The sequence below is a fragment of the Myotis yumanensis genome, unplaced genomic scaffold (assembly GCF_028538775.1).
Source record: "Myotis yumanensis isolate MYYU_CA2020_CCGP unplaced genomic scaffold, mMyoYum1.0.hap1 SCAF_3, whole genome shotgun sequence".
NCBI classification, from domain to species: Eukaryota; Metazoa; Chordata; class Mammalia; order Chiroptera; family Vespertilionidae; genus Myotis; species Myotis yumanensis.
Window position 1 is genome coordinate 151,888,317 of NW_027223754.1, and position 144,179 is coordinate 152,032,495.

General features: G+C 40.6%; 1 protein-coding gene across 1 annotated transcript; it reads left to right on the plus strand.

The window, feature by feature from the left end:
• The first annotated feature begins 28,045 nt into the window (after positions 1 to 28,045).
• On the plus strand, positions 28,046 to 109,726 carry WIF1 (WNT inhibitory factor 1). The gene is made up of 10 exons (XM_070407649.1): positions 28,046 to 28,491; positions 28,951 to 29,090; positions 78,453 to 78,561; positions 90,774 to 90,914; positions 91,889 to 91,984; positions 93,003 to 93,098; positions 98,453 to 98,548; positions 104,719 to 104,814; positions 105,233 to 105,328; positions 108,897 to 109,726. The coding sequence occupies exons 1-10, from the start codon at positions 28,344 to 28,346 to the stop codon at positions 109,016 to 109,018; spliced, it is 1,140 nt and encodes a 379-aa protein (XP_070263750.1). The 5' UTR covers positions 28,046 to 28,343; the 3' UTR covers positions 109,019 to 109,726.
• Positions 109,727 to 144,179: the final 34,453 nt, after the last annotated feature.

Sequence of the window (144,179 nt, forward strand, 5' to 3'; positions counted from 1 at the left end):
TTGAGCAAAGACTGGAAGAAGATGAGGGAGTAAGACTTGTGGAAGTCTGAGAGAAAAGCATTTCGGGAAGAGGAAATGAGAGCTGCACTGGTCTTGAGCTAGAGTGTGACCGATGGGTTGGAAGGTGAGTGTGGAGTCAGTGTGGCTGGCTCCAGGAAAGTTGTAGAAAGTCAGAGAGGTAGGGGGTGTTGTGCTGGGGAAGCACGTTGCACAGGCAGAGGGTCTGTACCCTGAGTGCAGTCAGAATCACCTGCAGAGCCAGCTCAACGCAGCCAAGCCTGGCTGCGGAATGTCAGGGTAACTTGTAACTTCTTTTCTGGACTGTCAGGATGCAAACAATGGCGCCAGGGCACAGACCACAAATTCCCTCATTGTTGCTGTTATCGTGTTAACTGTTGACTGTTAACTATCCCTACACCCACTTATGTAAAAGAAGCATGTGTCTATCTTTTACTTTTTGTCCAATCCCAGAGGTTTTCCCCACTACTTTCTCCCACCTCCCTAACCTATGACCAATGGATTTCATGTCACCCACTTACAGCTCCTCCTTTGATGGAAATTTATAAAAATAGATGAAAACCGCCATTCTCCGGAGCATTGTCTAAATGCGTTGAGATTCTGCTTCCTGGCAATTGTCTACAGTTTGGCTCAAATAAACTCACAAAAATTCTTAACGGGTTTGAATGTTTCTTATGTTAACAGCAGGTTTTAAAAGAGCCCCCGGAGATTCTAGTATGCAGCCAGGATTGACCACCCCTAATGGGAGCTGTGAGAGCAACTGGAAAGCTTCTCCCAGAGAAGGAAGGGAGGCTGCTGCACAGTTTGAAGCAGAGAAGTGAATTATATGTGCTGATTTAGAGCTTACGTCCCTGGCTTGTGTGAATGAAAAGAGGCCATATGCTAACCTGACTAGCTCAGGGAAGGCCTGCGTGGCAGTCTTACAAACTCAGAGACCTAAAGTAACCACAAAGGATGGTCTGAAGTTAAAACCTTGTAATTAAAAAGCAGTTTATAGTGGGTGGTCATGTCTTAGGCCAGTATCTTCCCTGACAAAGGTCAACTTCAATCTTTACTGAGCCTATTGTCTTTTTGCATCTAAGATAACGTACCTGTGGAATGTCAGGGTAACTGAAACTTCCCTTTTTCCGGGTCCCTCAGGGCACAATCAATGGTGCCAGGGCACAGACCACAAATTCCCTCATCTAATCTATCACCAGTGGATTTCATGTAACCCACTTACGTTTCCTCCTTTGATAGTAATTTATAAAAATAGGTGGAAAACTGCCATTCACTGGAGTATTGTCCCAATACGTTGAGATTTTTGCTTCCCGGCAATTGTCGACAGTTTGGTTCAAATAAACTCACAAAAATTCTTTACATGTTTGAATGTTTTCTTACGTTAACACTTGAAAATGTATGCCATCCAGTTATATTCAATGTATCTCTTAAACCACTTTAAAATCTCTCTTGAAACACCCATGGTAAAAATTTAAACATAAAAGTACTTGGCACTCTACAGTCGCTAAATAAGCATTAACATATTACCTTATGTAAGTGTTTTGTTACGGTTTCATAAAAGATATCAAAATTATAACAAAAATGTTGTATGCTTACAGTATTTTTGGTAAAATTCTGTTTAATAGTATCCTTCATTTTCTGATGGAAATTTATTGAATGATACCTAGTGAATTTAGAAAAGATTATGCATAGATGTATTTTGTTTCTGACTTCTGAATATGAGAATAATAGCTTAATGCTTATCTACAAAACCTTGCCTGGGATTGGAAATACTGCCTATCTGTGGTAAACTGTATGAAACTCCTGTAAGGGTGATAAATAACGATTACCCTTGTTATTTATCAGGACAGGAGTTAAATGACAAAGTTTTTTCTCTGCTGGGCTAAATGCCATTTATAGCAATTCCCTGTGAAATGTTTTATTGTCATGTAAATTATATGCCATTCTCAGTCTGGCAGTGTACAAATTGCTTCTCTTTTTTTGCCAATAAATAAATAAATAAATAAATAAAAGGAAGAAAAGAAAAATATTCTGTTAATAATGGAAAATATTCTTTTCTGTTCTGGAGTATTTGAAAAATAGCTATAAAATGTGAATTTCAATACAGTGTTTCAAATATGTAGTAACTCTTGGAACTCTATAAAATTGAAATCCAACCACAGCTTTTGAGAACCCAATATCTACCTTCACCAGGGGAATTATTAACCTTTTCTATTACCCGTAGGTATCATTATTTCAAAAATGTATGTATTATAATCATAAGAGAAATTGGATGAATAGAAAATGGAAAAAGTAGATCACTGTAGTATGAGATTGGTAATACAAATCCACAACAAAAGCTATTTTTGTTTCGGAATGAGTAACTGAAATAAGTGATGGGCATATTCAGTCTAATACAGAAAAAGTTCTCCTCTTTCAATGTGTAATGTTTTATTATGAAAAATATCAGGCATATACAAAAGTAGAGAGCATAGTGTACTAAACTGCCATATAACTAAAATCCAGCTTCAACAATGATCTCTGGTAATAGTCCTTGTCCTGAAATAAATTTTCTCTGATATTAATAAAGCCTCTCCAGCTTTATTATGAATAGTGTCTGCTACCCTTTTACTTTTCACCTACCTGAATTTTCATACTTAAAAAAATAGACAGCACTGTTGTCTTCCTTTTTAAAATCCAATTTGATAATCTCTGCCATTGAAATGGAATATTTAGACATTTATAGTTAATGTAATTAAAGATATGGTTAGCTTTCAATGTACTGTTTTGCCATTTGTTTTCTATTTGTTACATTCCTTTTCCACTTCTTGTATATTGTGCTACGCAGACCCCCATAGCAAGAATGATGGGCCAGGTACAGAAACTCACCAGGGCAGAAAGCTCCAGATGCCTAGCAAAACTGGGAAAACAAGAACCTCGCCCCCAGGGTAACCTATCCTCCCCTAGCATCTCGCTGGTCATGTGGTTTAGACCCCCTGACCTTTCCTTCTTAAAGATAACATCTAGGCCTTAGTTGTATTCCAGCTCCAGGCCCAGAAAAGCAGCAAAACCAGACAAGCAGCACTGTGGCTGCCTCAGGACCAGCTACACTGACTAATGACCCCCTGCCCTGGCACCGACCAATCAGTGGAGACCACGATCCTGAAAGCGCACACCTGGAAAACTGGTGAATTTTCTATTAAGACCTTTGCCTGAGACCTGTCCTAAGATTTCCACCTGCAAGAAAGAGATAAATACACTCAGGACAAAGGACCTAGTGCACACGCTCCCTCTAAGGAGCATGCTATTCCCCCAGAGGCACGTATCCCCTTACCTCTAAGGGACCCCCTGAGACTTACAACTAGAGGAGCAATGGCAGTGGCAGCACGTCCCAGGCTTCCCCCCGAACCTGTCGCCAAGTGAGCCAAAGCAGCCCAGCCTAGGCTTTCTTGTTGGGGACATTGGGTCGATGCTGCCGTCATCGAGCCAATGTCCTCTTGGCTCAGTGCTGTGCTGTCCTTCCCTTTGGATATCCTATTCCCCCATCTCTTTTCCCTAAATAAATTCAATTTTTCTTAAGTCACCTCTTGAGATGGCTATTGGTAGTCTGCCCTCGCACCCCACCAAGTTAATCTTTCATATTGTATATTCATTTTTATCTCCATTATTAGTTTGTTAACTATACCTCTTGATTTTATTATGTGTTTTTTTCCCCTAGGATTTACAATATTTATCTTTAACTTAGTACAGTCTACTTTCAAATAACATTGTACTAAGCACATATAATGAAGAACCTTATTATAGTATACTTCTGTTTCCTCCTTTTTATTCTTTGTGCTATTGCTCTTGTATCTTTTACTTTAAACTTCACAATACATTATTATTTTAGCTTTAAAAAGTCAATTTTTAAAAAGATATGATTTTATTGATTTCACAGAGGAAGGAAGAGGAATAGAGAGATAAAAACATCAATGATGAGAGACAATCATTGATTGGCTGTCTCCTGCATGCCCCCCCCCCCCCCCCCCCCCACTGGGGATCGAGCCCACAACCTGGGCAGCATGTGCCCTGACTGGTAATCAAAGCGTGATTTATATATACTAGTAGGTCAACCACTGAGCCATAATGGCTGGGCTGTGAAGCAATTTATTAAAGTGATATTTATTTGGTTCTTTAAGAAAGCCAGCACACTGGATATGAATTACAGATTCTTAACATAGGTATCAATTAATGATTATCTAAATGTCATATTCTTGTTACTTATTCATGTAGCTTAATTGGTTGAATGGCTGTTAGGCAAGAAAATTTAAGGAACTAATAATCATTTTGACACCTATTATTTGGGTATTACCCAAATTAAGGCATTTATTAGTTAATGTTCTCTGTTAACCATTTTAATTGCCTACAGTAAGTGAACTAAACATTTCTACAAGTTAAAATTTCCCAAAGTAGGTTCAGAAGGCTGCAGAATAAATACCATTAATGGCAAAAAGCCTTTAACACCCTAGCCAAAACACTGACCTATTGTAAACACTTTACATGAGATGTATTTTCTGTCAATAGAAGTACATGTTTCTTCTAGAAATGTAAGTGATGTTATTAAGAAAACATTTTTTTTCTTTCTTAGTAAATTCAGGTGGTAGTATAATATGAGCCCTGGTATTTTATTTTACTTTACTTTAAAGGTGTAATACCAGCAATGAATGGAAAACCTTAAAAATTCACAGAATTCTTCCATTTAGCACAAAACTAGTAAGGCAGTGTGGTTAAAAAAACGAAAACAAAACAAAACAAAAAAACCCAATAGAATAAGTGTCTAGGTTTTAATTTTAACTGCCAATAACTTGCTGGTTGAGATGTAGTTCATTTATTGACATGAATTCTATAAAAAATGTTTTTCTCTCTACCTATTGGACACTATTTACAGGAGAATTGTGAGAATGAGTCATTTAGTCTCTAGAGATGTGAACAATTCTGTGGAGGCACGAATGTCAGCAGTGGCTTCTATGCCTACCTAGATCAGTGGTTCTCAACACTGAGACCCAACCCTACCATTTTGGTTGTCTTATTTTCTGTGTTTTATTTGTGTGTGTGTTTCCTGTGTTTTTAAACATTTAAAATTTTATAAACAGTAAAATTTGCTTTCTTTAATGGGCATGTCTCTAAGTTTGACAAATACATTGAGTTGTGTAATCCCTACCACAGTCAAGATTCAGAATAGTTAATATTTCTCCCACCACGCCCCAAACTCCCTCATGCTGTCCCTTAGTAATAAGACTTCTTGGGAACCCCTAACCCCCAGCAACCATGGATGTGTCCCCTGTTCTATAATGATTTTCCAGAATGTCACATAAATCGAATCACACAGTATATAGACTTTACAGACTGACCGAAACTGCCTTTTTAAAAATAATAGGTATTCCGTTATTCCCACTTTACTATCCTTAAATAGAATTAAAAGATAATATTATCTACACTGACACACAAAATCTCAAAAATAATAAATATAATGCTCTAATATCTATAAGGGGAGCAAAAAATCAACTATAAAATAATATGTATTTGAAATGAAAATGGTTGAGCATGGCTACTCTTGACCTAATCAAGTAATCAGATGCCTGCATCTACTTTAATGAAAAAATTTGGTTTTAAGGGAAGTAAGAAGATCAGAAGCTATTATGGATAAAAAGCACAGGAAAAGAGCAGAGGTGTGATGTGATTTTTCCAAAATGTGAATAATTATTGGTAAAGATCCAAACAAAACCAAACACAATCTTACCTCTCACAGAATCTTACTATTCCCAGTAGTAGTGTTTCTGGAAAATTCAGTGTATATTAAAAACTATGTTTATATGTAAAATGGAGCTAGGTTTCTAGGTTCAGATAATTTTAAACGAGTTTTCATGTACACGAATCTCCAGCAGGGTAATCAAAAGATGCAGAGACTGTGGGACTGTTCATGTGTGGTCCTGTCTTGTGCATAGGAGGACATCTACCATCCCTGGTGTACACCCTGTAAGAGCCCAAAGCTCCCTCCAATCATTGTAATAACCAATAATACCCCCACAAATTTCTAAAATGCCTCCTAGTGGGTGACGCACTGGCCAAGATAAAGTAGCTCTTGTACCATTCAATACTCTCATCTTAGTGTTAATGTTTACCTATCTTTTGTTTACCAATTTAATTCTACACATACCTTCATATTTGGAAAGGAAGGTCTTGGAGTGCTGACTTTTGCATTCTATCTCTAGAAATACATTCACCATAATAGAGATCAATAAAGTATCATTTTGGTTTATCCCAGTTCTGTTTTGAGTTTGCTTAGCTTGAAGCAATCTCTCAGATCCTGATCAACTTAAAAGTAACAAAACTAAGATTTGTCTGCACAAACATAACTTCCTATTTTGTGTTAACTCTGCCAAGGTATTGCCCCCTCAATAAACCTTACTTTCATAATTAGCTAATCTCCCTTGAAATTTTAAATGTGTTCTTTTAAAAATTCATGAGGGCACATTTTTAAGGTTACTATGGGTGCAAATGGTATTCAGTATTTTACCTAAATAAAGCCAATCACATAATCTGGCATTTAAAAATTTTGATTATTCCCACAACTGGAAAGAAAATATATCATATTGAGATGACCCAAGGAAAGATGTTTCAGGAAACTTGAGAATTCTCAAGAATGAGTGCAAAATAGGGCAGGGGGTGGAAGGGATGGGGAGAGATTAACTAAAGAACATATATGCATAACCCATGGACAGGGTCAATAATATGGGGAAGGCCTGGTGCGGGGTGCAGGGGCTGGGTTGAGGGGAGTTAAGAGCGGGGGAGGAAATGGGGGACTCCCCTGCAGGCCTGAATACTGTCAACAATACATTTAAAAAAAAAGAATGAGTGCAAGATAGAAGAATTCAACTCTTATTGTGGTTATCAGTTATCAATAAGGCAATTTCCACAATATATATTATAAAATCCTTGGTATAAGTTTTAAATTATTGCCAGCAACCATTTACTGTCTTCACTAACTGAATATAGACAGAGACCCCCCAAAAGCTAGTAGCCTTTGAAAGTCCTAGCAAAAGGTCAGGGCTTGAAAGTCCTAGCAAAGGTCAGGGATGTGCACCACTCAGTTAATTAAGACACCACCCAGTTAATCTAGCTAAAGCATCATCCCCACCTTAGTTCACTGAATTTCTTAGATACTTGTGTAGATCCTTGTTGATTATTGTTGATCAGATACCCTGCCTATTCTTGGAAATTGTCTACTACCAATGAGCTAATCAGATATTGTGTATTCCCAGAAACTGTCTGCTGATCTGTGTGTCATTGAAATCTCCTTACCTAAGGCTACCCCAACCTCAATAAAAGATCGGAGCGGCCTGAGCTGAGGTGGAAGTCCTTCTCCTTGAGTTGGACTTGCCCGCCTGGTCCCCCAATATTGCAAAATTATCTTGTGTCATTTTTCTCTCATTTGTGTGCGGCTCCTCTTTCAGATACCGAACCCTACTCCACGCAGGACGTGGAAGGAAACACTCGACAAATTATGAAGTTTTTGTTTATTTGTATATAGGAAGAGTTTTTAGAGTCACAGTGCTCTCTGAGATTCTAGTTGTTACTGCGCATAGCACGGTGAAGAAGTAGACCTATGCCCTTATCGTCTATTATATGGCAAAGGTCTTATTGCAATATCCAGAGGGCAAAGCAAAATTTCCTCCTGGGAAGAAATGATATTAGTAATAAATGTCCAAGGCATTCATGTCATTAGAACAGTCTGAGTTAAGAGTAAATTTTTGCAGACTGACTGTAGTAAGTTGGAAGAGGCTAATAACTTATAAGAGGGAACCAACCATAGCCATTTGGATTCAAATATTACATTGCCTTTTAATTTATATCTAACAGGCACTCATAAAGTTCCTTTTATATTTTAGGCACTTTAAATCCAGAAGTATTTTTTATTTATTTATTTATTTATTTTTTTAAATTTTTCGCTTAAAGTATTACAAAGGGTATTACATAAGTGTCCTTTTTTCCCCCCCACCCTTGACAAACCCCTATCCTCCCTTACCCCCCAGTGTCTTATGTCCATTAGTTATGCTTATATGCATGCATACAAGTCCTTCGGTTGATCTCTTACTCCCCTCCCTCCTGCCCCCCAACTCTCTCTGGCCTTCCCACTGCAGTTTGACAATCAGTTTGAGGCAGCTCTGCCTCTGTATCTATTATTGTTCAAAAGTTTGTAATGGTCTTTATTAGCCATGAATGAGTGAGATCATGTGGTATTTTTCCTTCATTGACTGGCTTGTTTCACTTAGCATAATGCTCTCCAGTTCCATCCATGATGTTGCAAATGGTAGGAGTTCCTTCTTTTTAACAGCAGCATAGTATTCCATCGTGTAGATGTACCACAGTTTTCTAATCCATTCATCTACTGATGGGCACTTAGGCTGTTTCCAGATCTTAGCTATGGTGAATTGTGCTGCTATGAACATCTGGTTACATATATCCTTTCTGATAGGTGTTTCTGGTTTCTTGGGATATATTCCTAGTAGTGGGATCACAGGGTCAAATGGGAGTTCCATTTCCAATTTTTTGAGGAACCTCCATACTGCCTTCCATAGTGGCTGCACCAGTCTGCATTCCCACCAGCAGTGCACAAGTGTTCCTTTTTCTCCACATCCTCTCCAGCACTTGTCGTTTGTTGATTTGTTGATGATGGCCATTCTGACAGGTGTGAGATGGTACCTCATTGTTGTTTTGATTTGCATCTCTCGGATGATTAGTGACTTTGAGCATGTTTTCATATGCCTCTTGGCTTTCTGAATGTCCTCTTTTGAAAGGTGTCTATTTAGATCCTTTGCCCATTTTTTGATTGGATTGTTTATCTTCTTTTTGTTAAGTTGTATGAGTTCCCTATAAATTTTGGAGATTAAGCCCTTATCAGATATGACGTTGGCAAATATGTTTTCCCAAGAGGTGGGTTTTCTTGTTGTTTTGTTGATGGTTTCTTTTGCTGTGCAGAAGCTTTTTATTTTGATGTAGTCCCATTTGTTCAGTTTCTCTTTAGTTTCAACTGCCCTAGGAGCTGTATCAGTGAAGAAATTGTTTTGGCATAAGTCTGAGATTTTGTTGCCTTTGTATTCTTCTAGAATTTTTATGGTTTCCTGTCGTACATTTAAGTCCTTTATCCATTTTGAGTTTATTCTTGTGTATGGTGTAAGTTGGTGGTCTAGTTTCATTTTCTTGCATATATCTGTCCAATTTTCCCAACACCATTTATTGAAGAGACTATCTTGGCTCCATTGTATGTTCATGCCTCCTTTGTCAAAAATTAATTGAGCATATTGGTTCGGGCTAATTTCTGGACTCTCTATTCTATTCCACTGGTCTATATGTCTGTTCTTGTGCCAGTACCAGGCAGTTTTGAGAACAGTGGCTTTGTAATACAGTTTGATATCTGGCATTGAGATCCCACCTACTTTGTTCTTTCTCAGGATCGCTGCAGCTATTCGGGGTCTTTTTTTATTCCAGATGAATTTTTGGAGAGTTCGTTCTAGATCTTTGAAGAAGGCCATTGGTATTTTAATGGGAAGTGCGTTGAATTTATAGATTGCTTTGGGTAGTATGGACATTTTAATGATGTTGATTCTACCAATCCAAGAACATGGTATGTTCTTCCATCTGTTTATGTCTTCCTCTATCTCTTTTTTCAACGTCCTGTAGTTTTCTGAGTAGAGGTCTTTAACCTCTTTAGTTAAGTTTATTCCTAGGTATCTTAATTTTTTTGGTGCGATGGTAAATGGGATTGTTTTTATAGTCTCTCTTTCTGAAAGTTCACTATTGGTGTATAGAAATGCCTCAGATTTCTTGGGGTTAATTTTGTATCCTGCTACATTGCCAAATTCATGTATTAAGTCTAGTAGCTTTTTGATGGAATCTCTAGGGTTTTGTATGTATAATATCATGTCATCTGCGAATAAGGACAGTTTTACTTCCTCTTTTCCAATTTGGATGCCTTTTATTTCTTCTTCTTGCCTAATTGCGATGGCTAATACTTCCAGTACTATGTTGAACAGGAGTGGTGAGAGTGGGCATCCCTGTCTTGTTCCTGTTCTTAGGGGAAATGGTGTTAGTTTTTGACCATTGAGTATGATGTTGGCTGTGGGCTTGTCATATATGGCTTTTATTATGTTGAGGTATGATCCTTCTATTCCCACCTTTCTGAGAGTTTTTATAAAAAATGGGTGTTGGATTTTGTCGAATGCTTTTTCTGCATCAATTGATATGACCATGTGGTTTTTTTCTTTCAATTTGTTTATGTGATGTATCACATTTATTGATTTACGGATGTTGTACCATCCTTGCATTCCTGGGATAAATCCTACTTGGTCATGGTGTATGATCCTTCTGATGTACTGCTGGATCCGATTTGCTAAGATTTTGTTGAGGATTTTGGCATCTATGTTCATGAGGGATATTGGCCTGTAATTCTCTTTCATTGTGATGTCTTTACCTGGTTTTGGTATTAGGGTGATGCTGGCTTCATAGAATGAGCTTGGAAGTATTCCTTCCTCTTGAATTTTTTGTAGTAGTCTGAGGAGGGTAGGTTTTAGTTCTTCCTTGAATGTTTGGTAGAACTCCCCTGTGAAGCCGTCTGGCCCTGGGCTTTTGTTTGCTGGAAGCTTTCTGATGACTGCTTCAATTTCTTCCATAGTTATTGGCCTATTGAGGTTTTTAGATTCTTCCTGATTGAGTTTTGGAATGTTGTATTTTTCTAGGAATTTGTCCATTTCCTCCAGGTTGTCTAGTTTGTTGGAGTAGAGTTGCCCGTAGTATTGTTTAACAATCATTTGTATTTCTGTGGGGTCTGTTGTTATTTCGCCTCTATCATTTCTGATTTGGTTTATTTGGGACCTTTCTCTTTGCTTCTTGGTGAGCCTGGCGAGGGGTTTGTCAATCTTGTTTATCCTTTCAAAGAACCAGCTCTTGGTTTCATTGATTTTCTGTATTGTTTTTTTGGTCTCTATGTCATTGATTTCTGCTCTAATCTTTATTATCTCCTTCCTTCTGCTCACTCTGGGGTTTTCTTGTTGCTCTCTTTCTAATTCTTTGAGTTGTAGAGTTAGATGATTAACTACCATTTTTTCTTGTTTTTTGAGATAGGCCTGTAGAGCTATAAACTTCCCTCTCAGGACTGCTTTCATTGTGTCCCAGAGGTTTTGGATTGTTGTGTTTTCATTGTCATTAGTGTCCAGGATGTTTTTAATTTCTTCTTTGATGTCATCGGTAACCCAATCAATATTTAATAACATGCTATTCAGCTTCCAAGTGTTTGAGTATTTTGGGTTGTTTTTATTGTAGTTTATTTCTAACATTATGCCATCGTGGTCTGAGAAGATGCTTTTTATGATCTCAATCTTCTTGAATTTGTGGAGACTTTGCTTGTGACCCAATATGTGGTCTATTTTTGAATATGTCCCATGAGCACCTGAGAGGAATGTATATTCCGCAGCTGTGGGGTGAAGTGTTCTGAAGATGTCAATTAAGTCCATCTGATCTAGTGAGTCATTTAGGATTGCTGTTTCTTTGCTGATTGTTTGTCTAGCGGATTTATCCAGTGATGTCAGTGGTGTATTAAAGTCCCCTACTATGATTGTGTTATTGTCGATATCTCCCCTGATATCTTCCAGAAGTTTTCTTATGTATGTGGATGCTCCTGCATTGGGTGCATATATGTTTACCAGGGTTATATCTTCTTGTTGTATTGATCCCTTTAGTATTATGAAGTGGCCTTCCTTATCTCTGGTTATGGCCTTCACTTTGAGATGTATTTTGTCAGATATAAGTATTGCTACCCCAGCTTTCTTTTCCTTTCCATTTGCGTGAAAGATATTTTTCCATCCCTTCACTTTCAGTCTGTGTGAGTCCTTTCCAATGAGGTGGGTCTCTTGTAGACAGCAGATGTATGGGTCATGTTTTTTTATCCATTCAGCCACTCGATGTCTTTTATTTGGAGCATTTAGTCCATTTACATTTAAAGTTATTATTGAAAGGTACTTGTTTGTAGCCATTTCTTTTTTTTGTGTGTGTGTGGCTGTTTTCTTTCTGAGCTTGATATTTCTTCTTTTACACCAGTCCCTTTAGCATTTCTTGCATGGCTGGCTTGGTGGTGATAAACTCCCTTAGCCCTTTTTTGTCTGTGAAGCTTCTTATTTCCCCTTCAATTTTGAATGATAGCCTTGCTGGATAGAGTATTCTTGGATTCAGTCCTTTGCTTTGCATCACTTTGTAGATTTCCGTCCATTCTTTTCTGGCCTGATGTGTTTCTGTTGAGAAATCATTTGATAATCTAATGGGAGATCCCTTGTATGTTACTTTCTGCCTCTCTCTTGCAGCCTGTAAGATTCTCTCTTTATCCTGAACATTTGCCATGGTAATTATGATGTGTCTTGGTGTGGGTCTTTTCGGGTTCACCTTGTTTGGGACTCTCTGGGCTTGTGTGACTTTTTTCTTCCCCACCTCAGGGAAGTTTTCTGATATTATTTCTTCGAATAGGTTTTCTAATCCATGTTCATCTTTCTGTTGTTCTGGCACCCCTATTATTCGTATGTTGCTTCGTTTCATGTTGTCCCAAAGTTCCCTTAGGCCCTCCTCCTGTCTTTTAATTTTTTTCTCCATTTGCAGTACAGTTTGAGTGTGTTTTGCTTCCTTGTCTTCTAATTCACTGATTCGGTCCTCCGCTTCTCCCAGTCTACTGTTGATACTTTCAATGGTGTTTTTTATTGCAGCTATGTCGCTCTTCATTTCTTCTTGGGACTTACTTAAGTTGTTGATTTTTTCATCTGTTTCTTCTAGCTTCTTGCATACGTAGTTGAGTTTTTCATCTGTTTCTTCTTGCTTCTTGAACATCCGGTGCATGTACTCTAGGAACCTTATTCTGAATTCTTTTTCCGTCATGTTGCATATCTCTGTCTCACTTAGCTGCTTTTCTGGCGAGTCCTCCTTTTCTTTCCTTTGGGGGTTTCTTTGTCTACCCATGTTTGATCTCACTGACATTACTAGTTGTTGAATCGTTCAGTGGCTGGACCCTGGGTGGCAGTGGCTGCTCCCTGGGTGGCAGTGGCTCCTCGGTCTGTGGTTGCTCCTTGGGCGGTTGTGGTAGCAGCGGCTCCTCTGTTGATAGCAGGGCCTCTGATGGGTGCTGTTCACAGTTGTGGTGGCTCTTCTGGCTGGTGGAGGGAGGCTTCAGACTCAGCAACTGTTCCCCAGGCAGAGCGTGTGGTGATCAGGAGGCTGCTGTTGCTTGAATCTGTTGCGTTGATTTAGAGGCACAAAATACAACACAACAAGGCACAACATACCAGGCACTGAACACTATTGTATTTACGATATTACTAACCCCAAATAAAGGTGGCCACCCGAGCTAAGAGAGTTGGGAGATAAGGGGGAAAGAAGAGAAAAAGGTAGAAGAGAAAAAAGAAAGAAAGAAAAAAAGGAGTGCAAAAATGAGATTGGAAAAGGGAGGGGGAAAAGAGGAGGAAAAAAAAAAAAGAAAGAAGAAAAAAAGTAAGAGAGAAAAGAGAGTGAAGTGTAAAAGGGGGAGAGACTATTTATGTGAGGAGAAAACTCCTATAGGTCCGCCACTAATACCAACAAATTGCAGCAACAGATTCCTGGAGATGAATACAAACTACAAACAACCAATAATATCAAGCGACGCAAGGGGACAGAGAAGCGCAGAAATAACCGGGGGCGGGGGGGAGAGGGAGGGGCAGGAAAATAAAAAGAATAAGCAGTCTAACCTCACAAACAATAAAAAAAAAACAAAAACAAAAAAACAAAAAAAAAACAATATACTCGTCAATCAGGCAAACAACGATAAAACAATAGAGAGAGAAAAGAAGAAGAAGAGAGAGAAAAAAAATGGATAGTGAAGGAAGATAAGGGAAAGGTGTATAAGGATTTAGAACAGGGGATTGGACATAGGATATTTAAGCAGGGTTAAATTTTGACAGAGGGTAAAAAGAATAGGGAAGATCTAAAGCTGGAGTAGGGTAAGAGAAACAGGACAGCAAAAGGGAAAAAGTGGGGAAGATTGTTTAGCACAGAGGCAAATTGAGGTAGAGAAAAATGTTGCTAAAGGAACGATGAAAATAGAATGGAGAACATTAGTCCCAAAATAAAATAAAGACAAGATAAAATGACACTTTAAAAAATGGTAAAATGGTAGTGGTAATAATACTAGTTAAAAGTAAAAATGTAGTAGCTGAAAGGGCAAAATCGGGTGATGGAGAAAAAGAAAAATGAAAAAAAAATGTTTTCTTAGTTAAAAGGAGAAAAAGTAATTTAAAAAAATAAAAATAAAAATGTGCAGTAATGCAGGTGCTTCAGATCTTCTACTCTTCTTATTGGCACGCCCGGAATTCAGGAGAATGTTGACTTTCCCTCTGATACACTGTTCCTCCTTGTTGTAAGCCACAGCCCTTATTGCCTTATCTGTATTTACAGAGGAGTCAGTTCGTGGCTCTGCCTCTGGGTGGCAGTGTGTCTGGGTTGACCTCCGAGGCTATAAGTTCTCTCCGACCAGGAGCTGCCTATTGTACCTGAACCAGCTCCGCCCAGAGGTGGTTCCCCCGGCGCCACTCCCAGCTCTGTTTCCCAGGCTCCCCCAAAACAATCTTCCCCTACAAGCTCTGCTAGTGACCCCAACTGGGCACTCACATGCACTGGGCTCAACAATCAAACTCACAGAAGTAAGAGGAAGTGTGCAAACAAGAGCCTGGGAAGCTGTTCGAACTCGCAGGGTTCCACCCTCCAGAACTGCGCGGAGTGTCTGCGCGCGCTCAAGCCCCTGGCAACAACAAGTAGCCGGCTATCAGGGAAACTCTGAGGCAGCCCTTTTGCATCCAGTCCAACTATGGGCTCATTTATAGTGTTACCTTCTGGCAGCAGCCCTGCGGGAGCCCTCCCCACTTGCGAGACACGCTGGCCTCTATGGGCACGGATTTTGGAGAGCGCGGATTTTGGCGGACGCAGATTTCCTCCTGCGCCCGCGCGCGCGTTCCTCGCTCCAACCTGAACTGCGAACCGCACCTTTGAGGTAAGTCTAACCTTTCCGTGGAGGGGTGCAGGTCTCCCCTTGGCTCTTGCAGTCGCGCTGTTTGCGAATCGTTGCCTCCGGGTTAGTAGCCGCCGGGTTAGTAGCCGATCTCTGGATGCCGGTAAACGCTGCCTGAGATGGCGCGGTCTCGCCGCTGCGCTGGCGCCCAGAGGGAGGTTTCAGCCTCAATCTCTAACCATCCGCATTTTTTGGAGTTCTCAGTCTTTCCTGGCTGCAGACTGTCTCTCAGCTGAACCTCCCCAGCTTGATCGGGCTGATTGTTACCCGTTTCAGCTGCTCGCCCCTATCTGGTCCGGGACAAAGCACCAACACGTCCGTCTAAGCCTCCGCCATTTTCTCTCCAGAAGTATTACTTACACTGAATCGGAGTTGAAGTAGCCAATCAAAGTGTCCTTAAATACATGTACTCAATTATTGGGGTGGGGGGTGGGGGGTGTGAAGGAGGGCGTGCTATCCTGAATCCACAATCTGCATTATTTCCACTACCGTACATTGCTTCCCAAATAGTGCTAAAAGCCTAAAGAAAAGGAGAAATTTTGTGGAGACAGTAAATGTATAATAAACAAGGCTCAAAACAGCATGCAATTCCTTGGTATTCTTGCAAAAAATGAGAAAGGTTTTTGTAAAACCTGATTTTATCAAGCTCATTGATAGCTAACCTTTAATAATGTTATTGCGGATTCCCAAACAGTCATCATTCATGGGGAGCATGACATTTTGATTCAATCTCTTTGCTTGAAAAAAAACCCAAACCATTAAATATCTTTCAAACAAAGGGAAATAACTTTACTATTCTTTCTTATTAATACCTGTTTATTATAAAAGATTTAAATAACACAATCAAATGATATAAAGAAGAAAGTGAAAATCTGGAGAAACATAACCATCTAATATTAATAACTATTAACACAGTAGTGTCTAGATATACACCAAATATGGTAAAATACAAACATATTTTATGTATTTATTTATTTTTCATTGAATGCTTGATTTTATTTTTAATTATTACTATTTTAATATATTTTTATTGATTTCAGAGAGGAATGGAAAGAGAGACATAGAAACATCAATGATGAGAGAGAATCATTGATTGGCTGCCTCCTGCATGCCCCCTACTGGGGATCGAGCCTGCAACCCAGGCATGTGCCCTTGCCTGGAATAAAACCCCGGGACCCTTTAGGTTGTCTGCAGGTCAACGCTCTATCCACTGAGCCAAACTGGCTAGGGCCAGACATATTTTAAACCATAGTGTATTTATACTGTAATTATACCACAATCATTCATGCTGTTTTGCAGCTCTTTTTTAAAAAATTTAAAATAATGAGGACTTTTTATGTCCACAGATTCCATTAGATGCTACTTTAACTTGCAGCATGACATGCCACTATATTCCACAAAACTCATTCAGTTTTGGTAGTCATTATTTCTAATTCTTTAATATTAAAAAGTTTGTCAATAAATTCTTGTTCATATATGTTTTATGCATACCTAATTATTTAATAAATTCTCAGAAGTAAAAATTCTTTTTAAAGAATATACCTATATAAAACGTTGATAGAAGATACTATATTGCCTTCTAGAAAGATTGCACCAATTTCTACACTTGCCAACAGCATATGCTGTGAGTCGTCTTCATCTTTACTCTAGCAAAAGGTAAAAGAGAATATCTCATTGTTTTTATTTGAATTTCTGGATATCTTTTAAAATGTTAAATGACCATAGATTTTCATTTATTTGTATGTGTATGTCAATTACCTGAAGCTGTACCCATTTTCTATTGGGATATTCTCTTTCAATTTTAGCAAAAATCACCTTATATTAAAGATTTGAACCCAAAACTTCCGCCTCAACATATTTTTTCTTTAGTTAAAAAAATTTTTTTTTCAATTACAGCTTGAAAAAACAGTCAATATTATTTTCTATTAGTTTCAGGTGTACACTGGTTAGACACTCATGTATTTTACAAAGTGTTTCCAATACCCAACTGACATTATACGTAGTTAAAACAGCATTATTGACTATTTTTCTAATGCTGACTTTACATCCTCATGACTATTTTGTAACTATCAATCTGTACTTCTCAATCCATCACTTTTTCACCCAGTCCTCCAACCCCTCTTTTCTCTGGCAACCACCGGTTTCTCTGTATCTATGAGACTTTTTCTATTTTGTTTGTTCATTTACATTGCTCTTTAGGTTCCACATATAGCTAAAATTATATGGTATTTGTCTTTCTCTGACTGACTTATTTCACTTAGTATAATTACCTCTAAGTCCATCTATGCTGTCGCAAATAGTAAAATTTCATTGTTTTTTTTTATGGTGGAGTAATATTCCATCATATATAAGTACCACAGCTTTTATTTTATTTTATTTTATTTTTTTTACCATAGCTTTTTCATCCACTCAGCTATTGATGGGCACTTGTCTGGAAAGCTCTTTATTTCTCCTTCAATTTTAGATGATAACCTTTGTGGGTAAAGTAGTTTTGCTTGTGGGTCCTTGCTTTTTTTAAATTTAAATTCTTTATTATTTAAAGTATTACATATGTCTCCTTTTCCCCCCATTGACCTCTCCCTGGCCGCTCCCAACTCCCAGAACATGCCCTCACCCCACTACTGTCTGTGTCTATTGGTTATGCTTATATGCATGCATACAAGTCCTTTGGTTGATCTCTTACCCACCCCCCTACCACCTGTAGATCCTTGCTTTTTATCACTTTGAATATTTCATGCCAATCCCTTTAGGCTTGAAATGTTTTTGTTGCAAAAATCAGCTGACAATTTTATGGTAGCTCCCTTGTAAGTAACTAATTATCTTTCTTTTGCAGCCTTTAAGATTCTCTTTTTGTCTTTAACCTTTGTCATTTTAATTATAATGTGTCTCTTGGTATGGTCCTCTTTGAGTTCATCTTTTTGAAATTCTCTGGATTTGTGTGTCTTTTTCCTTTACCAGGTTAAGGAAGTTTTCAGTCATTATTTCTTTAAATAGTGGTTCCCAAACTTATTTGGCCTACCGCCTCCTTTCCAGAAAAAATATTACTCAGCCCCCCCTGGAAGTTAATTTTTTTAAAATTTTAATAGCAATTAAACAGAAAGATATATGTATTAATGTTTCTACCTTTTTCGTAAACTATAGTAAAGAAAGGTGTAAATTAGAAACATTGAAGTTTGAAATTATGAAACTATTTATTGAACTCAGAATAGAAAGGTAATACAAAAAAAGTTAAAACAAATGCACCTGTGGCCATCACCGTCCCCCTGGATCGCTGCAGCGCCCACCAGGGGGAGGTAGAACCCACTTTGGGAATCACTGCTTTAAATAGATCCCAACTTCTTGTGCTAGCTCTTCTCCTTCTGGTACTCCTATGCTGCAGATGTTGTTACACTTCATGTTCTCCCAAATGTTCCTTAAACTATTCTCATGTTTTTTAATTATTTTTTTTTCTTTTTGATGCTCTAATTGGGTGTTTCTGCTACCTTGTCTTCAAATCACTTATTGTATCCTCTGCTTCTTCTAACCTACTGTTTATCCCTTCTAGGGTATTCTTCATTTCAGATATTGTATTCTTCCTTTCTGACTGTTTTTTTCCTTTATGATTTCTATGTTTGTTTTTTCATGCTTACTATATCTTTAAGTTCTCACTGATTTCATCCATTCTTTCCCTAAGTTCCTTGAACAGCTTTATAACCATTGCTCTGAACTCTATCTCTGGTAGATTACTTGCTTCCATTTCATTTAGCTCCTTTTCTGCAGATTTCTCCTGTTTTTCATTTTAGGCATGTTTCTCTGTGTTCACATTTTGGCTGCCTCTTTGTGTTTGTTTCTGTGTATTAGGTAGATCTGCTATGTCTCCCAGTCTTGGTAGAGTGGTCTTTGTAATAGGTGTCCTGTGGGACCCAGTACTGCTATCTCCTTGATCACCTGAGCTGGGTGCACCAGGAATGTCCTTTGTGTGGGTTAAGTGAGCCCTCCTGTTGTAATTGAGTCTTGTTTGTTGTTGACCATTTGTGCATGGGGTTTACCCTCAGGTAGGCTGACTGTTGGATTGACCCCAACCACCATGTATTAGCTGCTGTGCAGGTAGAATTTGGCTGAGCATGGTCTGTAGCCTGCTGAGATCTCCCTTTGGGTATGCCTTTTGTGAAACTAATTGGATCCTGCTCTGATGTTGTCTGAAGTTTACCACTGGATCTATTGGTTCTGGGGCCTCTTGGGAGGGACTCTGGTGCTTGTGACTTGCCTTGGGCAACCTGTGTGGAGCCCAGAGCACAGAATTCAGTTACTGACCTCCCCTAAATCTGCCCAGGCCTCTACACCCTGGGTCCAGATAGCTAACTCCTCCCTAGGGAGTGAGCTCCACAGGATGGGATGACAGGGAGTCCAGAGGGTGGGGCTCTTGCATTCCCCCAGACCAGTGGTTGGCAAACTGCGGCTTGGCAAACCATGGCTCGCGAGCCACATGCGGCTCTTTGGCCTCTTGAGTGTGGCTCTTCCACAAAATACTGGTTCTTCCACAAAATACCGACTTCTGCGCATGGGCCACGAAGTTTCAATCACACTGTACATGTGCGCCCGCACGTGGTATTTTGTGCAAGAGCCCCACTCAAGGGGCCAAAGAGCCGCATGTGGCTTGTTAGCCGCGGTTTGCCGACCACGGCCCCAGACTAATGCTGTATGGAGGGGAGTGCTCCACCCAAGAAAGATGGCATCTGCAGTGTGAGAGAGGGACTCAGCTCAGGGACCCTCCCACGGCTGTCCCTTCAGCTCTCTCTCTGGAGCTGTAAACCCCAGTCTCTCCTCACACAACTCCAGTCTGTTCCACCTTCCCTCTGCCAGAGCACTGAGTGAGTGGCTACAAGTGAGATTTTGTATGCTGGCCCTTTAAGAGGCTGCCTGAGTGTCTAGTGGACTCCCATCTCTCCCTGATTGAGAGAATCCTCACTAATTTTCACAGCCAGATGTTATGTAGGTGACTCTTCCTGGCTTTGGTGCTCTGGGCTGGGGAGCCCAAAATGGGGTTGAGACCTCACACTCCTCAGAAGAAACCTTTGCATCTGTGATATCCCGATTCTCAGCCACTGCCTGTGGGTGTGAGGGCAGCCCTTTTTGTGTCTTCACTCTTCCTACCAGTCTCAATGTGGCTTTTTTTTTGTAAATCCTTGGTTGTAAGACTTCTGTTCAGCTAGTCTTCAGTTGGTTATTCAGGTTGATTGTTCTACATTTAGTTGTAATTCCAGTTTGGTCCTGGGAGGAGGTGAGTGTAACTTCTACATATTCTATTGTCATCTTGGATCTATCCCCTTAACATATTATTTATCTTTTAATGTTGTTTCTTGTATCTCTGAACATATAGAATATAGATATATAGAAACATATTTATAGATATGTAGCTATATGTGTACAGAGACCATATAAAGATAGATGAAGGAAGGAAGGAAGGAAGGAAGAAAAAAAACAAAGAAAGAGAAAGAAAGAAAGGAAAAAAGAAAGAAAGTTAGCAAACATATCAACATATCTTTGATGTTTTTCTTAGAAAAATGGTCAGATGCTCACTTAATTTTTTTTCTAGAATGTTTCTTTTCCCAACTGATATACAAACTAAATGTCTTCACCCCACCTCTTAGGTCTTTGCCATTCCTCAGCCTCACCAGAGAGAGAAAGAGTCAGAAAAGGAAGGCATGAGAGTGATTTTGTGGAGGTAGGAGTCACATAGACACCAAAACAATCCTCTCAAAATGATGGATGAGAAGGTGTGCCTGCTCCTGCTTGAGGCAAAAAGGCCTTATCAAAGCTATGTCAACAGTGTCCTGCTGCTTTTTTGAGGCTCATTATGAATTAAGCTCCTCCATATATAGTACTCATGGGATTTCCCAGTGCTTCAGGTGTCTGTGTCCTAGGATATCTGTGTCTGTGATAACTTTCTGGATGTAGGAATGGGTGAAGGACTAGAACTCAGATTAGCAGGTAAGTTGGAGAGAAGAATTGGGGGAAGGTTCATAATGCTCTGTGGACTTCAGAGATCAGTGATCAAGAAACCCCGCTCACTGCTGTTTTGAGGACGGCCGCAGATCCACAGGTGAGCGAGCAGCTTCATACCCAGGCCTTGAGTCAGCTCTTCAGACCACTGCTTCTAGAACTCATAAAATACCAGCTACTGGTGGGGCTCTGCAGTTTCAAGCGAATTACGTAGTTATTATTGAAATGACACATTTGTGTTCTGAGTTCCTTTTTCTTATAGATTTGTAATTTCTTTATAGATTCTGGATAAGAGTCTTATATATCCAAGTATCTTCTCCTACTCTATGGCTTCTCTTTTCACTCTCAATGTTATCTTTTGGTAAAAAGAGGTTTTTAATTTTAATATAGTCCATTTTACCAATTCTTTCTTTTATGGATAGTGCTTTTTGTGTCCTAATGTACCATTAATATTTTTTAATTTCTTTAAAAATTTTAAAACAAATTTAGTGAAATACCGTTGACACATAATAAACTGCACATATTTAAAGTGTATGATTTTTTAACCTTTTGGGAGTGATGGATCGTGTACACCAAGCATGTCAAACTCAAAGGCTAACACGGGCCAAATAAACAAGGTTTAAGTTTATGTGGGCCGCAAAAAAAAAAGCTTCAATTTTCATAGAAACGTAGGTTTATTTCGATAGAAACATGCTGCATACAAAGGGCTGAAATCAATGAGCAATTGTTAACATAAAATAATAGAACATTTTAATAAAAATTAATATTTTTTCTTGAACATTAACTTACCAGGCACTAAATAACTGCACAAATTAATAAGTGTAATGCAAATAAACCTATTTTTCTTGTTCTCCGAAAGCAAAATATTCCCTGTTGCGCACACCAAACAGGTCAGTCCAAGACGAATGACGTGGCCATTGGCTGCTAAAATATTCACTGCTAGTATTAGTGGAGAGAAGTGGTGCGCCTGCGCGTAAGGCGTGTTAAGGGAAATGAACGCAACACGATTATAGTAATCAGTCATTGGCAACCGTTGTAGTTCGTTATTAATAATTATGTATAATAGGATATTGTAAAAATTAAGTTATGAAATTTTTATTAAAACGTTTCTTACATACCATTATATTGGCTGGGCCGCAAAAATATTCGTTGTGGGCCGCATGTGGCTTGTGGGCCACGAGTTTGACATGCTTGGTGTACATTATCTTGGTTGTGATGATAATTTCATGGTTAAATACATATGTCAGAACATCAATTTTAATAGTTCACTAACATTTCATCCTATGAAGGTATTGTACTTTGTTTTCCATTTCTCTATTATTGTGCAATAAAATTACTTTCCTTTTCCTCCACTGTAAAAGAAATATTTCTGTTGAGTGTCATAGGGCTGCAGCAGCATGGATGAACTGAAAATAATGGATATGGTTTGTGGAAGACAAGATATGTGGTAGGTTGCTTGGCAATGCCATCACGTGAGGAAAGAATAGCTAGAGTGCTGCCCGGGATGATGAGGAATGCTCAAGCTGTGCTGTGCTTCAGTAATGAGCTGTCATGTGTTGTGATGTACAGTTCTTAAGTGATAAAGTCTGCAGGCAGCATAGCAAGAGGTGCTGGCTTAGGGCGGTGACAGCTGCCTACTTTGGGAGACAATGATGAAGCAGGAAAGAAAGGATCTTTCTCTTCTTAAAAATGGCTTTTAATTACATTTTTTAAACATCAAAAAATATTTGTGCATAAAGTGAAATTTATTCCATAGTCCCAGGTCCCACTTCCCATAGATAACTTCCTGGAACTATTTTGGCATGTAACCTTTTAGATATTTTCTATGCATAGTTTTATATACATACTAGAGGCCCAGTGCATGAAATTCGTGCACAGGTAGGGTCCCTAGCAGCTGCTAGCTACTGGCTGCTGGTGGGGCCTCCCTTCCCCGGCTGCTGGCCGTCAGCAGGGGCCTTCCTTTGTTCTGTGCTGCCCCGTGATGGTCAGCGCACATCATAGTGAGTGATTGAACTCCCAGTCAGTCGAACTCCTGAGGGGACACTTTGCATATTAAGCTTTTATATATATAGATTAACTACACACACACACACACACACACACACACACACACACACACTGTTTATTTGTCTTTTAAAAACAGGACTGCATTAAAAATAATGCTTGGCACCCTAGCCAGTTTGGCTCAGTGGATACAGCATTGGCCTGTGGACTGAAGGATCCTGGTTTCGATTCTGGTCAAGGGCATGTACCTCCTTTGCAGAGTGTGTGCGGGAGGCAACCAATCAATGTGTCTCACTTACATCAGTGTTTCTCTCTCTCTGCCTCTCCACCTTCCTTCCTCTCTAAAAGTCAATGGAAAAATATTCTCGGGTGAGGATTAACATAAATACATACATACATACATATAATGCTTGGCTACTTGCTCTATTCACTTTCTATCTATGTCTCCCTTTCTATGCCAGTGTGCTATAAGGGGGCCTGATTCCATCTTTCTCACAACACAGCTCAAGGTGCAGCAGATATGCCTCAGTCTCCATCTCAACACCAGTAGTGACCAAATCAGCTTTGGCTGAGACCATGATGCAGAGTGGCTGGCAGAAATGGCACTGGCAAGATCCCCCTCTACAGCAGGCTTTGCCCTTGTTCCTACACAACCACACTTCCAGTCTCCTTAGCCCTGAGGTGCTTTCTCCCTGCTTGTCCCATAGCCTCTCCTCCAGGCCACAACTCAGATGCCTAATGAAGCCCAGCAAGTCAAGTAGATGAGTGAAGAAGGCTCCATAGAGGCGTACTGTAACTGTAAGAAGTAGAGAGCGCTAGCCCTGTTTGAATGGCAGTCCCTACTCACACATATCCCCTTGTAAGGAGGGAACATTGACAGAGCCCTAAATTTTCCTGGAAAAAGCCACAAGAAGCCAGAAAAAGGCCTTAGGAAGTGAGAAATCCAAATTTTTATGAGAAATTTTTTGATTTTGAAATGTCAGCAGCTAAGTGTTTTGAATACATCTTGGTATTTACCTTTTATTTTAAAATTAAACTTCATTTTTTAGAATAGCTTTACAGAAAAATGGCAAAGATAGTATATAGAGTTCCCATCTACCCCATAAGCAGTTTTCCCTATTATTAACACTTTACATTAAGTAAGGTATATTTGTTATAACTAATCAGCCAATATTAATACATTATTATTAACAGTTTATTCCGATTTTTTTTAAGTTCTTATCTGATGTCCCTTTTTTGTTCCAGGATCCCATCCAGGGTAGCATATTACAGTTAGTCGTCATATGTCCTCAGGTTCCTCTTGGCTGTGACAGTTTCTCAGACTTCCCTTGTTTTTAATGACCTTGACAGTTTGGAGGATTACTCATCAGATATTTTGTAGAATGTCTCTCAGTTTGGCTTTTCTGATACTTTTCTCATGATTAGACAGAGGCTATGGGGTTTCAGGAGAGTGCCACAGAAGTAAAGTGCTATTCTCATCACACCATATCAAGGGTGCATACTGTCAACATAACTAATCATTGTTGGTGTTGACCTTGATCACCTAGATGAGGCAATGGCTGTCAGGTCTCCCCATTGTAAAGTTACCCCCCACCCCCTTTCCATACTGAATTTTATGAAAGGAAGTCTCTCTGCTCAGCTCGTACTTAAGGAGTGGGCAGTTACGCTTCGCCTCCTTGAGGACGATGTCTCTCCATAAATTTGGGGGGATTCTTTTCAGCACAATCTTCCATAACCAACTCCTACCTACCCTTTTTAGCTTCATCCAGCCACTCCCTCTTCCCCCCACTCCAGGTTCATTACACTGCAGAGCGCTACTGGCAGATCCTTGATTGTTCTATTCCTTCTCTAGTCTGTTTGTCCTTGCTATTGTCGTTCTCTGTGCGTGGACAACCCTTCCTTTCTTCCCTCCCTTGCATGTTCAATTGCCCTTTAACCTTTAAGGCTGCTCAAGTACCCTGCACTCTAGGAAGTCCTCCCAGAACACAATCTGCATCAAGAGACTTTCCCCCGAGTCCCCAAATACCCCGTTTACGTCTCCATCATGGTGTTCATTCCTATTGTTCATTCTTAACACTCTTGCCTGTTAGACTGAGAATCTGAGAGCAGGGGCTGTCTTTTTAGTTGCCTTTCCCTTGTGCCCATGCAGGGCACACATCAGACACTTTGTTGATCTTTTTTGAATGAATGAATTAAAAAGCTTCCAGAATCCCAGATATGAGATTTCTTCTTTGAATTTCCAGTCCTTTGTCTTGTCAACAATCACCATATTCTGCCTTCCATTATGGTTACGTGGGTGCTTGTCTTACTCATTTTAACTCCAATGGTCTTCAAGGGCTGGGGTCCTGTTTTGTTTTTCATGTTGTTTCATGATGTTTCTTACTGGCTTTGTCTTTCCTGTACTTTCTAGGACAGTGTCTTGCACAAAATAGGTGCTTAATAAATCTTTTTGGAATGAGAGAATGAGTTAATGAACAAATAAATGAACCTGCCTGCAAATGTAATTGATGAGAATAAATGACACAAGGAAAGGAAGGATAATGGACTGGAAAATCAATGGTAGAATTTCCAAACTAAACAAAGTTGATTGGTAATACATTGTGTCCTAGCACATTATTTCTGAATTTTTATCATGTGCAAATAGATGTTGTCGTGTTTTTATCTGAGTGGAGAAACTTAAACACATCACTGCATTCTGAATGAAAACAAAAGCCACCTTCACAGCTCCTGAACAACAGAAAGTCAAGCCTGATTTAGCTCTTAGATGGACCTTCCCCTCAAAAGACATACTCGGTTACTCTTGAAAATATCTGACCGGTGCCTAACATACATTTCTTCCTTCCCTTTAAAGACCAAAAGGGTTCAAATCCAAGATTTTTAAAATAACCTTTTTCTCTATAATAAAATATGAGTTTTCTAATTGTTCACTGTTGGGGAGAAGTGAATAGAGACCATCTATTCTGGAAGGAAAAATAATTCTTTAGAGCAAGATATATTCCGATTATCACCAACACCAAACTCCGCTGCTGCAGAAGAACCCCACTTTGAGGAATTTGAGTTAGGAAACTGAGTACCTCTTTTTTTCTACCAAAAAGGACATTTCATGGATTATTTTTTAATTACTGGTGTTTGATTAGAACAACCTGTAGAGGGCGTCCTTGTACCAAGAGCCATAGGGGCTTGAGTAATACTAAGTCAAAAATTTCAATTAAAACCACACTTTCTGGAGTCAAAGAAAATGTCCATTGTTTTGTGAAACTATCTTTACCTAGGAGGCACTTGGCATTACAATGCTAAAGTATTTTAAAGATTTCCCAATGCATATGAATACATTATATAAATGAATATTCTCTGAAATTTTTGAAAAGAGGTCAACTATTTTTATTTTAAAGGGAGAACAGTTGTGACGTTTTGGATTCAAACAGACTTAAATATTATTTACTTATCAGTATGAGGTATAGCAGTGAAGAGCATGGGCTTTGAAATCACCGTGCCTGGGATTTGAACCCTGACGCTGCCACTTACCAGCTAGGTAACCACAGTCAACTTATTGGACCTTTTTGAGCCTTGTTTCCCCATCAATAAAATGGAAATAATTATAGTACCTACTTAAAAGAGTTGTGAGGATTAAGTAAGCACCTCAAATAAAAATCCTTTTAAAATGAAGACACTGTAAGTTCAAATAGTCATGGGTTTATCTAAATCTCTTCAAAGATCAACAATTGTACAACTGAAAATATTTCATAACTGGAACCGCATATTCTGTTCTCTTTAGTAACTTCTCACGACCTAACATTTAATAACCTCTCATGACCTAACGTTTATTTAACTCCATGTGTGCACATGTTCAGCTTCTCCTCTGTTGTTTCTGTTTGTTTTTCCCTCTTGAACTGTCCACAAAGCACCGAAACACCGCCCCAGCCCAGACACTCAATCCTTGGGCATTTGTCGCAGCATCTGGGTACTAAAGAACAAAGAGAAGAAAACAACCCTTTTCGGAGTCTGAAATCTTTCTTTAAAAATAAAAAATAACCCCAACCGTTTGCTTCTGTTTTCTTTGCCCATCCGAGGGGTTGGGTAAGGGGAAAGTTAAGTCCTTCCTGCTGGGGTCGGGTGGGTGTGTGAGGCTGTAGCTCACTGCCAGTCAACTGCCCTTCCCACGGCAAGACCAGAGCCGCGGGCTTGTCCTCCAGCGCCTGTGATTTCAGGACCAGAGCACGCCTCCAAGTTGTTTGAAACACCACTAAATATAAAGATATTCACAACTTTTGGGACCCCTATCCCTACGGGGTCAGGAACTCCTGTCACCCAGAGCCCAGGGAACTCTTCCTGGCGCTGCCGGGTGAGCAGAGAGAAGGGCCTCCCCCGCTGTGCAAGCTCCCTCCAGGGTGTCTGACAAGTGCAGAATGAAAGCCCGCGCCCCGAGTCCAGCCCAGTGCCTGCGATCGGGGCAGCAGTGGACGCTGGAGACTCGGGTTTTGAGTGCAGGGCAACGCGCAACATGTCAGCGTAGCGCGGATCCGAGAGGATGGCTTTGCCGAGAGAGAGGAATGATGGGCGGAAAGGGAGAAGTGGAAGAAAATGCGCCTTCTTTTAGCATCAGGGTAGAAATGGGACCCGCCTTCATCATCATCGCGCTCAATTAAGCCCTGAGATCTCAGCTCACTCTATTTCCCTACGCCCCTGCCTCGCCTGGCTGGAATCATAGGCGAGTGTAGTCCTCGGGGTGCCGCCCAACACCCCTTTCGCAACCACCTCCACCACGCGCCCCCTTTGCACGCGTTCCCACTTGGCCCACCGCCGGGGAAACGCAGGGGCTGGGGTCGCGCGCCGCCCCGCCCCCGCGCGCTCCGCAGCGCCCCCCGGTGGCGACTCGCGGGGCCTCGTCACTGCTCACACGCACCCCACTGGCGCCCGCCCTTCCCGCTCTTCCTCTCTCGCCGTATTTAACCCTCCGACTGTGGGTCTCGCCGGGCGTGCTGGCATCCGCTGCTCTGCCAGGCTCGCGTCGCTGCTGTCCCCTCTCGCTCCTGCGCCCGCTCCTGCAGCCCGGCTCGCGCCGCTCCTGCCCGCCCTCCTCCTCCTCGCCCGGTTCTCCCAGGCTCACTCGCCCGGGGCTGGACGCTTCGCGCGCAGACGTCTACGCGGGAACAGCGGAGGGACCGCTGAACCGCCGCAGGTTGGGGTCGGTGCGGCCGGAGGAGTTTCAGCGACGAGAGCCACCAGCGAGGAGGTCCGGACCAGCATGGCCCGAAGAAGCGCCCTTCCTGCCGCCGCGCTCGGGCTCTGGAGCATCCTCTCCTGCCTGTTGGGGCTGCGGGCGGAGGTCGGGCAGCCGCGGGAGGAGAGCCTGTACCTGTGGATCGATGCTCACCAGGCAAGAGTGCTCATAGGTAAGGCCCCAGAGCCCAGCACCTTCCTCTGCCTGGATCTCACTCTCTTTCCGACTCTTCCATTCAAGAAGGAGAGATGCACGACTTTAGTATGTTTTTAAAACTTAATTTCCAAGGAAGGTTGCTCACCCTTCTAATGAGCTATTCCATCTGTTAGCATAGAAACTTCTCTCTCACGAAACTTAGGTCATGAGGATCTGGCTGTTGCTGGTTTCTACAATCCTGTTTTTAGGTGGACCCAGCATTTGTTACCACCAGTTAACACTCCTTCTCCCTGAAAGCATGTGCCTGTTGGCATCATTCTGATCACACACAGAGGAAAATGAGTCGGCACCAAGGCAGGTGCTTTGGGGAAAGCAATGAACCATACTGATCCTTTGGTGTTCTTGCATGCAGTGCTGATTTTGATTCTTTTAAGTCCGCCTAGTTTGATAGTTTTGTTTCTTTTTCTAAAACCAGGATTTGAAGAAGATATCCTGATTGTTTCAGAGGGGAAAATGGCCCCCTTCACACATGATTTCAGAAAAGCACAACAGAGAATGCCAGCTATTCCTGTCAATATCCACTCCATGAATTTTACCTGGCAAGCTGCAGGCCAGGTAAGTTCTGATAACCAGGAAGGGTGGAGAAAATGACCCTTTAAGATTGCCACTCCTTATTGACAGGTAGAAATAGACTGTATAGTGTGTAGTCTGGTATATTTTTATAATGTTTAAGAATGGTTTCTCATCTGATCTCCAAAACAAATGAAGAATTAACCCCCATTTGTTTAAACATGCTACATTAATTAAGGATTCCCAAAGGAAAAGAGCAAGCAATGTGCCTAAAAACTCACTATCTTGATAAGACTCAGTGACTTCAGACTGCTGGAATATAAAGACCTCAAATACCATTATCACTTATTTCTGTGATTAATGACATTAAAATTTAACTTAATGTTTAAAAGGCTCTCTTTCCCCATAGCATATACCAATCACTTATGGCATTTATACTTTGCAGTCAGTTTTAAAGCCTGTGCGTATTTTTGACATTGTGCACTTGAAAAAAATTGGTATGTTGAACGTTACTCACTGGAACGATGTGAATGCTATATATTTCTGGTAGAAGTTCACAGACTCAAAAAGTATCATATAAGAACATTTGGCCCTGACCAGTTTGGCTTACTGGATAGAGCGTCAGTTTGAAGGGTCCTGGGTTCTATTCCGGTCAAGGGCACATGCCCCGGTTGTGGGCTCAATCCCCCGGCGGTGGGGGGCGGGGGCCATGCAGGAGGCAGTCGATCATTGATTGTCTCTCATCATTGGTGTTTTTATCTCTCCCTCTCCCTTCATCTCTGAAATCAATAATATATATATATATATATATATATATGAACATTTGTAAAATATTGCAGGCTATTGACTTTTAAGTTACCATTTAAATAATTTTATGTGGAAAAAGAAAATTGCAATATATTTTTATAAAGAAGTATTTCTTTTATTTCCTCGCACATTAGCATCTTTTATATATTCCTTTTGTAGTTTCAGTATCATGTAAATTACCTCTAATGACAAATGGTAAGTAATAAATTCTTTTGCTCATTGGTTGGTAAAATGTGTCTAATATGAAAATCATTGTAATTGTAATTAAAATCACATTTTCAGGTCTTTTTTTAAATTCTAAAATAATTAAATGTATATTTTCATGAAGAATGTGATCCAGAAAAAAACTCTTTATAAAAAGGAACTATTTTTAAATTGAGAAACCACATTGGTTCCCCTTAATTACTTGTTATAATATGGGCATGACCATTTTAGCTGTCTCTTTTCCCTCAGATCTATTCTCTCATTTTTCTTTTCCAAAGTAGATCAAACCTAAACCCTTTGACACTTCCATTGTTGCAACAACAACAACATAAATGAGAGAGATGTTTTGTATCCACTGAAGTTCATAGCCAGAAGGCCATCTATTCTGATACCCTCATTTTGCATTTGAGTTCATTGAGGTTCTTACTGCTCTATAGAAAGATTATTGCTTTTCTTCATAAAATTCCCTCTTTATAGATACTTAATGGACAGTTAATTTTGGAATATTATAAAACCAGTAATAAATCAATAAATGACCTTTTTATTATCATTTTGTTTCACCTGAATCTCTTTACTTGTGTTTGACTCGTATCAAATGGGGTCAATATTAATTCTGTGTTTTTAAAAAGAATATTTTCCTTACCTATACTTTTATGGATTCATAAGAACCATTAGAAAGTAGCTTGACTTAACACCCCTCCCTAGCTGAAAGGGTTTGGTAACTGTAGAAGAAGCAGAAAATGTCAATAGCTCTTATCTATCTATTATCTACTGATTTATTTTTCATCCGAGTTTGTCTCCCAAAGAATGGAATTTGAAGCAATGGCTTAAATTTCATGTTATCTCCCCTGCTGCTTTATAGCATAGTGCGTGTTTGCACACACTGGCACATTGTTGAGTACAAAATGGAATACATATCAAACAATCTCAGGAAAATTTTTTTGTAGGGGATTAGAGAAGATGGTAGAACTGGCATGGAGATGAAGCTCCCAGCATCTTTCTCTCTCCTGTTTGAGTGTTGATTACCCATGTGGATTATCTCATTATGCAGGACAATGCTAGCACCTCAATTAGATTATCTCCCTCTCTAATTAAATCATCTCCCTCTCTGTGCCAGTCTGCTCTGGATAGGCTTCCATAGGTAACTGTGAAATCTGGTGTCTGTTGTTCTTAGGGCAGAGGGTGGTGACGGGGTAGGATCTTTACAATGCCAAACAGCAAGGTGTTTGAATATATTATTTAAATCTGATCCATTTTACTCCATAAAGTTATGTGATTCTAGCACCATAATTTTTGAAATGCGTGGAAATTTTGAAGGTGGGAAAAATAATGACTTCAATACTAATTAAATGTTTTGAAAGGCATCTCTAACTAAAGCCAAAACCACATCAAAACATCTACGTGGATAATGTAAAGTTCATTCCATGATCTAGTTATTTCATCCAAATAATAGCAAACATTTAGGGATTTCAACACAAGCAAAACACATAACTGATTAATGAAAATTTAAACTTAATATGTAAGTGTTTTGGCAACATGTGAAGAAAGTTAAAATAATTTTAGTTTTGAAGACCTTGTAGAGGCAGTAGGTGTTATTTACTTCCAATAAGTGATCAGTCCAATAACCCAAGGTGTCTTGGACCATTTAAAATAACGTTCATGTTCTACTTCAAGCAAATACAAATAAAAATTACAGTGATATTCATTTCTCCACATCAAGTTGGTCAATTTTTTTTAGTGTTTTTAGTATGTGGAGAATTGTACATATTCATATGTGGCTGATGCATGTTAGCCCTTTTGCAGGGCAATTAGAATCTGATGGCAAAAGCTTTGATCTAGATCCTTTGGGCAATTTTACTTCCAGAGTTCATCCTAAAGATATAATCATGGATTTGAGTAAAAATTTTAGTGCAAGACTGTTCCTAATAATGCTTTCTATAAAAATTAAAAACTGGGTGGAACCTAGGAGTCCACTGATAATGGCAGGAGAATGGATGAAGCATTAATGAGAATATTCTAGATGTCTACTCAAAGCCATGGAAAGATGTTCATGACAAATTGTCAGTAGTCCATAACAACATATTCTGTTTGATTGCATTACAAAATATGTGGGCAGACGTAGGAAAAAATATTTGATAAATGTCTGATCCTCCATGGTATAAACATTGGTTACATCTACATATGTTATATTTTGTTTGTTTTTTCCCACAATGAATGTGCATTGATTTAGAATTAAAAATTATTTTATATTACATGTGAGTAAAAAGGTGTACTTTAGAGTTTAAAGTTATATGATGTTTGTCTTATAGTTTATGGATGTTTATTATCTAGTATCATTTTTACACTACACATTACAAAATGGTAAAACAAACGGTTTTCATGGCTGATCATTACTGTGGATCCAAAAGAATTCTCTAACACTTATTAGATGGTCACCAGTATCTTTTGAGATCCCCGAAAATCTGCTTTGGAAGGCTTTCCTGCCTGAAATCAAATGACCTGACCTCTTCCTCTTCCTGAAATCCTCATTTTCCATGGAAAACCCTGTCTCCACTTTATTATCCATTTAAAATACTCATTTTCTGTCATGCCCCCTTTCAAGGCTTTTAGATGAGAGAAGAATTCCTATGAAAGAAGCTTTAGACTTAAAGGATTTTTAGTAATTAAGGAAAATACCCTTTGTTACTATATATAACTTTTAATAGTTGATATTTTTCAATGAAGCATTCCTTATTCTAACCTTTCCCTGAATTTGAGACAGGTAGAGGTCATGAGCAACCACCTTAGTTTTCTAAACTATGCACTAATTAAACATTTTATTTGGAAAATAACCCCTTTCTAAACCTGATGGCTTTCAAATAAAATTTTAATGAGAAGTTTGTTAGACAAATCTGAATTCTAATATTAGGACACTGCTGCTCATTTCCATAGGAACCAGTTTAGTATAAGGCCAAGTTTTTTCCATTTATGTAGGTTATACAATAAATGTGTGTTTAATACAATCTTATAAAATTTGTAAAGATCGTATAGGCTTGATTTTAATAATGCTAATATATTCTATCACCTGCATTACAATGCTAAGGTACTGTGAATCGAGAACCTAGTTAATAGGGCATCTTTTTTAGGTTGGCTCTTTTAACAGTGGTAATGGATTTATGCTGAGCCATCTATATATTACTTTTCCAGCCTCCTTGTGACCAAATGCCTAGTTTTCTGTGATGGTTGTTAAGGGCTGGGCTGAAATTGGTGTCTATGGGCTAGAAATTCTCTGGGTGAAGATAACTGGTCAATATTAACTTTAAACCTATCACTGGGATTACTAGCAAGTTCTTATCACTGTATCAACAGATCCAGATCTTAGAATAAGCTTTTTATCATGTATAGCAGTGGTTCTCAACCTGTGGGTCACTACCCTTTTGGGGGTTGAATGACCCTTTCACCGGGGTCGCCTAAGACCATCGGAAAACACATTATATAATTACATGTTGTTTTTGTGATTAATCACTGTGCTTTAATTATGTTCAATTTGTAACAATGAAAATACATCCTGCATATCAGATATTTACATTATGATTCATAACAGTAGCAAAATTACAGTTTTGAAGTAGCAATGAAAGTAATTTTATGGTTGGGGGTCACCACAACATGAGGAACTGTATTAAAGGGTCGCGGCATTAGGAAGGTTGAGAACCACTGATATATAGGGATCACAATTCTTATAACCACTAGAAATCAGTGATATAGATTTATTTTACTCAATTTCAAGATGTTTAAAAACAAAAATGAAAAGTATTACTGTGGGTACAGGATAGGAATTGCAGAATTTTGTCTGCTGTCCTGGGGAGCTGGGTGGTCATGTGTCTATTGTAGAAAAATTAGTTTTATTGGGTTATACTGCAGAAATATGCTCCTTGTTTTATGTATAACCACTGAAAATGGGAAATATTAGATATGCTGAAGATACAGTGTATCCATGAGGTATTTTCCAACATGAAAGGTTAGTTATAAACGTGTTCATAACCCTTGCTAGCTCCCTATCAATGAAAAACAAAACTTCTTGAATTATTGAAAACTGCCCAAAATAATAAAAATAATTCAAAATCAAGTCTAAAGAAAGCTTGAGAACTTTGCCTGGATAGTGGTGTCTTTGTGAATGATTCCTGTCAGTAACACCCAAATTCAGCTTTAAAATGAGGAAAATTCAAAAAATAAAACGAGGAAAATTCCATTGGGGAAAAAAAGAAGTCATAAACAGGCTATTTTCCTGACAACTGACCCACATTTCTTGCTGATGTTTTAAAAACTAGGATCACTCTATTGTTTCTGTAATATCAACTGGATAATCCAATTCTATTATTAAAATGTCCGTAAAGCTCCGGATAGCTTGTTTTTGCAATGCAGGGTTTGAAATGATGTAACACTGGTCCCATTAAAGTGGCTACAGTTTGCAGTCTCAAATTTCCCATTAGGCTGGTTGAGTTAAGGAGAACTGTATTAAAATCCTTTTTCCTCTTCCTTTCTCCCCATGACAAAAATCAAAGAAAAACAATAGTGGATTTAAATTCAAGTACCTCCTCTCACTCTTCAAAGAAATTGCCAACTACCCCTACACACTTCCTTTCAACTCTGAAGTTATGGTAACACTCATTATTAGCAGTATTATTTAAATCCCTTAATGTGTACTGTCCGCATTTTTTCCTAATGGAGTTATGATTGTTTTGGTAGTTACAATCCAAGTGGCTGCATACCTCTGCCCTCCTGGGGTTTGCCGTCATACCTTCGCGGTGGTTTTATATCACCAAATGGAGGAAATGCCTTGTTTGTGACCTCTGTTGCATGGTTTCAAAGTGGGAATGTGAGTATGTTTACATACTGTGGGCATGATTTTTTTTTTTAAAAGAAGGTACTCATATCAAAAGCGCAGCTTTAAACCTTTAATGTTTAGATTCTGCTATGCTGTGGTGTTTTGCATTGTGGTGTTGTGGACATGCCACTAGGGATCAAAGAGTAATTCTGCAGAGAGCCTATTTCATTTAGCAAAGTAGGCATGTGCCAGCCATCTGTTGTATCTGCTGATAGAAAACAGCAGTAAGTTTCTCAAACTTTTGCCAGAAAAAAAAAAAAAAGACTTTATTGCTTGGAGGAGATGAGTTACAAGTTACCTTGTAAGCAACATCTGGTTTTGTAGCGATTTACATGGCATAAATGTAAACTCCACTATGTCTTGCTTACACAGTGGCGGAAAGGCGCGTAAACAGCCCCTTCCCCGCTATCCTCCTTGTTTATTCCTGACTTTACAAAGCTTGCACAAATAAAAATCTCTTAAGTGGTCGTGGTAGAGCAAAAGGTATGATATTCAATAAAGCGTTTTGTTTTGGATTAAATTCATTGAACTTATTAAATGTCCCTGATGAATAGGATGGGCGCTGTGAAGGGGAAACTTTGGGGATTAAGAGTTCAGTGAAAATGCTTCATCCTGTAGCCAGAGCTCTGTTGGACCAGGGCTTCTTTTGCTGCAGTGATTAAACCAGCTTGCCCCACTTGCCAACATGGGAGCAGTTTGGTCACATTCCCTTAGTGCAGTGGTTCTCAACCTTGGCTGCACATTAGAATCACCTGGGAATCTTTTTAAAATCCTGATTTCTGGGCCCCATCCTCCGGAAATACTGTTTCTTTGTTACTAATGTTGTGGCCCCACCCCATAACAATGAGGCCCAGAAATCAGGATTTAAAAAAGATTCCCAGGTGATTCTAATGTGCAGCCAAGGCTGAGAACCACTGCCTTAGTGGATGTGGGGGGGTGGAGGTGGGGGTTCCCTCCCATCCCCAGCATTTTTTCTGTCTGCCTCAAGCACTCACTCAATCAACAAACACAGGCACTGAGTTAGTCACAGATCATACCAAGAGGGGTAAACATGGTCCTTGCCCTCAGGGAGCTCATAGTCTGGGAAACAAATATTCAAAACACTCATTGAAATGAGGTTGGAAAGTATAGGATTGGCTGAGAGCACAAAGAAGGCCACTCTTTTCCCTGCTTGGGGGAGGAGGGAAGCCGGGAGCCCTTCCCTGAGCTCCCTGAGCAGGTGTTGTTTGAAGTAATTCCTGAAGGTGATAAGCATTCCTCAGACCAGCAAGGGGGGCAAATGCCTTCCAAGTGGTGAGCTCGGGATGTTCAAGTGCCTAGAGGTTTAAAGGGGAAGGCACATTCTATCAGGGGTGGGGAACCATTTTTCTGTCAAGGGTCATTTGGATATCTATAACATCATTTTTGGTTAGACAAAATTGTCAACTTAAAAATTAACCTGCTATATTTGGTCAACCATTTAATTAACTCACCCCTAATGCCTTGGCAGGGCCAGACCAAATGAGTTCTCAGTCCTTACATGGCCTGTGGGTGCCACCCCTGTTCTAGGTAAGCATGAGGGGCCTCATATCTGAGAGGTAATGGAAATTCAATGAAGGGGACTTCAAGGTCAAATAATGGAGAAAGATTCTGGGGAGGACAAAAAATAAAAACAGTTCAGGGAGGTTTCTCTCTTCTCTGCTGTGAAGAGAATAGACTCAACATTTTGCAAGTTTGTCCCAAGGATGTATTAAGGCAATCTTTGGTTTATGTATTGGGGGGAGAGTGGTTTTTCCACACCATGATTTAGCTCTTCTTTTTCACTTAACTCTGGAAGAGTTTGTGATAATTAGTACCAGCTCCAAATTAATTTTTGTAGGTGAATATGAAGGAACTATAAAAAAGGCTTTTTTTTTGAGTGCACAGGACTTTTAAAAAATCAATTTAATTTTCTAATGCAACCTAGAACTTTGAACTTAATGTAAAACAATGCATAAATAATAATAATAATAATAATAATATGTTAATTTGAAGAAGAATTGAATTAGCATCTATTTTCAACTCCTATATTACTCTTTAAAATATCATGAGAAGTATAATAAAGGTATAGAAATTACATTTGGCTGGAGATCCTTTAGTTATAATAATGAGAGGTTGAACGCTAGAAATGGGTTTATTTAAAACAGACCTGCTTCTTCAAGTATTCTATTTTCACTTAAAACTTATTAATTAAAATTCAAAAGTCACGGGACAGTTTCTGTTCTTCCCTGTTTCTCTCAGATAGACCTACAGATACCTAGCCTCCCGAGCTGTACGCTTTGTCTTCTTTTTAAATGATCTGGACTAATATGATTAAAGACTCTTGGAAATTTTCAGGCATCTTTTGAAACCCATTCACCTGAACAAAATATCATAGAGCAGCTGTGTGTTTTGAAGGACTTGAAGGACACACTTGAAGCATATTGAACCTGGGATGAGGGACAGATTAGGGAGTGAGTTCTTAGCTGGCAACATTGGAAAGGAGCTAAACCCAGTCCTTGCTTTGCCACTTGGGGCCAGAACTCAGATCATGCCTCTGAGTCTCCTTCTCTACTGTCTATTTTTTTAAAATGGCATTTAGTATAATGATACTTGATTATATTTTACTAGAGGCTGAGTGCACAAAATTCTTGAACTCGGGAGGGGTCCCTCAGCCTAGCCTGCCCTCTCTCGCAGTCCAGGAGCCCTTGGGGGATGTCCGGCTGATGGCTTAAGGCCAGCTCCTTGCAGGGAGTGGGCCTAAGCCGGCAGTCGGATATCCTTAGCACTGCCACAGAGACGGAGAGGCTCCTGCCACTGCTGCTGTGCTCACCAGCTGTGAGCCTGGCTTCTGGCTGAGTGGCGCTTCCCCTGTGGGAGCACACTGACCACGAGGAGGCAGCTCCTGCGTTGAGTATCTGCCCCCTGGTGGTCAGTGAGTATCATAGTGACCAGTTCCCTTTTTGGGCTGAAAACGACTCTCTGACATCCCCTGAGGGGTCCTGGATTGTGAGAGGGCACAGGCCAAGCTGAAAGACCCCACTGGTGCATGATTGGGGCCAGGGAGGGATGTGGGAGGTTGGCCAGGCTGGGAGGGACCACAGGAGGGCTCCAGGGCATGTCCGGCCCATCTAGCTCAGTCCCGATCAGCCAGACCCCAGCAGCAAGCAAACCTACCAGTCAGAGCGTCTGCGCCCTGGTGGTCAGTGCATGTCATAGCAAGTGGTTGAGTGGCTTTAGCATGTCATTAGCATATTACGCTTTGGTTGAACGGCCGACCAGATGACCTGACACTTAGCATATTAAGCTTTTATTATATAGGATTTTAATTGTTTTTTTTTTTATTAGTTAAGGTATTACAAATGTGTCCTCATTCCCCCCATTAACCCCTAACCTTCCCCCCTCCCCCCTGCACACTCATGCTCCCATCCCCCTATTGTCCATGTCCATTGGTTTGGCTTATATGCGTGTATACAAGTCCTTCGGTTGATCTCTTCCCCTTACCCCCTCCCTCCCCTACTTTCCTTCTGGGGATTGATAGCCTGATCACTGTTTCTCAGTCTTTGGATCTGTCCCTTTTCATCAGTCTATGTTGTTCTCTATAATCCACAAATGAGTGAGATCATGTGGTATTTATCTTTCTCTGACTGGCTTATTTCCCTTAGCATAATGCTCTCCAGTTCCATCCATGCTGTTGCAAAAGGCAAGAGTTCCTTCTTTTTTTACTGCAGCATAGTATTCCATTGTGTAGATGTACCAGTTTTCTAATCCACTCATCTGCTGATGGGCACTTAGGCTGTTTCCAAAGGATTTTAATTGTTTGACTCTCCCATTCAATGTAAGCTCATGAGAGCAAGAACTTTGTCCTGTTAAACATATAACTCCAGCCCCTGGAACAGCTCCTGACACAATAATAAGCAGTCAATAACTATTAGTTGAATGAATGAATGCATGAGCTAGGTCTCATTATTATTCCCATTTGATAGGTAATAAGTGGCAGAGCTGGGATTCAAACCTAGGCAGTTGGGATTCAAATCTAACCCTTGCTCTGATAAGTGCTAAATAGAAGTGTGAACACAGAGTGAGCTCTGGAACACAGAGGAGGAAGCAGTGAATTTTGGCTGAGGAAGTAGGGGGAAAGCTACTATAGAACTAGGACTTAAAGGACACACTTGAAGCATAGTCAATGCTACCATGTCCTAGGTCAGTGATGGCGAACCTCTGACACGCGAACTCATTTTTTTGGTTGATTTTCCTTTGTTAAATGGCATTTAAATATATAAAATAAATTCAAAAATATAAGTCTTTGTTTTACTATGGTTGCAAATATCAAAAAATTTCTATATGTGACACGGCACAAGAGTTAAGTTAGGGTTTTTCAAAATGCTGACACGCCGAGCTCAAAAGGTTCGCCATGACTGTCCTAGGTTCTGAGAATACATACTTTAATCATCGGAGGTGGGAGTGGGGCACAGGAAGCAGGGCCATCACAGGCAGAGGAAAGGGAGTTGTGAGAGTGCATTCTGGGAGATGCTAATGGTGCCTGAGTCTGGGATTAATGTGTGGAAGGAAGAATACTAGGGCTAGGGTTGGGGAAGATGAGGCTGGACATTTGGTAAGGCCGGACGTAGAAATACTAGAAGCCATGAAAGGTCATGTAACTCAATTCTTTTATCTATTAGAAAAGCAGTTTGGATTGCCTCCAAACTCCTTCCAAATTCCAATATGTTCTTATTGACTTCAGAGAGAGGAAGGAAGAGGGAGATAGGTATAGAAACATCAATGATGAGAGAGAATCATCAATGAGCTGCCTCCTGCATGCCAACTACTGGGGATGGAGCCTGCAACCTGGGCATGTACCCTGACCAGCAATTGAACCGTGACCTCCTGGTTCATAGGTTGATGCTCAACCACTGAGCAACACTGGCTGGGTTAAATTCTAAAATATTTTTATTCTATTTCTTAAGTAAAACATCTTCCATCATTTAACATGTATGGTAATATCTTTATACAAACTGGATATCTGTTTATATGTTTTTAAAATCCAAGACAGAAAGACTCTTCCTCCAAAATTGTCTTGATGTCAAATTTAAAAAGATTCACCTCAGAATACTCTATTTATTCTATGTTAATAATAATGAACAGCACCTATATAATGCATATTCTGGGCTGGGCACTCTTCTAAGCACTTATTATCACATCATCACAATTACCCTGAGGTAGGCGCACCATTATTATCCCTATAGATGAGGAAACTAGAACATTAGAAAGTCAGATTACTTGCCCCAGACTCTATAGCTAAGAACACTTATGTACATGTTTATTATACCCTTTGGAGATCTTCCTTTGATAGCTTTTTAAATATCCTCTCATTTCAAAAAACAACAATTCAGAAAACATTTATCAGTGCTACTATGTCCTAGGTCAGTGGTCGGCAAACTCATTAGTCAACAGAGCCAAATATCAACAGTACAACGATTGAAATTTCTTTTGAGAGCCACATTTTTAAAACTTAAACTATATAGGTAGGTACATTGTTATTTACTTAATTAGGGTACTCCTAAGGCTTAGGAAGAGCCACACTTAAGGGGCCAAAGAGCCGCATGTGGCTCGCGAGCCGCAGTTTGCCGACCACGGTTAGGTTCTTAGTATACACACTTTAATGGACCCAATTGCCTTCTGGGAATTCACCAGCTGATGGCAAAGACTGTGGCATCAATAAGGCAATCATAATAATTGTGTTAAGTTCTCAGGACTGACGTGCAGTTGAATAAGGTTTTTCATTGCATAAGGGAACCTGACCAAACAGCAAGTTCAACCCAACAAAGTTGAAATCCAGCCCACATTTCATTTGTCAGTCTTATAGCTGGACACAGAGCCTCACAGTCCAGCAGGGACACTTTTATCTAATTTGCACAGAGCCTTCATATGGGCTAGCTGTGGCCCCATTAAATACCCTATGAAAAGTCCTATGGGAGCATAAAGCCAGAGGATTTGCCATTGATTGGGTAAATTTAGAATTTCGTATGTTCTGGAGAAGATACCACAGAAGAGGTAACATCTACACACAAAAGTAGGCAGACAGTGGCCACGGCAGATGGGGTTGAGATGGGCATTCTAGGTATACTGAATGACCCACAGGGAGGTATACAGGATTCAGAATCATTGGTGTACTTGGAAGATGACAGTTCAGAATGGTTGGGGTTTATGGAACAGATCTGAGTAATATAGACCTAAAACAGTAAGTTTGGGAAGTTATGATGATTTCTGTATGCCATAGTTGACTTGTCTTATAGAAAATGGGAAGCCATTGAAAATTTAAGAGTAGATGACAATATCATATCTGTGTGAAAGATAATGTTGGTGGCAGATGGAGGGTGAGGATGAGGTGCCTGGGTGAGTTCTAGGAGCCAAGTAGGAAGTTAAGACAATGCAAGAGATGACAAGGGTGTGAATTAAGGCAAGCAGTGGGGAGAGAAGAAGGAATAGACTCTAGAGCAGGGGTGGGCAAACTTTTTGACTCGAGGGCCACAATGGGTTCTTAAACTGGACCGGAGGGCCGGAACAAAAGCATGGATGGAGTGTTTGTGTGAACTAATATAAATTCAAAGTAAACATCATTACATAAAAGGGTACGGTCTTTTTTTTTTTGGTTTTATTCATTTCAAACAGGCCGGATCCGGCCCGCGGGCCGTAGTTTGCCCACGGCTGCTCTAGAGCTATCTGTCGGTGGAGTTGACAGGACTTAGTGAATGAGGGTGTTATGGAAATGAGAGAGTAGAGGATGACTCTGAGATGGTTATGTCTTAACTGAGAAATTGATTACAGGAAATGGATGAACAGTTTGAGGTTCAAAGACAGTGGAGTCCATTTGGAAATTGCTGAACATGAATTTCTGCTCAGCATCCAGATGGAAAAGTCTCATGCATTTGAAAATGAGTCTAGAACTAAGACATGAGGTGTAAAATAGAAGTGCTGACTTTGGAAACTGTGGATCCTTCTCTTCCTCTCTTCTTTTGACTTCAACTCATTAAATATTTATTGAGGGCCTACCTAATGCCAAAGCTTGTACTGAATGCTAAATAAAATACACAAATGTAGCCTGGCCGGTGTGGCTCAGTGGTTGAAGCATTGACCTATGAACCAAGAGGTCTTGGTTTGATTCCCCATCAGGGCACATGCCTGGGTTGCGGGCTTGATCCCCAGTGGGGGGGTGTGCAGGAGGCAGCCAATCAATGATTCTCTTTCCTTATTGATGTTTCCATCTCTCTTTTCCTCTCAGAAATAAATAAAAATCTATCTACACTAATAAAAGAGAAACATGCAAATTGGTGTCACTCCGCTACCCTTCCCATCGGCTAATCAGCATATCCTTATGCAAATTAACTGTCAGCCAAGATGGCGGCCGGCAGCCATGCACTGAAGTGAGCAGGGAGGCTTGCTTGCTCCAGTGATGGCGAACTCCAACGTTCCCCACCTGACTTGCCAGCCTCTAAGCTGCAACTCTAAGCAACTATGTTGCAAATATAGAAGCTAAACAAAACCCCAGAAACCGGCTTTCAGTCAGCCAGGCTTCAGCCAGCCGGACCGCAACACTGTATCAAATACAGAAGGTAAAGGCCAGAAACCTGCTTTCAGCAGCGAGGCCTCAGAACTAAAGCTGGCCTAGAATAGAAAAAAAGAAAAGGAAAAAAGGAGCAGTTGGGAGCTTCAGCCACCCGCCAGCCTGAAAACAGCCCTCAGCCCCTCACCCAGACTGGCCAGGCACCCCAGTGGGGACCCCCACCCTGATCCAGGACACCCTTCAGGGCAAACCAGCCAGCCCCTACCCATGCACCAGGCCTCTATCCTATATAGTAAAAGGGTAATATGCCTCCCAGCACCGGGATCAGCGGAGCAGCGAGGCTCCCAGCACCGGGATCAGCGTGACAGGGGGCAGCACCCAAACCCCCTGATCACCCTGCGGCTCTGTGTGTGACAGGGGGCGGGGCCACAACCTCCCTATCTGCCCTGCTCTATTCGTGACAGGGGAAGGCGCCCCAATCCCCTGATCGCCCTGCGGCTCTGTGTTTGACAGGGTGCGGCGCACCAACCCCCTGATCGGCCCTGCTCTGTGTGTGACAGGGTGTGGCGCCCCAACCCCCCCCCCCCCACGGGTCCTGCTCTGTGTGTGACAGGGTAGAGCCATAACCTCTCCATCGGCCCTGCCCTGAGTGTGACAGTGGCAGCACCCCAACCCCTGATCGGCCCTGCTCTGTGGGTGATAGAGGGTGGCGCCCCAACCCCCCTCCACGGGCCTTGCTCTGTGTGTGACAGGGTAGAGCTATAACCTCCCCATTGGCCCTGCCCTGAGTGTGACAGGGTGCAGCACCCCAACCCCCTGATCCGCCCTGCTCTGTGTGTGACAGGGGGCGGTGCCCCAATTCCCCTATCGACCCTACTCTGTGAGTGACAGGGGGGAGCTCCTCAACCCCCTGATCGACCCTGCTCTGTGTGTGACATGGTACGGAGCCCCAACCCCCCTGATGGGCCCTGCTCTGTGAGTGACAGGGGGCAGCGCCCCAACCCCCTGATTGGCCCTGCTCTGTGCGTGACTGAGGGTGGCATCACAACCTCCCGATCCGCCCTGCTCTGTGCATGACAGGGGGCAGCACCCCAACTCCCCAATTGGCCCTGCTCTGAGCCTGACCAGGGGCCGCACCTAGGGATTGGGCGTGCCCTCTGCCACCCGGGAGCAGGCCTAAGCCAGCAGGTCGTTATCTCCCAAGGGGTCCCAGACTGCGAGAGGGCACAGGCCGGGCTGGGGAACCCCCCCGCCCCCCCAGTGCACAAATTTTTGTGCACCGGGCCTGTAGTATATATATAAAAGGCTAATATGTAAAGTGTCCCCTCAGGAGTTCGACCGGGAGACCAGGAGTTTGATCGCTTGCTGTGATGTGCACTGACCACCAGGGGATGGTGTGGAATGAAGGAAGGCCCTGGCCAGCAGCCGGCAGCCAGGGAAGAAAGCCCTCGGCCAGCAGCTGGGAAAGGAAGGCCCTGGCTGGCAGCCGGCTGCCAGGGAAGAAAGGCCCCGATCAGCCCTGCTCACCAGCCAGGCCTAGGGACCCTACCCATGCACAAATTTCGTGCACTGAGCTTCTAGTATATTAAAAAAAGAAATGTAAAATGTGTATGACACTTGCTCATAGGAGATTACAATAATACAATTTTAAATGTGTTATCATTGCAATATGAACAAGGTGCTGTGAAAGTACCGAGGAGGAAGCATTAACTGTTGGGAGAGGAGTGAATTATCTGCACAGGGTTCCTGGTGTTGTTCAGGACATAACCTGAGCAATGTATACCTAAGACATGCACATTTGGAACACCTTCTTTGCTTAACTCAGGGCTGTTATGTACTTGAGATAGTTTGGCCTAATGTATTCTGCCTTTCACTTGCATTTTTTGGTAATGAATATAAGTGACACTATACCACTAGGTGACAGAGGAAGTCAGCTCTCCCAAATTAAACATCTAGAACTACTCTTGAGGAAACAGTCTGTGGGAGCAGAAGATAGGCTTGAATAAACCCACATTGTATGGCTTGTTAGGATGCCTCGTTTCCAAGGGCTGTTTCAGTATTAGTCATGGATGCACCATTGGGAGGATTCACATCTGAAATCAAATCCAAATAGGACATCTCCTACTTAAGGCAATTACCAGATGGATCCCCAGTAGACTTGTAAAATTACTCTGTTACTTGGCTTTTGAGTACTTAGTGAAGTAACTTGATTCTTATCATTTGGAAATTCAGTCAATATTCCTATTGGGCCTTGAATAGGATGTGAGATTACATTTATATTTCTGTCACTTATAGCAGTAGCCAGCAGGTGGCAATGTAAAAAGTTACTTCTTTGTAAAATTTTCCAACTCAACATTTTTTAAGGCTGTGGAAGTGCTCTCTAAGAGGCCCGTTTGTGGGGTACTGTGATCTTTAAGTAGTTAATTTCAATAGACCATTAATACATCCAATAAGTCCAAAAAATACTTTCTCAAATTCAATGTCCTTGAAAGCATTAAAACTCATCATATGTTTGAGAGCTCATCCTAAATAACCAAAAATGTGAATGATTTCACTATACACTGATCACCTGTCTCTTTCTATTAAATAATTGCTCGATTTAATGTAGGAATCAAGTTTTGAGTTATCATCTCTGTATGTTCATCCAATTTTTTCTTTGCTTTCTCTGGCTGTACTTTTAGATAGAATAGCAGAGTTGGAAGAGTTCCCAGAGTTCATCCACCCCATCAAGCCCAACCTTTCTCAGAAGCATCCATGAGTTAAAGTCTCTCAACCTCTAGTTGAACATGCTCAGGAGCAGGAAACTTACTAAAGCAGAATTCATTTCATAATTTTGATTGTGGTGACCATAGGAAGTTGTTCTCTATCCTGGGTCAAAACCTGCCTTCCAGGTGTAACTTGACTATCACAAGACCACTGGTCTCTGGACTCCCATCTGGAGAGTCCTACCTTGCATTTATGCCCTAAAGATGGCTGATTGGTCACCTCCATTGCTGATGTAGGGTTCATTTACTCCTGCTACTCCTCCAGCAAAGAGCAGCTATTTCGGAGTTCTTAGAAAGGCTGTACATACGCCATCCGGGAGGGAGATGTCTTGACCTCTGCCGCTGCAGTGGGGCCTGGGAGAGGCTGCTTCTCAGATCCACGTGCAGCCTCTCCAAGCTCCTAAGCTGTAAGGACTCAAGGGGCTGGTCTATGTTCCCCACAGGCCTTATGGCCTCAGAGCAGCTTGGCGTTTTCTGGAGAAATGAGGAGTCTAGCCCTTTCCTCAGTTTGGCATTGCACTTTGTCACTTGGTCCCTAAAGCAGCATGGCTAATACCCTGACCCCAACTGAAGACACCAACATTAATTTCCTGCAGCCCAAGTCCCCATAGAAGTTAGGCCTTGTCCTTAGTGCCAGGCCCTAGAATCTCTCAGTACAAACGTGCATCTTGCACTGGCCAGTGTCGCTCAGTTGTAAGAGTGTCGCCAGTGCACCACAGGATCTCGGGTTTGATTCGGTCAAGAGTACATACCTGGAAGAGACCAAGATGGCGGCATAGGTAAACACCAGAGATTGCTGCCGCAAACAACCACTTCAAATATACAACTAAAAGACGGAACGGACATCACCGAGAACCACAGGAAGGCTGGCTGAGGAGAGACTCTTCAACTAGAAGGAAAGACAACAACATACCGAGGCTCAGAGGAGGCGCAGTGTGGAAAATATAAAGGTGAGGTGGTGCGCGCGCAAAGCAGGCTGGTGGCTGAGGGCGAGGTTGTCGTTTTCAATCAGGAGGGAGACTCAGACTCTGAGCTCCAGATCCGGGCGAGTCTCTAGGGACTCAGACCCAAACGGGAGAAGCGGGATTGTCTGGCATCAGTTGGAACGTGTGGGCAGCTTTCTCTCCGAGGTTTGCAGCGGTTGCTGGGGTTCTGAGAAGCAGAGCCTCTGGGAACAGGACTGAGAGCAGCCATAAGTGCTCCCTCCGCCCGCCCTGTTGAGCCCGCCCCGCCCAAGCCCTGCGCAGAGCCATTTGCTGGATCGCCTCAGGCAAAGGCTAGATTAGCACCTCTCCAGAGGACAGAAGTTTTCCCGCGGCAGACACAGCTGATTCTCACAGCCAGTCGGCCTGGTGGTCAAATCCCTCTAGTATTAATTACAACAATCAAGGCTCAACTAGAACAAGACTGCGCACAAAGACCACAAGGGGGTGCACCAAGAAAGCATAAAAAATGCGGAGACAAAAAAACATGACAGAAATGGAGGATATAGAGCTAAAAAACGCAATTTTGAGGGCTTGCAATAATGTGCTAGAAGCTGCCAATAAACTTGATGAGAGCCTCACGAAAACTAATGAGACCCTCGATGCTATGATAAAGAACCAACTAGAAATTAAGCATACACGGACTGAAATAAAGAATATTATACAGACACCCAATAGCAGACCAGAGGAGCGCAAGAATCAAGTCAAAGATTTGAAATGCGAAGAAGCAAAAAACACCCAACCGGAAAAGCAAAATGAAAAAAGAATCCAAAAATACGAAGATAGTGTAAGGAGCCTCTGGGACAGCTTCAAGCGTACAAACATCAGAATTATACGGGTGCCAGAAGATGAGAGACAGCAAGATATTGAAAACCTATTTGAAGAAATAATGGCAGAAAACTTCCCCCACCTGGTGAAAGAAATGGACTTACAACTCCAGGAAGCGCAGAGATCCCCAAACAAAAGGAATCCAAAGAGGACCACACCAAGACACATCATCATTAAAATGCCAAGAGCAAAAGACAAAGAGAGAATCTTAAAAGCAGCAAGAGAAAGAAACTCAGTTACCTACAAGGGAACACCCATACGACTGTCAGCTGATTTCTCAACAGAAACTTTGCAGGCCAGAAGGGAATGGCAAGAAATATTCAAAGTGATGAATACCAAGAACCTACAACCAAGATTACTTTATCCAGCAAAGCTATCATTCAGAATTGAAAGTCAGATAAAGAGCTTCACAGATAAGGAAAAGCTAAAGGAGTTCATCACCACCAAACCAGTATTATATGAAATGCTGAAAGGTATCCTTTAAGAAGAGGAAGAAGAAAAAGATACAAATTATGAACAACAAACATGCATCTATCAACAAGTGAATCTAAGAATCAAGTGAATAAATAATCTGATGTACAGAATGAACTGGTGATTATAATGAATCAGGGACATAGAAAGGGAATGGACTGACTATTCTTGGGGGGGAAAGGGGAATGGGAGATGCGGGAAGAGACTGGACAAAAATCGTGTACCTATGGATGAGGACAGTGGGTGGGGAGTGAGGGCGGAGGGTGGGGCGGGAACTGGGAGGAGGGGAGTTATGGGGGGAAAAAAAAAGAGGAACAAATGTAATCTGAACAATAAAGATTTAATTTAAAAAAAAAAAAGAGTACATACCTGGTTGCAGGTTTGATCCCTGGCTCCAGTCAGAGTGTGTGTGGAAGGCAACCAAGATGTGTCTCTCTTACATCAATGTTTCTTTCTCTCTTTCCCCTCAACCCTCTGTGCCTTCCACTCTCTCTAAAAAGCATTGGAAAAAATATGCCCGGGTGCCTCCTGTCCCCTTACTCCCCAGGCAACTGCATAAAGAAATGCCCCTATTAGCAGGTCCCCTGAATCTCATGCATGCCGATAGGTGCCGCAGACCACCAGACACAGCTGAACCCAAAATCCCAGTTGAGGCTCCACTGGAATGCCTAGTCACATCTATAATTCCTGGCCTTCATCCTCTCCCTGACCTCTGGACCCAGAGGGAGTATGTTTTAACCTCTTTTTGATTGGCAACCAACCCACAGGCATTTGAGGACAGCTCACATTGTTCTCTTTGCCAACATCCCCAATTTCTTCAGCTACTTCACATAAGCAGTTCTGTATTTCTTCAACCTTGACTCCTAAATACTTATCAAAAGTATAAAATTGTCAGAGATGAAATTTACTAGTACTTTACTCTTTATACTCTGATAAAAAAGTTCATTGCTAAATTAGAGATAAACTTTATTACTTCTGGAATTGTGAAATCAGTTACTGGTCTGTAAAGCTTGTGTGATAAAGAAGGAAAAGAAGAAAGGAGAAGATAAAAAGAGGGAAATAGCTAACACTAAGCATATTTTACTTGCCATCATTGTGAAAATCACTTTTCTTCTAGTTTAATCCTCACGGCAATCCTTTCAGATAAGCACTATTAATATTCTCATTTTACAAAAATGGCAACTGGGTCACAAAAAGCAACTTGCCTAAGGCCACTCAACTAAGGGGCAATGGAGCTAGGATTTAAACTCAGGCGGTCTGACTCCAGAATCCGCGATGAAACTACAGCTTGAACCCTTTGGAACTGAGATTTTCCTGAACCTGCATCTATATTATGGAGACATTTTATTTCATCCATACTGCATGCTGTGGAGCATGAATTAGGTAAGGACCCTGACCAGTAGGACCCTTACACTGTTCAAGGTTAAAATAGCATCACTTTACTAAATATGAGGTTGATGCACTTGAAGTTGTCATTTTTAGTAGGTCAGAATGGTTGAATTTCATCTGATTTAACCTAATAAGAACTGACCTTTATTGGACATTTGCTGTGTGCCCACAGTTCTTCTCAGTAATCGACATAGATGATCTCATTTCATATTGGGACCTATTCTAGGAGCTGAAGGTACTATTTTCATCTCCAGTAAAACATGGAAGAAGACTGAGACGCAGAGGAATTAAGTAATTTGCCCAAGATCATATCTTAGTCACCTGTAGAGCCTGGGTGTCAATTCTGGCAGTTGTATGGCAAAGTAGGCATACATAGGTATATAGTTTTTCACCTCTATCTTATAAACAAGTAGCCAATCTGTCTACCCAAGTCACTTTTTATAGAAGACTTTCATTTAGAGCTGTGGTTCTCAACCTTCTGGCTCTTTAAATACAGTTCCTCATGTTGTGACCCAACCATAAAATTATTTTTGTTGCTACTTCATAACTGTAATGTCGCTACTGTTATGAATCGTAATGCAAATATCTGATATGCAGGATGGTCTTAGGCGACCCCTGTGAAAGGGTCGTTTGACCGCCAAAGGGGTCGCGACCCACAGGTTGAGAACCGCTGATTTAGAGAGTCCCATCTTACAAGGTAAATATCAAATCCTCTAAGTCAAGACACAGTCCAGGAGCCAGAGAGAACGAATGCAAAATCCCACTTGACTCCAGACCGGCTGGATGTCTTTGGTTCCCAGAGTCGGATTACTAAACTTACCTGATTTCTTGGATATCTGTGGACTTGAGTGGGGAGTCCCATATCCAGGATTTGAAGGAACATTTACTCGTGAACTGAGGGAGAGGATATAAATTGGTACAGCTCTCTTGAATTGAAGTAAGAGTTGTCCTATAGTATATTCTGCTAATAGCAGTGACACCGTTCTATATTGCACGTAATAGTTTAAAGCATACTTCCATTTATATTATCTCATAAGGTTAATTTAATCCTCACAATGACTGTGAAAAATCTTGCATTAATGAAACTGCAGATAACTCAATATGAGGAATGACTGTATAATTTGCAGTGAGTGGCTCATTGCCAAAAGTAAAATAATTCAAACCTGATCTTTACTAGCTGTGCATTTTTCTTTAATGTAGAAAAGATTTGTGTGTTTATGCTTTTATAGAAATGCTTTTGCCTTTCAATAAAAATAAATAAGGTCCCATTCAATAAATACTATATAAATTATAAGGAAATTTCATTGGAAAATGTAAATGGATTACCATTCCATTCCATAGTAAGCATACAAATAATTACCCTTAGTCTGTTTTCATACTCAGTATTTCAGGTATTTTTTTGCCATCAGTTCCTTGAGAAATTGTGCATACCCAAGACTCTTCTAGAATGGTATTTCTATACCATATTTTCTGTCTTCACTGCCTAACAGTGAGAGAAGTCACTATCAAAGAGGCAGCTCTGTAAATTTGTGCTCTGAGTGCCTTGCTTGCCTCCCCCTAGTCCAGGTCCTGAACATACTAGAGAACACGATGTGTGATGGGCAATTGTATGTGTCCAGACATTTCGTCAAACATTATTGCTGATGTATCTGTGAAGGCATTTTGGAAACGATTAATATCTGGCTTGGCTGGGCCTCATCCAATCAGCTGAACGCCTGAATGGAACAAAAAAGCAGACTGTCCCAGGAATAAGAGAGAACTGTCTGACCGCCTGCAAACTGAAACACTGGCTCCTCTTAGGTCTTGAGCCTGCCTGCTCTCAGACTGGAACTTACACCATTGGCTCTCTTCATTCCCAGGCCTTCGGACTCGATCGAACTATACCACTGGTCCTCAGTCCCTAGCTTGCCAATTACAGATCCTGGGACTTGTCAGCCTCCATGATCACATGAAACAATTCCTTATAATAAATTTACGTATCTATCATCTATCGGTCTATCTAATCTATCTATCTATCTATCTATCTATCTATCTATCTATCTATCTATCTATCTATCTATCTGTTTTTCTCTCTATCCTATTGGTTCCTTTCTTCTGGAGAACTCTGACTAACATACCATATTTTCTGTCTTCACTGCCTAACAGTGGGAGACGTTACTATCAAAGAGGTAAACAGCCGCAAGGGGTCAAATCTTGATCAACTTAAACTCTTGGGGACCTTGATTTCTTCAAGTATTAAAAGGAAATAATTAATTTGCTGTTTACAGCAGCAGCAAAATGCAGTTGTATAATGTGTACAAAATACTTGACACATAGTAGACACTGAAAAAGTAGGGTTCTTTCTTCCCCTTGTATTAATGAGCTGTGAGTGCTAAGTGGGAGCCGTGAGGCCAAAGAAAGGGAGTCTGCCAGACCCCAGGCTGGGGAGTGCGCTGGCAGGATGCCCAAATTCCACTGTTAAGTGATGGCGTCCCACTCTCTGAACTCAGTGTCACACTGAGCTGGCCTGAGGAGACCTGGCTTCTGGCCCGGCTCCCACAACATCTATCTGGGACCTCAGACAAGTATTTCATTTTCTCATCTGTAAGATAATGGGGTTCCTTTGGGGTCTAAAAAGTCTGTGATTTATTATTAGTCATTATCATTTCTGCATTGTTCTTGGTTTTGTGTTTGAATTCAAATCACAGAAAAATGGCTTGGACAATGGGGTTAATTGTAACAAAAGAATAAAACAAACTTAGGGCAGAATTAACTTTTCAAAATACCATTTGCCCAAATAATGCTACTAAAAGCTACTAAAATCTATTTTTGGTAACTTTTATCTCATTTTCCTATTAGCTTGATTTCAGACCATTCAATTTGACTAATAAACTGACTTGGGGAGTTACATTCTGAGGCAGGTAAACAGGACAGCTATGTTACTACTAATTCCCCTTTCAGACCTTCCCCAAACAGTAGCTCCTTTTAGATACTGAGAACAGTTACTCCGGGCACGGTTCTTTACAAAGAACTGAGGAATCAACTCTGAGATTTTTGTCTCTGTTGCAGATTGAGGTTGTTCACATTTCGAGCTGTCTTTGTAGTAATTATAACTTGCGTAACTCGTTACTCACTTGGGAACATGAACTGGACTTCATTGGAGTTTGCAATACTTAATTTCCTGGGTATAACTATTTCTTTTTATGAATCCTTACATAGTTTTATTTTAAGTTCATTACTTTTTTCCATCATAAACTAGTATACCCGCTAAAACTACAGAAAAAGAGAAGGCAGAATGGGAGAGGGTAATTCATGTATAGATAACTTATGTAAGAAAATTTTAATATTTTGTTGTTTTCCCATCTACTATTTTTCCATTGGAGTACCAATTTGTGTCCTTTTATTTTTTTTTTTTTTGGATTTGCTGTTTGCTTAAAGACAGTGGGGGCAGTTTCCCATGTTATTACATATTCTATAAACGATTTTTTAATGGCTGCACAATATTCTGTAGTTTATTTAAACATTCTCTTATTTAGATGATGTCTTTGGATACTTTTTCACTGTTATAAATAACACTGTGAATAGCAACTTGATGCATAAAACTTTTTCCACATTAGCTTTACTACTTCATTAGGACTGAGTTCCACAAGTGGAATTTCTGAGTCAAAGCGTCTGATCATTGCACAGGCTCTTGGCACGTATGTGATTGCTGAATGGCTTGTAACGGCTACTCCACATCCCAACAGCATTATACCAGGATGTCATTTTTAGTATCCTTTTGTGGCGTATTTCTAAACCTCCAAATGGAACTTTCCAAATGGTACTGGTGATGGTTGATTTGTGCCTGCATTTTTAAGTTCTGACAGGTTTATCTCAGTGGGAATTTCATACTGTAGGGGGCAGTGGGGGATCAGTAAGCGGCTTCTCCCTTTCCGTACAGGGATGTTAAGGCCCATCATGGTAAAAAGTTCTGCATGAGGATGATTACTAATTGTGAACAGAGGACTCTTCAAATAGACATTAATTATAAACTATACTTCTAGTCTACAAATATAAAACTAATGGGTGATTTCCAAAAAAATATAATAGGTAATTCTTTTTAACATAGCAAGGAAACACATTTTCTACTAATTTTAAGTGAATATGAATAAACACTTATAGGAGTTTCTCTGCACATTATGTAGATATTTTTTATCCAGAAATATTTTGAAATAACAGTGATTAGAAAATTTATTTTTGCACATATATTCTTTAATTTTTTATGTATTAAATAACTTCTTTCCCCAACACTCAGTGGTATAATATCCTCATTTTCATAGGGGCAAGGCAGACAGGCATTAGCAAGTAGTTATTGTCATCAGTGGCTAGAACATAGCACTCTCTAAGAGGAAGATTGGTGTATTTGCTACATTTATCAAAATAAGGGCACTCCAAGCAAATAAATATACTCTTATGGGTGTTGTGTAAAAGGGAAGACAAATTAATTTGCTAGTCAGAGCTCCCAGGGCTGTACATCCAAGTGGAGGAAGGGGAAAGAGGAGAGCTATGCAGGGAAGTCTTTAAGAGAAAGCACTCAGCAGACTGCGAGCTGGTTTCACTTGAACCAGCAGTTCTGATATCTTAGTAAATACTCCGCATGTTTGCCTTTGAAGTGTCTGTTAACTTCTGCTGAATTTGCTCTCTGTGGAATAGGATGTTTCAGGGAGTAACAAGAGCCTGGTAGGTAGACACAGATTATTGCTTATAAGCTGCTGGCTTCTCGGCTGCAGAGCATCTTCTGCAGCCGCTTCAAAGCCGGCCGCCCTCGTGTGCTTCTTTGAGCAAAATCTCCTGTGGCGAACACAAGGCAAACAGAAGGGAAACAGGCAGGTCTGATGGAGGGAAGTCATTCTCAATCACACTGTTGGCTCATTCTGAGTGATCTCGTCAATTGGTTATTAGAATGTATCTCTGCATTTTGAAAACACCAGAAACCGATAAAGGCGGAAGTGTGTACCCAAGGATGTCTGTGCAGCAATTTCCAGGTGTGTATGTATTGGAAAAGATTACTCATTAGGTCTTAAGTCATTAAAAGCACAGAACTAATACACTGAGACTTTAATACTGAGAACTAACTCTTTACTGAGCCCGATCCTCTACCTAAGCAGAATGAACTGTATTCTTCACAGATGCTTAGGACTGTATATTAACCCTTAGATGAATTTGTCAAGGGTCTCCATTTAGAATCATAAACTCTTAGAATGGAAGGAATCTTAAAGATTCTTTCAACCACCTAATTTTCCAGATGGGAAAACCAAGGACCTGAGACGAGGACCAACTCTCTGAGGATCACAGAGAGAACTGGCAACAGAGCTGACAAAAGAGCATGTATCTTCTGGCAGCCACATCACCACCACATCACAATTCAAAGGTCCCTTAAAGTGGAAGGGAAGAATTGCCTACAATTTTTCTCCCAGAATGGAGTATGAGGAAGTCTGTTGATCTGTTATCCAGTCTAATAATCTCTTTCTCTCCCTCCCTCCCTCCCTTCCTCCCTCCTTCTTTTCCTCCCTCCCTCCCTCTCCTCCTCCTCCTCATTCTTCTTTCTCTCTTCTCTCTCTTTCTCTCTCTCTCTCTCTCCCCCTCCCCCTCTCTCCTCAATTTTGAGGTGATAGCTGGAGGGGTGGTTACAGGCACTGCAGTTCTGGCTGTGATGCATTTCACCCAGCTTGTACCCTGGACATGGTAGACATTTAACAATGGTGGTCCCCAAATCTCAGGCTAATGTCAGTGTTGGGTTTTTCCCCTTTAATTTCAGCATTAGCACAATGGAAATGATTGATAGGGCGGCAGTATGGTATCATGAAAGCGTGCTGAGCCAGTCCTGATGGATGGGACTTGGAATATAACAACTTCCCTGGCCTGCAGTTTCCCTACATGCTCTCCTAGAATTTTTCCAGCTCTAAAGTGTCTTGTTTGGCCATTTTAGCTTAGAGGATCTTTGGAAAGACTAACTTGTTCACAGAACTCTCTGAGATCCCTTATGGTGGAAATTCTGGCAGCATCAAAAGGAACTACACTGCTGGGGTCCAACCCCAGCAGGTCCAGGGGTCCCCAAAGGTGTGGACGGAGTCGGTGAAGAAGGAATGACACGGAGACAGCCTTCAGTTGATCAGCAGGCTAGTCAGGACCTCTAGCCAGGATCTCCAGTCAAAGTTCTGCTCGGGATCTCCAGAGAAGTTCTGGTTAGGATCTGATCAGGATCTGATGAGGATCTGATGTTTATTGTCTTGTTACATCTGTATTTATACCAGTTGATTTTTTTTAAAAAATATATTTTATTGATTCTTTACAGAGAGGAAGGGAGAGGGATAGAGAGTTAGAAACATCGATGAGAGAGAAACATCGACCAGCTGCCTCCTGCACATCTCCCACTGGGGGTGTGCCCGCAACCAACGTACATGCCCTTGACCGGAATCGAACCCGGGACCCTTCAGTCCGCAGGCCGACGCTCTATCCACTGAGCCAAACCGGTTTCGGCTATACCAGTTGATTTTAATCCTGTCAATTTCTATTGCAAAGGTTAGGGCGTTTCTTATCTCCATTCCAGGGAGTAAAGATTATGTAGCTTAAGCGTGATTGTTTGTAGTTAAAGTGATTAACTACCCGCCTGGCACTTAGTTAAGGGGTTGTATCCCCTCCCTAACCTCAGGGAAAAATCCCCACCTGGGGAAACAACCTTTCTCGGAGAGGTGACCTTGGTTAAAACACATGGCGCTAAGGAGAGCAAACATATTAAGAACAATATGCTATATATGCCAGATCCCTTGAAACATATGTTGTGCAGATGTTTCTTTCCTGCAGCGACTGTGTCAAGCAGTAAGGATGGACCGGCTTCCGGCACTACACATACAGATTTTTCAATGAGAGTTGGAAAGTATTTAATAGTCAGATAATATATATATTTTTAAATAACGTTGTTTTTACATAACTTTGAAAAGTTGTCCTGACTCTGTGCTAACCTGTTTCTAGGAGCTGAGTTCATTGATTGACTTTGTCTTTTATCCACTGCCGATGGAGGAAGAAAGACACAAAGTGTTGACCCTTATGTTCTGTTGTCCTTTTCTTGATTCATGTTAGAATGTTGGCTCTTTCTTGGAGATGAGTTCTTTACCTCAGAATCCACAAAAGTAGCATTATAACCCCTCTCCCTTTCCTTCCTTCTTTCATTTAATAAACATGACCCCCCCATGGTACTAGAATTTCTGTTACTTTAATTTCCTTTAATAATTTTACCCAAAGTGATGTGGTTGGTGTGGCACAAAAGAAAACAGAGGAAAAAACAATAAGGACAGAAATACATGAGAGATAATTTCAAGTTGACTCTAAAAAAGGCTGATGGGGAAATCATCAGTAAATTAACAAACAACAAATGTTGGTGAGGATGTGGAGAAATGAGAACCCTCATGCACTGTGGTGGGAATGCAGATTGGTGCAAACATTTTTGGAAAATAGTATGGAGGTTCCTCAAAATATTAAAAATGAAACTTCCTTATGACCCAACAATTCCAATTCTGGGTATATATCTGAAGAAATCCAAAACACTATTTTGAAAGAATATAAGCACCCCTATGTTTATTGTAGTGTTATTTACAATAGTCAAGATATGGAAGCAACCCAAGTGCCCATCAGTATACAAGTGGATAAAAAAGTGGTGGTACATATATACAATGGAATATTACTTGGCCATAAAAAGAATGAAATCATACAATTTGTGACAGCATGGATGGACCTAGATGGTATTATGCTAAGTGAAATAAGTCAGACAGAGATATACAAATACCATATGATTTTACTTTACGGAATCTAAAAAGCAAAGTAAACAAAACAGAAACAGACTCATAGACACAGACATCAGACTGATGGTTGCCAGAGGGGAGGCAGGTTGGGGGACTGGGTAAAGATAGTTAAGGGGTTAATATTATTTTGTGACAGATTGGTAGTCACAAAATAGTCACAGGAATGTAAAGTACAGTATAGGGAATATAGTCAATAACATTGTAATAACTATATATGGGGCTAGTGAAATATCAGGGGGACCACTTTGTAAAGTATATGATTGTCTAACCACTATGCTATACAGCTGAAACTAATCTATAATAATAAAAGTGTAATATGCAAATCGACCAAACGATTGCCCAGATGTCCTTCAGATGACCTTCTTGACAGAGGAAGCCAGGGCTGCAGCTGCAGGAGGGATTGAGGCAGCCACTGCGGCTGCAAAAGCCTACTCTTGCAGAATTTCGTGTATCGGGCCTCTAGTACAAAATAATATTGGACATAAACTGTTATTAAAAAACAAAATGTTAAAAAAGAAAGAGCTCTATGGAAATATTTACTCTCTGGGAAGAAGATAATTTAGAAATAATTGTTAGGGAAGGATTTGACTTTTTGGAACAAAGTGATTTTGGATTCAGAAGAGTAATACAGAATAGCCTGAGCAAATGATAAAACTTGGGAGTGGAAAAAGTAGAAAAAGAAGTAGATAATGGACTGGTACAGAGTAGAAGAGTGGGGAGGGATTGTTGACAGGGAGAATACTTGTGAATGCAAGTATTTTTTTAAAAAAATATACTTGGCATACAACATCATATTATTTTCAGTTATACAACACAGTGACTTGACTACTATATACCTACAAAATGATCACAATGATATGTCTAATAACCATCTGTCACCATACAAAGTTATTACAATATTATTGACTGTATTCTCTATGCTGTACTTTACATTCCCATGACTTACTTATTTTATAACTAGAAGTTTGTACCTTTCAGTCCCCCTCACTTTTTCACCATTTCCCCCATTGCCCTTCCCTCTGGCAACCATCAGTTTGTTCAAAAACAAACTGAACGAATAAACAAAACAGAAACAGCAAGAGTTTTTTAAAGTCAACCATAGATTAGCAGAGCAGGAAGGGATCTCTGCATCTAACAGGAAGCATATAGGGCAGACCTTTAACTACCTTCTGTAAGAACCCGGCTATCACTTTGGCTATCCAGAGTTTCAACATTTAAAAAAATTTTTTTAATTGATTTCAGAAAGGAAGAGAGAGGGAAAGAGAGATAGAAACATCAGTGATGAGAGACAATCATTGGTCAGCTGCCTCCTGCACATGCCAGGTATCCTGACCAGGAATCGAACCTTGACCTCCTGGTTCATAGGTCAATGCTCAACCACTGAGCCACACCAACTGGCTGGAGTGTCAACATTTTGATTGCCTATACTTTATCTCCATCCAGAATCTTCCTTGCTACAATGAAGTCATTTCTTTTTGTTATACCTTTCAGGGCTTGAGAACAATAGACAAAAATTCAAGAACTATAGACAACAATGAACTTGGAAAAGTGATTAATCTGAATACCTATTTTTAAAAAACAGTTCTTCATAAGACTTTTAAAATAGTTTCATAAACTTTGATATGTTTTTCTGAATCCTTCTAATTCATTCATATCATTTAAAATAGATACTAGTATTATATCTTTTCTTTTCTTTTTTTTTTTAAAAATATATTTTATTGATTTTTTACAGAGAGGAAGGGAGAGAGAGAGAGAGTTAGCAACATCGATGAGAGAGAAACATCGATCAGCCGCCTCCTGCACATCTCCTACTGGGGATGTGCCCGAAACCCAGGTACATGCCCTTGACCGGAATCGAACCTGGGACCTTTCAGTCCACAGACCAACGCTCTATCCACTGAGCCAAACCGGTTTCGGCAAAAATAGATACTAGTATTATATCTAATGCATAGCATGGAGGAAGAATTTTTTTAAATAAGTTTTTATTGACTTTAGAGAGGAAGGGAGAGAGAGATATAAACATCAATGAGAGAGAAACATTGATCAGCTGCCTCCTGCATACTACTCACTGGGAATGGAGCCCCCAACCCAGGCATGTGCCCTGACCGGGTATTGAACCCAGGGACCTCTTAGTGCATGGGTCGACATTCAACCACTGAGCCACGCCAGCTGGAATAAAGGAAGAACTTTACAGACAAGTTCATTTTTTCCTTATAACATAATATTGCTAACTCATATTCAGCTTGTGGTAAACTATGATTTTCCAAATCTGATTTGCCTAGTCTCAGTTGTCCCATTATGCTTCCCATTATGCAACCCATTCTGTGGTTGGCTTATTGAGCCTAAAAACTTTAATTCTAGTTTTAATGTTGTCATATTTAATTAGTTAAGAATTTTTGGATATTTCTTTCAGAGTATTAAAACCTAATTAGTTTTAAAAAGTCTACTGTTTTTGTGGGTATCCTCACATTTTGTTTATAAAAGTCACTAATCAGAATATCTAATAGATTGGTTTTCAAGACCAATCTGAATGAAACACCACCCAGTATGTATTCCAGGCTGACATAGGTTTGTGCTTTGGGTGTGGCTCTTAAGTGGATTGTTTAGCCATCCATACATAGAATGGCAAAGACGGGAATGTTCATTAAGGGAAGGAATCAGCAGTGATTTTGAAATAGAGGTAGTCTCTTCCTATTGCTGCTTATCCTCTCTTTTGAGTAAGAACAGTTCAGTCAGGCACTGTTTGCTCCTTGTGTCTCTATATTGATGTCTAGGTTATTCCTCTAGGTATTAAAAGAGCCATGAAAACAGATGCTGATGCTGTCTGGTCTACAATTTCCAGAACCATCTATCTTTGTGTGTGTGTGTGTGTGTGTGTGTGTGTGCAAAAAAAAAAGATGAATACAGGAGACCCACTTCTCAGTGCCTTTGAGCTTCCAGACATTCACACAAATCGTGATTCAGATCATATCAGCCCTGCTGATTTGCACACATCCAGTTTACCCACTGGTCTATTTCTTTTCCACTTTATGCAGTCTGTTATCCTCTGTCACAACTGGAGACCAAAACCAGTTCACTGATATTTTCTTAAAGAATAATTAGTCAAGCTGAGCCTTCTCCCCATTGGTGTTACTGGTCTTCTTTGATCATCATCCCTTCTTTTGTGTGTGTGTGCAAGACATTTGAAATTACTTTTATAAGATAAAATTGGACAACCGAAAACAGATGGGTAAATTGTTACATACCAATGTATATGTCTCTGCCTTTAGGAATCATAATCGAATAGAGGAGATGTGGGGCCAAATATCACTTTTTAAAATGTAGATGATTACAATGAATGAATTGAGTCAGTAATAATTAAAATTTGAAAGCTATTTTTATGTGAAGAAGTTCTATATAGTGGCAGTAGTGTCACAAAGATTACTTTAACAGTGATATTTTGAACTAAAAAATCTAAATGTACATCAATTTGTTGGAAATTAGCTTTGGCAACTTTTGAATAATTTCCAAAAGAAAAATAATCATGATACAGGTAACAAAACTGAATCAGGTGACAATGCAATGGGGTAGTATGGTTATAAGGGAGGAGGCAGAATGTAAAAACAGCTGCTTTCATGTGCCCCCTTATTACTTATTGGTTTCGTCTTTTTCAACTCATCTCACTTTAAAGATCAGATGTTTAGTCCAAAAAGATGGGACTAATCTTTTTTGGATATCTTTTATTCTGTCATTAAGTGTCCCTTCAATTCAGACTTCTTTGTCCTCTTAGATCAGAAAACTCTGGCTTTTTTGTTTTGTTTCTTAACTGCTGTGGGCCTGGGTTGGGTACTTTTCTTCCCAAATATTCTCTTGTAAGCTTACTGCCCTTCTTCCCAAAGCGAAGCCAATTAAGTTACACTAAACACCTACATTTTAAATTGAGTAATAATATAATTTAACTGGGAGGGAGAGGGAGAGAGGGAAAGAGAGAAATAAATATAAATTTTAGGTAATGTAGATAATGACATAATGGCTTCCTAACCAGGTCCCAGTAATTTGAGAACTTGACATGAGAGCATTCCTTTGCTAAATGAATATACTTTCCACTTACGTTTTTAACAATGATTTGTTGGAAAAGTCTTTTCTTTTCCAGGATATATATTTTTAAAGCACACAAGCCATGCAGTTAAGTAAAAAGTTATTGGTTTAGATTAAATTGCTTTACACAAATGAGCATCAAATGGATTCGGGGGAAATATTTATCTTTTTAAGCTTTCCAAAAATTCTGTTCATTAGGTCCCCACACCCTAACTTAAGGGCCTGAACAGTTTGAGGCTGACAGTAGCTGTGAAAAGTTTCATAGCCTTTTGAGAAAGTTCAACGGCTATGTTTGGGGAAGAGCTATATGTATTATGCAAGACTGCTAGCGAGTACAGAGATTGTGACATATGGGATTCATAAAGGTCCAATTACAGGACCGTCATTGTTTGCCATGGTTTTAACTTATGTAAGTTATTGATTATACTTTCATGAGATCATAATCAAAAGGTTATTCTTTGGTAATGGTGTGTTAGAAGAGCTTTATCCCGAACTTCAAAGCTGTCCTCTGAGCCCTGAGAACAAAGGCTTAGAAGTTTGAAGCAGGAGCAGAATCAGTCTGTAAGAGTTAACGACGTTCCGACCATCCGGGAGCTGAATCAGCCCATCCACGTGCTCGGTCTTCCTCTCATCACATCAGATCAACAGTCATCACTAAAAGATGACAGTTGATTCAGCTTTAATGTGCCTTTAAAAAAAATGAATCAGCCTGACTAACCATGGTGTCTGCTCACATCTGCTCCGTAACCATTTATTTTAACTATAAAGTCCTGTCATTCGCGGTGCTCACGGCAGACTGATGATCATTAACTCGGTTTACATCTAGGAAGGGGAATGGCAAGTACTCAAAAATGTACAGAAAAGAATTCTTAGAAATGAGAAAGCTGTATGTAACACACAGTAATTAAAAAGTAAGAAAGGAGAGTTCAGATTTGTCCTAATATTCTGGCATGCTTTAAGTGAGGCTGGTTACAACGGAAAATATGCTGCCCCCCTTCTTGGCTCTTCAAACCTAACAAGGATCTAAGAGCTTAAAGCTATTACACAAATCAGCATCTTTACTTTCTCACAAAGCCCCACGGACCTACCATGCAGGCTCCTTCCTCTCTGGGCCTTCAGATGAACCCTCAGGCAGACCCTGGAATTCTCTAGTCAGCCAGAGGTAATAAAATGTCTTCCGATTACTTCTGAATAGTGCTCTTATTCTCATCTCAGTAATTAAGATACCCACCTCTCTGTAGTAGTTAAAATTCTGATTTTTATTCATATGTAAAACTCTTCCCCACTCTCAGCTGCAGCCTGGAAGGAACCATGGCTGCCTTTTCTCACTAGACTAGCCCATACCTCCTGCTCCTGCAGGGCTGAAGGCCAGTGTGCAGGTAGGGGGCATGGAAGAGAGAGACAGGAGGTAAGAAGCAGGGCATCGAGGTCACCTGCAGGGTTTACCTCTGGCCTCAGAGGATGTGTGGAGCTGGATCTTGTTATTATGGGCCCTTTCCAGGGTTCCTCCACTGGGAGCATCTGACCCTTTGCCTGTCACAGAGCAGTGCTTCCCCTCTGGCCACATAGTGAGAACTACAGCGCCTCCAGAACTACAGTCTTGCCACACTGGCCTCCCTGCCATTTCCTGATCATTCCAGGGGCCCTCCCATCTCGGGTACTTGACACTAACTATTCCTTCTGCTGTAGTGGTTTAGTCCCTGGTATTTGTTCAATTATTTACAAGTTTTCTAACACTCATATCCCCCTACCTGTATGGCTATAGAAACTTCTCTGACAAAGACAAAAACAGATAATATGTTTTTAAGAAATACTGGTTTCAGTCAATAGTATTTATTGCCTATATTGTCTAGTACAATGTTAAGTAAGGTGAGTGCTACAATCTTTGTCCCTATCTTTGAGAAACTCTGATGTATCTATAAAAGATAACTTAAAAAATAACTTCAACGGCCCCGGTGTGGTAGGGACAACCCCGGTCAGGTTGAAACGGCCCCGGTGTGGTAGGAACGACCCCGGTGAGGTTGAAACGGCCCCTCGTGAGGTAGGGACGACCCCGGTGAGGTTGAAACGGCCCCCGTGAGGTAGGGACGACCCCGGTGAGGTTGAAATGGCCCCCGTGAGGTAGGGACGGCCCCGGTGAGGTTGAAACGGCCCTGGTGAGGCTCAGACGGCCCTGGTGAGGTTGAGATTACTCCAGTGAGGTTGGGACAAATAAAGGGGACCAGTATGGACTGATGAACAGGGGTAGATACAGAAGCAGAGCAACATTGAACAGAATGTTAAACTACAGTGGGAAGCCTGTGGAGGGTTGGGGGGGGGGGGATTAAGAGACCAACTGAAGGACTTATATGCATGCATATAAGATTAACCAATGGACACAAGACACGGGGCGGGGGGGGGGGGCGGGGGGTAGGGGCCGGGGGAATGTCAAGGGAGGGAAAAAAGGAGTCATATGTAATACTCTTTGTAATACTTTAGGAAATAAAAATTATTAAAATATTAAAAAAAAAAAATAACTTCAGTCCTGCCAGTGTGGCTCAGTGGTTGAGCATTGACCTATGAACTAGGAGGTCATGGTTCTATTCCCAGGCAGGGCACATGCCCGGGTTGCGGGTGTGATCCCCAATAGAGGGCATACAGGAGGCAGCGGATTGATGAGTCTCTGTCATCATTGGTACTAATCTTTCTCTCTCCCTCTCCCTTCCTCTCTGAAATCAATAAAAAATATATTTTTAAAATACCTTCAAACCTATTAAAAATTATTTTAATATAATCAAATAGCCAGTTAAATTTTCAACTGTCTCTCATAAATGTCATACCTTTTAACAAACATTTTAATGTCATATACTTTAAAAGGTCTGTGTATTTGACTGAGAACCCAGAAAAGGTCCCCAGATCATGATTGGTTGATCGATCTTTTAGGTCTTTTAGTCTGTGGGTTTCCCATCCACCTCTCTCATTTTTCTTTTTTTTTTTTCAATTAAATCTTTATTGTTCAGATTATTACATTAGTTACTCTTTTTTCCCACCATAACTCCCCTCCACCCAGTTCCCACCCCACCCTCCGCCCTCACTCCCCACCCACTGTCCTCATCCATAGGTGCACGATTATTGTCCAGTCTCTTCCCTCACCCCCACACCCCTTTCCCCCCCAAGAATAGTCAGTCCATTCCCCTTCTATGTCCCTGATTCTATTACAATCACCAGTTCATACTGTTCATCAGATTATTTATTCATTTGATTTTTCGATTCACTTGTTGATAGATGTGTATTTGTTGTTCATAATTTGTATCTTTACCTTTTTCTTCTTCTTCCTCTTCTTAAAGGATACCTTTCAGCATTTCATATAATACTGTTTTGGTGGTGATGAGCTCCTTTAGCTTTTTCTTATCTGTGAAGCTCTTTATCTGGCCTTCACTTCTGAATGCTAGCTTTGCTGGATAAAGTAGTCTTGGTTGTAGGTTCTTGGTATTCATCACTTTGAATATTTCTTGCCACTCCCTTCTGGCCTGCAAAGTTTCTGTTGAGAAATCAGCTGACAGTCGTATGGGTACTCCCTTGTAGGTAACTGATTTTCTTTCTCTTGCTGCTTTTAGGATTCTCTCTTTGTCTTTTGCTCTTGGCATTTTAATTATGATGTGTCTTGGATTCCTTTTGTTTGGGGTTCTCTGCGCTTCCTGGACTTGGAAGTCTATTTCTTTCACCAGGTAGGGGAAGTTTTCTGCCATTATTTCTTCAAATAGGTTTTCAATATCTTGCTGTCTCTCATCTTCTGGCCCCCCTATAATTCGGATGTTGGTACGCTTGAAGCTATCCCAGAGGTTCCTTACACTATCTTCGTATTTATGGATTCTTTTTTCATTTTGCTTTTCCAGTTGGGTGTTTTTTGCTTCTTCGTATTTCAAATCTTTGACTTGATTCTTGCGCTCCTCTGGTCTGCTGTTGGGAGTCTGTATAATATTCTTTATTTCAGTCAGTGTATGCTTAATTTCTAGTTGGTTCTTTATCACAACATCGAGGGTCTCATTAGATTTCTTGAGGGTCTCACTACATTTATCAGCGGTCTCACCAGTCTTTTCGAGGGCCTTATTAAATTTATCGGCGGCTTCTAGACAGTTCTTTAAAGACCTTAAAAGTGTGGTTTTGAACTCTATATCCAACAGTTTACTTTCCTCCAATTCTGTTGTTTGTGTCCTGTTTCTTTGTCTCGGCATTTTTTATGTTTCGCTGTGTTGATAGAGTGCCTTTCTATGCTAAGTGTCCCAATTACCTGAGGTAGACACTCTTGGTGCACCCCCTTGTGGGCTTTGTGCACAGTCTTGTTGTAGTTAAGCCTTGATTGTTGTAGTTATCACTGGGAGGAATTGACCTCCAGGCCAATTGGCTGTGAGAATCAGCTGTGTCTGCAGTGGGAGAACTTCTGTGCTGGAGACACCCCTCTGGGGCTAGACTTGCTTTGATGGGGCTTTGGTGCTCACTGAGTCTGCCCCCTGAGTGTGTCTTTTATGGTTCCACGGAGCTGCAAACTGGATGGTCCCACTCTGACCTCTGGGCTTCCTGGCTCCTGGATCTCTAGGGAGGTGCTAATCTAGCCTTTGCCTGAGGCTATCCAGCAAAAGTCTCCCTGCAGGGCTTGGGCGGGGCAGGTCCCACGGGATCAACTGGGTGGGGTTAGCAATTATGGCTGCTCTTAGTCTTGCCCTCAGAGGCTCTGCTTCTCAGTGTCCCAGTAATCGCTGCAAGCCCCTCGGAGAGAAAGCTGCCCTAGGGTTCTGAGCGATGCCAGACAGTCCTGCTTCTCCCATATGAGTCTGGGTCCCTAGAGACTCGCCCAGAACTGGAGCTCAGAGCCTGAGACTCCCTCCCGATTGAAAACGACAACTGCGCCCTTAGCCGCCAGCCTGCTCCGCATGCACTCCGCACCTTAGTATTTTACTTCAGCACTGCGCCTCCTCTGAGTCTCGGTATGTTTTTCTCGTTCCTCCTAGTTGTAGAACTTCCACTCAGCCAGCCTTCCTGTGGTTCTGAATGATGTCCCTTCTGTCTTTTAGTTGTATTTTTGAAGTGGTTGTTCGAGGCAGCAAACTCTGGTGTTTACCTATGCCGCCATCTTGGTTTCTCGTCATTTTTCATTCCTACAATTTTTTGTTCAGTAAACAGGGTTTTGGCTTACAAAGTTTCCTTGCCTCAATTTTGCTGATTACATCTTCGTGGGGTAGTTTTACTTGTTCTTCTGTTCTCTAAAGTTCCTGTAAATTAATAGTTCGATAAGACATTTCTAATTTGTTTTTAATCTAAAGAAATAAGGTGCCCAAGCTCGTTTGGCTCAGTGGATAGAGCGTCAGCCTGCAGACTGAAGGGCCCCAGGTTCGATTCCAGTCAAGGGCACATACCATGGTTGTAGGCTCATTCCCCAGTAGGGGCCATGCAAAAGGCAGCCAATTGATGATGTTCCTCTCTCATTGATGTTTCTATCTCTCTATCCTCTCCTCCTCTCTCTCTCTCTCTAAAAAATCAATAAAAACATATTGAAAAAAAGAAATAAGGTAATTGTAATTTCGACTCTATATACTAACCCGAACTGTAAACTCACATCTGCAATAAGTAGAAAAGGAAAAGAATTTGTAGACTATTTTCACAGCCCCTACTCTTCTTTTGAACTCTTCTCCCAATACACACAGCACATAGCTGATATCCTTCAGGAATGTGAGAACCCCCTTGATCACCCTCCTCCAGCCCCAAACACCCAGAAATACAAAGACTGCTCCTTTCTACCTACAGGTTCCCCCACTGTCTAGGAACTTCTGCTGCCACATCCCCCCAACAAGAGTGGGTATTCTACTTGTGCATTAATCCTGTTAATAATGACCACAATTTGTTCAATGCTTGTTGTGTGTTAACATTTGCTACCTACTTCACACGTTCTTTAATCCTCGCATCAATGTTATCAAGTAGGTGCTGGCCTCTCTTTAGTTCCTCAAGCTTGCCGAAGCCCTGTCAGAGCTTATACCTGATCTTCCTTCTGGTGAAAATGCTTCCCCCTCTTTCACCTGTTTAACTTCATCTAGCAGATCTCAGTTGTGCCTTCTTTCTCAGGCAAGCCTTTCTTGACTCCCTAGCTAAATCAAATTACATATTCTCCCAAGTACAACATACTTCTCCTCTGAAGCACTTTACCACAGTCTTAATTTTATAATTATTTGATTAATGATCAATTTTTGTCCAGCCTGCAAACCAGACAGATTTCTCCATAAAGACAAATACTAGATCTCTTTTTATTCATCCTTGCAATTGTGGGCATACACAATGCCTAGTGCTGACACACTCAATGCCTATGTGTTGAATGAATAAAAGGCGAAGACTTTGCCCAAGGCCAGCTGGTAAGTAGTGGAATTAGAATTCAAGCCAAGTTGGTTTGACTGTAGCCCCAATTTTACCCCAGTTCACCCCTGCCTGTGCGTGCTGTTGTGTGGACTGTTAGGTGTCTCCGTGGAGAGCCAGATCAGGACCAGCTTAGTCTCCTGTGCATGGCCGGATATCGCCCATTTCCTGCTGACCTGTGATTGGGATGCCCATGTCTACCTCCCTCAATCAAGGTTTCACAAGTATACTTGGGTTTCCTTTTCATTTCGTAACAGAAATTTCATGACTTGGAGTAGACATGGTAAGCCATGATTCACCCATTTTTTGAGGGGCTATCACTAATTTGTCTTAACACTTATATTCATTTTTTATAAACAGTTTTTGAGCCACAAAGAATATGTTAGTCCCTGGGGATTCAAATGAAAAATAAATCCCCTCCCGAGAGGAAAGTTTAATAGGGAAGATAAGTAAATAGATTGTTACTATACGTATAATAGTAAAGATAAGGGAAAGTACAGGAAAGAAGCATGTGGAGCAGGAAAGCTTTACAAAGAGGTGACATTTCACTTGAGCCTGGAGAGGGAAGTCAGTTTTTCAGGGAGTAGACATTCCAGGCATAAAATAAGGGCAGGGTTCACGAGAGAGCGTGTGGCTCAATGGACTCAAAGCTTGCAGTGGCTGGGTCAAGGACTTGGAAAGGAAGACCCGAGAGAAGAGGCAGGTAGGTGGGCAGAGCCAGTGGGAAATGTCTGAATTTTGGTAGTAACAATAGAAAGCAAGAGAAGAGAAGAGATCTGAGGAATCAATGAAAGTTTGTGGAGATGTTTGATAAAGAAAAGTTAGTCTAGAAAGACTGCCAAGTTTATGTCTTGGGCGGTCAGGTATACAGTGCTTGCTTTCTGAAGAAGATAAGTGAACAGGTTCACTGGGAAGGTAATGGGTTTGGTTCAGACATGTGAAGTCCAAGGCAGAGATGTCTGGTAGACAGCTATTGATATTAATCCAGAGCTCAGAAGAAGGGTGAAAACTGGAGAGACAAATGGGAGGTCACTGAAATGTGGGTGAAGTTATGGCAACAGATAAGAGACCCCAAGAGCCATGGACTCTAAGAATGAGATGAAAGAGCTGAGTTCTGCTGTCCCCTAAGTCATATACTAGTAACTAGTCCATATGAACACAAAAGCTATGGGTTCTCTAAGGGCGCGTTGGGCCCACATTCAGAATGCTTCGCAAGGTGCAGTTATATAAAGAGAAGCATGTGAAGGTCATTCGCGATAGACCGATCAGAGAAGGAAAAGGAAAACTCAAAGACACTATTATTGCTCTATATAGGTCAAAAAAGAAGAGGAAGAGAAGTTGTTTGTAATAAAAAAAATTCAGAGAATACAGGAGAGATGAAGGTGGAAAAATGTTGAATGGATATAACAACTTGGACATCATCAGTGACCTTTCATCAAAACATTTTAATAGTAATGGGGGGCAAAAGCCATACTGTAGTAAGCTGAAGACTTATGGGCGAGAAAGCTGAGGCCATGATTATAGACGCATTTTAATGTCAGGAAGGAAGGAAGCTAGCCTGGTAGAAACAGTGTGTGGTTCTTAATCTTTTCATCACATTAATATATATGAGGGAAGATGATATTATTTAGGGAACCAATCTCAGAGGATATGGGAAGGAAGAAGGATTGAATGTGGCTGTAGCCTTTTTGTAGGTGGGTGGAGGAAAACTAGAGAGAATTCACCACTAGCAAAATCTTTTCTTTGAGGTAATCAGTTGAGTGAAGATAGTAGGAATGGGGTGGAGGACTTTGGTGAATCTATGGAATTCTTGTGTGTAGGAGAAGGGAGAGACTAGTGATGTTAAAAAGGATTGCTCAGGGGCATTAGGGGGCAATTGAAGTTGGCCACATAGATTTAACCAGTCCTCAGATTATGGATTTTCATCATCAGTGTTATCCAGGGAATTGCTTCTGTTCTGCCTCAGTTTCTCTTTTTCATAAGGAGGATGAATGATGCAAATATCCAGAGGAGCTTAGAAAATTAAAAAGGCTAATTGTGCTGCATGTTCTAGGGCCTATGGAAAAATTTATAGTGATAACTATGAGTTGAATCTTCTGTTAGCAAGACTTGTTCCCTAAATTTTAGACTTTGAAAATCTGTGAAGTTACAGACTTATTTTTTTCTGTTTGGCTCTTGGATTGGAATGGAACAACTGGACGTATCTTGTAATGTAGTACTCTGATACATGAAATTGCAACTATATGAACAAAGAAGTCACATTAAGGCATATTTCATAACCTTTACCAAAGTAGTTTAATGCCTTTTTCCAAAACATAAAGTTAAAGAGAAAAGTCTGGTTTTTTTCCCCTGGTTTTCATAAAAAAGTAAGTTAATAATGTCCATGTGGATTCAATGAAAAAAATACATCAAGGAATTTCAGAAAACTACCTAAGGCTAAATAAAACTAAGAAAAATATGACCTAGTGTTAAATCATTTGAAAGCCATCATTGGGAATATCTCCTGACATTTCTATGACAGCTAAAAATTTTCACTCACCTTTTATCAGTAGAGTAAAATTATACCCCTAGAGATAATGATACATTATACAGAACTCTTAAAGAAATGGGACATTAATTTTGCCTCTTTTGAGCTATGTGTCTGTGCTACCCAAATTTGTTTGTACATTTTATAAATGTTATTCTGTGTTTTAAAATGTGGTGTGTTGAAATACACTGCCATGTTACTTGCATGAAGAAAAGATAACAAGGGGATGAGATACTGATGAAGAATAAATGTACTACATGAGCTGTAAGAATAATTGTTCAGTTTTAAAATTATTGTTAAAGAAATAGCTCTTGGCAGTTCTCTCTCCCCCCTTATAAATGAATATCCGATGACTACTGCTTTTGAAGATATAAAAAATATTCAAATATAAATCTTGTCCAGCTAGTGTGGCTCAGTGGGTTGAGTGCTGTCCCATGCACCAAGAAGTCATTGGTTTGATTCTCAGTCAGGGCACATGCCCGGGTTGCAATCCCCAGTAGGGGGCAGCCAATCAATGTTTCTCAACAATGTTTCTATCTCTCCCACTCCCTTCCTCTATAACTAAAATCAATAAAAACATGTTAAAAACCAAACTAAAACGAAGATAAATCTTGATATGACAAGAAAAAATAGAAAAGGTATTCCTGTTTCTTTTTTCAGAAATGAAACCTTCCTCTCTCATCTCTTCCAGAACACCTGCATTCATTAGCTCACTCAGATTTTTCAATAATTATTCCACCTTGTATCCAGAAGAAACTTAGAGCCGTGCTCCCAAGAGCCTCCACACTGTTTCTTTTCTCCACACCTTCTAGTTCAGGGGTCCTCAAACTACTGCCTGCGGGCCACATGCGGCCCGCCGAAAACATTTATCCGGCCCGCCGGGTGTTTTTGCCGCCGCTGTGTGCATAGGAATTTGTTCATAGTTTTTTTTAAAACTATAGTCCGGCCCTCCAACGGTCTGAGGGACAGTGAACTGGCCCCCTGTTTAAAAAGTTTGAGGACCCCTGTATCTAGTTGGATGTCCCCAGCTGTGCCGCTTGTAATGAACCCTGTTTTCCTCGGTCCCTTATGTTACCCCACCCAAGATTGTCCAATACTGACTATCATTCTTCTCGGTGCCCAGTTGTTAGGTTGGCATTGACCCATAACTGTGTAATGCTTGAATTAGGGCAGGCTTACTGTGAGAAGGAGCCACTGTCCCAGAAGCCTTGAGAAATAATGAGGAATGAAGTTTTCAGAAGCCCTACTGCTACCTACATTGTCCTTTCCGTGGAAAGCATTGTGCTGAATGGGGACAATATTTTGTTTAGAGCTTACTTTGTGTTTATACTGATATACCTTTCTCCCCGCTCAGTCTTTAAGAATGTAAAAATAAAACTTTTCCATTCCCCAATTCTCTGTTTTTCTATTTTCTTTTTGACCCCTCCCTCAACATTAACAAATAAAACACTGTAGCTTTGGGTTTTATCTAATTTGGAATTCATATCTAATATGAATACATTGCTTTCATATCTTAAAAGAGAGTGACTCGCCAGTGATTTGTCAGATATCCTGGTCTGTTTCTGGTTTGCATGAGCAATGGTGATTCCAAACCGTAGGAGGAAAAAAATGGAAATGTTTTAGATATTTCAGATTTATGTGAAGCCAAACCGTGTGATCTCCTGCCAGTTTTAGTTTACAAAACTCTCGTCCTGGATGTGTTTACTTGGACTTTAAGTTTTAATATTACCATTATATTCCAATAACTTTACTCCCTCCACCCAGCCCTCTGACTGTGGTCTAATATGTATAAAGATGATGACTAGAACAGATTGAGATTCTCTCGTTAAGCAATGTCCATTTACATGTCAATTTAAGCCAAGACCAGTGAAAAAATTAACTACTCTGCAAGAGAAGGGACTGTTCCTTTTTTGCTTCTGAAACAAGTTCTTCTTAGAGCCAGTTTCAAAGGAGTCAGGAAAAAAGTTATCGTTGACATTTCAGTTTCCGCGTGATGTTGCAATTACATATTGTAATTTACAGAAGGCAAAATTTATACAGTTTTACAAAACAAACTTTTAAAATTAAGTCAATAAAATTACAATATATGTAACTTTTGGAAGGAGACTCATGAGTGTGAAGAGCATTGAACAAAGTCATGTTTCAGGACTGGGCCTTGTTTGCACTATCTGCTCACATTTGTTCTGGGGGCCCCATTGCCTAGGTTTTGTCCAAGAACAAGTATAAAACAATTACAGACTACACACCGATTGGCTGGATATCAAATGTCAATGTTCCTTTGATTGCTATTTTTTTCAAAAATGTTCACTCTCTATGTATTCTGTGGTGACTAGCCATAAAGTAAAAGAGATGGAACTACTTTATGCCCCAGCAATTCCACTCCTGGGAATATATCCTAAGAATCCCGAAACACCAATCAGAAAGAATATATGAACCCCTATGTTCTTCATTGCAGCATTATTTACAATAGCCAAGATCTGGACCCATCAGTAGATGAGTGGATAAAAAAGCTGTGGCACATCTACACAATGGAATATTACCAGGCTATAAAAAAGAAGGAAATCTTACCTTTTGTTACAACATGGAGGCACCTGGAGGGTATTATGCTAAGTGAAATAAGCCAGTCAGGGAAAGACAAATACCATATGACTTCACTTACATGTAGAATCTAATGAACAAAATAAGCTAGCAAACAAAATAGAATCACAGATACACAGAATAGACTAACAGCTCTCAGAAAGGAGGCAGTTTGGGGGGCTGGGTGAAAAAGATGAAGGGATTAATAAAAAAACCACATACATACAGACAACAGTATGGTGATTACCAGAGGGAAAGGGGGGTGGAGGAGGTGGAAGAGAATAAAGGGGGGATAAATGGTGACAGAAAGAGACTTGACTTTGGGTGGTGAATGCATGATGAAGCATTCAGATGATGTGTTATAGAGTTGTACACTTGAAACCTGTATGGTTTTATTAACCAATATCACCCCAATAAGTTCAATATATATATGTAAAAAGATAATCTTTTGACCCATAGAAGTAATTTAGCAATTGCCAGAACAGAAAAGCTGCTGCTTGTCAGTGGAACCAGGGCTAATGCCATTTCATCACAACAATGTGTTCAGAGATGCCCTGGCTTATGCATCTGGATGCTTCTCAGTAGACCATTCTTTCATCCAGCAGATACTTATTAAATACCTTGCTTGTGCACAATGCTGCATGACTGCCAATAGAATGTTGGGGGAAAATGCAACCTCATCCTTAACCACAAAGAATTCAAAATGTATATGATACATGACCTATACCTGTGAAATGTTTAATAATAATGCATGGTGGTATATGTTTAAAGGCTGAGCTGATTTAAGTCCAATCACCGGTCAGTACAGATGAAAACACTAGGATACAGACATGGCTATGTTATATTCAGAGCAGGCCAGGTGAGTTGCAGAAGACCCCTGTTGGAGAGTAGTAATCTAAAGAACAAAATAAGCAAACAAACACAATTGAAACAGACTCATAGACACAGAGAGTGGACTTGTGGTGGCCAGAGGGGAGGGGTGATGGGGAACTGGGTGACAGAGGTGAAGAAATTGAGAAGTACAGATTGGTAGTTACAAACGGTTACGGGGATGTAAAATATAGCATAGGGAATATAGTCAATAATATTGTAATAACCATGTATGGTGCCAGTGGGTACTGGAAATATCGGGAAAAACAATTTGTAAAGTATGATTCTCTCTAACCACTATGCTGTACACCTGAAACCAATACAAAATAATATTGAAAGTAAACTGTAATTGATAAATTAAAGTAAAAAATAAAGAAATAAAATTTGGAGGACACTTAGGCTAAAGGCCTTATCTTGGAGATAAGGGAGACAGGAGAGGATTATGACATGGCAAAAGTTATATTTTAATTAGATATGTTGGTTTATATTATGGCAGATAAGTTAAAGAGGAAGGCAAGATGGATATTTCAGAAAATTTTATGATAATGCCAATGAAGAAATAAAGGCTGGTTTAAGATGGAAGCAGTGGGAATGAAAGGAAGGGACAAAATTAAAAGATAGATAATGAGAAAGATAATTTTGATGTCTGGCTATCGGGAGAGGAGGTAGAGGCAAGAAACAATGACAAGTCTGAGGTCCAGTACCTTTGTGATAGGAAAAATACTACTCTTGACAGACATAAAGAAATCAGGAGGGGAAGCTGGTTTGGGGTGACAATAATTAGACTCCACGAGGCAAGCATGGCCATGAGGCAGTGCCAGTGGTTCACATCGAGCGTCATTGCCCGAGAGGAAATAGTTCCATCTGTGAGAGTGCGTGAATTTTATGACAGAATATAAAGAGAGAGGAGCTGAGGCCTGAGTCTTAGCGATTTTCTGTGATCAAGAGCTGAGAGGTGGAGAGTTAATGAGGAAATGTCAGAAACTCAGGACCTGGGAGGAGAGTCAGCAGAGTGTCACAGAATCCAAGGAGAACGAGTTTTGAGTTTGAAGGACAAAATTTTACAGAGAGGTGACAAGAAGAATGCGGAGGAAGAATGTGAGATCTGACAATTTCTGGTCTAGACATTCAGGCGTCAGGTTATTTTAAGCATTGGGCATGCTTATACGTTTGAGACTTTCACATTGAACTATTTTCCTCTCTTCATCATTTCAGTAGGTTTCTTCTTGCCTTTCACACACATTGTAGGAGCTATTCTATAACCCTTTAATAATTCTCAAACTCCCTGTGCTGCTAATCTGGACATACGTCTATGCTATAAAAACAGTAGGCTGCTGTGAGACTGAAATGAACAGTGACTCAAGTAAAGACTCAAGAAAAATTAGTTCTAAAGTTTTAAACCTTAAGGCATCTCTATGTTTTGTATCTCTAAACCATCTGAAATTTTCTTTGGGACAAATATTTTTTGAGGGGACAAACATTTTTTAAAAAATATATTTTATTCATTTTTTTACAGAGAGGAAGGGAGAGGGATAGAGAGCTAGAAACATCGATGAGAGAGAAACATCGACCAGCTGCCTCCTTCAGACCTCACACTCGGGATGTGCCTGCAACCGAGGCACATGCCCTTGACCGGAATCAAACCTGGGACCTTTCAGTCCGCAGGCCAACACTCTATCCACTTGAGCCAAACCGGTTAGGGTGAGGGGGACAAACATTTTATTTGGGACAAATTGTTTTGGTGTTTTCCCATGAGCACTTAGCTCAGCATCAGGATATATGAAATTAAATGAGGTTTGAGCGCCTCTTTGACAGCCTTCATGGTTTTATGAAGAACCTTTGATTCTTAACTCAGAGGATCCTGCAATTATTGTGCTTATTAGGTTAAATATACACCATAAACCCAGAACTTCAAAGGTGGAAAAGAAATACTGGGTTTTCTCCATTTCTACCAACGGTTAATGTAATTCTCTGCTCTCTTTGTCTACCCAAAGAAAGCACGCCAGAGTGAAGGCCTTATGAGTTGTCCCATTTTGCTGTTTAAATGATATCTTCATCACTTCTGAAAGGAACAACCCCAATATTCAGCCAAGTCTCTTAGGAGCAAGTTAAAAGGCCTCCAGCACTCCTCTCTTGATAAAGTTTGTGTGTCTTTTATACCTCTCCATGAAAAGAAAATTTACTGCATGCAAACCAGGCCAGCAAGATTTTTCAGCAATTTAATTTAGAAGTGAATTATTCTCCTGAATAGGCCCATTCTTTGTTTGAATACAAGGCAATCTTTCATGTGTTTCCCAAATAAGCACTCTCCTTGCCTCTACCTGAGTTTCCACTAGTGTCATTTAATGAAACAAAATGTACTTTTTCCTAATAGAAGTTGCATGCTCTCCAATATGCCACCTCCCTATTACAGTTCCTGCTCTGACTTCCTTTTATCTAAGTAATAAATCTACAATTTGTGGAACTTGTTCCCAAACTTTAAGGCTGGCTCTCTGTTCTCTTTGGCATAGAAGTTAGGTTTCTTTGACCCCAAATAGTTTTTCCAGTGGAGAGGTTTGGGACTAAGAATATTTATTATATTATAAACAAAGTAAAAACAAAGTCCTGACTAGAAGTTAGAATATGACATTACAAATCTATTGCTTATTTCATCAACCATTTTCTATAACTCTGAGGGAAATATTTAAAATTTTAAGTTAAATGAGTAATATATTTCATCTCTGCCTCATGGTGATGATTATCTATGGAAATATTTATATGGTATTGGTGGTTTTGGTAGATCTCTTTATAATGACGAAGTGGAACGTTAAAAGAAATCAGTGTCAAAATCAGAGACAAAGGGTTAGTCAATCTCTAAGTGGTTTTCAAGTTGGAATTCTTAATAAGGCAATGAAAACAATACATGAGCAAACCACTTTTTAAAAACTATGCTAAGTATAAAGAAAATTATATATTTCAGAGATTATGAAACACTATCATCTTCTACAAGAGAGACAAACAAACAAAAATGTTGACTCTGGCAACTGCCTTTGCTGATAAGTTCCAAATAGGAAATTGTTTGAACCAGTTCTTGACCTGTGATACAGTCTTAGAACTGCAGGAGAAAAGCCATAATGTATACTGATTCTCAAAGAAATCACCCGAAAGCCTCTGTAGTGTGAAATTTGTTATTGATAAGATCAGAGTATTGGCTGTCCAGAGAAGTCCATCAAGCTTAAATGCATCATGTTGAGTGGCCATGCCAACTCCCTGATATTGAACACAGTGGATTCCATGCTCTCAGCCTACTTAATGTGGCCATCCTCAAAAGCTACAACAGGAGACCCAAATGCTCTATGCAGTGATGTTCAACCGATGTGCCACAGCACACTGGTGTGCTGAAAGAATTTTTAAAACATGCAATATCTATTTAGTCAGGGGCACTGACCTCCTTTCCCTAGAATTTGTGAAACTTGTTCCCAAACTTTAAGGCTGGCTGTCTGTTCTCTTTGGCATAGAAGTTAGGTTTTCTTTGACCTCAAACATTATCAGTAAAGTGCAAAGGGAAGTGTATCGGGGAGAAGTAATTTATGATACCATTTTATGTATGTTATATAAAAAGATGACAACAGCCAGCACAACAATACTAGTAGCTATCTGGTGTGAATAAATTAAAATTATACCCCCTTTTTTTTTGCCAGGTTGGCAAAAAATATATTTTTTGTTGTGCCGCAGAATGTTAGTAGTTTGCGTGCCATGACATGAGAAAGGTTGAAAATCGTTGCTCTACAGTGTTGTTTCTGGACTCTGAGTGAAATTCTTTCAGTTCCACATTCTTTGAACAGCATCAACAGCTTCTGGAATAGACATTCAAAAGCTACTTTAATAGTGAGTGAGGGGTGGGGTGGGCTAGAAGGGGTCAATGAGGGGGAAAGGGGACATATGTAAATACTTTCAACAATAAATTTTTTTAAAAGTGAGTATTGTTTTCTTGAAGCACACTTTCAAGGAGACATGCAAGAATTTTAAATGAGATTGTTATGTGAACACAGCCACACTAAATAGAAGTCCAAGAAGAATATTTCATCGATGATCAGATGGGTACATGATTAATGTTTGCTCTTAAATAAATGTATTTATTTCACTATAAAAGGTATGGAACCACATGTAAAAAATTTGAAAAAGAGAGAGAAGGAAAAAAATAGTTATCTATCCTACACAATCATTGTTTTAATCTTTACCTAATCTTCATCTAATTTTTCATCCTTTTTCTTAACACATAAAATGATTTTTGTAACTTACTGGGTACAAATATACACTGGAATACTACTCAGCCATAAGAAAAAATGAAATACTGCCATTTGCAACAATATGGATTCCTCTTGAGAATATCATGCTAAGTGAAATAAGTCAGATGGAAAAGGACAAGGACCATATGATTTCACTCATGTGGGATATAAAACAGAAAGCAGCAAATGAACAGACAAAACAAAAAGCTCATGGACACAGACAATAGTATGAAGGTTACCAGAGGGGAAGGGGGCTGAGGGGAGGGTGGAGAGGGTTAAGGGGGTCAGATATATGGTCACTTTGGGTGATGAGCACACAACCAATATACAGATGATGTATTTATAGAATCATACACTCTAACTGATATAATCTCATTAATAAATGTCACCCCATTAAATTTAGTTTTTAAAACTTATTGAAATTATGTTTTTATAAATGTAATTTTAAGTATACCAGCCATATAAACATAGGTTTAATTTAGAATGTGATAAAGCTAGAGTATATAATGATGGAGCAGCGAATGATAACTTATTAGAGAGTACTGGAAACAATATAGCCACTGAAATGCATTTTTTTCCCCAGAGTGTTTGCACTCCATCCATGCAATTCTTTTCCATTGTTATATGTACTGTTAATGCAAGTGTTTAGAATAAGCCTTGGCACATGGGATGCATACATGGACGTTTTGTTGTGTTATTGTCGCTAGTTGTTGTTATTGTACCTGGCAATATAAATAATCCAAAGTTATTAAATATTAGTGCATCCAGCACGCAATCTGTTCATAATACCAGCTAAAATGTGTTTTGGAACAAAATGTTAAGTGATAAACATTATCAGTAAAGTGTGAGGGAAGTGTAGCTGGGAGAAGTAATTTATGACGCACAATTTTAAGTGGTCGTGTGCTCCAGAGGTCCTGTAGTGAAAATGTCACTCTCCCTCAAAGGGATGATGAGTTGAGAAATGCCTTCTCACTCTCTGTGGTTTCCATGGTGCTGACTGTCATGCCCTTTGTTGTAGGCAGAATACTTCTATGAATTCCTGTCCTTGCGCTCTCTGGATAAAGGCATCATGGCAGATCCAACCGTCAATGTCCCTCTGCTGGGAACAGTGCCTCACAAGGCCTCAGGTGGGTGGTCCTTGCCTCAGAGAAAGGTTTACCCTTAAAATGTAATGGTGACGGGAATAATATTTAAGACCCAGATACCACCCATTAGAGGGCTTATGGAATATTTTCCTGAAGAGATTACTTGATTTTAGGGCAGCTCAGTTGTTATGTCTTTATATCCTTTGGGCAAAAAATAAGGGTGGGCGTGAAGAAATGGCAGTTTTATAAATTCCTAAAAAACTCTAGGTCAGGGGTGGGCAAACCTTGGCACCTGTGCCAAACATGGCACGCCAGTAACTTTTGCTGGTATGCGAAATCCTCTCTTATAATCTTCCATTTACAATTTTTTTCTTAATATTGACTTTTTTATTTTTCAGATAAATTCAGTGTAGGTGCATCTTAGATAAATAAATAATTTTACATAACATGTATACATTAAAAAATAAATGTATTTTTCATCATCATATACTGTGTTTTTGTCGCTCGAATGAATTTTATTATTTCTTCAAGGTTCTTCACATACGTACACCTTAAGAGATATCAAGTAGGCGTAACATGTTCTCAAAAAATTAGGGTTGGCACGCAGAAGAATTTTGAGTCAGAGATTTTGCTGGTTTTGGCACGCACTCACAAAAAGGTTGCCCACCCCTGCTCTAGGTAGTCCCAGCTCATATATTTCCAGATTAAAAACAAGAAAGTTGCCAGGTGAGATATATCTGGCCAGTGAGTGTGGATTATTGTAGTGCACAGAAATGTGGCAAAGATGCAAAGCAAGTGACAGGGGGCCAATGGGGTAAATGAAGAAAAACTGCAAAGTGAGCACTGTACAGTGGTCCCCCCCTTATCTGCAGTTTCACTCTCTGTGGTTTCACTTACCCTTGGACAATTGTGGTCCAAAAATGCTAAATGGAAAATTCCAGAAATAGACAACTTATAAATTTTAAATTGTGCACTGTTCTGAGTAGTGTGATGAAACTCACGCCGCCCCTCTGTCCAGCCCACTAGGTGAATTATCCTTTTGTCCAGCACATCCATGTTGTATATGCTACCCACCCATCTCAGGTATCAGACTATCACAGGGCTTGTGTTTAAGTAACCCTTATGTTACTCAATAAGTGCCCCAAAGCAAAATAGGAGTGATGCTGGCAATTTGAATATGCCAAAGAGACACCAAAGTACTTCCTTTACGTGAAAAGGTGAATATAGTACAGTAAGTTATTTTTCAGAAAGACCACATTTACATAATGCTTATTGTAGTATCCTATATGATAAAAGCCTAATATGCTAAATTTCTGGTCATCTGGTTGGCCGTTCAACCAATCAAAGCATAATATGCTAATGATATGCTAAGGCTGCTCAACTGCTTGCTCTAATGTGCACTGACCACCAAGGGGCAGTTGACCCATTGACCAGTTGCTATGACGTGCACTTGCGCTGACCACCAGGGGGGCAGACAGTCGACCAGTCACTATGACGTGCACTGACCATTAGGGGGCAGATGCTCTGACTGGTAGGTTAGTTTGCTGCTGGGGTCTGGCTGATTGGGACTGAGTGAGATGGGCTGGACATGTCCTGGAGCCCTCCCGTGGTCCCGCCCCAGCTGGCCAACCTCCTGTGTCCCTCCCCGGCCCCGATGGTGCACTGGTGGGGTCCCTTGGCCTGGCCTGCGCCCTCTCGCAATCTGGGACCCCTCGGGGGATGTCAGAGAGCCGGTTTTGGCCCGATCCCGCAGGCCAGGCCGAGGGACCCCACTGGTGCACAAATTGGCACACCAGGCCACTAGTATTATTAGAATTGTTCTATTGTATTATATTTCTTACTGTTAACCTCTTACTGTGCCTAATTTATAAATTAAACTTTATCATAAGTATGTATGTGTAGTGAAAAACAGTAGAGGTTTTGGTACTGTCTGTGGTTTTAGGCATCCACTGGGGGTCTTGGAACATCTCCCTCACAGGTAAGGTGGTACTACTGTATTAAATAGGAATTTTCCATATGAAAAAAGTGGAAGAAAGGGGTTTAGTCTTTCAGATCTAATCATTCTTCTTTGCTAAGAAAATAAAAGTATGTAATATTTAGTTAGAGCTTTTAGTTTGCAAAAGTACCCATTCATGCATTATCTAATTTGAGTTCTGGGAGGCAGTCAAGGCCAGAATTACAGCTCCATTTTACAAATTAGAAAATGAAGGTTTATGAAGTTTAATTGACTTTCTCAAAGTCATATATTGGTAATAAGCAATGGAGCTGATACTAGAGCCCAGGTTTTATGACTTTTAGAAAAATACAGATCACTTATGTTAACATGTTCAATTATTTTCTCCAGTCTTTTTTCTATGAGCATATTTTTCATAATTGTGGTAAAATTATATATCTTTGGTTTTGCATCAATACTTTCTTTTTGCTTTTAACATTTTAACATAAGCATTTTCCTGTTTCATAGATTTTTCCAGAAGTTGTTTTTAAGTCTACCAGACCTGAGGCCCTGAACCTAACTGTCCCCTATACCTGGGCTCCTGAGCATTAAAGAGAAAAAACCAACATGATATAGAAAAATGTTAGTTACATGCAAACAAGTGGTTAGAATAAGATGGAACTTGGAGACATTGTAGAAAATAGGTCTACCTTTCATCTAGCACCAATATTCCACCTTTGTGTGGAAATTACCTAAAAATCGGTACAGTGGTCTGGTAGGGTTAGTGCCCTTATAATATTCCATTTTATGAACCTGACATGATTTATTTACTCATTCCTTTAATGTGTGCTACTTAGATTGTTTTCAGGGTCTGAATCTAGAAATATCACAATACACATCCCTTTTAAGTAGCAGACAGTCACTGGGCAGGAGTTCTGTGTTTTATTCACCGCAACTGCCAACACAGGGCCCAGCACAGAGCAGGCATTCAGAAAATACTTGTTGATTAATGTGTGTGTCAAAATCTTGGTGCTCATCTCGTTATTTTGGTAAAATAGATTCTTAGAAGTCGAATTATTATGTCAAAGGATATGAACTATGCACTTTTTAAAAGGCTCTTAGAACAAATTGTCAAAATGCAATTACTTTCCACCACGCTTGCCCCCATTTGCACCCTGGCTAGCAGTGTGGGAGAGTGCCTGGCTCACTGTGTGTAACTGCTCAATGTGGGTTATTAATCATCTTAACTGCTTGGCTGACTTAAAAAGTGAAAAGTGGTTTCTCAGTGTTCTTTTAATTTGACTTTTTAAAATTCCTATTGAGGTGGAACATTCACTTTTACCTGTTAAGACAATGTAAAATGTCTGTGTACCACCCTCATGTTTACATCGAAATAATAGTGTTCTTATTGATTTGCAAAGCTCTCTATATGCCAAGTATATTTACCCTTTAAGGCAACTCTTTTCTTTTTTACTGAATGCATTGACGTAACATTGGTTAATAAAATTATATAGGTTTCAGGTGTACAATTCTACAATACATCATCTGTATATTGTATTGTGTGTTCACCAACTCAGATCATGTCTCCTTCCATCACCATTTATCTCCCCTTTTCCCTCTGGTAATCACCATATTGTTGTCTGTGTCTACGAGTTTGGTTTTTTTTCTTAATCCCTTCACCCTTTTTCACCATGCCCCTCCCCTCTGACACCTGTCAGTCTGTTCTCTATCTTTAAGTCTGTTTCTATTTTGTTTGTTAGTTTGCTTAAATATATTTTTTATTGATTTCAGAGAGGAAGGGAGAGGAAGAGAGAGAGAGAAACACCAATAATGAGAGAGAATCATTGATTGGCTGCCTCCTGCACACCCCACACTGAGGATCGAGCCTGCAACCGGGCATGTGCTCTGACCTGGAATCGAACCGTGACCTCTTGGTTCATAGATTGACACTGAGCAACACCAGCCAGGCTGTTAGTTTATCTTGTTCATTCGATTCCCCATATGCGTGAGATCATATGGCACTTGTCTTTCTCTGACTGGCTTATTTCATTTAGCATAATCATCTGCTGTCATAAAGAGATCCTTCTTTTTTTATGACTGAGGCTGAGTAGTATCCCATTGTGTAAATATGTACCACAGCTTTTTTATACATTCATCTATTGATAGACACTTGGGTTCCTTCCATAGCTTGGTTATTGTAAATAACACTACAATGAACATAGGGGTGTGTATATTCTTTCAAATTAGTGCAGTTCTTTTTAAATGTATTATTTTTATATTTTTTGAGGCAGGTGGAGTTTTCAGGGTCTTTAAAACTCTATGTGGTCAAACCTATCTCTTCTTTGTGATTTTTAAAATTACTTTTATGCTTTGAAATTAATTTCTCTTCTAAAGAGCAGGTAAGTGATAACTTACACATGCTTCTAATGTTTTATATAAATTTATTTTGGCGATTGTTTGAGGTAAGGCTGTCACCTGAATTATTTTTCTGAGTCATCAACTTTACCAATTTGAGATGTTGAATCAATTCATGATATGCTCTTTATTTCATATTAACTTCTTTTATACATAGGGGTTGTTTTAGAGCATACTATTTATTCTAATACTGTATTATTTGTAGTTTTATAATATTTTTTTAGATAACTGATAACATAACCTCTTTTTTTAATTAGTCTTCTTCTAGAGCAGCAGTTCTCAACCTGTGGGTCACGAACAATGAAAATACATCCTGCATATCAGATATTTACATTACGATTCATAACAGTAGCAAAATTACAGTTATGAAGTAGCAATGAAAATAATTTTATGGTTGGGGGTCACCACAACATGAGGAACTGTATTAAAAGGTCGCGGCATTAGGAAGGTTGAGAACCACTGTTCTAGAGAGATGTTAGATTAATTTTGTCAGATGTCAAATGAAAATCTCATTAGGAGCTAATTTAAATCTATTAAAAAATTAGGAAATCAGTTTATAGTTATCTACTACTTCCAATGGCTCAGGATTGCCATATCCCAGCGTAAGAGTTGGGGACTGAATGAGCACAGAGCCTTCCTAATTTCCTGGAATAGTGCCAGTGTGAGTGTAGACAGGAAGAGTGAATTTGAGTTTCTCTTGGGTCATCCCAGTGCTGCAGGTGTGACTAGCAGCCCACCCAGAGGATCTGCTTCCAATCTAGATGGGCTTGAGGTTCTCGAAAGCCCATGTGAATGAAGGAGGCCTTGGGTTCTGGAGCTTCATTAGCCTGTGATACGTGGCTGCAGGGGCAGGAATATCCCATCCCAGAGACAGGGATATCCTAATTCCACTCAGATGGCATTGCTGGGGCTTTACTACATCATGGAGACACAAAAGACACTCTGGCTACCAAGTTCTGGAATATGGCCATGTCATGTGTCTCATATCATGTTACTTTTTTATTTTTTTACATATATTTTTATTGATTTCAGAGAGGAAAAGAGAGGGAGAGAGAGATAGAAACATCAATGATGATAATCATTGATCAGCTGCTTCCTGCACGCCCCCTGCTGGGGATGGAGCCTGCAACCCAGGCATGTGCCCTGACTGGGAATCAAACTGTGACCTCCTGGTTCATAGGTCAATGCTCAACCACTGAGCTACGCCAGCCAGGCTAAAATGCATAATTACATTAATGACACAGTTACACCTGCTCAATAAGTCTTAAATTTTTGAATTTATAATTTAATGCTTGAGGCTTAAATCTTCCCAGCTTTATTCACTTTTTGTGAGTAGTAAAAAAAGCTTACTGAAATTCTACTTCTTAAGATATTGAAACAATAAGAGTTTGAACATATGATGTGAGACTGTTTTAATAGACCATGTTTAGGGACCATCATCCTATTTAATAAAGAGGGAATATGCTAATTGACCCTCACACCATTGCAAAGATGGCAGTGCCCACAGCCAATAAGGAGGGAATATGCTAATTGACTGCCACACCCTCAAAGATGGCAGCACCCACAGCCACAAGATGGCGGCACCCAGTCCCCTCAGCCCCCAGCTGCCCAGGGCCGCCCGAGGCTCAGGTAACCAGGGCCGGCCGAGGCTTGCGCTGCCGGCAGTGGCAGGAGCAGAGGTGTGATGGGACATCGCCTTCCCCTGATCACCAGGTTGCCTCCTGCCCCTGAGGGCTCCAGACTGTGAGAGGGGGCAGGCTGGGCTGAGGGACCCCCCTCCAGTGCATGAATTTTCATGCACCGGGCCTCGGGTAAGTAATAAAATTTAGAGGGGAAAAATGGATGATGCTTTGGGCAAGGAGACTTGAAAAAGAACAAGCCTTCCAGGACCAGGTGACTTGTGCACAAACATACACACACTTTGTATGTACAACTCCCCCCACAATAGGTTTTGGTGGCAGATGTAGGATTTGTTTGCAAAAAATGCAGGTGCAAGAAGTTTATGGGAATTTCAGTCCATTGCAGGGCAGTTATTCATTAGCCTCATTAGCTCAGTCCCCACAGTAGGAACAAGGAGGGTACCTTGAATTATTACAAAGTAACCAAAACAGTGTGTCTTTGCTCCTAAGCATTCAGGTAGTGTTCATTATTCTACTGGCCTATTTTATACCCCCAAGCTGCTAAGCCATTCTTTTATCCCACTGACTCCTTATATGCCTACCCATTGAAAAAGAAAACGCTTGATCTTTAACAGTTATGAAGTGCCTGCCTCTGGCATCTGCAAGGATCAAAAACAGGAAATACAAACTGCAGGGTGGTTCTGTAAAATAACGGAGTTGGATAACAAAAAACATAAAGTTTCCATAAAGCCCAGGCTTTGCCTCTTTGAACACTCCGTCTCTGTCATACCAGGAAACCAAGAGAGCAGCGGTATTTCTCAATCAAGACTTTCAGGAACCCAATATCTACAAACGTTTAAATAGGTGCTGAGGCTGGGAGGACCATCTTCTTGGAGCCCCAGTCCTTAGCAGAAAGTGAAGCCCAGAGGAGGTGGCTCAGTATTTGCTGAGAGAATAAATGGCTGTCAGCACAGCTCCGAGCACTGAGGACTGTTTGTGCGGTTGGCTCATAATCCTGGAGCAGTGTATAATCACGTGGTGCTGAGAATGAGCCCCCCACCCCCACCCCCTGCTCTCACCTTCTCCCCTGTGAGGGCAGTGGCTCTGGTGACCGGAGGCTGAGGCTGAGGCTGCATGAGCACCATGCTCATCTCAGCGTGGAAGAGGTATTTCATCAGAATACGTTTGCTGTTTACTTCTGTAGAAGAGGTTGTTTATATGCAATCAATCGCGCATCAGTGTGTACTTGAACGCCATGTGAGTTATTGTGCAATCTGCTTTAGTTTTTCTGAGTTGTTTTAATTTACCTCAGTTTCAATTATACAACCTAGACCACATTGGATTTTACAGCATCTGGCCTAATTTCATCTAGCTTTTGGTAAAAATGGCTCTCTATTCATTATTGTTGTGAAAGCACAACGTAATTTTCACATTTCTACTATTCTTTGGAAGTGGAGACTATGCTTTTTCTGCTTTCACTGTCTCTTTCTCTTTATACATGTGTTTTTCTGGGTGCATGTTGTTAATATCCTATCACCTATATCTCCCACTGTCTTTGGTGAATTCTTGTCTCTTTCTGTGTAGTGTGAGTGTGCATGTGTATATGTGCAAGTGTATGCCTGTGTGTATAAAGGATATGGCTGTGTCTCGCATGAGGTATATCTTTGTGTCTGTCAGTGCCTAGGTTGTGACAGACAAATACTTGATGCTTAGATTACAAAAACAAATAAGATATGGTCCTTGCCTTTGAAAATCTCAGGTCTAGCAAAGATTGCAGAATCATAACTAAATCATGTCATTATGATGCAATCATGGAGAGAGAGAGGTGTTTGTGAAATAGGTAACTGAAGTGACATAGGCAGGGGGTGTTCGGAAAGGCTCCAGAGAGCAGGCGCAGTTTAATTTGCATCTAGAAAGGTGAGTGGAAGGACACTGGACAGAAGAGGAGAAAGAGCACTCCACACAGCAGGTGTGGAGTCTGTCACAACCTAGGCAGTCAGGGCACTGTGGGGGTGGGCCACATCTTTGGGAACTGAAAGTGATCTAGTCTGGGTAGAGTCAGTTGCTGAGATGAGGCTAACATATCCACCACTCACAAAAAGGAACTCAAAATGGATTAAAGACTTACATGTACAACCTGAAACCATGAAACTCCTAGAAGAAAGCACAGGCATAAAGCTCCTTGACATAGGTCTTTTTGGATATGACACCTAAAACACAAGCAAAAAAATAAACCATAAACAAGTGGGACTACATCAAACTAAAAAGCTTCTGCATAGCAAGGGAAACCATCAACAAAGTGAAAAGAAAACCTATGGAATGGGAATAAGTATTTGCAAACCGTATACCTGATAAGGTTTAATATCGAAAATATATAAAGAACTCATACAATTCAATAGCAGAAAGAAAATAATTTAAAAATGGGCCAAGAACCTGAGTAGACATGTCTCCAAAGAAGATATATGAAAGGTCAACAGGTACACGAAAAGATGCTCAACATTATGAGTCAATAGGTGAATGCAAATTAAAACCACAATGAAAGCAAAATAACCAAGTCAGAGAAAGCTTAAGTATCACATGATCTCACTCATATGTGGAATTTTATGAACCAAATAAATTGATGAACAAAATAGATCCAGAGACATAGAAGCATCATACAGACTCACAAATCTCAGAAGGAAGGCAGGGGTGGGGAGTGGGTGGGAGGGGAGAGATTAACCAGGGAACTTACATGCATATATGCAATAGTGTGGTGAAAGCCTCGGAGTGGTGAGTGCTGGGTAGAGAGAGTCAATAGGGAAAAAGAGGGGGACATCTGTAATACTTTCAACAATAAAGATAAATTAATAAAAAAGAAAAGCCACAATGAGACATCACCTCATGCCTTTCTTAGAATGGCTATTATTGAAGACAAGAGATAACAAATGATGGCATGGATGTGAAGAAAGGGCTCATTTCTGCCCTGTTGGTGGGAATGTAATTTGGTACAGCTACTATGCAAAACAGTTTGGAGGTTCCTCAAAAATAAAAAAGTAAACTACTGTAGGATCCAGCAATTTGACTTCTAGGAAATATCCAAAGGAAATCAAAACATTAACTCAAAAAGATATCTACACCCAAATGTTTATAGCAGCATTATTTACAATAGCCAAGCCAGAGAAACCTAAGTGTCTATCAATGAATGGAGATTTTTTCTAGATTTTTTAAATGATTAAAATGTTTTACTATCACAAAATGTCTTCAAAATAAATCACTGAAACATAATCACCAAAAAGAGCAGGGGTTTTCATTTGTCTTTCCCGCTAAAGTATCCTCATTGTTTAGAACAGTGACTGGCACATAGTAATTACTCAATAAAGCTTCACCTGTTCAATGAATTGGTATGTATTTTGACTCAGACTTGTATTTAACCATTTAGAGGGAAAAATCAACTTGAAAACCCTAAAGAAAGTTATTTATGGTGTTTTCCTCCTTGAAGTTTCTATTGGATTTTACATCCTGGTTTTTCTCCCCTGGGATGATTCAGAGCCATCTGTTTTAGAACCCCAGGCTGGAGCTCTCTGTGCATCTCTTCACTTTGACGGACTTAGAGGCCAGGTTAGCAAATCACACACTTTCATGCGAGCACTCCAAACCCTCTAGAAGCAACCCCAGATGATGGGAGCATGTGAACATGAAATCGTACCTTAGCCAGATTTGAAAATGGTTTGCTTTTAGCACATCTGAAAATATGGACAAACTAGCAGTTCTTCTTAACAATGCTGATAAACAGTAACAAGCATTTACTTACAAACATCTCTTGCATACCAATATTCTGAAAGCTAAAATAAAACTTGAAAGCCTCTTTGAAAGAATTGGGGGGGCTGCAAAGTGGAGGCTGCATAAGGTCCAGGAAAAAGATACACCTGGAATATAATGGTGTGGATAATGACATGTGATGAGGAAGATTCTTAAAGGTCTATCTTTAAGTATCCATTCAGGTTCTTCCATTCCCCGCCCCCCTCCCCGCCTTTTTTTTTTTTTTTTTTTTTTACCTTGGGGCAATTATTGGCCTACCTGTCCATGCTGAGGATTCATGAGAACAAGCTTGATTCGAAGGAACTGCTGAGCTAAAGGTAGTCGATGGTGATGGAAGAAGATTTGACTTTGGGTGGTGGGCACACAATGTACTATACAGATGATGTATCATAGAAGTGTACACTTGAAACCAATAAGGTCAACCAATGAACTTATATGCATATATGCATAACCTATGGATATAGACAATATGGTAGTCAGGGCCTGTGGGGTGGGGGGGTAGGGGGGAGACAGAAGCAGGCTGGAAGAGGTTAATGGGGAGAAAAGGAGGACCATGAAATACTTTTAATTTTATTAACCAACGTTATCCCAATAAATTTAATTAATAATAATAAGCCAAAAAATATTCATGAGAAAAATAAAAATTTATAATTGAACAAAGTGAAAATTATAACAGAGTTAACAGGTGAAAGAAATCCTTCATCAGCTCCTTTGCTTCCAGCTGAAGTGGAAATCCCCACAATAGCTTTTTGTGCTTTGTAAACTGGCATTTTCATATATAAGATTTCATTAAACCAAGGCTTCCTTCCTCCCTCCCTCCTTCCCTCCCTCCCTCCCTCCCTCCCTCCCTCCTTCCTTCCTTCCTTTCCTTCCTCCTTTCCTTCCTCCCTTCCTTCCTTCCTTCCTTCCTTCCTTCCTTCCTTCCTTCCTTCCACCCATCTTTATTGTTGAAAGTATTTCATAGTTTTCCTTTTCCCCCATTAACCTCTTCTAGCCCGCTTCCTTCTCCCCTCCACCAGGCCCTCACCACCATACTGTCTGTATCCACAGGTTATGCATATATGCATATAAGTTCATTGGTTGACCTCTTCCCACCCACCTTCCCTCGGAGGTTAACAGTCTGCTCATGTTTCTATGAAACCAAGGCTTTCAATGGGGACAGTTTTACTTTGGAACTTCAGACACACCTTTAGCTTTCTCTTTTTATTCTGTTAAAATATCTGTATATCCTTTTCATCACATAATTGATTATTTGCAATGCTAACATCTTAAGGTTAAGGAGAACTGGAAATCCGTGTTACTTTGAGATTGGAACAGTAATGAACAGTGACAATGCCAAAATCTTGCGAGTAGTATTGGTTGCCAAAGCACGTTAAGATTGTATGACCAAGCTTGTGTGCAGTGACATATGGAAAAGAGCAGACCAATTTCCAGCTCATTTTTTCTTATAAACCTAAGGGAAAGGCTTATGAAAACTCTAAAGGAAAAGGATTTTTCTTGGCTTGGTATACCTTTCCCAAACTTGGCAGTAGCTATTACCTGCCATCAAAAACAAAGTGAAGCAAAATTTCATGTGTATATCTCTTAGCCATATTTTTTCCTATTTCTAAGGAAGAACTAAAGTTTAATGGATCAGCTAGATCAGTCCCAGTAGATATGTTATGATAATCAAGTGGCTTTTAGACATTTACATGATCAGTCTCTCAGCCAGTGACTTGAGCCAGTTCCCACCATTGGTGCCCTTCTCGCCCTCTCTGTTCAGCACCGTTAGTTCCTAAGTCAGCACATACACACCCTAAATGATGACTAGATTCACAAAATAGAAGTGGCCTCCTCTGTAGGAACCTAAACGGTTAGAAATAAGACTATCATGAGATTATTTTAATCACACCAACCTCTCTTCTAGATTCCCCACGATATGGACACTTCTTAATATTAGTCAATAGCCTGAGAAAATATTAACTTCATTAACTTAGTTCAGTGATTGGAGTCTAGTCTGATTTACAGAATATTTCCAAAGAAGGTACTTTGTCACTTTCAAGCACACAGAGTAAACTAGTGGGGTATTGCTTATAGGGTTTTATTTAATGGATTCTCAAATGCTGAGTTTTAGTTGTTTTTTGGATTATATGGAAGCTGATGGAGATACCCACAAAATTTTTCCCCGTGACTAATTTATCTATGCTTCCTATTTGTACCTTTACTTTTCAGAGAAAATCTTGTTGGGATAGTACAAGTCAGACTACAAACAAAATATCCCAATTCCATATTAGTAGGGTAATCCATTCTTTCTCCACCCAGCATCATGTACAAGTTCTGTGGAGAATGTCCAGATGATCAAAATGCACTCCCTACTTCAGTGGAGGTACAAGGATGTCAAATAATGAAATGTGAACATTATTGCTTTGTTCTTTGTCTCTCTTACCAGGATTTCTGTAAAACTGGAAGGGAATGGATAAACAATTTCTCAATACTTTCTTTTTCTTTAGTTGTTCAAGTTGGTTTCCCATGCCTTGGAAAACAAGATGGAGTGGCAGCATTTGAAGTGAATGTGATTGTAATGAATTCTGAAGGCAACACCATCCTACAAACGCCTCAGAATGCTATCTTCTTTAAAACGTGTCAACAAGGTAATCAGTGATGGTGACTCAAGAGAAAGCTCATAAGGTTTCCAGGTGTGATTTGGGTCAAAAATTATAGATAGGTAGGTAGGTAGGTAGGTAGGTAGATAGATAAGTGTTAGTGTAACTATAATCATACCAATGGGAGGAGCAGGTGATACACACAGGGGCCAGTAACTGTACCTAGAAAGACTTTCTCTGCTTTGACCCCACTCCTATTTTAGGAACTCTATACCTCCTTCAGAATGCCCTGCCTTCTTCCTCCCTCCTTCCCCTCGTCCAATGCATCCTTTGGGAGTCCTCAGGGGTATCTCACCTATGGTCATGACTTCCCCCCTTTTCTTGTTCTGGATCCTCATAGCAAGGTTGGCAGTCATAGCAGCAACTGCCACCCATCAAGGCAACACTCCCCACTCCCCTGCCCAAAGCTTGGTGCTGCTGACTTCCATGGAGGACAGGGTGCCACCATTATGCTTGCGATCTCCACCAGGCAAAGGCACCTCATCCCCACACTCTGGATGCCCACTTAAGCATGCAGGCCTGGCTCCTTTCCCATCCTGGTACACACTTTTCCAGCATAGAATTTAAGCTCTGGAAACTTTCCGTGCTGTAAAGATGCACCAAGAGATCATTCCACCCTCTGAGAGTGAATATTGAGAGCACGGTCATTCACTCCATTTCAGCATGAACTTAAGGAGGTACAGTAGATTGACAGGTGGGGGTGACGGCAGAATAAGGTTTCCTTTGCCTTCTTCCATGAGTCCCCTACTGTTCGAAGTCAGATTGAGAGATACACAATCTTATTTTGAAGAAGACTTGAAGTCCAAGTGGTTTAGAGAGAAAGGGGTAGAAGTATCGGTATTCAATGAATTATGATCATTGGTGCACTGTGGAAAAATGACCACTCCCTCTTCATGCTCGCTGTAGTTCACCCAACATTTCAAAGGTGTTCACTTAATCTTGTTTCTTTCTCTTTGGTGAAGCTGAATGCCCAGGAGGGTGCCGAAATGGAGGGTTTTGTAATGAGAGGCGTGTCTGTGAATGCCCTGATGGATTCTATGGCCCTCACTGCGAGAAAGGTAAAGGCGCTTCCCTGGCTTGCTCCCTAAGGACATGGAGGTCACACAGGAGCCCCACGTGAACTTTTAACACATCCCCTGAAATTATTTTTCTGGTCACATTATAAGGGTTGACGAAATCTCCAAAAAGCCACAGAAGAGCTATTGAAAATTATTTCGTCTAGGAATGGTTTTTTGTTAAATCCAAATATGTGGTGACAGGATCAGAGAACTTTGGCGCAATGTCTACATTTTTTGTGGCCACTCCTCCCTTGCCCTGACCCCGAAAAATATTAACGATTATAGACACTATACTTCGACATTATCTTATAAAAGTTTTGAGTTTTTTTTCACTCTACCTAAGTTGCATTTTAAAAGCTAGTATTCTGATTGATTTGAAAGTTGCTTCTCCAATTAAAATAACTTAATTCACAATTAAGTCTATCCCTGAGTTATGAAGTTTCTTTAAGGCAAAAAATAAAAAAAAAGATGAATATCATTTGTGTAGTGAGTACATCTATTTAAGTGAAATCACTATTCAGGAAGTTATATGAAAAAAAAGAGATTAAAAAAAAGAGAAAATGTGTATTAACCATAATATACTTAAATACTAAGAGTTTATTTGACCAAAATAATGAAGATATTTTTCATTTTCAAGAAGTAAGAACTTGTCTTGTTTGCATTTTATTTTAGAAAATCAAGGAAATAGGGCAGGAAAAAAATATTTACAGTCTTAAGACCACATCTTAGTTGAAATAATAATTCTGGGCAAATTTTCATCAGTCATTCAAAGACAACAATTCCAAAATTCTCTTCCATGAAAATGGTAAAAAACAAAACAAAACCATTATGAAAAAACATTCTTATTTATAGCACAAAAATAAATTTTAATTTAGAGAACTTACATCTCTTAAGAGTGACAGTTTTTTAGTCAACCAGCAAGCTTGAAAATGTAGACCTGTTATCGCATTGACATTTTTAAAATGCTGCTGCCCCAAAACCCTACTTGGCCTTAATCAGAGCTCTCTCTCCCTACTAGCCCTTTGCACACCGAGATGTATGAATGGCGGGCTTTGTGTTACTCCTGGTTTCTGCATCTGCCCACCTGGATTCTATGGAGTCAATTGTGATAAAGGTAACAGGTGTTGTTGTTTTTTTTAAAGAACAAGGACCTTTCTGCTTTTTCTTGTTAATCCTCACCCAAGGATATTTTCTCCATTGATTTTTAGAGAGAATGGAAGGAAGGAAGGGAGGGGGAGAGACACAGAGAGAAACATGGATGTGAGAGAGACACACAAATTGGTTCCCTCCCACACATGCCCCGACAGGTCTGGGGCTCGAGCCTGCAACCCAGGTACTTGCCCCTGGGTATCAAACTCTTGACCCCTTGGTTCCCAGGCTGATGCTCTAACCACTTAGCACACTGGCCAGAGCTCTATTTACTTTTTAAATGTTTGATAAAAGACATATTTAATATATCATCACTCTTAATAACAGTGTGTGTCACTTAGCTGGCTGCTGTAATAACTTTAACCTCAACTTATAGTGTAGCTTAACACGGTAAAAGTTTATTTTCACTTACAGAATGCTCCTGTGCAGGAATTACCTACCTGGTCAGTGGGCAGGGCAGCTTTGCTCCATGCAGTGACTCAGGGACTCCGGGGCCTTCCATCTGTGGTCCTATCTAGAGTTTTGGAGCTCTTTGGATCCAGCCAATAAGCAGAGGAAGAGAGATTGGAGCAGGCACCGCTTAAAAACAAAACACACACACAAACCTGGCTCAGTAGTGACCCACAGAAGTTCCATACCTATTCCATAGGTAGGAATTAACCCCATGGTTCTTCCTAGATGCAGGCAGGAGAAATGTCATCCCTGGCAAAACAGCTGTCTTCCACTGACAACTGTATGGAAGGGGAGCTGGATTTTTGTGAACTAGCTGTCCCTGCCTCTTAGGTTTTTGGTAGGTCCTACTAAGTTTTTAAAGACAGAGATGAAACAACCTGTTCCAAATTGCCTGGCCTAGAAGTCCACTGACCCCCAGTTCAATGCTCTGTTTACAGATCACATCCCTGAGAGATCAGGTTCCACCTTCCTATAATGCAGCATCACAGCCAGAGTTACTCTTAAAAAGTGAACTCAAACTCAGTCCTAACTATTATTGAATGATTTATACTCTTTACAAGATACCTATGTTGCCCAGTTCACATCTTTTATGGAAAAAGATTAAATAATATACTGCAAAGGGTATGCATTTAATGAAATTGTCCTTGTGTTAAAAGTGATGGTTGCATGAGTAGAGCACTATTTTTAAAATAAATATGTGCTTGAAATAAAATGAGTGTTATTTTTTAGAAATGTCTCTTCAGTGATAATGCAGTTAGCACCAATTAAGACTGAAATGAGCAGCTTTAAAAAATAAATAATAAAAGGAAGAAAAGCTAAAGGAAAGAGCATGAGTCAGAACAAAAATTGCCTGATATTTTCTGATACAGAGTACTTTCATACAATTATCTGACTTTATTCCCAACAACTTTTGAGATATGTAAAATGTTACCCATCACTTTCCCAGTTAAATGAGGTTTATAGAGCTTGAGGGGCTTGGTTCATGTCTTCCACTGTACCATGTTGACACTCAGGCCACCTGTTTCAGGCCCTGGTTCCTCCAGGAGTCACTCTGGATCTGGGCAAATATTTCGATATCTCTGTAGGTCCTGCTTTTCCCATTCCTTAACTGGAAATTAACCATTGACCCCTGATCCTCCACCCCACAGCTAATTGAGATAATATGTGAGACCATCTCTACCTTTTATTTTTAAACTAGAGGCCCGATGCACGAAGATTCGTGCAAGAATGGGCCTTCCTTCCCCTGGCTGCCGGCACTGCCTTCACTCCGGCCGGAGCCGCCTTTCCACCTTCCCACACTGCCCAGAGGCCTGGAGCGGCTGGGGAGGTGAGGAACACCCCCAGCCACTCAGCGCCTGCATATGCAAATTAACCGGCCATCTTTGTTGGGTTAATTTGCATACTCACTCTTGATTGGCTGGTGGGCATCATGAAGGTATGGTCAATTTGCATCTTTCACTTTTATTAGTGTAGATACTCTTTTAAAAGTAGAGCATTGAGTTATAAACAATTTAAAAAATTTGTATTCATAAAAATTAAGCACTGATGACACTGATAATAATTAACAGCCAGTGGGTAAAATTCTTTATTGTGAATCTTTGTGTTTTTTTTTTACTTGTCTAAATTTAGCATTCAGCATCTCTGCTATTTCAAAATTGGGCATTTCTTGAAGCTGAATTAAATTAATGTTATATCGAAACTATTAGGAAATAAAGCAAATCCTTCAAAGATTTGGATGAGGAACTCAGGCATTAACAGGTTTAACAACATTTGTGAGCCCTGCTTACCCAGATATGGCTGTTATTGATGTAGGTTGTGCAGTGTAATGTCAGTGGCATTGTTTTTTCTATCGGTATGGGTTCACAAACACTACATGATCACTGTTGGAGGAAAATATCTATAGTCCAGTACATTTTACACTTGGAAATATTTTACCTTTAAATGAAAAGTTTTCTTCCTTGTTAGATTCCAAATAATTTTTAAAATTCTTTTAGAAAATTTGTTGAAATTTCATTTGGTCTCACTAGAGACCAGGAAACATTAAAAAACATTGTTTTACTCCCTCAACAAAAAATGCTTTTATTGTTTAGAGGGAATATAGAGCTTCTGAAAAACTGTTTAATTACTGGCATGGAGCTAGACCTTAGCTCTATATATTTAAAGAAACATTAAAGAGTAATTTTCATTGGCTCTTGGAACATCAGGCACAAATTTCAGGAACTGAGTAGTTAAGTATTGGCCTGTGTACGCTCTGTGCCTGTGAAAGTCACTTACTGTCTGCGGTTCATTTTTCTGGTCAAGAATGATCGCACAGCAGAAATGTTGATGAGCTTGGTCAGGACAGTAACATATTATGCAAATACTAAGAGTGTGGCCAGACTCTATGACCAGCTTTGTCATATTCTGTAACTTTCAAATAAGCTTCCAGGTTCACTGCATTCTACATGTTAATAAGGGACAGTGCCCAGAGGGCTGCAGCCAAGTGGGCACTGATCCTGATGTTTTCACATCATATTATCACCAGCAGAAGCTGGGACCAGTGGGGAGACAGGACACACTCACAGACTCAACTTCCAGCCCTAACAATCCTAGCACCAAGTAGCAAAGAGGAAACTCTAACAGCCGGTTCTCCTAAATCCAAATTCTGAATCCTATACCCAAATGCTGCTGCTCCCCTCCCTCGCCACCCCGCCTCTCCCTGCCTCTACGCTAGGAGGATTGATTTTGCCTAAATGAGTACATCATTGTCTTAAGCTGAGAGATACTTAGGATTTTAAACAAAAACATTTCTCATTTATGATAGTCATAGAACATTCTAGTTGGACTTCTTTTCCACAAAGAAAGCACACACTTATGACTTTTGGATTGCCTTTCTGATTTTCCTACTGAAAGGTTACTTCAGCTTTTGTTCATCTATAGCCAACTTTGGCCTGTTTTATATAGGACAAGAACGAATAGGCTATATAACTGGAATTGCTGAGAATCTGAGAATCCAAGCTTTTATTTTAATCTCTTTTATAGAATGAGCCAACTTGTCTATTTTTAGATATTTGCTCCTTCCTCCCCTTCCCCGCCCCCATTTCTATCCTCCCTCTATTTTAGGTGCCAGTGAACAGCCAAATTTCAGACGTTGACACCGAGAGAGGGTTTAGTGCGAATCCCACAGTCGATTTTTACCTGGATGACTCAGTGAATTGGACGCCCACAATAATATACCCAAGTTCTTCATCCCTGGCTCATGCTGCTGCCACTTCCCTGCTTATGGGGCCTCACGAGGGTCGGCAGGCTGTCTCTTCCTGAGTACAGTGATCCTTTCTTCCAAACACCATAAAAAAGTCAAATTTTAAAAGATCCCTTTTACATATGATGAATCTCTGTTCTTATTCTGAAAAAAAAAAGTTGCTTTCTCCTTTGTTGGATCTGAATACTTAGGACTTCTCTTTCTTTTACCTATTTCAACTTTGAAAGTTTTCTTCATTTTCCTCTTCCTTTAGCTTAAAAAAGGAAGGGGGGTGTTTTCCATGGAGCATTATGTGGAAGTAGGACATTACTTCCCTTTAGACATTGTATTTCCCCCTTTCACTATTGAAAACAGCTTTTAAGGCAAATCTGGCTCAAGAATCTATATAATAAAGAGCCAGGGTCGTAATGACCAAAGGCTCGACCAGACCGGAAGTCAGTGCTGACTGCCTAGGGGCCTGCGGATCAGGTCCAGAGAGAGGCCTGCAGAGAGAGAGGCAGGGTCTGTTCCGTAGCCTCTGTGGCAGCCATTGATCAGAACTTGCCTCTCTTTCTCTCCCAGCATGGCCAACAGCCACGCCTCCATTTCCCTCCAGGCCTCATCAGGGGCTGCTGATCAGCCCCGCCTTTCTGATCAGGCCCCATTGATAGGCCCAGAGACGCTGACTGGCATAGAAACTGACCAATCAGAACCAAATCTGGGTGAATGTAAGGAGCCAATGGCTGCCTAAAAGGTGGAGCTTTTGATGCTGACTGGCATAGAAACTGACTAATCAGAACCAAATTGGCCGGCAGAGGAGGGCAGTTGGGGGCGAGATCAGGCCAGCAGGGGAGAGCAGTTAGGGGTGATCAGGCAGGCAGGCAGAAGCAGTTAGGGGCAATCAGGCAGGCAGGCAGGTGAATGGTTAGGAGTCAGTGGTCCCAGATTGTGAGAGGGGTGTCTGACCTGTGGGATCTGGCCTAAACCGGTGGTCGGACATCCCCCGAGGGGTCCCCAATTTGAGTGGGGGTAGGCTGGGCTGAGGGAACCCCCCCACTTCGTGCACAAATTTCATGCACCATGCCTCTAGTACTAATATAAGTGAGGAGCTTTGCAAAGGGCCCACTTAATGTCACCTTAACTGGAGAGGAGGTGACATGAATTGGGTTTGGACAGGGTGAAAGCTGAAGATGTAGTCCAAACAAATTTCTTTGAAGGGTTATATTTTACCTTTAAAAATCATGCAAAATTTCTATCATATCCATATAGCTTTATGTTTGTTTTACATTAAAAATGTTTTAATTTCTAAAAAATTGTGGGGGATTTATAGTAGTCTTCTTTTAAGGGTATAGATATTTATAAGAAAATAAAAAATAATTTTTTACACACTGTACCTCTTTCCACTAAGATGTAATCCCTCGGGGTGGGTACTATATAGCATGTATGGTATCCTATTATGTTGTTGGAGTCTGCATATGGTCAGGCAGTTGGTTCCAATTCCTGTATTTGAAAAGTGGTGTACTTTACTGCATAAGTAAATGGGTGAGAAGCAGATGCCTCAAAGTATCACCTAACTGTAAGTGAAGTTTTTTCTTCTTTAGATTTAACCTACCATCTAATGCAATACCCTGTTATCATTCTCACAGCGAACTGCTCAACTACCTGCTTTAATGGAGGGACCTGTTTCTACCCTGGAAAGTGTATTTGCCCTCCAGGACTAGAGGGAGAACAGTGTGAAATAAGTGAGTATTGGCCCTCTGCATTCTCTTTTATTTTCAGGGACCTTAGCAACTCCATCTAACCCTTTATGTTAGCAATCTGAAGCCCAGAGACAATGAATCGCTTGTCCAAGGTCTCAGGCCAGTGGTTTATTTTCACTACACTCAGCCCCCATTCACTTAGCTAAAGGTGGGGCAGAGTGACATAGCTCAGCTCAGATGACTCAGAGCAAAGGCTCCCTGACTCAGTTACGTCTGGGTGTGGGCTACTCAGCATGCTGCGTTGTTCTTGGTGATTTTAGCCCCCTCTCATGTGCAGAGCCTGTAGTTCAGCCTAGAGATGTAGACCAGAGCTTTGAGACAGCTGGCATTTGCTCAACTACCTGTACGCAATGGAGTCTTTTCTCTTCTACTCACAGCCACATTTCCCAAACTTTTCTCTTAGATGGGTTCCCGAGCTGAGTAGCTCATTTAAGAGAAAAGGGCAGACTCTAGAAAAAGGAGAAAAAAGGGTGCCCAGCAATAAAGAAGAACAAACTAATAGCACACACCACAACATGAATGACTCACACAGAAGTTAAGTAAAAGGAGCTAGACACAAAAACATTCATACTGCATGATTCCATTTTTATGAAGTTCAAGAACAGTCAAAACTAATGGATGATGGTAGAAACCAGAGTAGTGGTTGGGGCACAAAGGAACTTGATGGGCTGCCAAAAATGCTCTGTATCTTGATTGATGAAGTGTCACAGGAGTGTTTTATTTATGTAAAAAAATAGTTGAGCTGTAAACTTAAGATTGGGGCATGTTAAGCCTTCACTGTATATTAGCCATGCTCCAATACAAAAAAAAAATAAAAATAAAAATTTACAAGTAGAATGTGGTAGATAATCATTGTTTTGGGAATCAGGACATCAAACTGCCTGTCCTGGCTTTGCCACCTACCATCCATGTAATCCTCAGCAAGTCGCTGACGTTCTCTATTAAACTCAGAAATGAGCCGACTCCATTCTTGGTGGCTTTATGATCCAGAAGGCAGATAACATGGAAGCTCTGCTCAGGAAGGCGCAAAAGCAATGTGAGCGTGTCTGCGGAGAGTGCTGTGTCCCTGCCTTTCTGGCGGTTCTGGAATATGGCATTTTCATTTCCAGCCACATTATATCTGTAGAACACCACTGCATTTGGTACAGTCATAGTTTCTGAAGTTGTGGGTTCAAAATTGAATAAAACCGACTTCCTATTTTAACTTTCAACTTCTAATTTATTTGTGGGTTTTTGTACTTTAATGAGTACTAGATGAAGTAACCATTTTTTATAGAGTTCACATGAAATACCTCTGAAGTTTCCATAGAACATGTAATTAACTGTCAGGATGTGGTTCTGTTCTTATTAGTGACCCAGCTCTGATAAAGGTATCTGTGAGCTCACTCCCCTCAATTTTGCCCTGTACTTACTCTCAGACTTTGCATAGTTAGTTGGTTCATGTTTATGAATCTTTGTTTTATGGGCTCATTTATCTTCATATAAGTGTGCCCTTTCATGCTCTCAGGTTTATGACCTTTCCGTTGGCAGTGACAATGTTTTCTATTCTTATTTTATTTTTTTTCCCTATCTGCACCAAAAATGTGGGCCTTTGAAAGCTCCTGATTATCCCTATCATAAATCATATTCAAATCCTTTTAGGAAATTTTCTGTTTCAATTACAAGAGCCACATTACCAGAAAAAGGTGGAAATAGGTCTTGAATAGAAGTACCTCCAGTGTAATAGAGACAAAAAGTTTAATTATGTATTAAAAAAAAAAATAACAACCTGTGTTTTTATGGGATACCTCAGAAAATAAAGGAGAAATTAAGAGAAAATTTAAAAGCAAATAAAAGAAATAACTTCCAACTATAATAACTGCTTTACAATCTTTTGTAATTCTTTGAATTCTGGAGTATTCTCTCATAGCTGGGCCATTGATGAAATAGTTCCTTGAGTTAAATAATTCTATTATTTTATGTATTCTTATTTTTTAATTGATATAGTTCACATGCCATAAAATTTACCATTGTAAAGTATGCAATTCGGTATATTCACAAAATCATGCAGCACTTCTAGCTAATACCAAAACATGCCATCACCCCGAAAGAAAACCCTGTACCCATTAGCATTCACTCCTTATTTCCCTCTTCTCAAGACCCTGGAAACCACTAATCTACATTCTCTGTCTTTAGATTTTCCTATTCTGTCTCTAGATTTTCCTATTCCTACTCATATAATCATATAACATACGGCCATTTGTGTCTGACTTCTTTCACTTAGCATGATATTTTCAAGGTTCCTCCATATTGTAGCATATACCATGCTTCCTTTTAACACTTGGAGTGGGGGAAACGAGTTAAGTCGGCTCGCGTGAATTGCGCGTACTCCGCGGGAGCCGTCTTAACTCGGTTCATATAGATTTGCGGTGGAGTGCGGGAAACGTGTAAACTCGGGCCAATTGTAACTGCGTATTACCAAATATTTGTTTGTTTGCCGTTCACAAAGATACCTACCTGCGTATGCGAACTGTTTCATACCCATTGGGGTAATAGGTATCATAAAAATCCCTGATTTTGCGCGGGAAACCTAAATAATTGCCCGCGCCATCTTATATTTTGGCGGGAAATTCACCCCACACCGGAGTGTTAATTTCTGGATAATATTCCATTGTATGGCTATACCAACCTCATTTTGTTTACCCATTCATCAATTGATGGACATTTGTTTGTTTCCTCTTTGGGCTATTATGAATAATGCTTATATGAACATTCATGTATAAGTTTTGTGTGAACGTATGGGTCTCTTGAGTCTCTGGGAGTAGAATTGCCAGACCGTATGTTAATTCTATATTTAATTTTTGGAGGAGCTGCCAAACTATTTACTAAAGAGGCTGTGCCATTTCACATTCCCTCCAGTAACGTACAAGGGTTCGAGTTTCTCTACATCCTTGCCAACACTTGTTATTTATGGTCTTTTTAAGTGAAAATATATATGTTGACATTATCTATATTTTCTTTTTTTCTGGCCTCTATTAGGATTGATATCTTCTCAAATTTCATTCTGACTTGATTATAAGAAACATTTGTAACATAAGAAACATTTATCTTCATATAAGTGTGCCCATACCATGAGTAGAGGTATCTGGATGTAATATATATTTATTATTATTTAAGGTGTATAGATTTCCCTAAAATTTTTAATGACCCTTCAATTAAATTAATGACACAAATTAATTATACTGTACGGTAAATGGGTTTTTAAAATAACTTCATGGGTTCTTATGATTATAAAAGTTCTCTGTAAAAATTTTAGAGTATTGAATGAAATAATCACAATCACCCATAATCCTAAAACCCAGAGATGATGACTGTTGGTAATTATTGTAAACCTTTCTAATCTTTTTCTATGTGAAGGGGAGTAGCAAATTGAAGGTGTCCCACAATCCAGTGGGTGGAGGAAGTTTAATTCTTTATTTTGTCAAGATTTCATTGTCCTCACTGGACTCATCCACCAAAAAACGCTAACTGTTCAAACTTAATCAAATCTGTTTGTCTCCAGCAATTCTTTTTGGTAATCTTTCAAGTTGACTCAATTTTCTACTGTCTAATGGATAGAATTTGGTTATAAAATATTTTCAGGGAAAAGAAGTCAATATTAAAGATACTTATGAGCCTCTGAATTTTAACACAATCAATCTTCATGAGATTTTGGCTTTGTGAGGTTTGATCTCGGAGCGGCCTTCTGACAGCTGCCTGCAGTCACATTTCTGTCGTGTGATAACCGGGAGAGGGTGTCCTCCTTCCTGGCTGCCGTGAACCTCTTGCCAAGGAAACATAAGGCCCAGGGAGTCCACGAAAAAGTCCTCTCCACCAATCATTCTCTATGTGACCACGTTCACCTCTCATAGAACATGGTTTCAGTTGGGCTTACCAAGTATTTCACAATAAGTACTCGATCTTTTCTGCCATATCATTATTGTCCCACATCTTGCTTTCTTGAAAAACCTCAGTCCATTGCAGAATACTGTGATATGATCCAATTTTGTGTATATGATAGAGTCAGATTTTTAAAAATGCAAACAGACAGTCAGAGTTAGGTATTCTTCTTTAGGGAAAGGTTAGGATCTTAACCAAATAGTAAGCGCTATTCTTTGTATCCAAACCCAGCAAAAAGGACCCTTTTGGGTTTTTCATGGTCAACAATAAGATAGTATTCTATTATTAAGGTTGTTTTAATAATTAAGGTTGTCCCTGTTTCTGGAACACCCAGGCATCAGAAAAACCTAAAGGTCTAATGGCATCCTAGGTTTTTGAGAGATTCTAACATCTCAACATTAAGTCTATATTGCCTCACCATGACCAAATGCTGCTTCATTTGGTTTATATGTGAAGAAAGTCCTTTTGGATAAGTAAAAGGAAAAGAAAAGTGTGTTTTTAGCAAAATGGTTTTCATAATGGAATTCACTTCATGTTTGATAAGCATAGTGCTTGTCGGTAAACTATTATAGTAGTTCACTTGTTTCAAAGCTTCATTTGACCATGAAAGAACTTAGAGAAGGAAAGGTGGGTTGTTATTTTAGGATAAAGATTTAACTTCTTCTCCTTATGTATTGAGGCCTTTGCAGTGAGTATTCTGCTAAAGTGGAAAAGAAGAACAACAATAACAAAAATACGTATATCCAACTCCTCCACTCCCAAAATCTACTGGCTGTCTGCTCTTTGCAACATACTGTGCCAGTTACAGGATGTGGTTTCAGCTCGGTGTGGACAAACCTTTCTCTTGTACATCTTCAAAAAATTCAGCCTTAGGATGGCAAATTCTAGGTTGCAGAGGGATAATGAGTAGCTTCTGGAGTAAAAAGAAAATTATTATATAGTTTTTACATCTAAGGCCCTATTCAGTTCTAAAATCCTGTGATTCAAAGATCTGTGAAAACATTAGCAATACTCATTTCACATATAGATTTTTTTTAAAAAAGAAGAAGAATGATGTATTATTAAGATCTGAGACATTCCAGAAAAATGCACAGGTGTGGTATCAAGGCACCTTCTGTGCTCCTCTGACATCTTTCTCAGCCAGCCTTTCACTCCAGCCACTACTGCGACAACCTGATTTTCACACGAATAACCTGATTGCACCTCATCTTAGCTGTTCCAGTTCTCTTGCTTTCCATTCATACTCCCCCGAGTCCTAAAAAAATACCGCCTGTACTCACACAGTTGCAGAATGGAAGCACAAGGAAGTTATCCTATGGCAGTGATGGCGAACCTTTTGAGCTCGGCGTGTCAGCATTTTGAAAAACCCTAACTTAACTCTGGTGCCGTGTCACATATAGAAATTTTTTGATATTTGCAACCATAGTAAAACAAAGACTTATATTTTTGATATTTATTTTATATATTTAAATACCATTTAACAAAGAAAAATCAACCAAAAAAATGAGTTCGCGTGTCACCTCTGACATGCGTGTCATAGGTTCGCCATCACTGTCCTATGGGGTGACCCTTGACCAGTGGGACAGAGGTGCTGATGAATAGATGCTCCCCTCTCCCTTCTTTGAGGAGACTTGAAGGTGCCGTCTACGGGGCTCCTCAGCAGGACGCAGTAGGGTAGAACCCGATTGCCACCGTGATGCCCCACTCACAAACATACTTTTGTGTTGGCTTTCCCTTCTGTCCCACTCTTCCCATTCCCCATTCTTGTTCCCTAGGATCACTTCCCCAGATAAACTATGTGCATGTAAGCCCTCCTTTCTGGAGAATCTTAGGCTACAACAGATGCTATCAGGTGCAGGTGTCAGCCTGCTTTCAGAACGCAAAGGAAAGATCATTTACAGGGTCATCCTATCTCAGCTGTTAGTATATCTTAAATTCTAAGGGCTTATAAATCAATTAAAATATTGTTTATGAAAAAGTAATGTAAAGATAGCATTTGGGCAACACATTAATTGTAAAAGATATATATTCAAAATTATAAATAAAAATACTAGCCTGTTTGTTCCAAAAAGAAATTCAAGCAGAATCAAAGCCAGATTAAATCTGAAATAAATGGAAATAACTGCCATTTAGTAGCTTTATCCTCCCAAAGCCCGGCAGTTTCTTTGAAAAATGTAATTACCTCTGAATGAAACACGGAGTTCCTTGCTTACTTGCATTCTTCTCTGTTTCAGGCAAATGCCCACAACCCTGTCGAAATGGAGGTAAATGCATTGGTAAAAGCAAATGTAAGTGCTCCAAAGGTTACCAAGGAGACCTCTGTTCAAAGCGTAAGTACCCCGTACACATGGGGCTGGGGAAGGGATTATGAAAGTAGCCATAGTCTGGTTCTACATAACTTCTGTGCCTGCTGCATGTTACCTAGACATGAACCTTTCTTCCCGGACACATAGGTTTCCTTTATGTAGACTAAAAACGTCGTATGAGATCCACACATGTATAAAAAGTTAGACACTCCTGCTGAGTGTCTCTTGTGAATGAGAAGCATCAAACTTAGTTTAAGATCACTCTCAGGACCTTCTCAGTAAGTCCCAAACCAACTTGGAGCTGAAGATTGACAGGAAAAAAAGAAATGAGGGGATGAGGCCAACACTAACACATTCTAAAGAACAGCAAGGAAAACAGCTGTGTATTTCTGTTGAGAAATGAAAGCTCAGGAAACATCCTTTTTATCTCCTTTGATTCTAGCTGTCTGCGAGCCTGGCTGTGGGACACACGGAACCTGCCATGAGCCCAACAAATGCCAGTGTCAGGAAGGCTGGCATGGAAGACACTGCAATAAAAGTGAGTGAGATGGCCTCTTTCACGCCTGTTTCTGGGCTCCAAAGACTGAAAGACAGCTCATAACTCAGCCTGCTTTCCATTTCATTAAAGCAACTTCTCTGCCTCTTCTCTCCCGTGCTTCTGCCTTCTGCCTGCAGCTCTCTACACTTTAGCCTAAGCTTGAGAGTGTAAAGAGAATGCCTCATTATAAAATATCACCACACAGATTTCCTAGATTAAATTAGTAAAACAGGTTGATTTGGAAGTATGGGTCTATTAAGTAGGGAAGCAATGACAAGTAAAAGTAACCTGTTTGGCTCAGTGGATAGAGTGTCGGCCTGCGGACTGAAGGGTCCCAGGTTTGATTCCAGTCAAGGGCATGTACCTTGGTTGTGGTCACATCCCCAGTAGGGGGTGTGCTGAAGGCAGCTGATTGTTGTTTCTCTCTCATCGATGTTTCTAATTCTCTATCCCTCTCCCTTTCTCTCTGTAAAAATCAATAAAATATTTTTTAAAAGAAAAAAAAAAGTAAGATTTTTAAATCAAATGCAGAATTGTATCTTCATGGTTCTGATTTTGTCATTCAAGATTTATCAACTAGCATATCTAACATAAAGAGTTCTGCTGTTTAAAATCTTTAAAAATTGTACTGGTATGGTATGTTTTAAATGAGTTCTTTTGAGGGAGAGAAAGGGTTAAGAAGTATGGGAGAGATGCTATGATGGAGTTGCGTTTTTTTCCCAATTTACTGATGATAAAAAGCAAACTACTATTGAGATAATAAACCACTGGCCTGTTTTATACCCAAAATGAGACATGCTAAACACAACTGTTTCACTGTGGTTGATATCTTCTCTGTGCTAACTATGAATCTGGACACAGGGGACACACCAGTGAACAGGGAGAGGAGGCTCTGCTGAGTGGAGCCCAGGTTCTGGTGGGAGGGGACAGGCAATTTGCAAGTGAACCAAAGAAACAATGCAGATTCAGTGTAGTCGGCAGCTAGAGCTCAGCCTCCTAAGCTGGACCCACTGTTTACTCTGCTTCCAGGAGAGGAAGACTCTAGCCTATCAGACCTTGCAATAACAGAAGTCCACATGTGTCTAGCACAGCGATGTTCAACCCTTTTCATCTCATGGTGCACACAGACTAATTACTAAAATTCTGCAGCACATCAAAAATACATATTTTGCCCATCTAACAAAAAAAAAGTAGGTAGAATTTTGATGCATTCACACCAGATGCTATCCTTGTGTTGGCTGTTGTCATTTTTTATTTGACAATCTAAGGGAAAAGAGGTCAGTGTCCCTGAATAAATAGTCAGATATTGCATATTTTAAAAATTCTTGTGGCATGCTGGTTGAAAATTGCTGGTCTAGCATATCGTGTCTCCAGAATAATGGATACAATTGAACACATCATTTACAGATCAGATGTTTTTCTAGATCAAGGGTCTCCAAAGGGTGAAGCATGTAGCCCAGTAAATGTGGAAATGATCAACAGAGTTGCTGAGAAAAATATATTCGTTTTAAAATATATCTGATATTATTTTATTCATATTAATATAAATAGATAACAAGTATTTACTTTTATATTTTTTAACCTCACATTTATTTTTGTGCTGATTTGAAAATGCTCACATTATATTATTCTTATGTATATGTAATACACTTATATGTAGGTACACATGCTTATTTATTTTAAGGTAGTTGGGTCTGATCTAGGCTACACTAATACATTGACTTCATTCTTTTTCACCTACTGAATTGATTGGATAGATTGAATTGGCTTCAGGTGGGCACAGTTTAAAAAGAAATGTGGCTCCTCTGGAAAATAGCCCTTTACCCAAGTGGTGATGGTTGAATGGTATCCCTGTTAGGACATACGTACCAGGAAACCTTCTTTGGATCAAAAGGCCTATAGAAAGCTAACCTTTTCTAGAGGTATTTTGGGAAAGAGTAAACCAAACCCTTTGTTCTACCCTAAACTGGATACAAACTGTAAGGCTTGTCCCAAAATCAGATTACCTTTTCAGAAGTCCTAGGGATGAGATCAGACCACCCATCCCAGGATTCAACTACAAAGGTCCTCTGGGACTCATGTCTGGAGCCTGGTGGCCCCTGAGAATGATGGGAGGACAGGATGAGGGGCAGTGTCCCTGCTGACGCTCCAGGCACTCTTCCAAAAAGAAGGCAAGCCAGGGATGAGCAATTCTGACAGGTCTGCCAACTTCAGATAGCACCCCACTTGTAGACCGTGCTGCTGAAAGCTCCCTCATCAGTCTACCTCCTTCCGAGCAAGGCATTTCGAACCCAGAAGATGCCCTGGTGCTTGATTAAAATGCAAATGTGTGTCTGGGAGCGGCCACCCAGCCATTTTATACATTACCTAAGAGAATCAAGGCAGAAAGAATGAGGTTTATTTCGACTTGAGGGTGGTAACGAGGAAGCTCTAAGACACAGAGTTCTTCTGTGAACAGATTCCCAGTGGGGTGACACGTTGGGAGGTCCCCGGCACCCAGGCATCTGAGTGGGGAGGAGGATACTGGAGACAGACTTCTCTGCTTAGGCTCACCCTCAGCAGCAGGGAGGTTTGGGCTTCATGGGTGGCAGGGCGAGAGGCAGGGTAGGGATTTCCTCCAGCACATTGTTGGCTCATGTTTTGGCTGTCCCATGAGCTACTAGCCTACATACTGACAATTCAAAGAAGCACATTCAGGCACAAAGTCTTCTGTTCTCAGTACGTATTTAATGGCATGCTTGCATTTAAAAACCACGAGGAACAAATGAAATGCCGAACTTGACTCTAACGCACAGGAAGATGGAGGCAGATTTTTACAGTGTGATTGCTGTCTTGGATCAGTTTGAAGAAATCAGTAGAAATGAGCCGGTGCTCCGAGCACCTCCAAAAGTTCGCAAGTAGGAGCAAGGGAGGTCTCAAGTTGTGTAACTCAGTGCTACACTCTACTTACCAACAACTGAGCTGGAAATAGATACATGCCCACCTCGACTAAACTCACAAATCCCCACTGATAAGGAGTCAGTTCAAATTACAACCCTTTCTCTAAATGTGCAATTAAAGTCCTTAATTTTTACAAAATCCCTATTTTTGTGTTAGTGCAATAGCCTGATCGTGTGGTCTATATGAAGAGTGGGGGTTATTATATTGAACAATATAATCGAGGCTAGTTTTGCAATGCCGTGAAAAGAATCAATAGTCAAACCTTCTGCAAAACTCTCCCTACATTTGAGATCTCAGTGCTACCTCGTTCCCAGCCCTTGGGTGGAGAAGATCCTTCCATTCAATCATATCCATCCAAACTTTGCATGAGGAGTTTCTGCAGGGCCAAAATACATAGTGAGTCAGACATTCCATGAGGGCCGGAGTTGATGGAGTTAGTAAAATGGATTTCTTTTAACAGGGATTTTGAACGTGTAGCATCTCTTCCTTCAGGTAGCTTTTTGCGGTTGCTGTGGTCTTTCACTCTGGGTTGAAAAGGGAAAATGGATTTCATTTGAATGGTTAATAATGAATCTGAAGAGCCTGTTTTTGTAGTTTCTTTTCTTTTAAGCTGTGAATAATTTTGCAGGGTACGGAGCCAGCCTCATGCATGCCCTGAGGCCAGCAGGCGCAGGGCTCAGGCAGCACACGCCTTCACCTAAAAAGGCTGAGGAGCGGCAGGATCCACCTGAATCCAATTACATCTGGTGAACTCCGACATCTGAAACGTTTTAAGTTACACCAAGTTCATAGCCTTTGTTAACCTTTCATGTGTTGAATGTTCAAATAATGTTCATTACAGTTAAGAATACTGGCCTGAATTTTATTAGCTTCATTATAAATCACTGAGCTGATATTTACTCTTCCTTTTAAGTTTTCTAAGTACATCTGTAGCATGATGGTATAGATTTTCTAGTTTCAGTGCTGTGGGACAGATTTTATATTATGGCAGTTGATCAGGTTAACATTTTGTCTCTTCAGTGTGTAGTTGACAGGTAATTTCCAAAATCACAATGCATCCATGGTGTGGAAGGGCAGGGGTACGTTAGAGAAGGTAAATGGAACAAACAAGCATAAATCACAAGGGTTTGGATGAAGCAATTAATCGTGAAGTTACAGCATTTCAAATTTTACTGTCATGTATTTAGACATTTGTCACATTTTTAATTGCCCTTCTTTTTAAACTCTCAGTACAATATATTTTGACCTTACCATGATTCCAGAGAATTCACTATTAAAAAAAGAAAAGAAGTAACACTGTGGGAGTGGCATTTAAACAATATAATATATTGTAAACACAATAAAATAGGGAATATAATGTATGAACTTTTGGCATTGGCTTGAAGCAATATAATATATTGTAAACAAAACACAGCTCTTACATAATAAACATTTTATACTGTTTGTATGTATAAAATAAAGGTGCTGCTTTAGTTTTCAAAGTGTTTTATGGAGTGATCTTTGCATGTGCTATCTTACGGAAATAAAGTTGGTTGCAGCTGAGCGGTAGTTGAAACTCCAACACCCTTACGAAGAGAAGCCATTCCATCCTCAGACCCTGTCCTAGCTCTCTATCCTCGTCTCTCCCTCCCAACTCGCCCTCTCTACACAGCACCCTGTTGTCACTGCCTGTAGCACTCCAATTTGTCCGTTCTCAGCTCAGTTGTGTCTTTCAAGAGGTCTTCCCTAACTAGAATGTGTCAAATATCCATCTGTGGAAGACTTTCTGAAGGTGTCAGAATGGCATCAATGAAAACTGCTATCATTATTAAAAACCTGTCAATTCCCACAAACATTGTGTGTTACCTTACAATCCTAGGAGGTGGGTATCATTGTGCACTTTTACAGACAAGAAAGCTGGGTCATGGTGACAAGAAGCAATTTACCAAGATCACACCCGATAGGGAATGGTTTCAAATAATAGGGACAGGTTTCAATCCTCGCATCTGACTCTGGAGCTGTCCTTTCTCCTTCCTTTCTCTCAGCAAATATAGTAGAAGGCAAAACTCCACAAATCCTAGGTAGCAACTTTCCAACATATTTTATTCTCCCAAGGAAATGTAAACTTTATTTTACAGATATTCTGAAGTGTACAAGTTTCCTATGCTAGGGAGTGGCAATGATCAGCTGTGGGGTTTAGGGAAGTGTCTGTTACAGGAGGTGGTCCAGGCAGAGGTGGCAGCAGAGGGAACATACCTCATTATGGTGCTGGACCTCGGCAGTCTTTCTCCTCTAACTAGCCAGAGTCCAGAGTGCCCAGAGCTTGCAAAGCAGGCCAACAGCCAGGAAGCTAACCTTGGGATCCTAACATGAGAATCAACTTATTTATTTAAGACTTTTAAGTAAAAATCCAATTGCATGGTAATAAGGATCTAAGTCGCAGAAAATTAAATTTGGGGATAGGATGATAATAATTGTAATAATAACAGAGCTAACATTTATATAGTGCTTAGTTTATTCTAAGCACTTTACTAGTAAGCTCATAGATGAAAAATAGGATGGTGGGAAGTTAGACCGGAGGCAGGGTGGCAAACTGCTATAGACTAGGTTGGTCACCCCCAGACCATTCTGATTGCATAACCCATTATAAATAGTTGAGCGCATAGTCTTATGTATATATGACTATTATAATGTATACATTTTAAAAGCCAGAAATATTAAAATGAAGAGAAAAATATAAGTAGAAGCTCTAATATTTTCTTCACTTACCCAAAAGATGGTTTGGTATACACCCTGGAGCATACACACACCACATAGGAGACCTCAGGTAGAGGGGAGAGGTAATAGAATCTGAAATGACGTTAGTGTCAGAGAGGAGAGTTCGGACTCAGCAGAGAGTTCACGTCTAAGCAGGGGACTAGATGGCTGGGGGTCCGGGGGTTAAGAAGAGAGAGGAGCCTGGACAGCCATGCTATTCACTAGGGGGGAATGGTGTGGGCTTCCAGAGATGTGAGTTCAGTTTTGCCTTTAGGACATCTTGGTGGGGAATGCCTTGAAAATACAGTTAGAAGGTCAGGCCAATACTTTATTAAGTATTATTTACGTTATAAATGAGTAATACTAATTATACGTTGAATTACTTTAAAATATATATATATAAAATGGATTTGGTGAAATGCAGTAGGCTTCACTTGTGTTTTTAGACTCCACATACAGTAAACATCCCTTGCTGCTTACCTATGTATGTCTTTATTTGTATAACAGTACGGACTTCACTCTTCGGCAAACTCATTGAGCACTTCATCTCTCCCCTCTCCCCATAACCATATGTATTAGGAGTTTTTTATCCAAGATATACCCTTTCGTTACTTTGTCACTTTATGTAGAATCACAACAGTGGAGATCAGCTCTTGAAACAAATGCCACTAATCTGGGATATGAAATAATTGTTATTACTCATATGGAGTTATACCACAGAAGAGGAAGAGGGATGAGAAAGAGGAGAAAGAGGAGGAGAATATTTAAAACACCTCTAAATAATAATTTAAAAGTTAAAGTAGTAAGGAGTGAAGGCTGTCTGAAAAGATGTATACTATTTGCTAAGATAAAATGAGTGGGAAAATGAGGCTAAAGGAAATCAAGGTTAGACCATAAAATGTGTCCAGGGGAGACCCCTGCACACTTGTGAGATGTGCACCGCATTTTAGCTCTAAGCTCTGCTCCAGCCACCTCGAAAGGGAAGCCATGCCTCATTTCAGGTCCCAAAGACCATAAACACAAAAACTAACCAGTTGCTCAGAAGTTAAACTATACAAAGAACTTACATTTGGGCTGGATCAAGACATATAGGTCAGTGGGAAAGCTACTTCTTGGCATCCCTTCCATTTGAGGGTCTTTAAAATAAACTCTTCCACATTTATTTATAGAGGAGCTACATGAATAAGAGGTTAAAAATAAAAAAAGGTGACTGACAGAGTTCAGCTTCTTATCCACCATCTCAGGCAATTTTTCTCTGACCCAAAAACCCTGTGCCCCACCCAGTCAACAAAAACTCTCCAGTTAAATCCAGCCAAGCTACTCAAAGGGAAGTTCATTAAGTATATTGTTACTTGAGCATGCTCCTTGAAATTCTTAACATCCCCTCCAAGTGGCTTCTCAAAGTATTCCCTCCAACCATATGCAGTGCTCCTCCTTAAAAAAAAAAAAATTTTGTGGAACTAATTTTTCCCCCATCTCATTCCAAGTCCAGTGAGCCTTATAACACAATTTTAGCCTGATATGCTGAGGCACAACCGAAGATGAAGCCCTTATTCTGTTCTAATTGAGAGCAAGACACACATCATCACAATGACGTGCAGTTTAATAAAAATATTTCTACCAAAGTAGGGGAGGGGAGGGGGATGTCATGAGGTGAGCAATTTTTAATTTTGATAAATGAGAAATATGGCCATTTTAGGAGAATTTCGTGGGGCAATAAAAAGAAAAAAAAATGACTGTCCAACAACAGGAGTGTTGTTGTCATAATTTTTAGATGGTTCATGCAAGTGGTACAAATATAAAAGTTTAATAAGCACACTGAATAAATGTCCTCCATATGGATTTCTATACAAAATGGAAACCACATTCAGGAAACTGACATCATAAAACCAAGTATTCAGGTGTTCGGTAAGATTTCTTAAAATTCTAATGAAAACTCTAAATGTAAATGGACTTTGCACCTGTTTACTGGTTTATTGTCAATAAGAGTATACACATTACAAATGAAAAATAATTTTTATTAAGCATTTACATTGCACGGCTTTTCCTTGGGAACACATTTGCCTTCCTAATCGTGTTCAATTTGCACAACTGTTGAAATTATCTGACATTTCTTGAAAGTCCAAAGCAAAAAAAAGCTACTTTGAAATGACAAATCATCCATCAAATCCACAGGAGGATCAATCAAACTCGACTCACTGTGGGCTGAATACCCAGCGCCCTGCGCCTGGGGACATGACACTAGACAGCCCAGCCTGGAACATGGTCTTGAGGTTGAATCGGGGCCATGGGTGGGAGGGAAGAGCAATAGAGGAGCAGGGAGCCTGGGGCTATAACCCAGGAGAACAACCAGTGATATAATTTGAGGGGCCCAGAGAAAAGTTTAAATGTGGGACCCTTGTTCTAAAGGCATTAAGAGTTTTAAGATGGTTTGAAGCAAAGCATCAAACCAAGCCTGGAGGTCACCCTAGTGCCAGGCCCTGTGCAGCTGCACATGTCACATACCTATGAAGTTGGCCTTGTCGAGGAGCACAAGGATGTTCCGGTAAAAACATCTGCCTCTCTTCAGACACGGGCCAAATGAGCTCTTCCCTTGCCTTTCCCTCTCTCAACTCCAGCCTCACGGCAGACTGTCACAACCCAAGCTTTGAGAACGGAAGAATCATTAACCAGCAAACCAGCTAAGTCAGTGACCATTTACTGAATTTCTCCTGTTCTTAGCATGGTAAACACAAAAATAAGAAAGTAGAGGGCAAATGAAGGGGACACAATTTATTATCTTCTGCTTCAATCCAGTCAGGTCCTTTGGACCTCAGTGTCTGCTGAGGAAAGAAAGAATTTGTAGCTTCAAGTTTATAGCTCACAAGGGAAAGACAGTTTTCAGAATTCTGTGAACAATCCATTTTAACCAAAAAGATAATCTTGGGTCATTCCCACTTATAACTGCTGTTTCTTATTAGGAGACAGAAAGGCAGAAGCCTGGCTGGAGCGGGAGCTGAAGCCTTGTGACAGAAGCGAACTTCATCTCCACCCATGGAAGCTTGATTTAACAAAGAGCCTCGCGATGCTCTCCAGAAACCCCAAACACAAATGTCCCCAAACCCAAATGAGTGTTGCCTCACTTCGAGGAAACTCTAAACGAAACAGCAAATCTATGAACTTTTTTTCTATTCTGCAAAGATGAGTATCTGCACAGAGTCTGCATCTGTGCCTACAACACAACACGCTTTGGGAAGCAGCAAGTGCTGCCTCTGAGGAAGCCAGCCAGTCAGCCAGCGGCTCCCTGTCCCCCGGGCACCTTGGTGAATAATGAATCCTTGGCTTGTGTCATAAGAGGCAAACCCTACTGGAGTTTGAAAGTTGCTTTGCTTCTCAGTCATTTGGATAGTGTGCCCTGGCTTGTTTATTTGGATTACGTACTACTTTGTTTCTAAACCAAAACCAGACTTGAGAAGGCAGCTTCAGAGTAACGAGCCGAGGTGAGCCTTCAGGCTGCAGCCGTCCTGGCTCCACATGCAAGCCACCCTTGAAAGGATGTGAACACAGGTTATTCCATGACAACTTGTCTCCAGCTAAACGGCTAAAAACGTACAAAAGGAAATTACTACAGCGGTTGCGCCTTTAGAAGAAAAATATGACCTTTGAAACAGACCATCACGTTGAAATTGAAGCAAGTTGTAGCTTCCCTGGCTTTGCCAAGTGTCCGAGCTTTTCCATGTGTGCCAACCCGAAACTGAGACCTTAGGGAGGTACCTTAGTGAGAGTCCTAGCAGAGTGGAGTATCAGAACCAGGAAGGTGGCTTTCCGGGTGAGCATTAGCCCAACACGGAAGTAGCCTCCCAAAGCTTTTAGAGAACCCTTCTGTGGAAATTCTGGGTCACAGCATCTCTGAGAGGGAGTTGTTCATTCAAAGGAGAAACAGCGCAGGATGTGGAGAACACAAAACAGTTTAGAAGCAGTAATCACCCTGGTGTGGGGACTCCAAACTCCTGTCCTGGAGAAGGCCAGTTGCTGGAGATATTAATAGGTGTTATATGAAAACGAGGGAAGACTAAGAGATGGGGAGTTACACTAAGTGGGAGCCTTTACCATGCGGCTGCACCTTGTACATCACAAAGAGGGCACTGACATTCAGCATTCCCCAAACTTACTTGATCAAAGAGAAATTTTTCCCTAAAGCATTTCCCAGGAGTAAAATTCCACACAGCACACCTTGGGGAACATAGCCCTAGAATAATCAGGTCTCTGAAGCTGGAGCTTTATTACATTCTCTTTTTTTCTTAAAAAAAAAACATAATTTGATGAACAAGAATAGATCCAGAGACAAATGGCAGGGGATGGGGGGTGGGGTGGGGGTGGAGAGCAACCAAAGGACTTGTATGCATGCATTTTAGCATAACCAATGGACACAGACACTGGGGCGGAGGGGGCTTGCCCGGGGTGGGAATGGCGAGGGGGGGGGGGGGTGCAATTGAGGAAAAAGGAAACATATGTAAAACTTTAGACAATAAAAAAACATTTAATGCAATCTAATTCAAGGAAAATGGGAGCTTGTCATTTGCAACACAAAGAACTTCCGTTTTAAATAGTAAAACAGTTGGCTTTTGGTAATTGGCTTCTCACCCCCCGCCCCCCCCCCCCCACCCATGTATTAACATTGTTGAAAACATTTCTTAAAATGATGTTTCTATGTATTTAGAGATCGATCAGGCACTCTAACCTAACATCAGCTTAATGACCACATACCAGGGTACACATAAACGAAGAACATTTACTTGTAATAAGTAAAAAGGGGTGAGTTTGAAACCTTCGAACTTAACAGGAAACAGAGTGGAGATGGAAATATATCCTCTTGCTCTCTCATAAATCTGTGTCTTGGGGTCTTGTACAAAGCAGACTCAAAATTAATGCATATTGGATTGGTTCGTTCAAAAAACTAATAACTACATTCCCTTTTCCTAAAATTCCAGACTCATATAATCACCAGCCAACTTTTCTTGGACTCTGAAATCCAACAAGGAAAAATCATTTATTGAACAAATGCTATTGGGTTTCTTCAGGAGACAACCTCTCTGCAAGAAGGTGTGTGCTTGTTCCAGCTGACACTCACATGTGAATGGTTGCTTCATGAGCCAGAATGTCACTGGCCTTGGCCTTTCTGCTAAGGCAACAAGGAAATGGCCATGGAGATAAGCTCTTACAGTGGTTCTCAACCTTCCTAATGCCGCAACCCTTTAATACCCCCAACCATAAAATTATTTCCGTTGCTACTTCATAACTGTAATTTTGCTACTGTTATGAATCGTAATGTAAATATCTGATATGCAGGATGTATTTTCAGGGGTCACAACCCACAGGTTGAGAACTGCTGCATCAGTGATTTTTTAAAATCTCAGAAAGACCTTAGGATAGACTTCAGAAATTAGATACCTACTGTAAAAATTGCAGTCTACCAGGATTACAGGTTAGTCTTGGGTCTCAAGTCACATGTTATAAAGATGTAAAGGCCATCATTTGGAGAAACACAGTTTGTAACATATACTCTGATAACAACCTCTCTGGGGCCCCAAAATATGATGGTAACTACTTCACAAGGTTGATGAAGGGATAACATGTTATGTGCAGGGATTGGCACACACCAAGTAGCACCCAATAAATGACTGTGGTAATGGTGGTTATCACTCTTTAAATATAAAGAAAATGAGGAGGAAAGGTAAATAACTAATAATCATTTGAAAAGACATTCAATCTCCTTAGAGAGCAACCAGGTAAATGCAAATTTAAATCAAAAAACAGGATCCCATTTTTTTAGTTACTCCGGCACAGTACCAAGAGTTAGAAAAAATGTGAAGCAACAGGGATGCCCAATCACTGCTAGTGGGAACATAAGCTGATACAACCAAGTTGGAAAAGAGTTTCACATTATCTTGAAAAGTTGAGCATACCCATCCTCTATGACCCAGCAATTCCACCCCCAGGTACATAATCTAGAAAAATTTTGCATATAATGCCTCAGGAATCATGAGCAAGAATGTTTGTCATAGTGTTGTTTATAATACCAAGGAGTTAAAAACAGCCCAACTCTCCAACAGACACTGGATGAATAAATGGTGGTATATACACACAAGAGAATACTGTACAGCGGTAAAAACTAATGAACTACAGCTGTAGAAATCAAACATTGGTGAATTTTAGAAATACAAAGTTGAAGTGCAGAAGACTACACACAGTATGATTCTGTTTTCATGCCATTTGGGGACACAAAAAGACAATGGTTCCTTTGTGAAGATGCTGAGGTATGAGATTGGGAGGCATCCATGGGGTTTCAAAAAAATTGGTGGCATCCTATTTCTGAAGCTGGGTGGTAGGTTCAAGAGTGTTTATTTCTCTAAATATCTTTTCTGGCATGTACAAATTATATCTAATGAAAATGAAAATAAATCATAATTCACAACAGAAAAATCAATAAAGAATTTGATCAGGTAATCCCCAAAAGAAGAGATGTCAATGACTAATGAATTGATTTTTAAATCTTCAAATTTACTAGTAATCAAATAGTTGTAAATTTTTTTATTGTAATTTTTTTAATGAGCAGCATTTTCATCAATCAGATTGGCAAAGATATTTTTTAATAATACTAAATACGTGTGTTAATGTGATGAGGTGGACACAGTTATACTCTGCAGCTAAAAGTGTTGCCAGAGACAAAATGATATTTATTAGGAAGCCTTAAAATTTGTTCTTTTAAATCAATATAAAAAAAATCATGCCAAACCAGTTTGGCTCAGTGGATAGAGCATTGGCCTGCGGACTCTAAGGGTCCCAGGTTCGATTCTGGTCAAGGGCATGTACCTTGGTTGCGGGCACATCCCCAGTAGGAGGTGTGCAGGAGGCAGCTGGTCGATGTTTCTCTCTCATCGATGTTTCTAACTCTCTATCCCTCTCCCTTCCTCTCTGTAAAAAATCAATAAAATATATATTTAAAAAATCACAAAATATTTAGTCAAAGATTTAGACTCAATACAGCATTGTTCACAACAGCCAAAAATGCAAACATTTATCCATTCATTTGACAAATATTAGTTGAGCACCTACTATAGTGTTTTGTGACCTGCAATACATTGGTGAACAAAATTAACAAAAATATCTACCCTCCTGGAATTTACATTATAGAAGAATAAAAATAAATAGAAAACTTAGTAAATAACTAAGGTAAAGTAGTGCATGAGAAAATAATAGGTGCTGTTGGAAAATATAAAAAGCAAAGCAAGATATGGGAGATCACAAGTAGCTGAAGGCAAGATGGAGAGAAGCATGCTGCTTCATTAAGCAGATAACACTTGAGCAAATATTTGAAGGAGGTGAGATATCTGGGTTGTAGGTCCTTGGGCCTTCCAGTAAGAGGGAACAAAGGTGCAGGGGTACAAACCTGCCTGGCAATTAGAGTGATAATAGGGAGTCTAGTGTACCTGAAATGGCCTGAGAATTGAAAGGAATAGGAGATGAATCCAGAGACCAGAAAGGTAGTTGTGAAGGGCCTCAAAGGACTTAAACTTTTACTCTTAGCAAAACAGGAAGCCCCTGCAGGCTTTGGAGCAGAGGACAATGATGTGACATATTTTTAAAGAATCCAAATGTTCAAACAATAGGGAAATATCTAACTAAATTACAGTAAATCCTGTGCTTATTTACCATAGAAGCTAAAAAAAAATATTTAAAGAACAAATGAATATAATGGAATATTATACAACTATTAAAGTTATAACTTCAAAGAATATTTAGTGATAAGGAAAAAGTTTAGCATACATAGTAAATGAAAATAATCTAATTTAAAAATTACATAAAAGTTATGGCTCCAACTTTGAATAGAGAAATGGATAGGCAGATAATAGAAAAAGAAATAGATAAAAACCATAATGAAATACCATCAAATATGAAATGGTTTTAAGTAAGTGGTAAAATTATAGGTGTTTTAATAGTATTTGTTATACTTTTGAATTTTCTATAATAATAATGTATTACTTTTATAATCAGAACAACAAATGCAACTTTAAAATACCTACCATAACCACAAAATATTCTTTATGAACTTTACAGTAAATGTCAGAAAATATGTCCATTGATCAAAATTATTAGGTATTTCCTGGGTTTCTGGGAAAATAGAAGGTATTTGATATTCGTTGGCTGAATTTAGCAGCCTGCAGTTCATCAGTGTGGCTGTCACCAGTAGTTCAATAAATCCATTGGAATCACTACAGAAGAATTTCTAATGGGATCATGGAAACAATTTGGCCAGTAAAAAACAAATGATTAAAAAGTCATTACATTATCTACACAGGCAAGAGAATTGCCTAATTTAATCATGAAAGTCACTGCAAAAGAACAAAATAATTACAGTGTAAATGGATACCCAAAATAAGGGAATCATTTGATTTTAATGATACCTTGAGAGAAAATTAGAGGTGCGGGGTGAGTTTGCCAGAACCGCGTAAAACAGCTCATTAGCACCCTCATTGGACTCAATTGACTGCTCATTTGGATCTGAGGAGTCCCATCCCCCTCCTGGGAGCTCCTTGCCGTTAATTTCATTTTGGTGTCTGGGTCTGATGTCTTCAGATGCCTGAGTCTCAGGTAAGGTATGCCAAGGACAGGTTTCCCGTGAGATCTATCTCCTTTTAAGTTCCTACAAGGCTCAAATTTTAGCAGGATTCCAGCCTTCTGTCACCAAGAATACATTGAACCACCAGGAAACAATGTGCTAATTTGGTTTGTGAAGTATATAGAGTGATGAACAAAGAAAGATCCTAAAGAAAACCACACGTGGGATTCCCAAGACACATTTGAAAAGCTCCCAGAAATTTGCTTTCCCTTCCTAAAGGGAAGGTTCCATGTCCTTGAGGAGCTGGTACAACTCCCTTCCTTGTACAACCTAATCTTCAAATCCGATATGTCTTACCAGCAAAGGTGGCTGCAGAATTAAATTGTTGCTCATTTATTTAATCATGCAACAGATAGTCACTGAGTTTCTGCCATGTGCCAAGTGTAAAGATGAATGTGTCCCTGAATTAAGAAGTGAATCGTTTAGGAGGGAAAACAGGTAATTTATTAGCCTTCTGTAAAGCAGAAGGTGCTGTGGGAACACAATGAAGGCATGAGCTAGGGTGGCTAAGTTTCCTTCTACAGGAAATGCCTCAAGTTAATTCCTAAATAAGTTAGACAGGTGGAAAGGGGGGTGATGGGATAGTTTTTATAGTGTCTGACATAAAACATTCCACAAATAAGCCCGAAACTGCTGGTTTTATTGTTATTGGTGTTGTTTTATTTTTATGAAAACAGCTTTTCCCTCTAATTATAAATGTAATGTATGCTGAGCATGAAGTTCTTGTATTTCACCAGTAGGAGATAATAAATCTTACACTCCAAAGGTCTTAATCTGGGTGTTTAGCCTGCAAGCAGGATCATCTCACATATTTTTTCAAACAGCCAAGATTCTTATAGGAAAGGTTAATTGAAACAGAAAGCAGCAAGCTTTTCTATTAAATTCCCTCTTTTGAATTAAGAGGCAATACATTCTCTCCCTTCAGAGCTTAGAGATGAGCTTTTGGAGCTACTATAATCATACTAGGGGCCCGGTACACAAAATTCATGCACGGGGAGTCGGGGAGGAGTCCCCTCAGCCCAGTGTGCACCCTCTGTCACGTTCCGGGACCCCGGCCGCTCCAGGCCTAGGCGCGGGCCTACAGGCTCAGGGTGGCCAGGCTCCTGAGGACGCCTGTCCCGGGGACACAGGCCTTTTGGTGCCAACACGCGCACAAGCGGCCGTGGAGTGAGAACCTCCGCCGGTGCCCACGCACACACTCCAGTGGGGCGGGAGCTTCCCCCGTGTCACCATGGCGATGTGGGGGAAGCTCCAGGCCCCGCCCCAGGCTTCCGCGTGTGCTGTCCCAACCCCGGCTCCCCAGCATCCGCATGCGCCGCCCCGCCCCCGGCTCCCTGGTTCCCGTGTGTGCACAAGCGGCCGAGGGGCTGGAACTTTCCCACGTCACCATGGCCATGGCTGCCTGGTGCCTGTGTATGCAAATTAACCCACCATCTTTGTCAGGTTAATTTGCATACTCGCTCCTCATTGGCTGGTGGGTGTGGCTTGTGGACATCATGGAGGGATGGTTAATTTGCATGTTTCTCTTTTATAGAGAGAGAGATAACTAATACAGATCCAGGAATTCCAAATCCTTCCCTGAACACCACCTTTCTCATCACTGAATTTCTGTACTCATAGGAAATAATAGACAAACTGCAACAAAATCCCACTTTATTAGCATCTATGCAAGTCCTAAAACCCCAGCAAAGTGCTTTGCCAGGGTTCTTGTTCCATCATTAAGAAAGGTTCAGGAAATCTGGAGAAGGGGCTGTGTGTAGGTTAAATAGTCCAGAGACAAAATATAATTTTGAAAGGCATTTGGGGGTCAGAGGAGTCTAGTTTAAAGGAAACTAAGATCTCCTCATCTCAGGACCCCATGCTTTTTATTAACACAAATTGTCCTGAGGTGAAGCAGAGATATACACTTCAAAGGGTCAGGGTTTCATACATATACGGAGTCCATTGTCAGATTGGGGGAAATTAGCCTACGGCTGTTCAGGTGTTTGGCCAGCAGGAGGCAATAACATGTAGATTACGATGCCCTGAGCTGTCTGGCAGCCCAGCAATCATCCCTTTTCAGGTTTGGGGAAATGCCCTCAGCCATTCCCAACAGGTGACAACATATGTGACTCAGCCCTTGTTGAGTCCCCAAGTTCCATCAACATTTTGATGAAACTCTTGAAATTATGACATGCTGGAATTGGCTTCCAGCAGTGCTTATTTAGATGTGGAAGTTTAAAGAGGACTTCTTGTTTTCTTTGCCCATTTTCTACAAAATCTAAATAATATTCAAGTGTGTTTTCCAGAAGAAAGAAGCTGAAGCAAAGATAGAGGGAGAGAGAGAAACAGAGAGATATAAATTATAAATAAAAAGCAACTGTTGTCAAGTTTACCCACCCAGCTTTTTCTTTAAAAAAAGATGTGATATTTAGGGTATCACTAGCCGCTATAACTAAAACCCCCCAAATTTAGAGACTTATCCAAATAAGTTAATTTCTGGTGGTGCCTTCCTGTAGCTGAGCAGCTTTCCTCTACAGAGTGACTCAGAGACCCACACTCCTTCCATCTTCTAGCTCTGCTTCTGGACTTCGATATCTTTTTTAAACCATAATACACAGTGATATATTAATTTACATTTTAATTCATTTTTTAGATAATGAGGGAAGATGTTTAGTTAATAACGGAGGAGACAACATGATAGTGTAGAAAGGACACAGGTTGAGAGGCATAAATGATATTAATCCCTAATGTTGCCCAAGTGCTGACTCTGTGACAAGTTCTACTCTAAGTGCTTTGCCTTCACGAACTTGCTCAGTCCTCATAACAGCCTATAAAACTCCTGAATATAGGCACTTGGCTTCAAAACCTATGCTCTTACCCATTACAGGTTATTCTTTCTCTAAATAGGTTTGAAATCAGGGTCTACCCTTTAAAAATCTATGCATACTTGCACAAGTTCCTTCATTTCTCAGAGCCTGTCTCCCAATCAATGAAAGTGGTTATTATTAAGATCAAATAATGTGAGGTCAATGACATCATAATGGGTGCTCAGGAAATATGAATGCATTCATTTAAATATTTTTAAGCTCTATGTGCTAAGCACTGTGCTAAACTCTGGGTTATTCAAACCTGATACAATTCATGTCCTCAAGGAGCCTAAAGTCTAGTGGAAAGCAGCCATTAAATAAACAATTGTATGAGTAATTAACTATAACTGGGTAAGCTCTAGTTATAACAAGTCCAGGGTGATGGACTCAACCTTGTTCAGAGATGGGATGATCCATAGCAATGTGTAAGTAAAGTCCAGAAAAATGGTTAGGAATCCCATTTTATTTATGTCTAGGCTTAAAGAAAAAGAAATAGATAAGCACTAATGAGGTCACTACTGTTATTATTCTACCTGTGTTTTTTCATGACTGTTATTATTGACTAGAGGCCTGGTGCATGAAATTCATGCACGGGGCAGGGGGGGCGTCCCTCAGCCTGGCCTGCACCCTCTCCAATCCGGGACATCCCTCTTGCAATCTGGGACCACTGGCTCCTAACTGCTCACCTGCCTGCCTGCCTGCCTGATTGCCCCTAACTACTCTCCCCTGACTGCCTGATCATTCCTAACTGCTCTCTCCTGCAAGCCTGATCGCCCCAACCGCTCTCCCCTGCCAGCCTGATCGCCCCTAACCACTCTGCCTGCCTCCCTGACAGCCCCTAACTGCCTCTGCCTTGGCCCCCTCAACCATGGCTTTGTCCAGAAGGATGTCCGGAAGACGTCCGGTCTATCTGGTCTAATTAGCATATTATCCTTTTATTAGTATAGATTACTAGAATCTTATTATCTCATTTCTGGATCTTTTAAAATAGATTATTTTTTATTAAATTTATTGGAATGACATTGGTTAACAAGCAATTATTTTAAATTTAGGGGAAATTACAGTAAACAGTGGGATCCTCTGGCTTACCAGCACAAGCTCCAAGAGAACGTTGGGCCTCTGGAAGAATGTAGATAATGACATTGCAACTGATGCTTGTGTCTTAGGACCCTGGATTAAGGACCTCAACCAGGAAAAGAGGCCCAAAACTGGCCTCAGACTCCTGGGAGTGCCTTCAGGTGGGTAGGGTCTTTTTGAGGTGGAAAAAGATCAAGAATTCTGGGAAAAACAGGGGCAATAATGTGGGTGTGATGGGAAGTCGAATGCCCTCTAGGCCAGCTTGGGGTTAATGAAATAGAATCCAACCCCTTCCTCACCCCACCCCTTTCCACAACAACAAAGTAGACAGGTCTTGGGTATGACCAAGACCTCTTTGGTAGAAAGAAGGGTGGCAACTCCACTTCCAGTGATTCTCTTTATTGATAGCTACAAATTAAAGGCAGTCTTCTGTTCTCACTGAAATTGTTACCCATGTCTTCAATTTTATGGATTAGCCCAGGGTTACTGGAAATTGTAATAAAATTTACATGGTGAACACTTTTCTGAAAACTATGACACAAAAAAATCAGATATTTCTCTTTACTAGTCTGAAGTATACCTCTTTCTCAATTGTTAGTCAAAAGATATGGGTGAACTATCTAAATTGTATATCATAAACCCTTAACAAATTATGCTGAACACATTTTTCTGGGCCACAAGTTAAAAGAAAACTCTTCTTCCCCCTGTTTCACTTCCCCTTCCTTTCTCTTTTCCTTCTTTCCCAAAAAATTCAGTCCTAAACCTATTGGGGATACACCGAGATGGGCTTCCACACCGGCAGTAGGAGAGGGAAGGGAGCCGCAGGGCCCAGAGCAGAGTGCCGGAGTCCAGGTGGGATAAGAAGGGGTCCATACATGGAGACGGCAATGCCTGGTGTCAGAGTCCAGATAAGGGAAGGAGAGAGCCATGTGCAGGGACAGTTCAGCACACAGAGTGTCAGAGCCTTGTGAAGGGTGGACAGCACAGGTGGCCAGAGACAAGAGCAGGGTGCCCAACAGGCAGTGGTCCAGCATGGATGTCAGAGTCCAACCAGGGTGAGGAAAGGCCACAGGAGGGGCCACCCAATAGAGGGTGAGCCCCAGCAGGGTGTGAGGGTGTGGGGGGTAACCATACAGAAGAGGGGATGATGGCAGAGGAGAAGGGAAATCAGTTATGTTCAAGGAGATAGATCAAATAAGCAAACATATTAGGGATAATAATGTCTCTCATTATCAGAAAAGGAAGATACACATATGATAAGCCCTGTTGGTGTTGGACAAGAATAAAAGGTATGGATGTAAACTCGTAGTTTTCTATATACAAAACTAGTCATAGAAATAAAGGCGTGTGCGTGCATGTGTGTGTGTGTGTGTGTGTGTGTGTGTGTGTAGTTCCTTGGAGAATGGCTCATTCTCAGCTGGAGTAGAGAAAGTACAAGATGAGTCTGGAATATCTTATGCCAGGAAACAAAGAAGTACTCAAAAATGATGAAGATTTGTCATATGACACAGAAGCCAACTTGAAGGGGGTCCACTGACCAAATTGAGGGACAATTAGAACATCTAAAGAAATAATGATAGTAATCCATCACACATAGCCCACTAAATAAATAGGAAAAAACCATGAGTCCATACTGACTTAATAAATGAATAAACTAAAAGTTTGATGATGAATGGAATATTTACATAGTTTCAAATTGCCTCCCCCCCAAATAACTATAATTATCAGTAACTATGCAGTGGAGAAACCAGGCACACTCCACCTTAATCAAGTAATCAAAGGGAACATTTCCAGTCATCGGACAAATTAAAGTCCTGCACAACTGACAGGAGGCAACGAGAGGAACACAGCCTCTCTTCTGTGGTTTCACTGCCAAAAACAAGTAACCAAAATGAGAAAGCAACAGAGAAACCCAAATTGAGGGCAAGTCTACTACATCAGCGGTTCTCAACCTGTGGGTTGTGACCCCTTTGGCAGTCAAACGACCCTTTCACAGGGGTCGCCTAAGACCATCCTGCATATCAGATATTTACATTATGATGCATAACAGTAGCAACATTGCAGTTATGAAGTAGCAATGAAAATAATTTTATGGTTGGGTCACAACATGAGGAACTGTATTTAAAGGGCCAGAAGGTTGAGAACCACTGTACTACATAAATGGCCTGCAATCTTTTAAAGTGAGAAGGTCATGGAAGTCAAGGAAAGACAGAAGAACTGCTGCCCACTGAAGGAAAACGAAGAGACACGACAACTAAAGGCAAAGCATGGCTGTGAACCGGGACTGTGTCCCGTAAAGAGCATTACTGAGACCGCTGGTGACACTCTAATGGAGACTGCAGTGTAGATGGCCGTGATGCCTCACGGTTAACTTCCTGAATCTGATGGTTGCACTGTGGCTATGTAGGAAAAAGTCCTCATGTGTTCAACCCACAAGGAAACATTCAGTGAAGAGGGGCATCAGGTGGGCAACTTACTCTTACACAGTTCAGAAGAAATGTTTTTACAGCACAGCTTCCACCTTTCTGTAAGTTTATGATTGTATAGAGGAAGTTTAAGTATTTTTTAAAATACCAGGACAAATATGTCCTCTGGTGACAACAGAATACCTGACAACAAGGCTGTCCTGGAAATGTCAGGGTGTCTGCTGTTTTATCAACTGGGTCAAGACAGAATCCCGGGGGAGAGGCGAGTTCTTTTGTTTCTTCCCAGGCCAGCTGGGCTTTTAGTAGTCTACCTGTTTGATTTTCTCTCTGCCATGGAGCTTTTGTCCCAGGTGAGCCACATTTATTAGCATGGTTTCCCCAGGCTTGAAAATCCATCCTATGCTTAAGAGAACTTAAATAAAAAAAAGGCCAGGCCCCTGTCCACTGAGCTTCCCTGCCAGAGCAGCACTGAGATGCTGCCACCAGCTGACATTTGCGAACTGGGTGGATGCTGTTTCTCACTTCTGAAGGACGACAAATGGTTGATGCCAGGAAATCAGAGGAAAGCCATTCTTTCCTTTTTGATTGAACAAATATTAAGTACTTATTATGAGGCAGATGTTGTACCCAGAGTAGGGGATAGAGCTGTGAATAAAAACACAATCTCTCTCCTCAAGGAAAGCACTTGGTGCTTTTTTTAATTTTAATTTTTTTTGAGAGAGAGAGGAAGGGAGAGGGCGAGAGACAGAGAGAAACATTGATTGGTTGCCTCCCGCAGGCGCCCCAACCAGGTATCCCTCAACCCGGGTATGTGACCTGACAGGGAATTGAACCAGAGACTTTTTGGGTGCCCTAGACAATGTCCAACCAATTGAGCCACACAAGCCAGGGTCCAAGAACACTCTTTAAAAATATATCTTTTTTTTAAAATTGATTTCAGAGAGAAAGGGAGAGGGAGAGAGATAGAAACATCAACAATGAGAGAGAATCATTGATAGGCTGCTTCCTGCACGCCCCACATTGGGGATCAAGCTCACAACCTGGGCATGTGCCCAGACTGGGAATTGAACCGTGACCTCCTGGTTCATAGGCTGATGCTCAACCACTGAGCCACACCAGCCAGGCTAGGGAACTTTTTAAAGACAACTTTTTAAAATTGTACAGTAACATACACACGCACAAAGCACACAGATCCTAACTGTGTTGCTCAGTGAATTTTCACAAACCAAACATGCTTGTGTAACCAACACTCAGGAACTATGTTGCTATTTCCAATCACTACCACTCCTCCTGACTCCCAGGATTGGTTTTGCCAAAAGCAGTTCACTTTCAAAGGAGATTTCAAGGAGGAAAAATATCGGGGTGATCATTTCATAAGTTATGTAATTGTCTAATCACTAGGTCGTACACATGAAACTAATATAATATTGTGCATCAACTACAATAAAAATTATTTTAAAACAAAAATTTAAAAATGTTTAAATACAGGAGGAAAGCTAAGTACTATTGGTTCTTCCAGAGCAGAGCTTCTCATCCCAGGGACCAGGGTCACACAGTGCTAACAGCGTTTCCATGCAGGGAGCTGGTCTGCTTTCCCACAAGGCTGGAGTTGCTGATTAGTGGGTGACAACCTGAGCCTTGCCTGGCATGGACCTGGACAATAACTCCCACATGAAAGAGTTTGAGCAGAGCTGCTGAGTTTGGTTGCCAGGAGGGGGCCCCTCCTGAAATCACAGCAGGTGCTACATGGCAGGATACTGCCTTTATCCCTCTCCCACAAAGGCCTTATGGCAACCCTGAGTGTGCGAGCTGTTTGGGCTGGGAAAGTGAGTGGAGAGGTGTAGTGAGATTTATCCATGGGTCCAATGGGCAATTAACGGGCTTGTGTGAGTCCTGGGTGATTAATGGGCCCCTGATTCTTTCACAGGCTGTAAAGGATGCTCCCCAAATTTTCCTGGTGGTGCTGTTCCTCTGTGTCAATGGGTTCCTCTTCTGTGCCCAAGACTGTTGAGCTCAAGGGCTCTTTTATTTGTGTAACATGAAGCCCCATAGAGCTCAAGAGGAAAGAGGTGTATATTTCCAATGAGGCCATTTGAAGCGTCTCTAGTTTTTTGGTGTTATTTCTTTTTAGAAAATTTTAAGCAATGGGAGGACTGTTGAACCCAGAAGCTGAGCCCTCTCATTCCAAGGGTTGCCCGGGACAAAGTCCATTCCTCACAGTGGCTGTAGTTCCTTGCCTCACCAATCTCTTGCTCATGTCCTCTTCCTTTTCCCCTCATATTGGCCAGACTTTCCTTTTCACTTTTCTCTTCTTTTCCTTCCTTCTTCCTCTCACTCTATATAGTTTTTAAAGATTCTACTTGGGCCTCATCACTTGCAATCGTATGAAAAACAGAAAGAAAGGAAGAAGACTTTCCCCCGAAGAAAGGCAGGAAAGAGAACACTGGTCAAATGGCAGTCATGTATGCCAAATGCAGTTAGCAAATAGAAACTAGAGACACATATTACCATTGTTAAGGAAAGAAAAATCTCTCCTCTTCCCTCTTAGGGTCTCCAGCTGGGTCTAAGAATTAAACTGCCAAAATAGGGGGAAAGCCCCGAAGTTTTAATTATTGTTTATATGTACATTGGAGCCCTCACAAGAAAAATGAAGACCCAAAGAAGCAACTAGAGGTGAATGCTTATACACTAAGTTGGATAAAGAGTAGTGAATTGTGAAAATGTGTCAAGGCCAAGGGGCTTGGGCTAGGGTGGTTAGTTATGGGGAGGTGAATAGGAAGATAAGAATTAATATAACAAGGTTTGTTTGCACAGATTTCTCTTGGCCTCAACTCCTCATTCCTGGTGATAAGAATGTTTCTTTCCTCCTGGTATATAGAGGACACCTCCCATATGGGAGTTTCCCCTCTTGCTTTTAGAAAGAAAAAGGTCGGAGGGCCCTTCTTGCATCTGCTGTTTTTCAAATGCTTTTATTTTTTTCCTTATTGATTAAGGTGTTACATGTGTCCTTATCCTCCCATTGGCCCCCACCGCTCCGCCTGTGCCCTCACTCCCCTAGTCGGTGTCCATTGGTTATGCTTATATGCATGCATACAAGTCCTTTGGTTGATCTCCTCCCTCCCCGCAACCCTCCCCTGCCTTTCCTCTGAGGTTTGACGGTCTGATCGATGCTTCTCAAATTAATATGCAGCATGTTTTGGGGATGGTGTATTCTGAAGTATTTTACTATATAGGAAATATTCTACATGAGGTTTTCCCTTTAAAGAGAACCTTAAGATAGAATGACTAAGAGTTATGTCCTTGGGAAGGAATAAGATACATTGAAAGTTATAGAATGTTTAATTTGAAGGCACTTACAGAATTTAGAGGTTTTTGAAAGGTCATCCAACCCAACACCTTTATTTTATGGATTAGAAAGCAGACCCAGAGATGCTATCTGATTTGCTTTCAGGTACACAAGTAGTCAGTGGCGGGAGCCCCCATCTGCAGTTCCCAACACAGTGCTCTTTCCCTCATGATTGTTCTTGTAAATTGGAAAGACACAAACCAACTTCATCCTAGGTGTCCTGTTCTGGCAAGCTCCAGCAAGTTGAGAAATTAAGAACTACGGTATTATTTGCAAAAGCATCCATCAGAACTTCTTCCAGCCTTCAGAAGCACAATAAAGGAACCCTCTCCCCTACTACCTTAAATTATGGGCAGCATATTTAGTGAGGTTTCCCTAACTTACTTGTTTTGGAAGTGTTGAAACTTTGCTGAGGACTCCAATCTTTTTGTCTTCCTGTGGTTTGTTTGAAATTCATTACCCTCTTTCATCCCCTCTGATCCCTTTCTCGCTCTCTCCCTTCTCCACCCTTCCACCCCACCCCAGTCCCATGTCAAATCTGAAGGATCTTAAAGAGAAATATCACAGTCACTAAGGACTTATCATCACCAAGATTGATCCCATATGATGTCTGATGAAGAGTGAGACCACAGCTCTCACGGGCTCCACAGGGACAACGTGGGAACACAGCTCTTTTTGCCCTTCATTCCCCATCCCCAAGATGAGCTCAGACTGCTAGAACCAAGAATTTATACTCCCCCGGCTTCAATAGAGTTTCCAGCCATGCTTTTTTCATTTTTTCAACTCCGTTTCAAGAGCAACAGAATTCAGAGTTTTGAAAGGCGTACAAAAATATATTTCATCTGATCCCGTGCCTACAGAATTCACGCTCCAATTTACCTTTGAGCTCTTGCCTATTTTTACTAATTCAATTGTTTCTTTTGTGTCTATAAATTGTGTTTAGATTTTTTTCTTTCCTCTAGTTTGTTTAGTTTCCAGGATGGAAGAAATCTCATCTCAGACTTTAATTACAACTCCAGCACTAATCTGTCATTTGTTTCCAAGATGTTGGAAGAATTGTCTGAGTTCTTCCACTTTGAGCTGGTGTCTCAGAATGTCAGTGGAGATTTCCAGAAGTTGCTTCCATTGGCCGTGCATTGATCTGGAACCTGGTGGTTTTCCCCAAGGTGAGTCCTACCATGGAGGCAGGGAGGCAGCAAAGAGCAAGGCCAGGAAATGCCGGGAGAGGATGGCACCCAGCCACCAGCTCTGACATTATTCCTGTGGCATCGGTTCCCGAAGCATCTTGTTCTCAAGGACAAATGGCAACTATTTATACTGTCTTGAATTTGTTTCTTTTAAAGAAAGAAGTGACTTACTGTTTGGTTTCTTCCCATGGTCTTTGTTTGGCTGGCTGTGTTTGGAGAAGCCAGGAAAGCCTGGCCGAAGAAGGAAGAGCTGTCTGGCTTCACTAACTGCTTGCCCAGTTACCCCAGCATCGCAGCTCATGCCAAAGGCCATGCTATTGAAGAGACAGCCAGAAATGGAATGAAAGGGAAAGGACACATAAAAGCAATTCTGCTCTGGTAAACTGCTTCATGGCATTCAAAGGGGGAAAGACAAACAACTCAAAATACAACCTTAAAATGCACTCAGCAAGAAACAAACTGCCCACCAGGGGCCTTTGGAACTTCGTTCTGATGCAGAGTTTAATTATACAAGAAGTACCTAGTGAAGGAAGGCCAGGCGGCGGTGGAAGAGAATAGGCACCCTCGCCCTACAGAGTGCAGCTCTGAAAAAGATTTATCACATACGTGATGGACTTGCCACATGTTGAAGACTTACTTTAATTTCATGAATTCTTTCCTCCTCCCCCCACTCCCCACACACAAAAAGGTAATTGTGGTGATGGAAAAATGTCTGTAACAATTTTAACATATGTGAGGTTACCCAAGAGGTGTATCATATTTAGAAGGCTTCAGAATTTCATTAATCCACCTTCTAGGAATGTGATATCTTACAGATTGTACTTGTACACACTACAAAGACAGACAGCTAATTCTTAACAGACACGGAGGAGCAAGCTCTCCTTTTGCAACATGCTCCTCACATTTCTCTAGGTATTCAAACACAGAAAAGTAACTTATTGGATGCTCAGCCTCTGGCTTTGTGTCCAGATCCCCTACAGAAAACAACTGATTTCCGCTTGAATAAAGCTGACATAAGATGGGATTCAGGGCCAGACATTCTATTAGCTAACTGGACGGGAGTGGCACCTGTTAATTTCTCTTTGTTAGATTTGCTACAAACTTCATTTCAAAGATATAAAAATATGTATCACCAAGGTGAAGCATCTTTGCAGGGCAGACCAGGAAAATTCCAGCAATGAATTTTCAGGGATGACCATTTACAACTGTCTCCTTTACCTAAATATTAAATAAGAATGCCACTCTTTTTTTTTTTTTTTTTTAGGCAAAAACATCTGTTACCCATGAGCCTCCGTGCTTTTGTTAAATGCCATTGTTAATCTGCAGACTTTTTCCTCGCCTGGAATGTGATCTCTGAGTGTGTTACTGAATCAAGGCATAGCATGGAATGAGTATCTTCTTGTTAGGATCTGACTCATTGACTCTCTGCCAACAAAACAAGCATAGGTCTGAATTTAAACTGGAAATGTTTCACCATAATTCAAAATGAAGTGCCACCATTGTCCAAAATTTAGAAATATAGAGAACTACAAATGGGAATTTAGCTCATCACCTTGTCACTAGATAGAACCCTGTCCACATAATTCCCCCAAAAGTTTTAAAATTTAAAAAGAATGAGATTCAGTAATTATTGAGTGTTTCCAGTGCTGGAAAAAAATATTATACACATCTTGGCTAAATGAGCTAACATTTTGAAAATGATTATAAAGGATTACTCGACCCTGTTCCGTTTTCATAAGTCCTCTCACTGCAATCACTAGTGTTCCTTCTCCCCGTATCGTCTCACTTGCTGCAGGCGTGCTGGTTTCCTTCCTGTGTGCCAGTCACACTCCCTCCTTAGGACAATGCTACTCCCTATGCCCAGAACGCTCACCCCCAGATGTCCAATTGGCCACCTCGGGCACCTCCTCTAATCCTTTGCTCAATATCACCTTCTGAATTGAGGCTACCCTGACCACTCTATTTAAAATTGCAACCAGCCCTCCAGGCCCACACTCCTCATTTTACCCCCCGACCCCTCTCCTTTTTTTTTTCCTTTTCAGTAACATTTATGATCTTCAATTATCCTATATAATTTACTTATTTTCTATGTCTACTGGTTCTTATTCCCCACCCCTCCCACTAGAATGTAAACTTCACAAAGACAGGAGTCTTTGTATTGACCACTGGTATATCCTGTGAGTATAGGCTAGTGTCCAGTACATTTTTTAAAAAAATACATTTTATTGATTTTTTACAGAGAGGAAGGGAGAGGGATAGAGAGTTAGAAACATCAATCAGCTGCCTCCTGCACACCCCCTACTGTGGATGTGCCCGCAACCAAGGTACATGCCCTTGACTGGAATCGAACCCGGGACCCTTCAGTCCGCAGGCCGACGCTCTATCCACTGAGCCAAACCAGTTAGGGCTGTCTGGTACATTTTAGTGTCCCTTAAATATATAAGCAATGGCCCAAGGAAGCAGAGTCATATCAAAGATGATCATAGAGGAGAGAAGAATATCTCTCACATCCAATAAAAAGTATGAACTCTTCCCTTGTTGGGGAAAACTTTTGAGGAAAAGAAAGTGAGCAAGCAAAGAGGTCAAACCAGAGGGCCCTGGCTCCACACAGGGCAGGGCTAAAAAATCCTGGGAGGAAAAACTGGGAGGGGGGTCAGGACCCTTTAGGGTTTTAACACTCCTTTTAAAGATTTTGAACAATGCATCTCTGCCCTCAATGGGACGTGATAGCTCTGATTCTACAGGAGAATTGGGCAGGAGGAATGAGCTTGCTTTTAGTTGGCTTCCTCACTGTGGGCTTAGCCCCCAACTTGGTTCCCAGGTCAACAGCAGCCAGGCTTCCAAGCCTGGTTGCTGTTGTCCTGGGAACCAAGATGTAAGCTCAGAATTTTACTGTTAACCTTGATGGCTTTTAATTGTTCCCTATTTTTAGTCTGATTCTTCACTACCTCTGGCCCCCAATGTGTCTGGTGTGCCTGAGTCTAAAGACCTCTCCCCAAAGGAAACTTCTCATCTTATGCCAAAATGAGGGAGGAATAGTTAGTTGTTTGGATACGTACATGGAGAAGATCTGGGGGTTCTAAACACTCTTTTTGAAGACGTTAAACCATGGACCTCTACCTTCCAGGGAGAGCAACAGCTCTGATATCACAGGGGAATTTGGAAGGAGGACCAGCTCGCTTTTAGTTGGCTTCCCTACTGTGGGCTTAGTTTTCACCCTTTTCTTGTTTGCCAAGTGAGTTATTGTATCAGTTAGATATTGTTAGCTAACAAACTACACCCCAAATTTAGTGACTTAACACACAATCATTTATGATTACACCTGAGTCTATTAATCAGCTGCATGATGCTTTTGCTTTCAGCTGAGCTTCCTCAGGCCTCTGCAGTCATGTGCACACCTAGAAGGCAGTTCTGCCGATCTCGGCTGAGTTCACTCACATACTTGCAGCTTTGACTGGGACAACTGGGCTGACTCCGCCTGCCCCACATACTCCCTCATCTTTCATCAGATTAGTCCAGAATTGTTCATGGCAGAGGCAGCAGTTCCTAGACTCAGAGCAGAAAACACACAGGCCTTTTGAGGTCGAGGCTAGAACTGGTAAGCTTTCTCTCTGTCCCTTTCTATTGGTCAAAGCCAATGACAAAGCCAGTTCACATTCAAGAAACAGAGGAATAGGCTGTATGTACTTTTTTAAAAAAATATATCTTATTGATTTTTTACAGAGAGAAAGGGAGAAAGAGAGGGATAGTGAGGTAGAAACATCTATGAGAGAGAAACATCGATTCAGCTGCCTTCTGCACACCTCCCCACTGGGGATGTGCCTGCAACCAAGGTACATGCCCTTGATGGGAATCAAACCTGGGACCCTTCAGTCCGCAGGCTGATGCCCTATCCACTGAGCCAAACCAGTCAGGGCTGTATGTACTTTTTGATGGAAGGATTTGCAAGGTCACATTGCAATGGGCATAAATAAAGGAAATAAAGAAGCAGTACTACAATCTGTCTATCACAGTGACCTCTGATGGATCAGCTCTTTAGCAACCAAGTTGTTTCTGCTCCCATTTTCATTGTGGTGGTTCATCCTCCTTATTCCTTTATTCAGCCATCCATTCATACAACAAACATTTACAGACCTACTAGCATATCAGGCACTGTCCTATGTACTGGTACTACAGACATGGAAAACATAGTCAAAATTCCCGTCCTCCCCTTGTGGGGTGTATATTGTAGTGGAAGGACACAAACAATAAACAAAATACATAAATAAATTTTATGGTTTTCTTAAAAGTTATAAATCCTATGGAGAAAATAAAGCAGAGAGGTGGAATAGGGAGTGCTGAGCATGTGCATTCTTAAGTAGGATATGTGTGATCCTGTGAGACTTGAGGAGGAAGTAGAAGTCAATGTATATGTTCAGTCTGCTATGTTTAATCTGCAATTGCCCCACTGAAATACCATGCATTCATTAAAAATTAAGTCATGGAAGACTATTTGACTTTTAGAAATGTATGCTTTATTAGCATTTATGCTAATCACACAGAAATGATAAATAAAATACAAAAAAGAGAAAATAGAGACAGCCTAGCCAGATTAAATTAGAAGATCATAATTTTGTGAACCACAGACAGAACATAAACACAAACCAGAAAGTAAGATGAAGCTGTAGATAGTCTGGGACCTGAGCCAGGTTCACTGCTCAAATGCAGGGACTGAAGTATGGTTTCCTGCCCTTAAAAAGTCTGAAAATGCTTTAAGTAACCACTTCCTAAGGCTACACCATACATATGCCCACTTATCTATGACAGTAGGAGAATGCACATATGTATAGCCCCAAGTCCAGGACTGAGTTGCTTATGTGCTTGTTGAAAGATTTACTCTCTCTTTAGTATTGCCACAGGGCTGCAGCCCCAATCACTAACCTGGTTCTACAATAAGGATCCCTGGAGAATTGGACAGAGGCCTACCAAGGGTGGGGTGAGCCCAGAGAGAGAGAAAGCAAACCAAGGAAGAAAAGGGAAAAAAAAAACCCAACTCAATTTCAAGATGAGCCTATACCCTAACATTTTTAAACATATGAGCAAAACTAAGAAAATAGTCAATAAAATCTACAATCAAGAGATAAAACCTATCCAAGTAAAATAAAATTGAAGTATATAAAAACAACTTTAACATAAGTATGTTTATGGTCCTCAAAGAGATAAAAGAACTTATAATAACTACAAAAAGAACAAAAAATCATGTAGCAAAAACAGCCAGAAATGAAATCAGAACAGATGGATCAGAAAAAGAACAATTAGAAATAAATGAAATATATAGTCATTGAAACAAGATAATCCAATAGATGACATAAATTCTGGGCTGGACAGAGATGAAGAGCGAAATATAAATTGGGAGATAGTACTGAGAAATTAAGATATGCAGATGACACCATCTTACTGGCAGTAAGTAGCAATGATTTGAATCTACTTCTGATGAAAGTTGAAGAGGAAAGTGCCAAAGCAGGACTGCATTTGAACATCAAGAAGACAAAAATCAAGATTACAGAAGAAAGGTACATCTTTAATACAGACAATAAAGGCATTGAAATTGTGAAAGATTTTGCTTCGCTTGGTTCAGACATCAATTTAAATGGAGACTGTAGCCAAAAATCAAGATAAGGCTGAGACTCCAAAGGGCAGCAATGAAAGAATTAGGAAAGGTCATCAAGAGCAAAGATGTGTCATTAGAGACCAACGTTATGATCATCCACACCCTCACATTCCCAAATACTATGTACAAATCTAAAAGTTGGACCGCGAAGAAGGCTGAAAGGAAAAAAATGATTCACTTGAAATATGGTGTTGGAGGAGAGCTCCATGGATACCATGGACCGCCAGAAAGATAAACAAGTAGGTCCTAGAGCAAATTAAGCCTGAAACATTGCTGGAGACAAAAGTGACAAACTAAAGCTGTCCTACTTCGGGAATATCATGAATGGTAGAGTTCTTTGAAAAAGACAACAATGCTGAGACAAAAAGAAGGCAGCAGGAAAAGAGGAATATTAAATATAAAATGGATTGACTCCATAAAAGAAGGCATAGGCATGAGTCTACAGGAGCTGAGCAGGTCTGTTGATGACAGGACATTGTGGCATCATTCATTTTTGGGGTCACCAAGAGTTGGAGCCAACTCAATGGCATATCATACACACATTAAGAAATTCATAAGAGAACAACAATGAGAAAAATCTATACTAATAGAAAGGTAATATGCTAATTAGACCGGGAGACCTTCTGGGAGACTTTCCAGATGTCCTTCCGGACAAAGCCATGGTGGCAAGGCCAAGGCAGAGGCAGTTAGGGGTGGTCAGGCCAGGAGGGAAGGGCACTTGGGGGTGATCATGCTGGTGGAGCGGGTAGCTGGGGGCAAGCAGGCCAGGAGGGGAGCCAGTTGGGGGCAAGTAGGCTGGCAGGGGGGGGCAGTTGGGGGCGAGCAGGCCAGCAGGCAGGTGAGTGGTTAGGAGCCAGCGGTCCCAAATTGCGAGAGGAATGTCCCACCTAAACTAGCAGTCAGACATCCTCTGAGGGGTCCCAGATTGGAGAGGGTGCAGGCCAGGCTGAGGGACACCGCCCCCCCATGCGCGAATTTCGTGCACCAGGCCACTAGTAAATATTAAAGAGCGATGAAGAAATACAGAGTATGGATTGAGAGTTATCAACTTATGTCCAATTAGATTCTAGTATCAGTCCATCAAGCAAACAAAAAATATTTATTGAGCACCTATGATATTCCAGACACTTTTCCAGTCACTGGGATATATCAGTGAACAAAAGGAGAGGAAAATCCCTGCCCTCATAGAGTTGGCATTCTAGATGGGGGAGAAAGACAAACAGTATATCAGGATCCTCTCAGGAAATAGATGGCACACTCAAAAGATGACCCTATGCCCTAACCGGTTTGACTCAGTGGGTAGAGCGTCGGCCTGCGGACTCTAAGGGTCCCAGGTTCGATTCTGGTCAAGGGCATGTACCTTGGTTGCGGGCACATACCCAGTAGGGGGTGTGCAGGAGGCAGCTGATTGATGTTTCTCTCTCGTCGATGTTTCTAACTCTCTATCCCTCTCCCTTCCTCTCTGTAAAAAAAGCAATAAAATATATATTTTTTTAAAAAATGACCCTATAGTTATATGGCTCTTGGGTGTGATAAAGCACTCCAAGGCTAGTAACATGAGGAAGCCACTACCTGAGGCTTGAAAAGAGCAAAGCACAGCATGACAAAGAGATGAGAATTCGAAAGTTCCCACAATCTTAGAAAAAGACTGATTGTTAGAGCCACAGAAATAAGTAACCATCAAAACCAGTTTTAAACCAGTTCAAATGATCAACAAAAACTCACTTCAGTGAACATGCTTTTGCAAACCAACCACTGTCAGGCCCTCGTTCTGAAAGTTAACCAAATAGGGATAGACACACTCCAATACACAGGCCTCTGAGAGCCAACTAATCAAGAAGAGTCTTGCTGAGTAACAATATTCTGCAGATGAAGCCAACCCACTAGAGCCTCTGAAAGCCTGCCAATCCCTCACCTCATTGCTTCTCCAAAACCCTATGTGAGACCAGTAGTTTGCTCTGTCTGGGAACACTATGCTGACTAGCATAGTCTCCTCGGACAGAGGAATTTGGGGAAACCCATACCCTGAACTAACTCTCTTCCCCACATACAACCTTTTGACAGTGCCTTCTGTGGCTGAACTCAACTAGAAGCCAGAGAACAAAGGAGATATATTGATCCCACCCACAGATGTCAGCTTCCCAGGGCACAGAACAGGATGGGTAAGGGTGAAGAATGGATCTGAAGGAGCAAAGGAAATATCTAGAACAATAACAAACATAGCAAATAAATAAATAATGTAATAAATTAGGTTAAAAAACAGAGAAAGTAGGGTTGTGAGCATTAGAAAATAGAGGGGAAAAGATTGAAGTATTATCTGGGGTTTTCAGGGTAGGTTTCATTACGAAAGAAACATTTGAGCAAAGACTTGAGAGAGGAGAAGGAATTAGCTATTTATATTTGAGGGGAGAATAGTCCAGGCAGCAGGAACAACTTGGGCAAAGGCCAAGCAAGAGATTTTGTTCCAAAACAGTGTGGCTGGAGTATCATGGGCGAGGGGGAGAGGAGTAGGTCCTCATAGGTCATTGAAAGGATTTGGGTTTTGTATTAGTTTGCTAGGGCTTCCATAACAAAGTACCACATGGTTGGCTTAAACCAGAGAAAGTTATTTTCTCACAGTTCTGGAGGCTGGAAGTCCAAAATGAAGGTGTCATCAGGATTGTTTTCTTCTCAGGCCTCTCTTTTTGACTTGCAGATGGCTGCCTTCTCACTGAATGTTCACATGGTCATCTCTTGATCTGTGTGCTGTCTGAATTCTTTTAAGGACATCCGTCATATTGGATGAGGACCTACCCATATGATCTCAGTTTACTTTAAATACCTCTGTAAAGGCCCTATCTCTGAACACAGACATACTCTGAGGTACTGGGGGTTCAGACTTCAACATATTAATTTGGGGCGGGGGTGTCATTCAGCCCATGACAGACTTTTGCTCTGAGTATAGGGAGCCACTGGATGGTTTTGAAGAGATGACTGGCATAATTTGATTTATGTTATAAATGTCCAATCTGGGTGCTGTTCAGAGCTTAGGTTAAAGTGAAGTGAGGATAAGACTGGAAGCAAAGAGACTGATTAGGAAGATATTTTAAGATGAAATATCAATAATTCAAGTGGAAAGTGATGGTGACTAGATCCAGAGTGGTAGCAGTAGAGGTGATCAAAAGAGTCATATTCAGGATATATCTCTAAGGTAGTCCATGAGATTTCCTGATAATTAGGATGTATAATGTAAGAGATAGCTTTTGGCTTGAGCAATTTGAAGAATGAAACTGCTACAGCTGACTTTGTAAGGCAACAGGGAAATAACCTTGTGAGAAAAGAGATAAGAGCTCAAGATGAGGCATTTGAGATGCCTACTAGATATTCAGAGGACATGCCAATAGATGTGGAGATCAGGAAGGAGGCCTGAATTAGAGGTATAAACATGAGAGTCATGAGAACATAAGTGGTATTTAAAGCCATGAGACTAAGTCCAGCTGCCATGGTTCAGTGGTTGTGCGTGGACCTATGAACCAGGAGGTTATGATTCAATTCCTGGTCAGGGCACATGCCCAGGTTGCAGGCTTGTTCCCCAGTGTGGGGCCTAGAGGAGGCAGTTGACCAACGATTCTCTTTCATCATTGATGTTTCTATCTCTCTCTTCCTCTCTGAAATGAAGAAAAAAATATATTTAACAAATTAAAATAAAGCCATGAGATTAGATGATCAACAATGGAGTAACTGGAGAAGGGAAGAGAGACCAAGGGTTGAGCACTATGTCACTCCAATATTAAGGGTTAGAAGAAAAAAGGGACCTGCAAAGGAAACTGAGAAGCAGCAGCGCGTGAAGTACAAAGGAAATGAAGGGAGTTTGGGCTCCTTGAAACCAAGTGAAGAACGTTCATCAAGTAAAAGAACGTTTGTGTCAAATGCTACTAAAAGTCAATGTTCAGATCATAAGCAAGATCATTTTTTTCCTCAGCTGTTTAGAGTTTATAGATGAGCCTGTAGAAGGAATTCCTCACCTCTGTTACTATTTTCCATTTATGTATTTCCACCAGTTCCTTTCCTATCGTTTCCATCTCTATGCTGAATTTAGCCATCTTTTCATGCATGTTGTCCACATTTTTCATTAGAGCTCTTAGCATATTAGTCATCACTATTTTAAATTCCTTGATAGTCCCAATATCTGTATAATATATGAGTCTGGTGCTATTAAATGTTTTGCCTCCTGACGGTGTGTGTGTGTGTGTGTGTGTGTGTGTGTGTGTTCTTGCTTCTTTGTCTGCCTTGTAATTTTTTGTTGAAAGCCAGATATCTTGTGTATGTCAGTAGATACTCAGGCTACTAGTTATTATTCATGTGTGTAGTGGCTTAAGTACATGTTCCACATGAGAGACAGGGGAGGACTGGGGCCATCCCCACAGTGGCAGCTGTTCCTCACCCCCAGGTCTGCACCATGATGGAAGCTTCCTCAGGATTTTCATCCTGACCCCAATTTTTTTTTGTGAGTCCATGCAGAAGATCCCCAAAGTAGCTGTAAATTCTGCTTGTGTCTGTGGCCCCCTGAGGTTATATATTTTCTAATTAGCCTACATTCAGGCTCTAGCAATTTGCTAAAAATCTCAGCCAAGTTCTATTCACCAGTGAGTCTTCCCCTGTAAACAAGTGCTTGAGTCTCATTGCTCCTTGGAGGTACCTGTCCCTCTTTAGATTTCAGGTTAATTGATTTCCCTGTGACTTCAGTGCTCTGATGGGTTCAAGGAACTTCTGAATTTGCATATTGGAACTTTTTATGGTTGTTCCTGTGAGAATTGGTGCTCTTTCCAGCTTCCTACATCATACACAGACTCCATAAGTCCCGTTTCATTAATCTTTACCTCTATGACTTCAGGCAAGCCATTTATTCTCTCTGGATCTCACTCAGATGAACAGTATGCCAGAAAATCTCTAACGTCCCTTCCAGCACACATGTTCCATGGCTCCAATAAACAAAGCATCTTCTAGAGAAGACAGTTGCAGTTACCTCATTGGTCCCTATCACAGCTGCATCAGTCACGACATAGAAAGCAATGGGATCGAAGAGAATTCAAACTCAACTTCTATATAATAATCTCTGTCAGCAGTAGATCTAAAATCATAATGTGGCCTGCCTTCCTAGATCACTCTCTATTTGTCAGCTCCAAGATAGCAAGCTAGTTTCCATTCAATGAGTAGTGCAGGGATTCTATAACTCACTTCCCCTTGGTTAATTGTCATCTCTAACGTTTATTTTCTTTCATGCTGGACTTTGTTACATCTTTAACACATTCTTGTATGGCTCTACTACTCTCTTATGTTCCCTTCTTCCTATGATCTTTGACAACTTTGAAAAAGCCTAGAAGTTGTTCCTGCCAGGAAGTGCTTGTGTCTCCCTGGTTCTATTGCTCAGACTATAGAGTGCTTTATTTTGAGGGTAGATAGATGCTGGAGAGGTATGAAGGGTGAGAGTCGCATGGATCAAATCCACCAACTTCACAGGCTTTCTCAGTCCATCATCACAAGAGGAAGGCTAAAAGGTAGTCTCTTCCTCCTTGGATATTCCAAAGGGGAAAAAAAGAGTTTTTAAATCCATAAACCAGTTCAGCTAGAAAGCAGCCTAACACAGTTCCCAAACCACTGAGTGTGGCGTGGCAATATACACATGGCATTGATGAATCCTTGGCCTGTCGTTTCCTCCAAGTCTCATACAATTGATTACTGGGTTTTACAGACCAGAGTTGGCTACTACATAGAAGCAAGTGTCCTAAGCTCTGGAGAGCTTTGCCTCATGCCTGTCCAGCTTTTCTGTTTATTTTTATGTCTTACTCAAGCCCCTTCTCTTTTGTAATTGATGACTTTCCAGGCTTAATGTTTAGCCAGGGGAATTAACAGATAACCCAAGGCAATGATTTCATTGCTATGGACTCCAACACTGCCATTACTCTGGAGAATACAGAATCTTATGGTTTCTCCTTTCTAGATTCCTTTCAACAGAGTGCGAAATCAAATGGTTGTTAGATGGCAAGAAGCTAAACTGGGCTCAGGGCTTTGGACAGAGTGACTGTCTGTTGGCAGAGCTTTTGCTACCTGGGGAATGAGGGAGCCACACACCTTCTCTTTAGAGTGGCCTCAGTGAAGACAGGTTTTATAAAATGTCTTGACACTCAATTGGTTAGGCTTTTCCTCTCAATAAGTCCATTATGTACTGAAACAATGTTTCCTTTCTTTTGATTCCCATAACTTGTTTAGGATTTGTAAATTTCCTGGATCAAATTTTTGAAAACCATTTTAAGTTTTTCTTTTCTATACTGTCTCCACCCCTCAACTTCCACTCTTTCTTCTTCCTGAATTTGCATCTGGCAAGCTAAAGTTGGTGGCTCTCCAATGGCGAGAGTCCCTCTAACATTCACAGGGAATGCTTGAAAATAGGAGGAGACCAAAGAATAACGGACAGACCATTATGCTTCACTTCAATTTAGGATAAGGGTAATAAACATTTAGTTTAGTCTGATCTAAAATGTGGACTCTGAAATATACCTCCTTTTATGGACTCTCTTCAACAGTCACTTGACATATGCTTATGACACAGTCAAAGAGAATGGGGGAAAGAATATCAGATCTCACACACCTTTCCTGACAGAAGTACAAGAAGTAAGGTTACACCTCCGAACACTCAATCCTGAAATGAGGTGCAGAGTATAGCCCTTGTTAGAACAAGACTGATAAAATGAAGAAAAAGGAGGAGAGGAACAAAGCAAAAAAGAAGAAGTAGAATAAGAAAGAGGAGCAGGTGGAAGAGGAGGAGGAGGAAGAAGGAGCATTTTTTAGTACTTACTATGTACTTGACAATACAATGCATTGACCTTCATCGTCAGAAGATGATGCTGGGCTCATAAGTTAGGCTTCCTGATTCAAACCTGGCTCTACTCTCACCAGCTGTGATGACCTGGGCGAGTTACCTAACCACTTTGTGCCTCAGTTTTCTCACCTTGGATGTGTGGGTTAAATGAGATAATACCAATCAAGAGCACAGAACAGTGCCTGGTAAACAATGAATCTATTTTGGCTATTATTGCTATTCATCACATTTAGTGAAATGATTTGTCACAGAATCAAGAGAGAAAGTGTTTCCATCCAGGATATGGGCTAGTCATTCATTCACTTATTCTAAACTTACCAATCCTTTTACCTTACTTTAAATGTCAGGGCCTCAGGAAAACATTCCAGTCATCATTTGCATCAAGTAATCTTTCTATTCTCAACTAATGGGTGTGTAATTCATTTAACTCCTAATCAGACTTTTTCCTTGCAATGTCCCTGTTGAGCTTTAAAAACTACTAAATCCTGACACCCCCAGTGTATCTGATTCAATTTATTTGGGGTGTTGTCTAGACATCAGAATTTTTTTAAGTTCTCCATATGATTCTAACATGCAGCCAATGTTGAGGCCAACAGTAGAGACTGAAAGGTCACTGAAAGCAGGGACTAGTTGTTATTTGTCTTTGGAGAATTAAGAGAGAAGTATTTGAGTCAAAGAAAACAAGATGTGCAAAGACCCTGAGGTGAGAAGAAATTTAGAGAGTTCCAAGGACTGAAAGATCCCCACTATCGCTGGAGCACAGAGGGTGAGGGGGAAACCTAGATAAAAGAATATGAAGTCCTTACAGATGATTATAAGGTTTTTAAAAGAATGGTAAGCTTTATTTTAAGAAGAAAACCACTGTTGTAAGTATGAGTGTGAGTGTCCTGAATAGGATTCTCCAGAGAAACAGAACCAATAGGATATTGGTAGGTAGATGGATAGATGATAATCACATATATGTATATAACTTATATAAATAATTATATATAATTACATACATAATGTTATTACTTTTTATGTATATAAAGAGATTTATTATAAGGATTTGGTTCATGCAATTAAGGACACTGAAAAGTCCCGCAATCTGCTGATCTACCAACTTCAATCTGAAGACCCAGG

Excerpts from the sequence above, each read along its gene's own strand:
- WIF1 (XM_070407649.1), top strand. The coding sequence starts at position 28,344 with ATGGCCCGAAGAAGCGCCCTTCCTGCCGCCGCGCTCGGGCTCTGGAGC. Across the intron at positions 29,091-78,452 it reads CCTGGCAAGCTGCAGGCCAG|GCAGAATACTTCTATGAATT; the intron begins GTAAGTTCTGAT and ends CCTTTGTTGTAG. Across the intron at positions 93,099-98,452 it reads TGGAGTCAATTGTGATAAAG|CGAACTGCTCAACTACCTGC; the intron begins GTAACAGGTGTT and ends TCATTCTCACAG.